The sequence below is a fragment of the Notolabrus celidotus genome, chromosome 11, assembly GCF_009762535.1.
Source record: "Notolabrus celidotus isolate fNotCel1 chromosome 11, fNotCel1.pri, whole genome shotgun sequence".
Classification (NCBI taxonomy): domain Eukaryota; kingdom Metazoa; phylum Chordata; class Actinopteri; order Labriformes; family Labridae; genus Notolabrus; species Notolabrus celidotus.
Genome location: NC_048282.1, coordinates 23,436,187 through 23,564,177, shown reverse-complemented (window position 1 = coordinate 23,564,177; position 127,991 = coordinate 23,436,187). Strand labels below are relative to the sequence as shown.

The following is a 127,991-nucleotide window of genomic DNA, read 5'->3' as shown; positions in this document are numbered from 1 at the left end:
TTAGAATATTAATTTAAATAAGATATCTGGTCAATGTAGAAACCTAACAGTATAAACAGTAGACTGTATAAAATATGGACGTAGTGACGTCACCCATCTATTCCTGAGAGCTGTTTTGAAGCAAATCGACGGCAGCAGCCATATTGGAAATGCGGAACTCAACCAGGCAGAGTGTGACGTAGTGTGAGCCTCTTAGCCAATAGCTATGTGTTCCCGACCGGGAGTCACGTCAGTCATGTCCTTATTTGGGCAAAACTTGTAATCTTAATATCTTCTGAACCGTCACGTTAGAAAAAAATTCACCCCCTGTACAGTGTGTGCCATTAGAGAGATTAGCTTCGTAGGGCCAAGCCGTTTTTTTAACCAGGCTGTAAATATGTTTATTAATGCTGCAAAGATCGTCTTTTTCCCATTCATGTCTATGTGGTTTCATTGTTTCATCGCTTCGTAGTTTGAGACCAGAGGTTGCCGCTTGAAATGGACAGATACGGGTCTTAGGAGTGGTACCACATCAACAAAATGTAATCCCTGCAAAATACAGGTGAAGTTTAACAGTACTGAAGACCTAGAGCACAGCTTGTCCAGGTTACATTTCCTGTTTAAAGTTCAACAAACACCTAAAGCATATTTGTGCACGAACATCTGTTTCAGTTTGAGTTTTTAGAGAGCATAATTGCTCAGGTCTTCCACAGTTATATACATTAAACAAATTAACATTTTACTATTTAAAGTGCTTCATACAGTTTCACTGTTTCCTACTCCAAACAACATATAAGCACACATTTACCTTCTCACAGGTACCAAAGAGCTGCTAGATTTTTCAGTACAACCTGCAGCAATAAAAAGCTGTACTTAAAACCAGCTACACATAGCTGTCTGAAATTATTTAAATTACAGTGGGCTAAAGCACTTGTTCTGGTTAATAGATTTCTTCACAGTGAACATAAACTCTAAAACTTACTTTCAATATAAAAAAACAAATCTCTAACTTACACAGTCAATCTTTGACACTGAACAGTAATAACACTTTTGTGAATAAACTTCATTATGTATTTATTTTCAAGGCACTGTAATATTGAATAGCTTTCTGAGGCCATGAACTGTAAAGAAGCCCCTGTAATCACCATAGATAAAGGCAGGTAGCCTAGCAATGCCTGCACTTGTCGCATCAAAAGAGTACTCAGGCTGTTTTCAAAACCGCCCACTGTACTAGCAGTACGTACTGATTTGGACAAAATTCCGTATGTAGTATGTGAACGAGAGCAAAATCTGCAATATGCCAAAACTCCCCAGATGTCTACTGATTCGGGAAAATTTCACAGTATGCATCGGACCAGTCTGCCTCGCTTACTGTTACCCACAATGCACAGCACTCGGCCCGCTTTTTCTTTTCTTTTCTTGTTTTGACGGGGGGAACTCAGTTTTTAGGTGCTGTGAAAATTATTAAATTACATATAAACCACTTCTTAACTTATTAAATCATAAGTGATGCTAAAGAAGCAGTTTCGCTATCAGCTCGGCCGTTGCTTACTTCCGCTTTCCGAAACCGGAAATTCAGTGACGTCTGGCCCAGAATACTGTAACACAGATTGAACAGAACAGTCATAATACATACTAATTCAAACACAGCATGTAGTAATCAGTACCTACTGCCTACTACATTAGTAGGTAGTATTTAGAAGGCCGTTTCGGAAACAGCCACAGTTTGCCATCCAGGTTGTTTCTGACATGTGGGTGGAAGTGTCCCCCTGAAACAACTCCTGGTGCAACCGTCCTATATCAGTAGTTCCATCTGTAGTAGGGTTGAAGGCCAATGATGGGTTAAAGTCCTATCTAACAAGGGGTTGACGATAGAGCCCAGTGTTGAGTTAATGTTAAAAAGTGTGATTATGTAAAAAATGGACGTAATCTTGGTGAAGCCACCCATTGGTTTTTGAATAGGTGATATAAAGCACAGAAAGGTGGTCACCATATTGAAAAGGCTGACTCAAACATTTTTTTGCTCAACCTTGTGTGTTTGGTTGATGTCCAAACCCAGCAATTGTGTTGACACTGGTTTGACAACCAAACTTAATGTTGGGTTGACATCAAGACTGGATATTGGCTTTATGTTCCAAGTACCCAACGTCAGATAGATATTAAAGCCTGATATTGGTTTGATGCGAAAACCAGACCCTGGTTTTAGGCACATTCATGCCTGACGTTGGTTTTACAGAAATACCTAGTGTAGGGCAGATGTCAAACTTAAATCTGGCTTTGTGTCAATATATTTTGTAGGTTGAGATTAAACACCTGACATTGGTTAGATGTGATAACTTATATGGGGTCAATGCCTTATGTTGCTCTGATACTCATGGGCAGAAATATTTTCATGACCTACTTTGAAATTTGGTAATTGAAGCAGTATAAATTGAGACAGCCAAGTCCAAGCCACAGACTAATTTCAGTCAGTCAATGACCCATCATTATGAGCAAACCGAATTTAATGTCAGATTGAGTTTACTACATGCGCCGTTATAGAACAAGACATTATATCGTTCACTGTGGTCCTTAATAACCTGAAACATTTTTATTTTGTGTTACAGTTTCTTGTTCCGTTTTAAGTGGTCATATAAGCTGATTTTGATAATTCTTTGATTTGGCAATATTGTGCATGCTGATTTATGAGTCAGCATTAGGATCAAGCATCAAAACAAAGCTGCTAATGAACTACAAGTGCTTCAACTCATAAAACTGTGTGGCTTGTGAGATATTTAACTACTAATGTATTTTCTGTGAAAACGTGATTCTGTCTGGTCCCTCTAGCTTTAAATCACTGCAAACATTTTCAACCAAAACAGGTTTAATATGTTATTTACAGAAAGCAAACAGCAAGTGATCATAGTTCAAGTACACCGATCAGCCATAACATTATGACCACTGATGGGAGAGGTCAGTAAGGCTAATGACGCCTTTACAACGACACTTGTCAGGGTGGAATACATTTGGCGGCAAGTGAACATGTTGTCCTCGAACTTGATGAGTTGGAAACATAAAAAGAGGGCAAGTATAAAAGTGTGAGCAACTTTGACATGGACCAAATAGTGATGGTGATTGTGGGCTTGGTCAGAGCATCTCCAGAGCTGTTATGGGGTGTACCAAGTCTGCAGTGGTCAGTTAACTAAAGGAAAACCAGTGAACTTGCAACAGGGTTATAGACAGTAAAGGCTCACTGATGCACATGGGGACTAAAGGCCGGCATGATCCAACATAGGAGCTACTTTAGTTGATATTGCTGAAAAAGTTCATGCCGGTTTTGTTGTGTATTGGGCTGTGTTGATGCAGACCAATCAAATTGCCAATGCTGGCCCCTGTCCACAAGCTGAAAGCGCCTACAGTGGGCATGTGAGCATCAGAACTGGATCACAAAGCAATGGAAGAAGGTGGCTTGGTAGAGATGACTTGGCATCCAAATTCTCCAGATCTCAATCCAGTCCAGCATCTTTTGGATAATCAAGTCAGATTCATGGGGGCCCTACTTCACAACTTGGGGGTATTTAAGGACCAGGGGTCTCATTTATAAAAGAGTGCGTAGAATCCCTATCAAAAGTATATGTACTCTGAAAACCCGGATATAGCGTGTGCCAAAAAAAATCGGATTTATAAAACCGTTCCCATAGAAACTTTGAGCAATGTTCCATTTAGAAATCACAAACTACCTTAAGATATGTGCACATAGTTCAGTCTCTTATTTGGCCCTTTTCACGCCCACATTCAACCATATACGGTCAATGCAAAGCGCTTCATGAATGCAAATATGTACAAATGAGCCGAAAGATCAAAGGTTCTCACGGTGAATCACGGCAATAACAGAGAGGAAGACGAAGAAAATAAAGTTCTGGATCCTCAAAGAACTGCAGTTTTTAGCACTTCCGCATTGGACTCATATTTTTAGACCAGAAGTTGCCGCTTGGGTCCATCTGTAGTCATGTGCCAGGACTTCCTGTCCAATGTCTCTTGTAGTCTTACCTGACAACTGACCGAGCACCTTGTTCTGCACTTCCCTTCGCAGATTTGATTTCTGGAGATTAATGAGGGACCTGAGAGTTCTGCCCAGGAACAGTATTGCAGGCACTTGGTTTGTAGTTGAAAGTACAGTTTCTGTAGACAAAACGGAAGTTGTCCAGCTTGTGTTGAAGAGTAATGTCTTCTTTTTCCATCCCTTTAATGGACTTCTTGAAGGTTTGCACAAATCTCTCAGCGAATCCATTTGTAGCTGGATGGTTAGGTGCTGACTTAAAATGCTTGATCCCATTTTGCTTCATGAAAAGAGTGAACTCCTCTGAAGTGAATTGTGGCCCATTGTCACTCACGGTTTATTCAGACAGACCATTTTTGGCAAAAAATTGACGTGAGAACACTTTTAGCCTTTTCTGAAGTGGTACACTTTATCTGTATCACCTCCGGCCACTTGGAATGAGAGTCTACGTCAATCAGGAACATGGAGTTCATAAATGGTCCTGCAAAATCGACATGCACTTGTTGCCATGGCGCTGACTACCAGTTCCAAGGGTGAAGGGGTGCCAGTGGTGGTGCATTTTGGAACTGTGACAGCCTGAGCAGCCTTTGGTGATATCTTCAAGTTGTTTGTCTATACCCGGCCACCAAACATAGCTCCAGGCTAGACTCTTCATCTTGACTGTACCAAGGTGTCCTTCATTGAGTGTCTCTAACACCATGGCTCGAAGTTGTAAGGGAACTACGACACGGGAGCTGCACATAAAGGTTCCCTGACAGATTGAGAGTTGATCTCGTCTAGATGAAAACTCTGGGAACATGGGGTCCCCATGGGCTGGCCATCCCTGCATTGTTATTTCATACACTTTTGACAATGTGGGGTCATTCCTGTTGTGTTTCTGTACTTCAGAATTTGTCACTGACAGCTGATCCACCACTGCTGTGTGGAACACATCTTCTAGATCTAGATGAGGAGCATTTTCTCCTTCTCTTGTTAACAGGGGCAGGCGTGACAAACCATCAGCGTTGCTGTGTTGTTTTGTCCCTTTGAATTCAATGTTATATGAGTGAGCTCCAAGGAAAAGTGCCCAACGTTGCAAGCGGGTGGCTGACATCACTGGAATCCCTTTTCAGGGATTAAAAATCTATACCTGAGGTTGGTGGTCTGTCACCAGAGTGAACCTTTGACCATGAAGGTAATGGTGGAACTTTTTAATACCCCACACTAGACTTAGGGCCTCACGACCGATCTGTGCATAATTGCGTTCTGTGATTGACAATGATCTAGAGGTGAACGCAATGGGGCGTTCAGATCCATCCTTCATGAGGTGTGACAGAACACAACCAATCCCATAAGGACAAGCGTTGCAGGCCAGTCTGATGAGTCGTGCTGGGTCGTAATGGGTTAACAGCTCATCTGAAGTTATCGGTCTATTTGTCTCATTGAATGCTCTATCACAGTCCTCAGACACAGTCCTCAGACCCATTTTGGGAGTTGAGTGGGTAGAGCGATGTAGTTAAGTTTGGGAGGAACTTGTGATAGTAGTTGACAAGGCCTAAATATGACCTCAGCTGAGACACATTTTCTGGTTTTGATACTCACTTAGCCTGGCAAGCACCTTGCTGAGATTTTTCTAGGTGGTCGTCAACATTCTTGCCTGTTACAATGATGTCATCAAGACAACACTGTGTACCAGGGATACCTTGAAGCACCTGATCCATGGCTCTTTGTCAGATTGCCGGAGCAGAAGCAACACCAAAGACGAGCCTGTTGTATTGAAACAGACCTTTATGTGTGTTGATCATGAGGAGTTTCTTGTTGAATTCCTCGACCTTCATGTGTAGGTAGGCTTGTGCTCGGTCGATTTTTGGAGAACTCCTGCCAGCGATGCAAAGATGTCGTCAATACGTGGCAGTGGGTACAGCACAGTACGCAGCACAGGATTGACGCTCACTTTGGATTCTCCATATATGTGAACAGCTTCAGCCTTCCCTTTCTTCATCACCGGGACAATGGGCGTTGCCCAATCACTCCATTCAACATTTGACAGGACGCCAGAGGCCACTAGGTTCTGTAGTTCAGCTTCCACCTTTGGACGCAGTGCATACGGCACCGGACGGGCTCTGTGGAATTTTGAAGTTGTGTTTTCTTCCAACTCAATTCTTGCCTTAATCCCTCTTAGTGTGCCTATGCCCTCTGCAAACACTTCCTGGTGGGTTTTGAGTAGCTGTGACAGTCTCTCTGTGGCACTGTGCGAACTATCATTGTCTGTCTGAGCCAAATGTAGAGCTTTATAGGTGTGCCAGTCCAGTCTGATCTTCCTCAACCATTCTTGGCGGCCTTCCTTTTTTCAACACACAGCATCAATTGCAGTGTTTTACCCTCATATGTCACTTTCCCTTTCAGTTCACCTGCGGGGTGCACTTTTTCACCTGCGTAGGTCTTGAGCTGCACGGGGGTCCTCAGCAACAGTAAGTTGGGGAACAGTGGCCTGTAGTCGGCTTTTAAAATGACAGACCAGGCTGACCCAGTGTCTAGCTCCATTTTCAGTTTTATGCCAGACACACCTGGAGAGATCATTTCTCTTTCATCTTCCTCAGTTATGTCATGTAACTTCAAGCAAGCCAGTCCAATACTGTCATGGACTCTGATGTTGATCCACTTTCACATGTTGTCACATTATGCACGTTTACCTTTATATCTTGGCTTTCGATCTTTGTTTGATTTTTTTCTCTTTGTGCTTGGTTGTTGCTGGATTTCTGTCTGCAGACTCTCTCTATGTGCGTGGTTCTGTTATACTTTCTGCAGTTATTCTCCTTAAGCCAGCGGCCATTTGCATCATGAGATGTTTTGCCAAATCTGTAACACTTGTGTTCTTGTTTTCTAATGTCATTCATTGACATTTTGTGTATGCCACTGTCTACAGCTTTCTTCTGTAGCTCCAAAGCGTCCTTAGCTGCTGTCTCCATCGATACTGCAATAGCCAGTGCTATTTCCAGTGTAAGATATTTTCTGACAATGCATGCCACAAACCAGTCTGGAATGCAGAGCATCAGAAAGTCCTGCTCAAAATTCACAGAAATGAGTTAGCCTGCGTAGTTCAGAAACACATTCTGAGACGCTTTCATCTTTAGACTTGTTCCTATTGGGAAAAAGGAATCTCTCTGCTATCATAAGGGACTTTGGGCTCAATAGGTCCACAATGCTTTGAAACGTCTGTGTGGCAGGCTTTCGAGGGGCTAGCAGGTTTCTTAGCAGGCTATATGTTTTAACACCTATTAGGCTGAGGAGTGTGGGAACTTTCATTTCATCCTCCACATCATTTGCAGTGAAGTTTAGGTCGACACTTTCAATATATTACTCTTCATGAGTCTTCATTTGCACTGTCAAACTCTTGTATTCTTCCAACAAAAGACATACTCACGTTTTGGATCATCCACTTGCATGTCGGTTCATGCTCGTCGCTGATTTGTTGTGTCTGTGACAACTTTATAAAGAAATAAAGACAGAGGCGGAGCTTCCACTTGAGTGTGTTACTTTACTGTAGAACGGCAGGTTTGCTCCGTACAGCAGTCTTTATTAAAAGTATAATTACACTCAGTGACTCCACACAGCATTAGAAACATTGAAAACATAACTGTCACTTCGCTCTGCGGTTGTTTTGTCTTCTGCCGTTACTTTCGCTTTAACCTCAAAGCTGATTAAATACTTAATGAACTTTCAGACTTTTATCTTGTAATGAAAGCTTATTGGAAACGGCTCAACACAGTCACATATTCAAATAAAATATGCAGGTTTTAGTGAGGATGGTGACGTTGGTCTGTTAATATGTTGTTGTTCAATTAAATAAAATGTGTGAAAGTCATTCAAATATAATCTGAATTCAGTTCTCCCTCTCGCCAACTCCTAGTTTTTACGCCAAGTTTTGTGCGCAAGCAACGTTTATAAATGAGACCCCAGCCCTGATCTGATGAGAGGTGGGCCTACACAATATAAGGCAAGTGGTCACAATGTTTGGCTGATCAAATATTATTTTTGACGTCTTCATAAGGATACTAACCAGTGTATTTATTTTTCATCACACTCTCAAAAATTAGAATCACAGTCGAACATGAAAATCACAAAGTTTCCTTTCCATCTCTGAAAAGTGTTTCTCACCGATCAACAAAAGGGGGACTTTGTCCAGGCAGCAACCAAGAAAGTAGGGGTTTATGTCCTCTACTAGAAAATACAAAAACAAACATGCGTCCATCCCTTGAAATAAAATTTGTTTACTGGTAGGAGTAATCAAAGGAAGATGGAGAATTCATATGTGAGTGTTTTCAGTGAGAAAGCTCCCTGGAGTCATAGTCCTCTATAAATTTCTCCATGGCCTCCACACAACGCTTGCCGATGTCCCTCAGGTTCTCCTGCAGCGACGATTGGATGGGACCCTCCAGGGACTGATCCTTTGCGATTAGCATCTTTGCGACAAGGCCAAACATTTCACATTCCTGATAGTAAACCTATAAAGACACATATCCAGGGTTTTAGAACAAATGCCACCAGAGTAAGAAATGAGATGGAGCGGGAAAATAGACAATCAGGAAGGAAAGTGGGAGTGTTGGTGACAGAGGCGTTACAATGAGCTGTGTGAGAGGTTTTGTCATGTGTTTCAAATTACCACTGACTGGATTAAAAGTCCACAGAGAATGATAGATGATGAGAGAACTGCTCCTCAGAATCTTGTGTGCCTGTATGCAGAGTTTTGTGGACATTTTTTTTACATCAGCTACCTGTTGCCAGACTGCCTCTCTCAGAATGCTTCTCTAATCCTGAAACCATGGAGATATGAAGGCAATCTTTTGTGTCTGGTGGGTGGAAACACACACACACTCACACTCACACACAAACATACAGTACACTCGCTCACAAACAGGCAGGCGATGAGCAGAGCATCATGTGATGTCTGTCACATTGAAGGCAGCATTAAAGCACGTGTTGGAGCCTCTTGTGATACAGGTAAGCCAGGATAAACAGCCTCACTTTGCATTTTTGCTCGGTTATATGACTGTAAATTGAACACCATAATTCGTGTCAAAGTATGAACAAGCCTTTCTTTTTCAGGGACTACAAAGTGAAGATAATAATGACAGTCAAATTGCCCCAGGCTCAGCATTTCAAAATTAATGTTTAGTCTACAGAAAACACTTTTTTTCCCCCTCTCTCATGTCTCCCAGCACTTTCCAAGATCTTTCCTCTGTCACTCTTTCTCTAATCCTACACTCCTTTATCTCTCTCCTTCCTCCATCTGTTTATTACTAACCCCCTTCTCCCAAGATATGAGTGCGTCTGTGTGGTGACACTCCCTTACCTCGTCTATTTCTCTCCTCTTCTGCTGGATGGCTCTGTCTCGTGCTACAGTCTGGCTGGCAGTCGAAGGGGGGTCCCTTTCTCGGCTCCGTTCTCTTTCTCTGCTCTTGCTCCCCCTGTGATCTCGCTCCCTGCTTTGGTTCCTGTCGCTGTGGTAAACCTGCAAAGGGAAACGAGGCAAGAGTTGGAAGGGATTAATCAGACAGTTGGCCAAAAAACATGGGTGCAAACACTGATGATGACTGAGCTGCTGATGACTAAAGTGAGGCTCCACATGTCGACTTGACACACTGAAGCAAGGGAATAATGAGTTCAGAATTTGTCCTGGCTGCATATGTATCAAGTGTAAAACGTGTAAAGTAAAGGGCTGTCGATGGGTGTTAAGTAGTGAAAGTTAAACTGTAACAAATGCTTTAGTTTTTAAAGGTAACATACAGTATATATTTTAGGGAAATACTTTCTTAGTAGTTTTAAATGTTATAAAATGAATCATAGCTCAGATTGAGAGAAAGACTTGTCGCAAGATCTCCCAGAATTTTCAACCCAAATTCCAAAAGAGCTGAAACATGTTCATAAACACACATTTTACCCTACATTTAAATGGAAATAGTATAAAGATAACAAATTGAAAGATAAAACTTTTTTTTTTTTTTTTATCTTGTGAAAAAATGCATTCTTATTTTACATTTGATGTCAGCAACAGGTTTTAAAACCGTTGGGACAGGGGACAGGATTACTGTTGTGTTCTTTGAGTAACACTGAAAACATTAAGGAACAGAGGAGAGCAGTTTCTGGAGTTCTGAAAGTTAAATGTTGTCCCATTCTTGCCTGATATAGGATTTCAGTTTGGGGTCCCCTTTCTCGGAATTTTCGTGTCATGACGCACCAAATGTTTTTAATAGGTGATTTGGGACTGCAGGCAGGACAGTTTAGCACCTGGACCCTTCTACTACTTAGCCATGCAGTTGTAATGCATGCAAAAAGTAGTTTGGCATCTTCATGCTGTATTATGTAAGGTCATCCCTGAAAAAGGCATCATCAGGATGTCAGAATAGCCTGTATAAATTGTTTAGCATTAATAATACCTTCCCAGATATGTAAGCTAGTCACTTATTATACTTACAGTGGTGGAAAAAAGTTTTCGGACACCCCAAATATTGCATTGAGAATCACTCTTAGGTCTTCAAGTGCAATTTCTTTTAGTCCAGTTAGAGCCAGGTTTATTTATTTGTTGTTCAGTTTTGAACACGTTCTCTGTTATTTGTTGACTTTGATACCAACAATGTTGAGAACTGACATATTGAAACTGTCAAGAATTTAGCTTTGTTAGTTTTTCTTGTAAACAATAAGATAAGATAAGATAAGATAAGATATTACTTTATTGATCCCCGGGGGGGGAAATTCAGTTATTGCAGCAACCCAGACATAAGTACAATCAAGAAGAAGTTTAAATAAAAAAAATAAAAATAGATAAATAAAGATAAAATACAATTTAGATATATACAATGTTTCAAATGGAATTTAGATAAAATAGCAGTAATTACAGGCAGTATTAAAAATGTTTCAGGAATGACAGATTGACATGGTGTGATTATGGTTGGTAATGACAGATTAATCAATAAAAAAATAAATATGGGTATGTAATATGACCGTAAGTTGTAGTAAACTATAATAATGTAATATAACATAATATAATATGGTAAAGATAATTATATAATTCAATGTAATAAAAAAAATGTATTTGTTTGTGTCTGTCTAATGCTTGAAACACAAAAAAAATTTTTCCTCAAATATTTCATGACAATTTTTGAGATTGCCTACAATTTTAAGGGTGTCCGAAAACTTATTTTCCACCACTGTATTTGTATTCCATTTTAATTTCTATATTTTTATTTTACCAAATTTCCCCCCAGCGATCAATAAAGTAATATCTTATGTTATCTTATCTTATCTTATCTTATCTTATCTTATCTTATCTTATCTTATACCATCAGGGATGCTGGCCTCATAACTGTGAACACATTTATTTTTATTTTCATGTAGGGTTTAAATTATTTGCAAACCATCAAACTTTGTTTTTATCAATATGTAACACAGCATCAAAACTCTTATGAAATTGGGGTTGTATTGGCCAGAACACACTGTACCAGAACTGGTTGCTCCCAAAGGGATTGATGAAGTTGTTTAATATAATTCACCAAAACCCCCTAATAGGGCTACCATAATCAGTAATTCTGTATAAATAATGGATCAAATGTATCCATGTAATGTGAGAGCAAGCACTTGTTGTGACCAACTCCCAAAGAATAAATAACCCAAAGTACTTTCCCACAGCCCTGACCACAGTTTAAGTGCCCTTCAACTCATTGTTTTAGTTTTACAACTCACAACTTCAGCGTTTTGGTCGACTCTCACCACTTTAATCAGTGTTCTCTCCAGATGTGAAAGATGCTTTTGATGAAAAAGCTAGAAGAACCAACAATAGATTACTTTGTGTTGCGCAAACAGCTGCAGTTAGTGGTGAACTGCTAATATAGTGGAGCTTTTAGCAGAAGAGAAGCCAGATATTTCCATCAGGAGTTGGTAGATAAAACAAACACTGAACACAACAAAACAGACAGCTACATTGTTCATAACCAAAACATGACTCCAAATGAATGTTAATATTCTCTTACAATTTACAATGGAAGTTGGTATTTTCAATTAATACAGCTAGCTTCTGAGGAGGCAGTTGTCTGAGTTGTTTGAGGTCATCAAGGGGAGCTGGAGCAAGCTGTAAACAAATATATTGCAGAGCCTACGTGAAGCATCTGGCCTGCTGTTAAACATGTTGGTAAAGGATTAATAAAAGGGGAACTGCATTTTTTTTTACTTTTTAATGTAATGAGCAATCAAAATGAAATTTAGTGCTATCTAAGAAAGGCACTACTTCACCCACAAAGCGCCCAAAGAAGCCTTTTAGAAAACAGCACCAAAAAATGTAATTGCTGCATGAGCGAATTACTTATCCTGATTATATTTTAGGAGATTTGCATAATCTTAATTGTGAAACTTTTTTAATCAAGCTAGTTGATTATAAAAGCATGACTCTTGAACAGTAATTTTTGAAGTGATAAATAATACTGAGAAGTTATTTTGGTCAATGTTTCTGTTGTGCTCACAGCCACACAGCTCACAGACTGAAGAACAGCACCAGGAAACATTTGTTACCAACATACAAAGATGATTGGGTCGATGTCTACTTTTAATTCTAGTCTTTAAAATTTTCAGGCATTATTTAATGCGTCTTCTTGCACAACACAACACTGATAAGAATATTGAAAATCTGACAGGAGGAAATCATTATTTTATTTTTCACTTTAGCTACACTGCAGCAGTGAGCAGCTGTGATTCATCATGTGCTGCTCTGCTCCTTGTTGTGTTCAGGTCAGCCAAGAAATGTGTGTGATCATCTGATTTCAGTTTTTCTCCAGCACCTGGGCTGTTTGCATTAAGCTCAGTCTGTTTCAGCTGTGAGCTAATGCACAAACAAGAACAGCATCTGCAGTGCAGATACGAATGACAAATTAATTGCACAATAATTGATAGTTGCAGCTGTCATTTGATGTTTGATATGGTTGTATTTTTGCAAATGATAGAAAATGGCATTCAAATGAAATCCCTGTCGTATTCAATCTTCCGAATAAAATTGCATAAACCTCTCCAGAAACAACATGCACTTTTTTGTAAGACGCATGTTTACATGAATCAGTTGTAGATGAATGATAAGACAGTACTTCATATGTTTCCAGATTTAATAACATAAAAGGAGAATCAGAAGAGGCAAAGCAGTGCTTGTGAACTTACAGTGAACTGTGTGTCCTTGTCTCTGCTGGAAGTGGTCCTCGGTAAGAAAGGTCTGCTAGCTGGAAAACAGACAAACCCCCACAGTCAACACAACACAACATAAAAACTGTGCGCAATCTGTGGCTATAAATACATGTTACAGGGCTCTCCTATTCCTCTACCATGCCTCTAGGTACTCTTTAAGATCTCTACGCATATCTTTAGGTCACCCTTGATGTTTGAAACCACCTAATCATGCTCTCTCTTCAGCCTCATGTTCAGAAAATGTTCTCAGAGCTTAAAATCAATCCATCCTTAAACTGAATCCACTAATATTTTTGATTTTGGCATCACTAAGCTGGTCGACAGGATCCTATGCGAAGCAACAGTTCTGTTATGGATCATTATATACTGCTGGCTAGTCTCTCCCTCTCCTTTTTTTTTCTCTCTCCCTCTCTTTTTCTCTCACTCTCTTATACACACAAATCAGCGATGAGTCACCATCATCGCACCATCACTCAGGCACACACAAAAAACCTGTTCCACACTCACACATACACAAACACACACCTCCACAGTGCTGCAGTGTGCGCACACATACAGTGCCTGAGTGCAAGAGAAGATGAAAACATACAGTACCAACAGCTCAGTCGTTAAAAACAGCACAACACACAACAACACTTTATAACCAGGAAAAGAACAACAAAAACAGGGACTTCACAGATAGTTGAAAACCAAGGCAACATAATTGTAACAGATATTAAATCCCACTTGTTTACTCCCATCCTCCTTTCACGAACAAATGATGAGGTCATTCTCAACTATATAATTTATCTTCACGTTGCTCAATTTCACTCTGTACATGAGACATACTGTGTGCAATGCCTGAGCTACTATCAGTTCTCTGTGAGAGCGTTGTCATAATCCATATATTGAGCCCAGGAAAAGCTTCTTTGTGACGAACATTACATAACACTGGTTTGGTTGCTACCAGAGAGTGACTACCTATCAACCAACAGATAGCACCATGAGCAAAAGCCCTCAAAATATACTTGTAGTGCAAAGTGTGCATGAAAATGTGCATGCGTCTGCCTCTGCTTGCCTATACTGCCACCCAATGGTCACTTGATGAAGTACAACAAAGTACTGTAAAGCTTATTAAGAACAAACAGTGCAATGATGGCCAGATGATCCCCAGACACCAACAATAAATTGAATCTTCAATTACATTTGAGTGTTCTATTTTGGTTGGGGAGGTATAAAAGGGTTATTTATTTATGTAAGCCTTGGATCATTGTACTGAAGCATATTGTGTTCACATGAGAAAAAAATTCTGCTCTGTTTTTCTGAATTAATGAGTTCATTATCTCGGATTCCTGAATTAACAAGTTTATTATCTCGGAATTAGTGTTCTGTTTTTTGTGATTTAAAAAAAAAATCTGGTCTGTTTGTCTGAACTAACAAGTTAATTATCTCGGAATTACGAGAATAGTGTTCTGTTTTTCTGAATTTAAAAGAAAAATCTGCTCTGTTTTTCTGAATTAACGAAATACCTCTATAGTAAAATCCCAGTAGCATGCCAAGGCCACACAAGGAAGTAAACATATCCCAGTTGTTCAGTTTAATCCAGTTTTATTTTGCTCTGGGTTTAGGACATTGGGAGATGATTGTGTCTAACTAACATGTCTTTGTTCATGCCAATAAAGCAAATTTGAATTGAATTGGTATTGTGATTAGCTTGTCAATTTTGCGCAGGCACCTGAGGACTCTGCAGCTGTTTAAATGTTAGGCTTGTTCTGAGAAAAACAGAGCAGATTTTTTTTTATTCAGAAAAGCAGAACACTTTTCTCATAATTCTGAGATAATTAACTCGCTAATTCAGAAATTCCTAAATAATTAACTCAGTAAAACAATTCTCATGTGAACGCAATACGCTTCAGTACAATTGTACGACAGCAGCAGTAATGGAACCCACATGTGCCTGTGTCTTTGTATCACTTTGCAGTACATTTGCAAGAGAGGTTGAATGTGTTTTTCTGTTTACACACTCAAAATGTACGCAGTGCTATGTATAGTAAAGCTAAAGATGATCACAATAACTATGTTGACACTACATGTAGTCTCTGCTGACCCAGGTGAAGAGGTGGAGTTGAGGCGGACTCATAGCCTCCTGGCAAACAACTGCAAAAAATGCCATACTTTCTTTCAACTCAGCATAAAATAAAAAATACATGGTCCATACAGCGTGTACAAATAAATAAATGAGCTACATGTCAGAAACTGTTCTTTTGAACCAGCCTGTAAACATGTTTAATGCTGCTGTAAAAATGGGCATTTTCTCAGGGGACTTAATGTGGTTTCTTTGCTGTTGTAGCCAGCCTCAGGTGGACATTCTGGGAACTGCAGTACACTACCAGTCAAAAGATTGGACAAACCTTCTCATGCAATGGTTTTTATTTATTTTAATTATTTCCAACATTGTAGATTAATACTGAATCCAATGCAACAGTATTCAAGTCAGGCTATCCATTGTGTACTAACCCTACCTCTGAACAACACAACTGATAGTCTCAAACACATTAAGAAGTTAAGTCATTCTACAAATGAACTCTTGACAAGGCTCATGTTAATTAGAAACCATTCCAGGAGACCACTTCATGAAGCAGACTGAGAGAATACCACAAGAGGGGAAAGCTGTCATGAAAGAAAAGGGGGCTACTTTACAGAATCTAAAATATAAATCATTTTCTGGTTTGTTCTGTATATGTTCTTTTATAGTTTTGATGTCTTTGGTATTAATCTACAGTGTTTCAAATAATTAAAATAAATACAAACCCTTGAATGAGAAGGTATTTCCAAACTTTTGACTGGTAGTGTATGCTAACACCACGATTAACAGGTAATAGCTCAGCATTAGGGGAAATACATTTCATTACGGAGAATCAGATAACAATGTTTATACTCAGTAATGTCATAACTGTATAAAAGAGGATATAAACAGCAGCCTTTTAGCGTAACAGATGTAAACTGAAAGAGGAAGTCTGGATGCATCAAAAACAAAGAATCCAGACTACTAGCGGAGCTATTTAACAATTTATATATATATTTGTTTTCTATTCCAAGCAAAAACCTGCCTAAAATAACTGACAAGTATACATATAGTAAGGTCCCAGACTATTAGCCTAGCTAATATTACAGTATTTTGTTGAGCAGGTTGTCTAGCAGCAGGTGCTTTTACCCCACAGACATTTTGACATTTCACTGAAGGAAAAGCAGGTGCATCTAATAATACTAACAATGTATTAAAGCATAATCAATTTGTGTATTTGCGGCTGTGTCTATATGGCCCAACAGAAAAATTATGTTTTTATTCTAACATCCAAATAGAGTAAGGGTACTTTCTGTGCCACCTCAAAAGTACTTACTTCAGTACTACTTTAAGTTAATCTTCCCCCTAAAAAGCCCCTGCTTGGGGGGTAGTACTTTTCAAAGGTCCCAGGGCTTTTGGAGGGCAGGGCCTTCAATGCTGAATGTGTCAGATTGGTTGATTAACTGTAGTGTTATTCCGTCCGCCGTCCACGATAACATCACACACACATCTGTGATTCACTTGATTTCTCTTCCTTTCATTTGTTCTATCTTTTTTGTATGTGTGTGTACTTTTCAAAAGAAGAAGAAACTGTGATTCACTTGATTTAGCAGCTTCTCTCAGCCCATAGCGAATGCGCCTCTCCCGGTGTTATGGTTTTAAAAGTGACCCTGTAAACTGGAGACCTTAATAATAATAATAATACATTTTATTTTGGGCGCCTTTCAAATCACCCAAGGTCACCTTACAGATAATAAAAACAGACATCATTAAAACATCATACAAACAAACAAACAAACAAACCTTCAGCTGAACGTGTCAGTGTTTGTGGAGTTTACACAGCTGTTGAAAAACAGAGGGAGTTCCTGGGAATGCAAACTATTTTATTTTTTTAATTAAGATTTCAAAATGTCCTCATCACATATTTAATGATCGTTTAAAGATGTTTATGAGGGATGCATCCGGCTGAAAATCGGCAGCTAACAGGGTCGCTATTTAAACCAAAACACCGGCCAATCTCTGCCACGGCTTTTTGAGTTAAAAAGGATTTTAAAGCCGTGTTGAAACGTCTTTGCTACTCGCGCTTATCTCCTCTCACGTGTTGATTCAGTGAATCCATCTGTGATGAAATATAGCACCATCTAAAACAACGCAAACAGGCTAACTGTTGTGTTGCTCATAATGATACCTGCCTGTCCGTCTGCTTCTATGGTGTCATCTGTGATGAATGGCATTTGTCTTTGTTGTACTGCACTCTAATGGTCTGGTGGTGTAGTGCATTTACTTTTTTTTCCTCCATATGTCACTGGCCTGATTTGCAAAAACTATCTTCAGCCTTCAGCCCGCGGTCGAAACGCAGACAACAATGGGGGCACAGGAACCTTTTAGTTCAGGTTAAAATAGTTCTGGGGGCTAAAAGACCTCGGAACTCTTGGTCAAAATGTACCTTTTGTTTAACAATCTTGGATTTGATACATTTATAGGGTTTGGTAAAGTCCTGTCACTTCACACATGACAACAACGCCACTGCAACAGATGACCTTTTGTGTTTTTGTAAAGCATTTCATCACATCTTACAAATGTATCAAATGTTGTGCCCTCTTCCATAAGATATTGGGCTGTCAAAAAGCTTGTCATAGTTCTTGTCTATACTTAATGCACTCACTGTACTCATGCATTTAAAAAAGCCTGCACCTGGGTCCTTCATTTCAACCAGCACCACCAAACAAAAGCATCAGTGTGGACACCTGGGCACAGTGAGTACAGAAGGTGGTTTGATACGATAAGAGGTCAAGACTGTGTCATATTTGCATGTACTTTGGGAACATTTCTTGGTGTGCCTCACTGTGTGCACTGTTGAAATGCATCCATATGAAAATCAGGCAGAAAACAGCCTCCTACACAGTTTTGTTTAAACCTTGTAATGTTACATCAAGGAGCTTAATCCATAAAATAGCAACCATTATGAACTTTTGTCAAAGTCTTGAAGCACCTGATTGTTTATAATACTTCAAGATGAGTAAAAATAATCTGTGTTTATTATAACTGGGATGAGGGATGTCTGGGTCAATTCGCTTGGACAGCTACCTCCGCGACCCGACCCTGGATAAACGGAATTAAATGGATGGATGGATGGATGGATGGATGGATGGATGGATGGATGGATGGATGGATGGATGGATGGATGGATGGATGGATAACTGTATTATAGCTGTTTTCACAGACTGTTACTGCCAACATTAACTTACTGCTTTGTTTTGGAGGTGAACTCCCTTCAGCGCTCTCTCTTGGTTCGTACCAGTCCTTCTCCTTCTCTCGCTCCCGTTCCCTCGGTGTAGAGGGGTGGAGTTTAGGCTTGAAATAATCTCTTCGGTGGAAGTAACCTCGGTGGCCGGAGTGGTGGTACTTCTGGTTGCTAAAGCCAGGTTTGTAGAAGGAGTGGTGTTCCCTGCATCATATGATTCAAGAAGGAAAAACTGTTCTATAAGAGCCAGAATCACTCTTAATCTAATAGTGAATACTTTGCAGGTGAGTTAGTTTGGGGAAGAGGAAGTTATTATTTTGTGAAGGGGAACACACAAAGTGCAATCTGTTTTTAATCTGTCAGTCTTACCGATGTTTGTAGAACTGCCCTGGAAACTTTGGTTTGTGAGAACCTGACATCCATGCCCTCGGTCTGGATGGACTTCTTACTCTTCTGATGACTCTCTTTTCATCCTGAATCAATGAGGGGGAAACCGCTTTGTTTAACTGTTCAACTTTACAAAGAGATGTGCCTCCATTACCAGATAAATTGACAAACAAACAAACAAATGTACCTGAGAGGGAATCCCAGAGCTGTCAATGGGCCTCATGTCAACAGCCTCCTCACCGAGCTCCCTGTGTCTCGCCATGGAGCCCTAGAGGGGAGACAGAATTATGTTAATCTCAGTTGTTTTGATGCTACAGAAGGGGTTCCCAAACTTTTCAGCCAGCAACCCCCAAAATATAGGTGCCAAAGACTCTTGATCCCCACTGTCCCTCAAAGTGATTTAATGTGGCTTCACTTAGCTGGTCTGCAGAAAATGACCCTACCTATATGAGCATGTGGCTGTGTTTCCTGTGCCGTTATGAATTAACCTACTGCTACTGATGGTTTTGATAGTTAACTGTTCACTAACCCTAAACTTATGAGTCATTTGGGACAAAGAAAGGCAGAAAACTCATTACATTTTGTATTTTCAAGGTTATGTTTCAAGTTTAGCTACTATTTTTGTCATTATTTATTACTATAATGGGTAAAATGTACTATTTTTAGATCACTTTTGTCATTCAATTTTTTTTATTGCATTTTTTTCAGTGTTCTTTTGTTCAGCACAAGTTGACAAATTATATCTAATTAATACAAAAAAACAAAAGAGAAAAACAAAGAGAAGAAAAATAAATAAAAATAAAAAAAAAATACAATAATAATAATAATAATAATAATAATAATAATATTTTTTAAAAACTTTTTAAAAAATCATTCTGGAAAACATTTCACAACCCCCCATTTGTGTCTCGCAACTTTTGGAACCCCTGCGCTACAGAATATGCAAGTATCAAGGCTGAAGAAATTGTTTCAGTAGAAAAAGAAAAAGAACAACCCATTTATGGAATTTCATTTTTTACATTAACACCAATAACTTTTCCAAATAATTGTATCTTTCATTTTGGTTTATAAGGCATACAAAATGAGCAAAAAGTTGTTTTTCCTGTTTCTCAACTTGTTAAAGATTCAACAAATGATGTGCTATATTTGCAAATAAACATCAGCCTGACATTTCCAGTTGTCATAAAATATAATACTTATCTGTTTGGACAGAGCTGTGTTGATTGCGCATTGTACTGAAGTGTATTGCGTTCACGTGAAAAATAAATAATAAAAAAATCTGCTCTGTTTTTCTGAATAAACGAGTTAATTATCTCGGAATAATGAGAAAAGTTTTTGTAAGTAAAAAAAAAAAAAAAGTTATCTGTTTTTCTGAATTAACGAGTTAATTCAGAAAAACAGAGCAGATTTGTTTTATTTTTAGAAAAATAGAACACTTTTCTCATAATTCCGAGATAATTAACTCGTTAATTAATTCAGAAAAATAGAGCAGATTTTTTTTTCTCATCTGAACGCAATACGCATTGTAATCTACTTGGATGTTACTTTTTATTCCCTTGCTCTGTAATCTTTATAACACATTTATTATGAGTCCTGTTGCTCTCCTGTCCTGGCCATAGGTCCTTGCTCTTGTTCAACCGGACTGTCTTTGGTCATACGAGAGGGCGGGTCATCGGACTGTCAATCAGAGCGCACTCCAAGCCTCTGAGAGAACTGTCAGTGCCGTGCCAGTCCTTTAAATCCGTGAAATGGTTTTACCTTGCTCTGAAGTGCGTCCTGAGGAGATGCATGATCCATGTTTGTATGCTCGCTGCGTCGTTCCCTCTGTTTGAATGGACTTGGTTTCTGTCTTCAGTCCAGCAGAACAGGAAGCGTGTGCAACCTCTCAAATTACTCTCGTTGGCACATCTGTAAAGAGGAATATTTGCATGTCTGTCTCCCTCGCAGTTTACTTCTCGACAGACAGTCGACGGAAGTTTGATAGGTTTACCGGGAAGTTGGATATGTCACGCGTTGACAAGTAAAACCTGCTTTCTCGCTGATTCATGCAGGACAATCTGAACGCAACATAGCTTTACTTCCTCTTTCTCCAGTCCCCCAATCAGATGAGGCTTCAGCCATAAAAACTTATCAAAACCGAAAACAGTCGAGATGTCCTCATGTGTACGCGCAGGCGCAGTTCACCATACATTCTGCCACCTGCTTACACCTTGGTTAACCTGTGTTACTAGTCCATATAATGTTAGTGTGTGTTTAAAGGCGGCGCAGTACATTGACAGTTTGAACTAATAATTGAAGGTACTTCTTCAAGATTTTTAATTACACATTATTGAAACTTCAAATATTAAACATAGTTCCACAATATTCCCAAAAATGTTCAAATATCTTAAAATCTTGACCACAATATACATGATAAATACTTTTGTTTAATGCCTTAAATGTAAAATCCATGATTTTTCAGGAAGTATGTTGTCAAACTTTCTTTGTAAATTGTATATTAATTTGAGTTTATTTGATTAGGACAATGCACATAAATCAACATTTCAACAGTGTGCCTCAATGTTAATATGCCGGCACACAGTGTAGGTTTGAAAATGTTCAATGTTTAAAATATTATACTTTCTGACTATATTGCAATAATGGAAGTTGAGAGGTTTCCTGTCTAAAATTTTGATGGTCTTCTTAAAGAGAGACTTGATGGGTTGTAAAGTGCTGGCTGTTTTGTGTGACCAAGTTGAAAACAATATGTGATATGAGAAAATATCATTGCGTGCATGTAGGCTTTTGCTGACTTTGAAGTGAGAAAAGGTTTATATCTTCAAGTTGAATTCAAAATCATTTTAAAAAGCGAGTGTTGCAATGCATATGAAACCCTATCTGTTAGCCCCTCACTGCTTCCCTGCTTTATATATAGTGCCCCCAATAACCCAGTGGATCCCCCCCCACACACACAAACACCCACACACACACACACACAAACACACACACACACACACACGCACACACACACACACACACACACACACACACACACACACACACTCACACATGTTGTTGAAATATTTTTAGGAAACCTAGAAATGCTGGTAATCTGGCTTTTTGCAGATACAGGGAGCGGCCAGCACCCCTAACTGCTAATCTGATGATTCAGGGTGAGTCTGCCCCAAAATCTTAAACCATGATTGGCTAACTGACCTTTTCAGAGCTGGGACTTATGTTGAAATCAACTGTTTAGTCTGTGTTGCAACAGGCTGTTATCAGATTTACATGCATTTAAATGTATCACCCTTATCATTTAGAACAGGACACAAACTAACACACAGCACGGCATGGAGGGAATTTGACTGGAAGATCCAAACGCGGTATTTTAATACTCCTTCTATCATTTCCAAATACAATAATACATCTGAGTTGTGCTGGAGGGGTTGTGGGTTAATCGGGGTCTCTACCCATATATTTTGGGATTGCCCAAAATGTATTGATTTTTGGAAAAATATTCAAAAAGAACTTAAACAAATCCTGGGTATCAAATTTGTTTTAAATCCTTCTTTCGTTATATTGGGCATAGCCCCTGATAACATTAATGACAGAGACTTAGTGTACTTACTAAGAATTTTGCTTTTAATAGCCAAAAAAACAATTCCAACATTCTGGTTAAATCCGCTACCTCCCAGCATTACACAATGGAGAGGCAGAGTTAAAGCTGTCTTTATCATGGAGAAAAACACTGCAAGGTTACAGCTGAAGACAAACAGGTTTTTCAATACATGGGCACCAGTGATACAGGCAATGCCTGAGCTCTAATCACCTCTTGAATTTTATTTATTGATTTGATTTGATTTGATTTGATTTGAGTTATTCATTTCAGTTCCATTTTACCTTGAATACACTTGTGTAATGTACACTATAACCAATGAATGTATAATGTGAAATACAATGATAAGAATGTAGTCACAAATATTTTAGATGTAGGAAATTGTCTCATTAATGATATAAAGATTAAGTGTAAAGGGAATTCAACAAGCACACTTACAGGCTGTATGTGTGCTTGTTGTGTGACGATTGAAAAAATAATAAATAAAAAGTTCAACAAAAAAAAAATGTTGCACCCTCTCTTTTGTTTGCACCTTAACTTGTAAGTTTGGACATAAAACTTAAATATATAATCCCAAATAATGCATATGTTGTTTATGTGTTGTGTAACTTTCAAAAGTTATAAATATGCAGATGAATAGACCATCTGTATGAATCTGAAATGTAAGTAGTTAAAGTAGATATGATCGGGGGTTCATGTGTGCTCATATACGTCATGCAATCATGGCGAGTCAGTGCCACGGTTTGGGCACCCCAGTCAAAAAGGTCTGGCTCCACCCCTGCCTTTAGTCAACATTTATTTCAGGTAAATAATATTAATATATTTGACTAGTAAAGAGACCATTGTGGGATGGGCCTCCTCCTCTGAGTGATAGTATGAATTAGGGGCAGACTGACAGAAACAGTGTGTAAAAGAAAGGGTGAGGCCGTCAACTCCTGACATCCCTTCCAGGGCTTTAGTGTTCTATCTCCACCCACTGTCTCCACCCATTACACATTCTCCTCTATGGAACGAGGGGGAGAAAGAGAAAAAAAGAGAGGAGTACAATCAGAACCAGACGACTTCAGTTGACTTGGAGCAGTCTAAGCCTGGACCTTTTCTCTTCAGCTTTTTGATGACCAGCAGACCACAGTTTAGAAAGGTAAAGGTAAGAATACTAAAGTTTGGACTCTGTGTTGACTTCCTAGTTTGTGTTTGTGGTTGGAAACCTGTTAGAACAGGTTTTTTTTCTCCTGTTGTGTCAGTGCCACTAATTATGCTGTGTGAGTGTTGGCCTGTTTTGGTTTGGTAGGCCTTTTTTGCACAATAAGAACAGCACAAGTGGAGAGATACATAAGTTGTATTGGAATGTATAATTTGCTTTGATCAAGTCAATGGCAATAAGGGTAACTTCACTGCTTTAGGGCATAAAGAAACTGAAGCAAATGTTCAAAACATGTGTTCCACAGCTGCTCTTTCCTCTAAACACTTATGTGTGTTACTCTTTTTCTCACATATCTGTGGTGTAGAGGAAACTTGTCAGCTGATTTAATGATATATGAATAACTGTTTATTTATTGGATTCTTTTTTTCACAGCATCAACACTGAAATCAACCGAGAATAATGTCACACCTCCAGTTCCAGCTTAATTAGTACGGAAAGAGCAAGGTTGACCGCAAAAGTAGACATGAGGTAAGTACAAAAGGGCCTGATGCATCCTAAGAATATGATACTCGTGGTGTGTTATATTGTTCCTTCAATGCAACATTTCTGAATGAAGATAAGTTTCAGCTGAAACTGTCTCAGAGAGGAGTAAATTCCATGTTTTAATGTGTGTGTACTTTGTGCTAGTGTTGAACTGTATTGCTAAGGTATTGTTGTACTAATTGATGTAAATGAGGTGGACACAGTACTAGAAATATTTCTCTGCATAATGTGATATAGTTAACAGCACCCAAACTTAATCCTGTATCAACATCACTCTAAAAGATTCATAGAGAAAATTAAGATTAAATCCTTCATATATGGATTTGTAGTCTCTACAGGGTTGTCAAACATTACCAAAGAGTGCATAAACGTTCACCTTCAACATTAAATCAACCACTGAGCTTTAATAGCAGCAAAGCGAAGAATGCAGGATCAACTCAAAATGTTGGAGCACCCGTATTCACTGTAAATGAGGGCTATGTAAGCCAGAGCTATCCTGGTTATCCATTGTTATGCTTTAGTAATGTTTGGAAACTGTTTCTGGAGGTCTGTGGCACAAGAAAGTAAGTATTCCAAGGTTCAAACTCTAATTAGAAGGCTATTAATTATTGATTTTTGTCTTTTCATTTGTTGACAACACAAAAAAACACCAACTTCCTCACTGTATGAATGTGTAAGCTCATAAGTGTTATACTGTCATCTTTCACAGGGTGCAAACTTTCTCAAGAGCACAAATTCAGCAGGACTTTCATGTTCGGTGCCAGACTCTTGCAGCCAATGACAACCGAGGCTATAAGCAGGATTTTGAGGTAACTATTAGGCTTATTAACAACCTTAGATTAAGATTTGTGATGCTAAAAGTGTTTATCATGTGTGCTTTGGTTCTGTGAAGGAGCTGGGTGATGTCGGTAAAGACCTCCCCAGCAGAGCGGGGGAACTGGAGGCCAACAGAGAGAAGAATAGATACCCCTACATATTACCATGTAAGACCAAAACACATCATAGAAAAGCAGATCACAGCAAGTGATTAGTTTATGATGCTTTAAATTTGTCTGATTTTCATTGGTTTAGATGACCACTGTCGGGTGCGGCTGTCTGTTCAAAACTCTGATCCTTTCACCGACTACATCAACGCTAGTTTTGTACCTGTAAGAGATCATTTACTTCTTCAAACAAATTTTTCAAATCTGTCTCCCTGCTTCCCCGCCTGTCTTTCTGAGCCTGTTAATGATGTGTGTCTGCACTCAGGGTGGAGGATCAGAGCGAGACTTCATCTGCACTCAGGGTCCTTTACACAGCACCATGGCTGACTTCTGGAGGATGGTGTGGGAACAAAACGTCAGGATCATCGTCATGGTGACTGCTCTGAAACACAAGGACACGGTGAGAGAAACACATTCACTATGTGTGTGTGTGTGTGTGTGTGTGTGTGTGTGTGTGTGTGTGTGTGTGTGTGTGTGTGTGTGTGTGTGTGTGTGTGTTTTATTGGTGTGTTACATGCTAATATCTCTTCATGTCTGACTCTTCTGGTGACTTGATTTTTCTTATCTTGGTGGAATTTATTTTGTCATTTGAGCATTTTTGTTCATCTGGATTGAAGTTAGACTGATGATGGAATTCAGGTTATCTTATTATTGAACCAAATAGTCCACTGAAGGAGGAGGTCTGGTTGATGGCCAAATATTTTGGACACAGGCAACTGCAAAACATTAGATATCATTAAGTGTTGATTTTGTCACGGTTGGGAGAAACGAAGGAGGAGGAGGACCAAACAGCAGACTTAAATTAAAAGGTTTTAATTAAAGCTAGGGTTGGTAGCATAGACTGTATAAAATATGGACGTAGTATCCTTGACATCACCCATCTGTTTCTGAAGCGCTGTTTTGAGGCCAATCGTCGAAGGGAGCCATATTGCTGCTGTGGAGTGATTGGGACGTTAACAGGCGGGCTTTGAGCCTCCTAGCCAACAGCTACAGTGTTCCCGCCTGTCAATCAAGTCAGCTGTGCCTCTCATTGGAAGACTCGTAATCTCAATATCTTTGAAATTGCTGTGTTAGAAAAAAATCCCCCCCCTACAGTGTGTGCTGATCGAGAAATGAGCTATCCAGACTACACTCGTCTTTTGTACCAGGCTGTAAACATGTTTATTTCTGCTGTAAAGGACGGCTTTTTTAAATTGGTGTGTATGTGGTTTCTGGTACTTCCGGAGCCAGCCTCAAGCGGATCCTCGATGAACTGCAGTTTTTAGCACTTCCGTATTGGACTCATATTTTTAGGCCGGAGGTTGCCGCTTGGTTGGTAGTCACGGAAAACTAGCATTAATTTGAATGTAGCATTTTCTCGGGACTCCACCATTTCCTTGAGACCTTGACTTAATTTCCTGCTGTCTCAGAAATTCCATTAAAGTCCTAAGAATCTGACCTTGTGCCGTATTTCTGTGTGCAGGTGCTGTGTGACAAGTATTGGCCTCTAAATCGAGGAGCAGTTTATCATGGCCAAATCCAGGTGACAACTGTGGCCCGTAAACAAGGTCCAGATTATTTTATCACCACCATCAACCTCAGACAGGTGAGCCAAAGACACAGCCATCTTTCTTTTGTATCTGTTCTTTTACTGCTAATGACTTCTAAGTGCACTGACTGTACCAGTAATAAATCAAAGAAGAAGAGGTGTTTGAGGTTGGATTAAAGAAAAGGCTTTGCATTTCAGAGAGACTGTCCAACAGAAAGGATAATCACACATTACTACTACCCTGCCTGGCCAGATCGAGACGTCCCCAAAGACTCCCTCTCCCTGTGTGGCTTCACTGAGAATGTGCGTCAGCATATGCAAGCAATCCCTCGCTTGGGCCCCGCTGTCGTGCACTGCAGGTGTGACCTCTGAACCTCACCTTCCCTTCAGAAACCCATTTTGTTCACGTTAAAATTTCCCCCTTTCAGTATTTACAACCCAGAGATCCATCAGTCAGATGGTGCCTCTTTGTGTTTCAGTGCAGGTGTTGGGCGCTCAGGGACATTTGTGACACTTTTGTGGCTGATGCAGCTCTGTGCCAGGGGCATCCAGCCTGACATCAGAGCTGCTGTGGAAGACTTGCGGCTACATCGAATGTGGATGGTCCAAAATCTGGTAACTATTGACATAATCATGCTGTTGTGGAGACAATATTAGAATCTTAGCTTAAATAAACAAAGGGTTAAGAGTGGTTATGAAACACTTAAAATAAAACTGATACTTCTGTATGACTCAGAAAAGCAAACCTACTCATCACCCATCAGTTTAGTTTGGATGGCTGTCAGCTCTATCACTGGGTCACGTTCCAATAAATCTGGTTACAGCATGCAAATTGAGAAAACATCATTGTTCATTATCCCTGAAAAAGTTTCACAGTGAGTAGCCTGTTAAAATGAATCAGGTGGATATTTATTTTTACAAAGAGAATAATCTTACACAAACACAGGAAAGGATCAGAAAAAAGAAATGCAAAACCTAGTTGTCAAACCAAACACCCAAGATGGACACGAATGGAAGCTTCTGCTATTCAGTCAGTCAGTCAATAATTATTAGCAACAAAATGTTCTCAAAGCCCTAAAAATAAAAGTATTCATTCTGCAAAACAGTTTGACATTTTTGAGACCTTCATGTGGACAGCTATTTAGCACAACTTATAATTAGCACCAAAATAGCGCGAAACCACACTTCCTGTTTCTGTGGATGCTAAACTGAGCTGCTGAAATAGCTTCTTTTTCAGGAAATGAGGCACTTCACAATAAACGTTAGAACTAGAGTTGCCACCCGTCCCGTTTTACCCAGAATTGTTCTCTTTTTTCACCAGCTGTCCTGGAAAAATAAAAATCTCTCCCGGGACACAATTTTTCCCATTTTTGGGGAAAATGCAAAAACCTCATTTGATTTCCTTCGTTCTGTAGTCTAGAAAGGTCCCTCGTGCTTCTGCGGCTATTTGAAATTGTCTCTGTTTTCTTCCCGTATATGCGTATGTCACATGTGCGCGCTCAAAGCGGCTCAAGCAGGGAGGGAAACTTGACCGAAGAGAGACAGCAAGCTGAATTGGCCGACACACTCCATGCTGAGGTCTTCTTTTCACCAACTTTTGGCATCTCCATTTGAAATGGGAGGAGAGACGACTGACAAGGAAGGAGATGGAGCAAATACATGCAAGCCACCAGCACGAAAAAACGATATACTAGTTACTATCCTGACTGGGCGACACTGTCAGAGTTTGAATGGGTACGGTCGACCCAGGGAGACAATTTTTCAGCCACATGCATTTTGTGTCCGGCGAAAATCTCCATAAAATATGAAGGGAAAAACAAACAAAATCAAAAAAACATCAAGCCATGGTATCAAACAAACAAAAACAGGCAGCCATTGCAACTTCTATGATCAAAAAAGGTTCCCCAGTAGAAGACAAGATTGCAGCGGCAGAGCTTACCAGTGTACTATGTCTAAATTTTATGTTCATTTGGTCAGTCTGAACTGGTAACAGTGGCCGAGCCCTCCCCCCCAAACAATTGGTCGAGTGTCCCTTTTTTTCACAAATCCAAGGTGGTAACCCAAGTTAGAACAGATGGTAAGGATTTTAAAATATCAAAGTACTTGTTTAATGTAGTATAAGATGAAGAAAATCATACCTTTCAATTCTTGTAGTTTTTATGCCCATCCTGCCTGGTGTTTATTATACTGAAAACATAAAATGTACAAAGTGTTCTGTTAAATCCACCACATTCTTAGCTTGTTACATCAAGAGTGAAGTATGCATACTCACCTGAAATTTAGTGACCTATATTTTATTGCCTACCTGCTGATAAATCTGTCATCTACTCATAAATCAACTCAGTGTGCCAACATTTCATATTCAAGGGTCCACATCCTCATTACCCCTTCATTTTTTTTGTGTGTGCATAGAAGCAGTACATACTTGTTCACCAGTGTCTGCTAAACTGGCTCAGTGGGGGTACCTCAATACAGTGAGTACAGCAGTTTGTGAGCTGTAGCACATTTATTTTCAGCATGTGAAGCATGTGCTGACTCCTGGTTTTAACTAGTCATCTCTCTCCTGCTAGCCCACAAATTCAGGGAGCCAGTCCATTTACCCACCAAAGTCAGGAGCGTCCCCACAGCTCCTCAGGAAGAGGAGACCGATCAGGAAGGAGGCGACATCACCATCATCGGCAGGTACTCCCATCAGACCAGCCCCAGAATACAATGCAGCAGATTTTACACCCTGGGAACCTACTGAGGAGGATACTGCCGTCATCATCAATGTTTTATCCTAGCTCACACAAGTCCTGAACTCACAAACTGGAGAAGTGAGAATACAAGCATGAAACTGGGTAAAAAAACAAACTGAAATATGTCCTCATATCTGCACCTGGGAAGAAAGAACTGAAGCTGCAGAAATAATGCTAAGTGCTGTGACGGCAGGCCCTGCAGGCATAAAACTGGCCTGACAACATGCAAAAACATGCAGGGAAAAAACACAGACGCAGCTCTTCCTTTTGTTACAAGAGGGAAAGATTAAGAAGAGAGAACCTTTCTGACAGGTCGGACCTGTTCCTCTACTGTGAATCGCTTACCATGAGATTAATGGGAACAATAACAAGGCTGCCACCTGAGCATAGCTGAATATTGAGGGAGCACGCAAGCATGTCAGCCCTTAAATCAGAAAGCTCTTCCTGTATAACCACGACTGTGTACAGATAAAGCAATGTTTGAATGAATCATTATTTTTGTGACTTTTTTTGGCCTCCACTGCTGGTAAAGTGATGTTTGTTGTGAGATGACTTTTATTCAGGTTTTCTGAAAAACTCATTGTGCATCATTTTATATCACACAATGCAGGCTATTGCTACGCAATGAGCATGTGCAGAGATGCTAGAAAGGCAGACACATGGTATAGTGGCTGTACAAAAAAGGTCATGTTTCAAAAACACACAGGCACTGCCATTCTCCTTAGATGACTGAAACCTATTACAGTACATGAAGGAGCTATGAGTATTATACATTATAGAACATTAAGGGCTAACCCACTTCTTAAGAGTCTTTCTTCTGTCGTGTAATAAACATGTATGATACAATAGATCCCTCTTCACGGGGGGGGGGTCAGATGAAAAGAGAGGTGGTTCCAGCAGTTCTGCGTCCTCCACGTCTCCACCGTGTGGCAGGTGATAGTGGCTGCGTGTCGGGTGACGACACTGTATTGCAATAAAGTCTGTGTCCTGATGTGGTTTAATGCTGCTGAGCTAGTCCAACAGGGGGCGCTACAGCAAGAGCAGCGTTCATAAACAAAGCAGGTTATCCCCCCAGTTCACTGTGATTCCTGCTCAAGACAGACGAGTGATGTACAAAGAAAAAAGGGAGAAACTCACACCAGTTGAAAATTAGCTTTTAGCCTATTTCTGGCTACATAATGCAGTCTTAATACCAGCGAGGTATTCACTCACACTCGGTGAGAAAGGCAGATGAGGGAAAGAAGAGCAGTGTCTGGGAAAAGCAGCACAGCGCAGGCCAACCCCCTTGAAAATACATAAGAAATATATTACAGATTAAAACAAAATAAGGAAATGAACACTATCTCCAGACTATTGGTGAGGGGGAACAACAGTTAAAACATTTAAATTAGAGTTCAGGTCCAATAAAAAACATTAGACACTACATCCTTTGGCCAAACGAAAAGAAAAACAGAAGTGTGGTAACGGTAGACAGATTGCCTCAATAAGACAAACTAGTATTGGTTGTGTGCGTATGTACAGTCCATGTGTAAGATATGCGAACACATAATGAATATAAACATATACATGCCACCCTTAAAGACCACAGGAGGGTGTGAGAATAGAAAACTACTGATAATGAGCAATCAAAGGCTGGGTGAAGAGAGAAAGAGGAAGAGGAAGAGTCTGTTTATTGTTCTCTTGTCGTCCCACTAGTGTACGCTCTCCGTACACATGTTCATGGCGTCCTGGATTTCGCGGACGACGAGGATGCGGGCGAGCATCTGTTCCAGCTGTTCTTTTGGGATGGGTTGAGTGGAGTACCAGATGGGGCTGTTTGGAGCAACCACAGGCTCGGGAGTCAGGTAGAAGGTGTCATTGCGACCTTTAGCGCTCTGCGGACTGACAGAAGAACAGAAGAGTGTGAGCGCATACAGGTCACATTATTCACCAGGTGTCAGTTAGAGCTAATGTGCCGTAACTCTCTGTGACTGGAGGATTGGAGGCAAGGTTAATAACAAAGTAATGGGGCTCTTAAACAGAAACTAGCGTTTTGTGATCTACCTTTATCCTTGAAGTGGATGCCATCAAACCAATGGACTTCCTGACATCAATTATCTATCATTTACATTTTATGTAAACATTTTAAAAATAATTGAGCTTAGGTATTTGAAATAAACAAGGTTCCACTCGTCCACCCAGGAATTTAATTTATGTGTCTTTTTGACCTTCTCTCATTTTGGATTTATCAGACTGTACGTTCAGAAAGATTCTCATTTGCAATCAGATATCTCACAAGAATCAAGCATAGACACAATAATTAAAGGAAGCCCAGTCCAGTGGCATCACTTGCGTACACTAAAAAGACACAAAAGAGCTTTGCTAGTGTTTTTTCTCCTAAAAATAGTCCTGAAATGCATCACAAGTCTAGCCGCAGAGCCTCTTTCCAGACAAGACAGGGAGGGGAAAATCTAAATTCAAATGATGAGGTTTCTCTCTTTAAAGGGCAGCTGACTCTGGAAATCATTACAACCTGAAATTAGGTGAAAATTTGGATGCATAATTGTCACTTAAATCCTGACGTCACTTCCTTCTGACGGTGGAGGGGATCTCAGAGTGGAGCCTGCAAGAGAGTCGGCTAAGAGTGGAGGTCTGCAGCTGGACTGTCTTGGAATTTTTAAAAGCCGTGGTGATGTGCTGTTGAAAAGCAAATCGGATTGGCCTATCTTAGCTAATGGTTTTATGATCGGTTTAAGTCAATCTGAGGTTATCTGTGTGTCTGACATGTTGTTGATTGTTCTAGGGACATTCTTCATGTTGAAGCCAAATTTAGTAAGAGTTCAAAATTAGAAATAGCAATTGCAGAAAAAAATTTAATACATTTATAGATTAATCTGCCGATTCTTTTTTCCCTTCATTATTTAATTAATGGAATATCACAGAACTCGGAAAAGTTGAGGATTACACCTTAAAAACCAAGGAGACGTCTTCAACAGAATTTTACAGTCAAACCTTAAAGCTAGGGTTGGTAGTCACGGAAAACTACCATGAATTTGAATGTAGCATTTCCTCAGGACTGCGTTCCGAGGTCGAGGAGTAAATAGAGGCAGGGGACAGGGAGTGCTCGTCAAGGAAATGTACGCGCTGGAGGCGGGCAGAACGGCAGGACGAGATTTGATTGGTTTCATCATTTGGCTCCTGGTGGCAGGGATTGGTTGGTGTTTTCCCAGGTTTACTCCGGCTGTAGATAGCAGCTTTTTTTCGCTCTTCTTTAAGACCACATTATGTATTGATTGCCATCGGGACATAAAGATCATTTTAACCAATATAACAAAAAGAGTATCTAAATCTGACAACCAACCCCAGCTTTAAGTCTAAAACTCTTGAAGATTTAGTTCACAAGTTGTAAAACTAAGAAGCACAATGACCTCACGTGGAAGAGTGAGTTATGGCTTGAATAAAACTGAGATTTGTAGAAAACACAGAACATACTCTGTGCTATTTTCAAAGAGCTGTTTTCTCTGTCTCCGCAGATTGTGAAAGATGCTGACATGATTATTGACAGATTGGCCAAATAAGTCACTTTCCTTTATTCTATGTTAAATTTCTACATTGTAAGAAACAAAAGCAATCACTCTTTCTGGTGAAGTGGGGAGAGTTATTATACAGAATCCGTGTTTCTGTCAGTTGCTTAGCAACGATGTTCTGACAAGTTTAACCACTTGAACACTGAGTGCAGCCTGTATTTCATAGCCAATGTCAATAACATGAACACAAGAGTTTAAACAAAGAAGGAGGAAGCAGAGGCAGCAGCAACACTGGAACTCTTTACCCTTGGCTCAAAGGATATTGCTGGCTATCGTAGGAAATCTAAGGTTGTAAGAGGACTTGCTCTGAAAAATACTATTCAGTCGTGTCCAAACATTGAATTACTGTTTCCTTATCTATGAAGGCATACAAGCTGAGGGCACTGAAAGCATATTTTACATTAGGTTCCTCGATAAAATCCTTCCTTGCAGTCCTTGCTATTCCTGTTACGACTTTATATTTACCATTTGAAGAGGTAGAAATCGTAGAGCTTTATTGGGCATCGCAGTGGGTTCTCTGGGTCCTCCAGCTGCTCTAAGTACATGTCATCAGTGACTGAACAAAGAGAAAGAACAACACAATAAAGAATTGTTACTCATGGTTCAAACAGGATGATTTCTCAGATCACCTGTCCAGAGCACAAATCAAAGTCATGTGATGTCTAACCTTTCTGTCCTATAAACCTCTCTGTTGACTTCAGGTATCGGATGCTGGTGCTCTTGTCTTTGGGGTTGTTGGGACTCTTCCTGGTGTGTCTCAGCACCTTAGAGAAGGCCACTTTTAGATGCTGGTCCACCGTTCTCAGCTGAAAGTACCTGTTGATGAGAAATAAATGACAAACATGAAGTGATGTTGTCCCTGTGTGTTGATAAGTAGCCTTATGTGGCAGAAGAGAGATAGAGAATATAATCTATGCTGATATGTGAGTTTGGATTGATCTGCCTCATCTGTCCAGGTTACATTGACATTGTAACATTGTGGGAATGCTGATTAAGCAGTAGAGGGAAATCATGGAGGAAACTTACTTGGTGTTAAAAAACATTAAAGTTGTAAGCAGTGTGGAGGGAGAGTGAGCTCCCAGCTGTTTACATTCCCACAGCATCTCCTCCGTCACATGGCTTGGGATGATGTAACCTGGTAAAAGAGGGAAAAATAAGATCATGAAAAACTGACCATTTATAAGTAGGGTTGCACAATTCTGGGAATTTTCAAAGTTGGAAACTTTCCATGGGAATTAACGGGGATTTATGGAAATAAACAGGAATAAACCAGGAATTTACTAAATTGAAGGTTGGCTCCATAGACTGTATAAAATATGGGCGTAGTATCCGTGAGGTCATCCATCTGAAGCGCTGTTTTGAAGACAATCGGCGGCGGCAGCCATATAGCTGCTGTGGAGCGATTGTGACGTACAGAGGCGGGCTTTGAGCCTCCTAGCCAACAGCTACAGTGTTCCCGCCTGACAATCAAGTCAGCTGTGCCTCTCATTGGAAGACTCGTAATCTCAATATCTTCAGAATTGCCGCGTTGGAAAAAAATTCCCCCCATGTACAGTGTGTGCCGATCGAGAAATGAGCTATCCAGACTACACTCGTCCTTTGTACCAGGCTGTAAAATTTTTATTTCTTCTGTAAAGATCGGCTTTTTTGAATTGCTGTGTATGTGGTTTCCGGTACCTCTGGAGCCAGCCTCAAGCGGATCCTCGATGAACTGCAGTTTTTAGCACTTCCGCATTGGATTCATATTTTTAGACCGGAGGTTGCCGCTTGGTTGGCTCTTAATAGGGAACTTAAATATAGTTGAGGAAAATATATTTTAGCATAATCCTGACTAAAACAACCAGATTTCATGCAAGTACAGCACACTGCTTACTGAGGGGCTGTTGAGACCAGGCCCCCTACATGCACTGTGCATTCCTCCATCACATGCACAGATGATTTCTAGAATCCTGGACCACACTTTTAAGCCTAAAGCACAAGACCATCTACACATTGAACTTCTGTGTGCCACACACCAAAAATATTAGTTTAAAAATGACAATGACAAAATGAACTAAATGAGGTCCATTAAATAAAACAATATATCCAGTCAAAACAAATACAAGTGTATTCAAAAGATCGCACACATTTCAGAGGAGCTGTAAAAATCCTCTGCAAAGTTTTTCTTTTCCTGTCTTCCTAAAGGCTTCAAGCTACATCAGACACTTATCAAAATGAGGGCAGGAAGGACTCATTTAAAATCATCCGCTGTAGGGCGACACTGGCACACTGTAGCTGAATCTGTTTGGATTTATTTAAGATGGGGAAGACAGTTTGACTCATCCTCACAAGTCTTATTTGATCACAAAGAAACCTTCAAAGCAGCCTCATTCTAAGCTTGGTAACACAACTTTTACCTAGTGGATGTACAGATGGTCTCCAAGGATCTAGGATCTGGTGCAGACTGTGAGCAAAGCGGGTGTAGTACTGATCCGAGAAAACGTCATCCACGCGGCCGTTATCAAACAAATACTGCAGAAAAAAAAAGAGATAAAACAATTTTAAAAAGTGTCTCTAGAGCAAAACAGGAAGCCAACAGAGCTGAAATAGTTGTTGGACACTGTGCATGTTGGAACTTACTTTTTGTATGCACAGAAATACGTAGTAAAGGACATCAGCCTCATATGACTCCCTTTCAAGCCCTCGAGCCTCTGTTGTCATCAAAGACAGACCCATACTGAGCTCAGCAACAGCAGAGGATACCAAGTCCTCCTGGAAACGCAATGCCTGGCGTCCTAAGACACAGACACACACAGACACACACAGACACACACAGACACACACAGACACACACAGACACACACAATCAATATAACTCAACAGTCAAAACTTTATCGTTGATGCACAAGTGCATCAACGATAAAATATGGTTCAACTCCATAAAAAAACATTTTTTCTTTGCACTTACGGCCAATCGGCGCCAACTTATTTGTGTCTGATTTATCCATCTCTGCATTTTTCCTCTGAGCCCAAAGCCTCCACACGTCCAGCCCCTCTTCTGGCTTCAGAGTAGCAGGCAGCAGCAGCTCCTGTACCTGCACTTGCTGCTGCTGCCCTTGATCATCTACCTCTGCTACAACCGTCTGCCCCTGCAGCACAAACACAAACACACGGTTATCTCATGCAAACAGACACTGATACTCTATGTGCAATAAATCGAATAATAAAAAGGTAACACCTGCATAGATACTACCTGCAGCTGCTGTCCATCCTGCCCCGTCAGCCCCTGTGTGTGCAGCACCTGCTGCTGTGGATCCCAGATAAGAGACTGTGTGGCATTAGAGTAGCCCTGTACTGCCACTGGGATGTGGATGTTTCCGTTCATCAGCTGGGCAGGAAAAAGAGTGTTTGCAGACAGTGTGTGCACCACTTCCTCCTGGCCTCCCATTCCTCCAGAGCTTGTTATGCTGGAAACGGCCTGCGCTGTTTGACTCTGACTGACAGGGTTTTTCAGCTTGTCGTTTTCAATTGTAACTTGTGTCGGCATTGTTGTCATTGTTGTAGTGTTTGCCCCCGCTACCTGCACTGTGCCGTAGGCCTCCTGGGGGATAGCGATATGCGTGACCTGCTCACGGCCTCCAGAGCCAGCAGGAGCAGAGTACACAGGGATTGTCCAGGTTTCCCCCGTGGGACTGGTGATGGTGCCTGTAGCACTGTAAAGGTGGGAGCTGTCCACAGTAAGGAGGTCTGGCCGCAGTGACACGTAACTTTGTTGCTGACCCTGTCCCTGAGGGATGGCCAGGACTGTAGCCACCTGCTGACCAGGCAGGGCGTAGGACACAGTGATGGGCATGTCAACCTTGCGCTTCTTGGCCGGCTGGAGGACACCTGCTCCCTGTGATGTGGCAACCGTTGTTCCTAGTATTCTCCTCTCAGTGTCCTGCTGCTGGGTGGGAGAGAGAGCCCCCACTGTCTGGATTTGGATCTGTTGTCCTCCTGTAACAGCTGCCACCAACTGGGCTTGCAGCTACAACACAGAAAAAGGAGATGACAGCTATTACATACGTTTAAACTCTGTCTGACATCACAGTAAGCTATGTGCAATGATTTTGTGAAGGTGTGCACCTGTTGCTGCTGTTCCTCTGTTAGTTCCCCGGGCTGTATCAGCTGTGCAGTAGTCACACCTTGAAGCTGTTGATGGGAGCCAGAGGGCATTTGGAGGACCTGACCCAGCATCTGACCCTGCTGCTGGCCCTGGATCTGCACCTAGAAGTATAGATGAGAGCAAGAATTGTATTTTAGCATCGGCACCTAAAAATCATAAAATTAAGCCCTGGATGTCACATTAACCTGAATGCTTACAAGGCGGCAAAAAGTCATTACTCTGTAACAGGGATGTTCACAATTAATCGACTATCAATTAATTGATTGTTAAGAACTTACTTGAACGCATTTTTTAGTTTTGATTTTCTATCACGTGGAACAAACATCATGTGGTCTCATACTACGTTCGGCTATCAGGGGGGTGTTTTAAGTTTAAAGCATGTTTCAGAATCAGCTGACTAAAGGTGTTGCGCACAGCGGAGATGCTCAGCTGGGGGCTGCAGCTGAGTGACAGGTCTCCACGAGCGCTTTTTTCTCAGTCACTGGACTGATAATGACCCGGTTGCGCTCCCGGCTGACACCTGACTGCGTTTAAATGCTTATTTTTCTCAATAAAGAACGAGTAGACAGAAAACTGGACACTGTGAGTCTAAAATATGTTTCTGTTCAGTTCCCTTGTTGAAGTCTGAGCCTTCACTTTTATGACTGTATGTCCGCGGAGATCATGAGCCTGCTCCACACGTTGATATTCAGGGTGTTTAACATTTTGAACAACTCAATATGATCCGTAGCTTTTCAATACTGTCAGTTATATACCTTGTGCCATGAAGAGGGTCAGGACTGAACATGGGAAAAAGCCCTTCAGGTTTGCTGCTCCCTCGACCTGGAATGCTTTACAAAAGGATCTAAAACTGTCTGATATGATATCTTTGAATGCTTTTAAGCAGTCCTTAAAAAACTTGGAGGCTGAAGCATCTGTCTGTAGATGTTTTGTTTAGATGTGACATGCTGTTTTTCAGGTACCTGTTATGTAGCTGTTGTATGCGTCTGCTATTTGTATTTATGTTTATTGTAAAATAAACAAAAAAGGCATTTGGATTGATTTTTGACATGGAAAACATTTATGTTTTTTTTAAATGATTAATCGATAATTGATAAACATTTCCAAAGATCAATCAAGGAAAATACTTAAAATGTGCATCCCTACTCTGTAAATATTGTTGACAATAAACAATACTATTTCTTAAGGGTTAAAATACTGGAAGAAACTAGTTCTAAATAAAGGGAACACATGTTTGATTATACACAATGCACATGCATGATAAAGTACAAACCTGCACTATCTGTTGCTCTGTAGCTTGGTGTACAGATTGTTGCTGAGATGTTGCCTCCTGTATCTGTATCTGTTGCTGTGGCTGGACCTGCACCTGAACCTGCATCAGAAAACAGTATCCATTAGAGAGCTGTTTATTGAGTTCAGATCTCTTTAACCGATTGCTATAGGACTATTTAGTGCATTGACTCACGGGACAAGCCAACTCCAACAACGACCCTGCCACCTCTGTGCTGTCAGTGTATATGCAGTTAGCCTCTTGCTGATAGACCATTGTAGTGGTGGTAGTTGTAGTATCTCCACTTTGCTGGCTGAACTCCTGCAGGGCATCTGCACCCTTGCTGGCCAAGGACTCGAGGAACTCCTTCATGCGATGCTGAGGGATGCTCCGGGCTTTCTGTCTGACAAGCTCCTCATAAGAGCCTGTACCATCCAAGGAGTTATTCATGGCTGCGGTCAGTGTCGTCTTCTATACAGGAGATCTGAGTCAGGGGAAAATGTTGTTCAGAGTTGTTTGACGGTTCATTCTGTAAATGACACAATGAGCAGTGGTGGACAAAGTATATAGCTTCATTACTTAAGTCAAAGTATAGATACTCCAGGTCAAATATTACTCTAATACAAGTGAAAGTTGCTCTGTCAGATTATTACTTGAGTTAAAGTACTGGAGTACTTGCTTTTAAAAATACTTAAGTATTCAATGTACTTCTTAAAAAATCTCAAAACTTTGTGTTTTCACAAAGCATTAGTGTAGGCAAGAATACATAGGACTACATACTGTTACATTATGTTTATTTAGAAACCATTACTTGACATCTCTAAAAACTATACCATGGAATGAAAACAGCAACTAAGTTGCTCCAAGCACAGACAACTTAGTTTAAAACGTTCATCTGGAATAAAGCAAATGTTACGTAGCTCAACACGCTTTCTCAGGTTGGACTCTGAATGTTTGTATGTTTGTGCAGAGTGGGAAACAGGAAGAACATTTCAAACCATACGTATCATTCTTCATTTCAAAAACCTTTAACACCGGCTGAATATATGGCCATGGGTGCTCAGGTGGAGAACTATAGACATCATTACCACCTCTGCATGCACTGCCTGATCTAAGTGAAATCTGCTCTGCGTTTGCTCCACGTTCAACCGTGGAGACGCACGATATACAGGTATGACTAAACCACTGAGACAAACAGAACTACACAAACACATTTTACTGTCTCAGGGATCAGATTTCAGAAAAGAGAAAGAAATTCATGAGCTGACATCAAAGCAAAAGTAGTGAGTAACTAGAGCACTGATAGAAATATAGTGGAGTCAAAAGGTACAATAATTGTCTTCTGAATGTAGTGGAGTAAAAGTAATAAGTCCCCCCAAAAAATAATACTCAAGTAAAGTACAGATACTCAAAAAATGTACTTAGGTAAATTTACTGTTACTCTGTGACTGTCCACCACTGACAATAACAAACGGGCGTGGATTACATGTCCATACTGCTGTCTTTATTACACTAGAAAAATGTGGCTTCTGATCTGTCAAAAAGAGACAAAGCAATGCGCGGATATCTATTATGTTGGTTTCTTTTTAAACTGATCCACAGATCACTGTCCAGTGGAAATACACAGATGGGGAATAGGAAAGGGTTAAATCTATCCGAGTGCGAGCAGGGACAAAAGCGCGGCTTCTTTCCAAATCCGATGCAGTATTCAAAGCTGTCATAAAAAGCTGCTGCAGACTGAAAACATCCAAGCTTTAACCTGAAGCCACGTTACGATTATGTTTGTGGTGCAATGGCACAATAAAAGCTAATCTTACAGTTGATTACACAACAAGCTAGGATAGCCAGGTGTATGGCTAACTAGCCGCATGTTGATGTTTGCAAATAAAAACCCAGATAGCTTTCTTGACAATGTAGCAGCGCGATCGTGTGAGGATAACACGTTGTCAAAGATGTGGTATGTGCATAAACAGAAAGCGATGCAGGCTGTCTGGCCTCCCTGCTGCCGATACACCTACTACATTTTGTTATCTTAAAGGCTAGCAGGCTAACACTAACAGGCGCGTTAGCTGCATCTCTTCCTCCACAGAGCAGAAGATCAACAACCTTTTTCGGCCTTCGTCTTTTAGAGCAGGAATACAAAGTGCTACTGACCGTATTAAGTGGCCTGTTTATGCTGTATTTCACGTTGTTTTCTCTTAATGCCAAGCTAGTAGTTCTTCTTTTTCTTAACCACTCATATTTCGCTCGGCGCCATCTTACAACAGTTCCTACAGACCAATAAGGGAGCAGTTTGTAACTCTTTCGTCCTCTCGCGATATTTCATCACCATGATCTCGCGATATCTGGTGCTCGCAGGGTAGTTCTTTAAAGGCGTCACACGCAGCCCGAATAAACAAGAAGTTAAGATAGATATCAGTCCACCTTAAAACCCAGTTTTGCCAGGCAGACGCTCCTAGTGGTTCACTGGCTCCTGAATCTTTTAAGGTAGTCCTTAAGAGATGCGCTGAGGGTTTAGTTGGTGCTCTGAGGGTTCTGGACAGTTGAGGGTTAATTCCCACGCGTACTTCTCCAGCATGGTCTGCATATCTCTCAATGCTTTCTGTTTAGATCATGGGTGTAAAACTCATTTCAGTCCAGGGGCCATATTCAACCCAATTTGATCTCAAGTGGGCCGGAACAGTAAAATCATGATAACCTATAAATAAGAACTCTAAATTTTACTCTTTGTTTTAGTGCAAAAAAGTACAAGTACATTTTGAAAATGTTCACATTACATGAACTATCTTTTTACAAAAACAGCTGTTGTATTTTTCGCCATGATGAGTCTCATAGTGGGCTGAATATTTTACTCTTTAAGCCCTGAAACTTGCTTCGAACACAAAACACACAGGTTACCCGTTCACCTGACACACAGAGTGTAATGTTTACTGCAAAAGAACAGATCAATTATAATAATGAAGAAGGTAAATTTGACTATTTTGGACCCCCTCAGCTCCAGCAGGAACAGTTTGCTTGCTGGACAGTGATGTATGCAGGGGTGTAGTGCTAGTGTTAGTAGTTAGTGGACCATCTTATTGTGCTCTAAAAAGTCTTTATGAATCCCAACTGGATTATGCAAAAAGCAAATAATCTATTTTCTCACTTTGAGAAAAAAAGCGCCATCCAGGTGCGCCCCGTCAGTAATATGGTTATATGCAACCCCAGAGGACAAATCTGAAATAGTTGTTACTTTTATTGAAAAATTGTAGCTAATGTCTTCTCTGTACGTGCCGGATTGGAACCTCTGGTGGGCCGGTTTTGGCCCACAGGCCGTATGTTTGACACCCCTGGTTTAGATGGTTTGGACGAATAATCTGCAGGATTATTTACTTAAACTTCTATTAGTTTACGTGTAAAGCGTGAAGAAGCCACTTCAATATCGTTCACTTTGCATTATACTCTCTTCTTGTACCTTACTTGCTGCATTAGTGATGCATTATGTTCTGTCTGGATATCTGCGTACATAAACTTTATTTGTGTGAGAACCAGTAGAGAAAGCCGGAACCCTGAATGCTTTTAGTGCAAGTCAATATTTTTATACATTACAGTAAAAGGATTAAGAAAAGCACTCAAACTTTAAAATCTAACCATCTTGAGTTATCTTGAGTTTTTTTTTTTATTGGTTACATTACGGAAAGGAAATATCCTTCTGTTCCGATCAAAACTGTATGGAGGCACCATAACTTAAAGCCAACAAGAAATCATGTCAATGTTTGACACATAGAACAGTCAAACACTGTGAGGAAAAATCTACCTTATGAAAACAGACACATTGATGTTTTTTATTTGATTTATTCTCATCTCCTGTCAAAGGGACAGATGATAACCCCTCTGGTGGTTTGGCAGTTACTCACCACCTGTGTAAGAAACTCATGTGTGGCATTTGAAAGCATCTCTTCTGTGTACCATCAGCTTGTTGAACAAATAAATCCAAAGTTGCATACATTCAACAAAGAAGAAAACTGTAGGTTAATGTAGAGCATTAAAATAATAAAGACTCTGACACTTGACCAACCCTGAGACTGAGAGTGATACTTAAAAAAAATTACACAATCTTTATTATTTATTTCAAAATGACCAATCCAAACAAAATGTAAGTATTACGATATCGGATCCAACTCAATCTCAATTTAGTTGTCTGTGTACTTGCTAGAATTACACATTAAGTGACAATTTGGACATGTATCTGTGGGCTCATGGGAAGTAGAAGTGTGGCTTGATCTCAGTTAATTAGATTTTCCCAGGGTCTTCTTTGAGGGTAACCGTTCTGTTGAAGACAAGCTGTGAAGACAGAGAGATAAAAGGTGTCACTTAGTGCTCATATCACAAAAATGCATACTTTTTTGAAAGAGCTACAAGAGCTGGAAGTAGAACAAAGAATAAACATTTAATTCATGGTAAAAGTAAAAGGGCTCTGTCATTGTATTGTACCTTCTCTGAAGTGCTGTCAGGATCCAGGGAGAAGTAGCCAACTCTCTCAAACTGGAATTTGTCGAATACCTTCGCTCCTTTGACTGAGGTATCCACTAAGGCACTGCTGATCGTCTGCAGGGAATGCTGAAGGACAAAAAAACAACAATCACTTAATCTTTTAAAACATGTCACTTGACCCAAACAGGCTTTTCTTAACTGCTGCAAAGTTACTCACAGGATTTATGTCGCTCAGGAAACCACTGGGCACTTCGGATGGATCCTCTGGGTTTTTGTGCAGGAACCTATCGAAACACCAAGCAGACTTTATGAAGACCTTTTTTTTTCCTTTACATGGATGATAGTTGTGAAGGAGTTGGGTGAATTCTGTGACTTACAGTCTTTCATAGAGACGCACTTCACACACCAGTGGCTTGCTGACCCAGTGGATGAAGGCCTTTGGTTTCTCTGCACTCTCAGAGCTGCTGCATGTCACCTCAAGTTCCACGACATTACCCTGAGCGTCCTAAGAGACATCAGCAGGACATGTAATAAGGATATGGACCAGGCTGGAATTTAAAACAATGCTTTTCAGAAGCTCTAAAGGCACTGGACAACAATACTCGGAAATAAAGCATATAGAACACTTCTTCGATGGTGGAGTGGTTTGGAATGCTGCTTTGGCCATAACAAAAATGCTAGCTTATAATTATCACCTGCTTGTCATGCCTAAGCCATTATCTGTTCTTCCCAATTATTTGCCACACCAAGCAAGTAAATGTCAAGGAAAGTCTGCTCTGAACACACCTTTAAACATCCAGAGTCTTACCTTGATGACCTTCTGGACAGAGATGACATATCCAGCATGTCTCAGACCTACAGGTTGATCTGGGGTCAGACGCTTGTAGCCCTTCTCCATCACCTGCAAAAGTTAGTCCATCATCATCATCTGTCCACAGTCCAAAAGTTTCCGTACCATGAGAGTGGTTTTTTATTTTATTTTCTTACCTCTCTGAAGTCACTCTGTTCAATGAATATCGTCTTTGAGAATGGAACGGTGTGACAGCCCTTTGCCTCATTGGCAGGAAAGTTTGGTACCCGTACATCTGCCTGTGACAAAGCAGGAAGATAAAAGATGGAATAAATATTGTACAACAGGAGAGGACATCAGGGATAGGATGAATTAGAGATGTGAGTGTATTAGCATGTTATAAACAAACCTTTGAGTTTTCAGAAAGGTTGGTTATGGTGACTTTTAGAGGTTCCAGCACAGCCATGGCTCTGGGTGCTGTTTCATTCAGCACGTCCCTCACACACGACTCAAGGAGATGGGGCTCCATCGTTGTCTGGGAAACAGTGACTCCAACCTAGCACCGAATCAACCATATTAGAATAAAGCAGCAGCACCTCTACACATTTAATTACTTAATTCCCTCCATCCAGCCTTTCATCCTCTCTGCATACCCGGGCACAAAAGTTGTTAATGGCCTCAGGGGGAAAACCTCTTCTCCTCAGTGCAGTCAAGGTGAAGAGGCGGGGGTCGTCCCAGTCTCTGTGAATACAACAGAATTCATTTTGGTGTTACCAGATAGGTCCCATGTGTTGTTATAGCAATCAGCAGTAAAAGCTTTAATGGGTTTGGAGAAACTTAACACCTATTCCAGACAGATAAACCAAATCACTGATGAGTTCCTCAAGCTCTTACAGTGATATTTTCTCATTTTAATTATTACATATTACCAGTGGTGGACAAAGTACACGTCTTCATTACTAAAGTCAATTTTTAGATCCTCCATGTCAAATATTACTCCAATACAAGTGAAAGTTGCTCAGTCAAGTTATTACTTGAGTTAAAGTACTGGAGTACTTGCTTTTAAAAATACTTAAGTATTCAAAGTGAGCCAGCCTAAAGCAGATCCTCCATGAACTGCAGTTTTTAGCACTTCCACATTGGACTCATATTTTTAGACCGGAGGTTGCCGCTTCGTCAAACCACTTAATACTTCATGGCCCTTTTCTTGCATTTATGAATTAACAGGCTGTTCATGCTCAAAATAACAAAAGCAGTACTTCTATACCTGACAACACCAGTCTCTACCAGTTTGATGATCTTCCTCTTGGACACAACGGTGTAGGTGAGGTTCAGGCGGCCGTATTCCCACTGAACAGGGCAGTACACATCCAAAGCGTTACACAGCCAGAAATAGGATGACCGCCTGTCACAGAGACAAAATAAACCTGGGTAAAGAGTCAACATTTACAAGAATTGTGGCCTAATAGTAACTTAAAAGGACTTATGTATACCTGGCCTGGAACTCTTTGGTACAGAGTGAGTGTGTGATATCTTCAATAGAGTCACACAGACAGTGGGTGTAGTCGTATGTTGGGTAGATGCACCTGGAAAGAAAAACAAGTCCAGACAAAATTAGTGGTGAACAACTTAATGATTTAAATGATGCTGGCAGGAGTTTAAAAAATATATCCGTACCATTCATCTCCTGTCCGATGATGAGATGTGTATTTGATTCTATACGCTACAGGGTCCATCTTCCCATCCTCCATCACCATCTTCATCCTGAGTGTTACCTCTCCCTCAGAAAACATGCCCTTCTTCATCCTATCAAACAACACAAGAGACTCCTCGACAGGTCTGTCCCTCCACGGGGATGGAGGCACGTTGTGGCCCTTCAGCTCCTCGCCCTTCTGGTGGCACACGTAGGCATGACCCCTGTGGGATGACAAAGAAAAGGATCAGATAGAAGAACTATTCTTGACACTGACCAACGCGTACAATCTCTTTCTTACCTGCGAATTAGATCCACAGCAAGATCATAGAGTTTCTGAAAGTTGTCTGATGCGTGCGTCACAGCATAAGGTTGGTAGCCTGGGAAAGATAGATTTATAGATGAGAGGTTATCTTCATGAATGTAATCTTTCACCTTTCCAAATGAATGATCATCATAAAAGCCACACTCACCAAGCCACTCCACCATGTTTTTGATAGCAGTAAAGTACTTTTCCTCCTCTTTCTCTGGATTCGTGTCATCATACCTCAAGAAACAAATTCCATTGTTTGCCTGTGGGAAGACACACAGTTAGAAAAATAGACAGCTGGTACCCCTCACAGCAGAGCAATGGAAAGCAATTCTGAGATGTTCAAACTATTTATAAAAATGTGTAAGATACAAGTTAATCCAAATGAAGATTCTGTGGAGGTCATATACCACCCCACATAAACTGAAGAAAATTAATTGTCATGCTTCAGATCTGTGCTGGCATGGCAGTGGAATGACGGGAACACTAATGCATCAACTTTGGTATTGCCCAGAGATCCAGAGGTTCTGGGTTGATGTAAAAGATTTTTTTGTGCAAAATTTGTATATCAATATACCATTATGTCCAACAGTGGCCCTACTTTTATGCTCAACGTCATTGTAAATGAGAGCTTTGCTCTCAATGATTTTCCAGTTTAAATAAAGATAATTACTGGGAAACAAGAGAGATGGAGTAACCTCCAGAAAATGACAGTACTTGTTCACGTTAGCATTTCTATCTGTGAAACGGACAATTTTAATAAATTGGAAGGTAAGGAAACCAAAATGTTTTGATATAGACCGCTGGCTTAAAGATTATTTGGAACTGATTTCTATGGAGCAAGCAGCATCACCACTTCTAGATCCGGGCAGTGGCCACAGAGGCTCTTTGAATTTTATTTTAGCAGTGATAGATAAAAGGCCTTGATGGATATTCTAAAGATTTAAGTTGTCAATCACCATGAATACAGTCCAGTACTGATAGACTCCTATTGATACTTGATTTTTAAACCCATCAATTTTTGAATGAACATGAATGTATACATTTTTTTCCAATTTTCTATCGCTTTATGTATACACTCAATTATATGTATGCTCCACCCCTTGTCCCCAAGCCTTATCCTGTTGTAGGCATAGACTGTATAAAATATGGTCGTAGTATCCGTGACGTCACCGATCTGTTCCCAAAGTGCTGTTTTGAGGTTAATAGTCAGCGGGAGACATATTACTGCTGTTGGGCAATTGTGACGTAAAGAGGTGGAGTTTGAGCCTCCTAGCCAACAGCTACAGTGTTCCCGCCTGTCAATCAAGTCAGCTGTGCCTCTCATTGGAAGACTCATAATCTCAATGTCTTCGAAATTGCTGCATTAGAAAAAAATTCACCCCCGTACAGTGTGTGCCGATCGAAAAATTAGCTATCCAGACTACACTCGTCTTTTATACCAGGATGTAAACATGTTTATTTCTGCTGTAAAAATCGGCTTTTATGAATTGGTGTGTATGTGGTTTCCGGTACTTCCAAAGCCAGGCTCAAGCAAATCCTCGATGTACTGCAGTTTTTAACACTTCCCCATTGGACTCATATTTTTAGACCGGAGGTTGCCGCTTGGTTTTAGGTTATCACATGTTTATTTGTTTGTTTTTCTCTTTTAGTTTTAGTATCAGTGTGTGTTAGCCCTTGTCCAGACAGAGTTGTGTTGCTGTATTATAATTTTGTGTAATAAAACAAATAAATAAACAAACAGCTGGGCAAATAATAATGAAGGACAAAAAGACTTACCTTCGCATAACCAAAGTTGAAGTTGATAGCTTTGGCATGTCCAATGTGAAGGATACCATTGGGCTCAGGAGGAAAACGAGTTCGGATCTAAAGGAAATATAAAGGAGAAAAATTATTATACACTATTATTTTCAACTTAACATGTTCCTTCTCAATAATCAAGGCAACATATATATTTTATACCTGTCCACCAGTGATCTCCAGATGCTTTTTGAGCAGGTTCATTGTGTTCGGTGTGACCACATAGCCCTCAGTTTTGTAGTTCTCTCCTTTAAGGCGAGGATAAAAGGGACTTAATTAGCTTTTTCAAATATAATAAAAAGAGAGCTACAAGCAGAGGTGACTCTGCATTGTCGTACGAGTGTTTCCTTCTCACCTGGTTTATGGAACTTCAATGCCTCTCCTCGGAGCTGCTCCATCAGTGACATTCCCTCCCCTGTCATCGCCTCACCTAAACAACCATCAAAGAGCAAGTAAAGTTAAATAACAAACACCACCAGGTACACATCTGAACACTAACAATTTAAAATAATCCTATGGTTTCTTCTGCTCACCATTCACTGCCACCTCATCTTTCTTCACCTTTGACTCATTCTCTGTGGCCTTAACTTTCAGGGGCTGTAAAGTAGTAACAGATTGATCACAGGTTTAATCTCAACACATGCAGAATAGTGATTAAAGAAAAGCAAGTAAAGTAAACTACTTAATTTTAAAGAATTCAACTCTCAGATCTGAAGGGTTTGTGTGAAGCTAAAAAAACAGCTTAGCATACAAATCTGGAAGGGTCGGGAAAAGTTGGCATGGTTCTAAAGCTCACTAAATAACTATTTCTTGGCTGTCCGCTCAAAGAGAGTGAACGTGTGTATCTCCTCGAAGTATTCTATTAAATTAGGGGAGGTCTTATACCTTAGGTTTCTTCTCCAGATCTGCCTCGGTCTTGGGTCCTAAGAGGTGAAGGACCTTTAAAAACAGACAGAATTTGTAACATTATGCCATGGGACAGACTTAAAAGATCAGGTGTGAACACAGAATCACATTGCAAGTTATTCTACCTCTAACAGTATAAAAATATTAAAAACACACCTGCATGTCCACCTCATTTTTAATGACTTTTCCATCTGCCCATTTCAGAGCAGCACGTCCCTCTCCTGTAACACATACAAAAGCTCACTGAATTCTGTCATTCTGTTGGGCGTGAATGGCAGCAACAATGTTTCACTAATTAAGTATGAGATCATACCCATTAGCAGTCCCATGTTGAAGCGGTACCTCTCATTTAACAGCTGTTCCTTGTGCTTCTTGATCACCTTCTCCACCTGTACAAAAATTCAACCCCACTGAACACACCACTCCCAGTAAAGCTTGTAAAAGTCATACTTCATGGAGATGTTTAATCATGCACTTACTGCATCCTCAATCTGCTCTGGTGTGATGACCACGCCCACTCCACATGCTTCGTCAAACTCCTTTTGGTTGATGGGGTCCTGGGGGTGGCTCTTCACAAACTCCAGTGCAGCTACAAAAAGTCAGTCAGGTGTTAGTTTTCAGAAAACTTTCTAGACTTCATTCTTAATCATTATGCTTTCTCATATGCTCCCTAGTAGCATTACTCATCAGATTCTGTGATTCCCATACTTTTTCTGGCATGCAAATAAATACAAATGTATGTAACTTTTAATACAAGTACTACAATAATTGTTTCAAAATGAAAAGAGCATGAGAAAATCTTGACAGATTGTTTGAAGTCATTTCTGTGGGGTGTATTAATTGCAGAGATTAGTTGAATTCAGGTTGCAACTTTTCAAATATTTTGAAATACCTGCGAGTTGCAACTCGGTGCAGATTTTGGACTGGGCGATGCTGTCTGACAGAAATGCCAGGCGTTTGGTGTCTTTCAGGCGAGATGCCATACTGTACAGCAAAGTCCCCATGGCTTTGTCCAACCCTGATGCGCCACGGACATTCTGGGCCTATTGAAACAGGTAGGATGAGAGCAGGATTAGTTGTTGTCCAACTCTAAAAAGTAGGACAAGAGGCACAGGACTATGTCACAGCAAGGACTAAAGGGGAAAACAATGTTATTATTTGTCTTAACTAGACCATTATGTGAATATACATTAATAAACAGTTTGTAATCTTAACCCTGGAGGGGAGGGGAGGGGGGGGGGGGGGGGGGTCAAAACAAGCTAAGGGAATGTCAAGAAATAAAGTGTAGTGACCCCTGTCACAACTACTTAAAAGTAAAACCTTTCCTAAGCCCCATTTATTCAGTTTCCTTTCGAAACGGATGAGAACTGAAGGTGGATACAACAAGTGAGCTAAAAACAAAAGTGGACGTCAATCATACTTCACAGCTGTCCCCCAGGGTACTGGGTTTCCCCCATACACCGGGTCTTACCTGTACAATTGCGTCCTTTAAGGCAGAACTCAGCGCTTCATTCTTCAGAGTTTCCTTCGCTTTCTGCTCACTCAGTCCAATGGAAGTAAAAAGTGCCAATGAATCTGCCATTTTTACACCTTATTTGCCGGCTAACTTGGAGCCACCCCGACACGCCACCAACCGCGCACGATTTCTGTACACGGAGAATGAGCGATCATGGCCCACTTCCTGTACACCTCAAAGGAATAAATGCTAACCAATAGGAAACCTCAGACGAGGATAGGCTTAACCAATCGGAGATGAGTGTGGTCAAAGGTACCGCCCACTACGAGCGAGAGAGCCAATCAGATGTTGTGTTGACATCACTGAGAGGATACCGGAATTTAGGTAATGTTGCGTCAGATTGACATTTAAGTCATCAAGGATTACTATGAAGTTACAACATCATTCACATCTTATTTATTATATTTATATTTATATTTACTAGTTACATTTTTAATTCTAAATGACACAGACTGAACCGTGTTTATAGGCTTTAATTATAACATAAGTGCAGAATAGTAACGTGGGGTTAGTTTTTTGTTGTCCAACTAAATACCTCTCTAACATTGTTTTTCAATGTCTGCTCTCACTATGAATTGAACACCGAAACTATTGCTCCTGCCATATGTTTTTACATAGATATGCAGTTTTTGTTGAGCTTGTTTAAAACCGGTAGGATTCTACGCTCGTTTTAACCCCTTGGTAGCTGTTAGCATTAAAACAGATATGGCAAAACATGCAGTGTTGTCATCTGGGGCCAAATTATGGAGATCTCTGTCCTGTGCGAAATCAGAGCTGCGCCTGGATTTAACTCTTGCCTGTGGACAAACTTTCCGGTAGGTTGGTCTGACTCAGGTGTTTCTAGTCTGTTCGCTTTGTGATTAACAGTGGTGGACTGTAGTAGCGTAAATTTACTTGAGTACTGTTCTTAAGTACCTTTTTGAGTTTCTGTACTTAACTTGAGGATTATTTGGGGGGGAACTTATTACTTTTACTTTGAAGTCAGCTCATGAATTTCCTTCTCTTTTCTGAAATCTGATCCCTAAGACAGTAAAATGTGTTTTGTGTAGTCCTGTTTGTCTCAGTGGTTTAGTCGTACCTGTATATTGTGCGTCTCCTTGGTTGAACGTGGAGCAAACACAGCAAGTTTCACTCAGATCAAGCAGTTCATTCAAAGGTGGTAATGATGGCTATAATTCTCCACCTGAGCACCCATGGCCATATCTTCAGCCCGTGTTAGAGGATTTTGAAATGAAGAATGATAGGTATGGTTTGAAATGTTCTCCCTTATTCCCACTCTGCCCAAACATACAAAAATTCACTGTCCAACCTGAGAAAGCGTGCTGAGCTACTTAACATTTGTTTTATTCCAGATGAACGTTTTAAACTAAGTTGCCTGTGCTTGGAGTAACTTAGTTTCTGTTTTTATTCCATGGTATAGTTTTTAGAGATTTCAAGTAATAGTTTCTAAATAAACAGAATGTAACAGAATGTACTCCTATGTATTCTTGACTGTCATCATGCTTTGTGAAAATAAGTTTTGAGATATTCTTAAAAGTACTTTGAATACTTAAGTATTTTTAAAAGAAAGTACTTCAGGACTTTAACTCAAGTAATAATCTGACAGAACAACTTTCACTTGTATTGGAGTAATATTTGACCTGGAGTATCTATACTTTGACTTAAGTAATGAAGCTATGTACTTTGTCCACCACTGGTGATTAACATGCTAAACAGATATGGGCATTGCGTGTGATTTTGTATAACACATGTAAACCCACAGATGGAAAGAAACTGCAGAAGGCCATTGGACCGGAGTGATGGGAGGGAGAGTTTGGACTCTGACTCAAACAGATGAAACTATTTGGTACTACGTGTACCATACCCAAGACGAACAGGTAGAGAGAAGTGATAAGGAAAGAAAACGTGGTGTTCATCTAGAGAAGGAAAACAAGTTGGAGGAGAGATTCAAAGGAGCTTTGAAGAAAGAGGAGGAAGAGCTAGTACCAGTGACTTTAGTGCAAAACACAGAGGAAGAAGAGCTGCTGAGAGATTACTTTCAGCTGAATGTTAAACTGGGGGACCTGTACAAGGAATGGGGGGCAGCAGACTCCCATTTCAAGCACATTGCAGACATCTTCACAGGTAATTATGTGTTTCTTCTTGCCTGGATATAACTTGAGGCCAAGATCTTCTGTATGAAATATGATGTCATAATATTGTTTGGTCTCTACTCAGGTGTGCGGATGCTGCGTCAGGACCCTACAGAGTGCCTGTTTTCCTTCATTTGCACCTCCAACAACCACATTTCTCGTATCCAGGGCATGGTGGAGAGACTGTGTCAGTCTTTGGGCACCCCGTTGGGCAAACTGGATCAAACCTCTTACTACAACTTTCCTACCCTGTCTACACTTGCAGGTGCAACATTCTTTCTCAACAGATTAACACCCCTTATTCTAATCTTTCAAAAACATGAGCACCACCTTTAAGTGTTCATCTATGTGTGAAGTCCCCAGGTCCCAGGTAATATCAGTAATCATCATGTTTGTGTTTGATTCAATGAGAGCAAACAATTCACAATCATTTTCTCCATATTTTACTTGAATATAAGTACTAACCAGCCTGTGTTATAAGATGTGTGTGCTCTCTCAAGCTTTTTTGACAAATGTGTTTTGATTTGATCTAATTGTGTGTATCTCCCACCAAGCTAACTATGTCTTGTAGCTTTATATAAAAAAAACTGTTATGAGGTAAATTATGACAGAAAGCAATTTAAAATGACAAAAAAAAGCACAGACTTAAGTATCGAAAATGAGAGTCATGTACTCTTTCCATTGTCGATACTTAAGTTGGTGATATTGTAGTGTATCGCACAACAAACCTTCACATTGTCATTATAACTGCAGTTTTTTTCCATTGTGTCTGTCAGACAGCAGCGTAGAGGCATGTCTCAGGGACCTTGGTTTCGGATACAGGGCTCGTTTCCTTCAGCAGAGTGCAAAACAGATTTTGGACACCCATGGACTCCACTGGCTTGATGGTTTACGTAATGTCCCTTATGCGCAGGCCCGAGATGCACTGCGAACTCTCCCTGGTGTGGGCACAAAGGTAGAGTAGAAGAAAGAACCTACAAGTATATATACTTGAATGAGGTACATTTGTAACAGTGGATTTAAAAGGGTTGTGTATCCTCCTGTAGGTTGCAGACTGTGTATGTCTGATGTCCCTTGATAAAGCGGAGGCAGTCCCCATAGACACACATGTGTGGCAGATTGCTAAACGGGACTACAGCTTTGCGACTGGAAATGGACAAAAGAGCATCACAGATAAACTTCACAGGGATATCGGTTGGTATTATTGTACTTCAGTTACAGTTTGTTGCAGTTTAATGTGATTTTAATATTCAAAATACTGGTTTTCTTTAATTATTCACATAAGTTCCCAATATCATATTTCCACACAGGAGATTTCTTTAGAAAACTTTGGGGTCCTTATGCCGGCTGGGCACACTCGGTAAGTATCTTTTAGAATAGATTTTAATATTATTTTATTGGTTTTTAAGTCTCTTAATGGTCTTGCCCCTTCTTATTTATCAGATTTGCTTTTATCATATGAGCCATTGAGAGCCCTCAGGTCTTCAGGTAGTGGACTTTTAATTGTACCAAAAATAAGAACAAAGACTCATGGTGAGGCAGCCTTTCATCATCAGGCCCACGCCTGTGGATCACCCCACCTGAAGATCTGAGGGCTCCACAGAGCATCAACATTTTTAAAACCAAACTCAAGACCGACCTTTTTAGTCTCGCTTTTAACTGAGTTTTATTTATAATAGTTTTATTTATTTATTGATTGATTTATGTATTCATTTATTTATTATCTAGTATCTAGTTATTCTATTTTATTTATTGATGTACTTATTTATTTTATTTTTTAAGTATAGCATCTTATTTTCTTTTAATGGTTTAATATTTTAGTGTTTTATTATCTTAGATTTTTTTTTATTTTGGTGATTTTAATTTCCTATGTTGAGTTTTAACATCTTATGTTTCCTTCAGTGTTTCCTCATTAAGATATCATGAGAGTGTTTCCTCAGTTCGTTCAGCAACTTCTTTTTTATTTTTTATTTTTTAATTTAATTTTTATTGTTTTTATTACTATTGTTGCATATTGTGCTCTTAACCTTAGGATTGTGGGTTGGCTTTGGGGACGGGGCTGGGATCTTTTTCTTAATTTATTCTATTTAAGTTGTTTTTATGTACAACACTGAGAAGCGCTTTATAAATTAAGTCTGATTGACTGATTGATTGATATATTTTATTCCCTGTTTGTAAGTTATTGTCATGTCTCCTACAGCTGGCCCGCTGTAACCACAAATTATCTTTACCTGTCTTAGGTTTTGTTTTGCGCTGACCTCAAGAAGTTCCAAAAACTCAAAGAAACGCCTGTGCTGAAGGAAGAGGAGAACTGTGAAGAAGAAAAGAGAGTTGGATGCAAGAAAACAAAAATCAAGGCAGAGATAAAAACCAAGTCAGCGGGCAAGAAAGCAAAGATGTCTGTCTAGAATGTGTGAGTGATCCGAGGTAAACACTTCATACTGATAACAATCACAAAAAAATGTTTCCTTTTCTGTGTTATATCTACTTTTCTATGAGTTCACAATCAAACATGCTGCACACTGGTGTCTTTAAAAAATGAAATAAAATAACCTTTTCATCTATCTTCTGTGCACTTGTTTGGATTTTTCTTTTCAAGCCCTCTTTAAATTCCACTGTCACTTTGGCTGTCCCTCCATAACTGAAGCAACAAAAGGCCTCTAGGTGGCAGCATGCGTTTTAAGTAAGTCCTTTGCAGAGTACTATGAATAGCATGGCCTTTCACGTTAGCCTGCTTTTTATAACATTTGATGAAAAAAAAAAAGTCACCATTCCTCTAGGTGAACACTTTCTGTCACGCCTCCTGGCTACCATTACACCATGTACCAACACATCATCTGCACACGTCTGAAAAGGTCATAGAGAGCAACTATGATGTGTTTTTTAGTGTCCAGCCTGGATTAAAATAGTATGTGTGTGTGTACTGGGTCATAAAATAACAGTTTGGCTGGATGGCTGTGATGTGCCATAGTGTCTGTCTGTTTATCTATAGGCATTAGTTGACTGTGTCAGCTGTTCTTTTTATAGCAGGGATTGCAGTTATCTGCTGTCACTTCTTGGGGCAAGCATGACTGTCTCTGGTGACAACTTGGACATGTCTCTTTGGGCTTTGAACTATGGCCGTCTCTTTATGGCAGTGACTGAGCAGTATTCGTCCTTTACTTTAAAGCATATAGATAACATTCTATTAAAATAAAGCAGAAGAATTCATGTTTTCAAACAGCAGATTTAAAGACATGATTTCACATGTTCGCATAAGAGAGCAGGTGCATGTGCATGCATGTATTTGTAGTTGTCTGTATGGGTGTATATGTGCATGTCTTACATCCATAGACCTTGTTTATTTGTGGAACTGTGTGCAGCCATGCGACTTAATGAATATGTGAGTCAGCTTTCATCCCCACTCCAGTAGAGCTGGACAGAAGCTGAGGCCCAGCTTCAGGGCAGAGTCACAGTGGAGAAGAAAGCAGAGAAAAAAAATAGATGGGAGAGAACAGGAATGAAATGCTCTAAAAGACAGCGAGAGGTGAAAGTGTGCTGGAGGTGGGGATGTGAATTTTGAAGTAAAAAGCATTGTATGCGCGCATGTTGACACACAAAAGCTACAGCAGCACAACAGTGGCTTGTGTATTATGTAAGAGATGGGTCTCAGCTTGTGTGATAGCCCGGGGAATTGCTCATTTGAAAGGACATTTCTCATCGTGTGTGCTTCCTCCTTAGAGAGCCGGATTGTTTCCGGCAGGCAGCAGGGGGCAGCACGTTTAAAGCTCCTGTAGAAAGAAAAGGCTGATTTCTATTTCCAGACGCGCAGGAAGATTGAATTAGTTTGTGTCTGAGTGACAGGGTGTGAGAGAAGGTTTTACAGAGTGAGAGAGATGTGGGGGGAACTATTTTTAATCTAGAGTGTGGGCACTTTCAAGTGGATAATATGTATGACATTGACATCCCTTGTCAGTGTATGAGGATCTTTACAAAGACGATACTTTTTGCAATCTATCATGATATACTGTTCATCTGCTGGAAATCATTAGAAAAAATGTTGATGGATACATTGAAGCTGCTTTTGGCCAATTCAGTAAATTGATTTAAATGTATTGACAGATATTGAATTGATAAATATGGAGTATAAGTTAACAGAGAATTTTTAGGTACAGCTGTAACACCTATTACAATACAACAGTTACATCAGCTATTTATGTCTTTTTTTCACATATCTAGAAATATGTCACTTTAAATAGAATATGTTCATTGTCAAGATCATGGAGAAAAAAAAGTTTTGTTTTTTTTACTGGCATACACCCAGTCTGGAACATCGGGAAGAAACTTTATACCACAACGGCTGTGTTGGATTTCATCAGCTTTCACAGGTGTGCCTTATTTTGTGGCAACTGTGTGTGAATCAAAAGACAGATATTTATAGTCTATAAAGAGAACCGTATGAGATAACAAAGTTAACCAAGATACTGGATAATAACTTTCATAAGTCCCAGCTGAAGTTAACCATATCAGTCAGAGAGATTAAGTTCATTAAATGTTCTGCATATTTTTCTCTCCAACATGAGCCCCCAAAAATGGTCTACATACACACTCTGCTACTTAAAATGATGGATGATATTATTCTTGAATCGTAACAGATGTATTATATAACAGTTTTTGATACGATTCCTAAGATGGGTTAAAGTCAAAAAAGTTGTGTTGATACACCTTAGATGTGGTGAAACCCAATGAAACTGCAAGCAATTGTGGGGGAGCCTGTGGAACGGAGGAAGGCAGGCGGTCCCCACATGGAAGTCTGTCTTTGGGGCCCAGAGTCGGGGAGATTATTCTGTGGTGTCTAGACAACTGTAGGGTGCAGGGGGGGAAGCCACAGAAAGAACGACTGAGAGCAACAGAGCTGGCAGGAGGATTTTAGATCTTAAGCTTTTCCGAGTCATATCTGTGAGGAGGATGGACGTTAGCATATGAAGGTCTTGGCTGCTCTTAATGAGAGAGGCTTATTTTGTAGAGGGAATGAATACTTTCTACCATCTGATAGGATCCTCACTTGGCTGGCTGGGATTAAGGTTCAATGCCTTATAGATTGGGAGAGAGAAACTCTTCCGTCTGTTCAGAGTTGGATTTCACAGCCCCTACCAGGATCAATTCAAATGACTAAGTGGAATGTATAAACCACATTCCTGGACAAAGATGGTATAGAAACACTATCCACAGGATATACGGGTGCAGAGCATGATGCGGGGGATGTTGGTGTCAGTGCGGCTAACTACCTCCTTTTTAAGAATTTGTTCATTTGGGAATCTATAAATACTGTTACCCCTTTAAATTATTTAAAGCTCGCTAAAAATTCCCCCATATGAAGCAAGAGCTGTCAGTCAGAGGCAATGTGTGAGTGCAAGTTACCGGACAAGCCTGCTTTAACATAAGAGAGACAGCACACATATTTGACTTGCCATCAGTGGTGGACAAAGTACACAGCTTCATTACTTAAGTCAGAATAGATCCTCCAGGTCAATTATTACTCCAATACAAGTGAAAGTTGCTCTGTCAAATTATTACTTGAGTTAAAGTACTGGAGTACTTGCTTTTAAAAATACTGGAGTATTCAAAGTACTTTTTAAAATATCTCAAAACATATTTTCACAAAGCACGAGTGCAGTCAAGAATGCATGGATGTACATTCTGTTTATCCAGAAAACTTGATTTCATATCTAAAAAGTATACCATGAAATATAAACTAGGTTACTACAAGCACAGACAAGTTTCAAATGTTCATCTGGAATAAAACCAGTGTGTTAGCTACAGACCTCCAACTGCTTTCTCAGGTTAGATGGTGATGTTTTGTAGGCTGTGGTGAAGTTTGTGTGGTAAACAGATCAGAGATTTCAACAATACCAATCATTCTTTATTCTAAAAACCTCAAACGTGGGTTTTAAATATGGCCGTGATGCTCAGGTAGAGAATCAACATCCTTCTCAGGCATAGCCATCATCACCACGACTAAATGAACGGACTGATCTGAATAACTTCTGATCTGATCTACGCTCAATCAAGGTACGGCTACACTAATTGGACAAACTACATGCAAGTACCTGAAAAGTTTACGGTCTTTGGGATCTGACTTCAGAAAATAAAGTTCATCAGCTGACTTCAAAGCAAAAGTAGTGACTAACTAGAGCATTGATAGAAACCTAGTGGAGTCAAAAGTATGATATTTGTCTTTCAAATGGAGTGGAGTAAAAGTAATACGTTTCCCCAAAAAATAATACTCAAGTAAAGTACAGATACTCAAAAAATATACTTAAGTACTGTACTCAAGTAAATTTACTCTGTTACTGTCCACCACTGCTTGCCATAGGAGAGTAATTAAAATCAAATATTTCAGAATGATAAATTGTGCACACTTTTTTTAATCAATAGGACAGAGACAACCAATAAGGTTGATGTCTTGAGATTGGTGTGAAAACTGTGAAACTCCTTAGATTAATTGAAATGTTAAAAGCTAATACAGGAGGACACAGTTGCCTCATGTCAGGGCATTAAACTTTAAAGAAAGCTCAGTTTATTTGTTGAAACTGAATGGGAACACCACCACTTTAAATACGTCAGTTTGCATTTCTTTTTCTACCCCCCGGAGCTTATCCTTGTCTTTTTAACCTCTCTATAAATGTAATAAGCACTCTACAACAGGAGCGACTCATCACAGCCTTATTTAAATATTTTCATGATTTTCATGAATCTAATTCATCTCACGTTCACAGCATTACAATAATCTTATTACAGCGATGACATCACTGGATAACAGTCCATTCATATGATCAACACTGGATGTAAACACAAAAGTAAATCAGTCTTCATGTGATATCTCCATCAAAATCTCAACCTAAAAACATATTCCTGTATGTAAGGTGGGTGTCTTAAAATATGCAGGCTTTGCGCACATATCCCCTACCTCTGACATATTAGTCATAATCCATGTGCAAAACTATGATCACATCTTTAAATGTTCCCACTCCACCCAACCCAACCCTTCAGCGTTTGTGCAGGCTCAGTAGTAATGTAATGGCATTAGGACAATCCTCTGAGCCACACAGGTTATTTTAAGACTCAGGTGCACAGTGCAAGTGATACTATGACTGTAAGTAGTACACTAAGAGTAAACATGACCGCTGCTTTGAACTAACCTTAGGGACCTCTGTATCTTCCTTGTCATCCTATGCAAGATTGCAGTCCCCACAGCATGCCCAAACTAGAGTTGTTGTTCTTGTGTAATCAGACAAAGGGGATGAAAGGGGAGGCACTGAGCCAAGGTGCAGCATGAGGAAACAGTATCATCTTGGCTCAGGCCGGTTCGCTCTCCTTTACAAACCCCTGGTTAGAGGGCAGGGAGCTAAAGTTTCATGCACAGCTCTGTTCCCAGCTCATTGTCCTGCTGCTGCTGCTGCTCCTGCTGCTGCAACACTATGCCAGAAATGTCAGGTGCCTCCTCACCTGTCTCCACATGACTCTGCTTTCACACCTCTCTAACCAGCCAATTCAGAGCATAGCAGATTAGTCCCAGTTTCTAATCTGAGAGAAAAAAAACCCCAGAACCTGGATAGTGTCTCTCTGCACGCTGTGTGATGATGTCAATGCCAGTGTCGTCATATTTCTACTGGTCTCTGTCTGAGCAAGCTGCTTTGTGAAAGGTATATAAGGTGAGGGGGGTGCTCTATCCGTGAGTGCGTGCAGGACTGCTGTGCCGTTGCGTAACAGACGTGCCAGGTTGTAGGTTTTGTAGTAGGTTGAGTAGGAAGGCAATCGTGTTTATCTGCCTGGAGAGAAAAAAATGAGAGGGAGGGAGCGATGTGGAGAGAGATGAAGCGGTCGGAGGGGGCGTACATCTCTGTAGTCGCTCATGGCTGGAAGGCTGGCAGAGGTACAATGCTGCTGAATGCAACCTCTATGTATTTCGAGAGCAAACGTTTTCCAACTCATGCGAGGATTTTAAACACTGTGTCCTGCAGAAAGGATGAACTGAACCTGGATTAAGGACACACTTTTTGGGGCTAATTTGGTATTTTCTAATCCTCATCCTCACTGCCGCAGAAGACGCCATCCGGGAGGAGCAGCACAGACCTGCAGGTATTCGGCTATGTTTAATGCAAACAGATGGACATAGGATATAACATAGTGGAGCGGCTGCTATGCGGCGATAGATTTGCGCAGTGACGTCGCCTCTACCTGTGTCAAGTTTTTCAGGATGTTAACTTTAAAGTTGGTTTAAGCAACCTTCGCATTTTCTACCTGATCAGAGCTTCCTGACCAGCACCAATGTTTTGTACGTAGTTGGCGTAAATTAAAGCCCACTACAGAAAGTAAACTTGGAGCGTAAAAGTGCAGATCCATTCAGAATCCACGACATCCTCCTGCCTTTGGGATAGTAACGTAGCCGCACAGCAACGCCTCGTTAACGACGGTAAATAATGTCTCGTGTTTGTAAGTAGGCTTTACAAAAAAATATGTTAAATAGCTGTCGAAATAATTGTATTAAATGCCAAGTAGACCATAGACTTAACAGAGGCAGATTTAAAATAGCCACGTTATAGCTGACATCAATTTTGCACCTGTATTTAATTATGTAGGCTTCTCGTTCATAAGCTATAGATTATGTTACAATTAGTCAGGTTTTTACTAATACTAAACTGTTAATTACAAGGTGTAATTTAATAAGAGGATGCATCTAACGTTAAATCAGCATACAAATGTGCTATACTGTTATTAATATTCATTATGAGTGGATTTCATGTATTGTGGACCATATTCACTTTCTAATCTACAAAATAAATCGTCAAAGCTTCCACATAATCCTTTAGCCTTCGCAACAACATGCTCACCATGCGTTTTAAATGGTGACCAGACAGAGGCAGCTCCTTAATGTATTTTGTTTACTACGTATTAACACTGTAATCCCGTATGCCTGGGTATCTAATGAGGAAAAACGTAATGACTGACTGTTGGGAATGTAGAAATAATCAACTGCATTGTGGTGAAAAGGCAAAAAAACTTGCTATGTATCCATTTGGCAACTGTTAACACGTGCGCAACGTGTTTCTTTGTTTCTGTAGGTGGATGGGCGTGTGTTTACAGTATACTAACTAGGGTAGTCTAGCCTTAACTGCACACAGGCTCATAGATGATCTGGACTCACCCCCTCCTCACCAGGATGTGAACGCATCCAGCTGTGGATGGAAGGGTGCAAAGTGGGGGGAAGACCCGCACGAATGCACCTCTAGCTGAAGAGCGCACAGGCAAAGCTGCTTTAAAGCGCTAGTACTGAATGGAAGGTAGTCATGTCAGCTGACTGACAATGGAATAATGCCATATCCATGTGTAAAGCAGCTCTATTCAGATTTATTGACTGGCTGTACATGGAGAAGTGGGTTTTGGAGGTATATCTGTGCAAGAGAACAGGGGCCTCATGTAAAAAAGGGTGCATACGCACAAAAACGTGGCGTACGCTCTTTTTCACGGCAAAGTTCAGATGTATCAAGAGTGAAATGACTCTGGAAATGTGCGGTGCCTCGAAGCGGCAAACTCCAGTCTAAAAATGAGCCAAATGCGAAAGTGCTAAAAACTGCAGTGCATCGAGGATCCGCTTGAGGCTGGCTCCGGAAGTACCGGAAACCACGTACACACCAATTAAAAAGCTGCTCTTTACAGCAGAAATAAATATGTTTACAGCCTGGTACAAAAGACAAGTGTAGTCAGGATAGCTCATTTCTCGATCGGCACACATTGTAGGGGATTGAATTTTTTCTGCAATTTCGAAGATATTGAGATTGTGAGTCTTCCAATGAGAGGCACAGCTGACTTGATTGACAGGCGGGAACACTGTAGCTGTTGGCTAGGAGGCTCAAAGCCCGCCTCTTTATGTCACAATCGCTTGACAGCAGCAGTATGGCCGCCGCAGACGATTGGCCTCAAACAGCTCTTCCGAAACAGATGGGTGATGTCACGGATACTACGTCCATATTTTATACAGTCTAGGGGTGCCTCACGCCAACTTCATGGTTGGCGTAAGCACGTTTCTACAGCTGTTGATCCTCGCGCACAGATTCATACATCTAGATATTTTTGTGCGTACAACGTTTTCTGGATTTGAGCGTACGCCAAATCCCAAGTCTTTGTACATGAGGCCCCAGGTGATGATCATCTGCACACTTCAGTATGGAGTCACTTTTAAACACATTTAAATACTATGAAGAAAAAAAGGATCACTAATCAAACATATAATAGGCCTGATAGCTTGAAGCTGACCTCACAGCTGAATAATAGGAATCCTTCCATTTAACACAGACATGAAAACACTGCCCAGAACAGACCGTCCTGAAGAGAATGGCTTTTGCAGAATGGAAAAATAAATCATAAATCACGTAAAGCAAAAACCTACTAAGCTCTAGACATGATTTGTCCTTAAGCTCTTTTTATGGCACTGGACCTGCTTGGCTGAGGTAATAAAACGTAATACCCACTGAGACCTACCAAATGATACTGTCGTTTTTTATATACATACAATCTGTTTGCAAGTTCAACGATTTCCACACGACACCCCACTTAACACAGCGGGCATTTTATTGCATCCAGCTGCAGCAGTGTGAGTTCTGGGTTGAAGTTGAGCTGTGGTTTACTCCTCGAACCATGCTGCAGTTATGTCTTGGGATGCCTGTAATCTGTTAAACTGAAAGTGTTTTTGTGGCTTGAGTGGTTTAACAGCTGTCTTAGTTAGTCCTGTGCGTAATACCTCTAAGGGTGTGTTTCTGGGAATATGTGATTGACCAATTAATGACTATTGCTTGAATCAATGTAAACAGTATAAGCTATCTGGTGAACTTTATTTCTGTGGTTACCTATGTCAATGTCCGTAGTCTGTTTTACCTCTACACACAGAAGAATGTGTGAGTGTGTGTGGTATAGCCACAGTGCTGTTGAAATGCCTCACCCTGACCTTCAGCCTTTGATCTGTGGCTTGAATAAAGGCGGAACATCAGTCAAAGATGTTTTGCCGCTCAGCACTTTTAAGCTGGCCGTCCTCTTCAAATGGGGATCAAAAGCATCCACAATTGGTTCTGGATCCTCCTCTTCATACATCATGACCTCACTGTGTGGTCGGTTGCTCTGCTGGAGTTTTGGCATCCCACCCCAGGCTGTGGAGTGCCACGAGAGAGGCATCTTTAACAAGCTCTGGTTTGTCTTAGACACTGAATGGACAGCTTTAGTCTGAGGCAGGGGTGTAGAATTTGGGAGAACTTGCTTTCAAACTTTCTGCAGAATCTGATTAAGCTGAACGCTCATTTATCTTCTGATGCATACATCAACTTCATAATTTAGTGCCTGTTTAATTTGATGTTTTTTAATATCTCAGCTTTTAATTAAATAACTAAGAGAATATTGTAAAAGCTGTTGGCAATCCATATGTTATTCAAAGGTGTGGAATTTGTAACGGTCAAACCCGCGACCTCCCCCCCTACCCACATACCAAGTTAACCACACATACTTCCATTTCCCCCTCTCTCTGTTTCCCTCTGTGTCTCACATACTCACAAATTCACATACATACATGGCTTCACAGTCCCACCTCTCCCCCTTCATGGCGCAGTACAAACAGGTTATACATCTGTATGCCGAGTAATACTTAACTGCTCTTTTGGACTGAGGAACCGTTGCAGTGCAGCAGACCACACTGATACAGCTGGTTTATTCCAGTCTCTGTCTGTCTTTCTCACTCCTTTGCTCTGTCAGTCTTCACTATTCCCCTGTCTTTGCTCTCTGCGTCTGTTCATTTGTGCTCTCAATGCAAAAATACTGCTTCCTCTCGCACCATCTAATCTGATTCTTACAGTTGATATTTTTTTTATCATTTTCTTCTCTCACTGTCTGTTCACTCATCCTTGTTCTTCTGTGGCCTTTAACAGACTTGTCTTCTCAGCCTAGAGGCCTGCACCTGGTCGTGGGTGACTTTGACTGTTAAATTATGCTGTTAGAGAGGCACCTTGACATTGGATACTTCAAGACAACTCAGGTCTTAGTTACTCTGTAATAGACATTTCCTCACAGTCTCATGCACTGACAGAGAGGACCGACATGTCCACACATATTCACACATATTCACACAAGGGTTGCATAATTTTTTGCCAATCTGGCCACCACTTTGGTTTGAATAAAAAATGTATGACAACAATTGGAAAGATTGACTTCAAAAGTTTGTGTGACATTTAAGTGACTCATACTAACTTTGGTGATTCCTTCAGTTTTCCTCAGCTCCACTTGTGTGGTTATGGCTTTTCTCTACTCTACAGCTGTTCAGGGACCCGCCACAAGATAGTTAAAAACAAATTGTATCCCTCTGAGGATGAATTTGGGTATCCCCTGTTTAAACCCGGGCCCTAAAGGCTGATTTATACTTCTGCATTGAATCAACGGCGTAGATAGCTCCCTGTTAGGGACCAAGCCGTAAAGCACAAGATATAGGTGTACGTTTTAAAGAAAAGTGGGGGTTTTTTTACCCCAAATTAGGCAAACCAAATTCACAAACCAAAATTATAAGAACTAGGCCTATAAAAGAGGTCAACTTAACATAACTCAATTTAACACAACAAAATGTAAGGTGTGAACTATACAAACAAACCCGAAACAATGAGACAAAAGGGAACTTATATAGAGGTTGAGCCAAACCAAGTTTAACTCAAGGGGTAAACACAATGGACGCTTAATTAAACTAAATTCATAATAATACTAACTAAGCCTAACCCCCCTCCCATGACACAGAGCCCATGGTCTGCTCCACTCAGCTGGCTTCAGCACAAAAGTTCTTTTCACCCTTGGCCACACCTTTCATTCAAGGAAGTGCCATGCCTCTAAGCCAGGTAACTCACTGTGTGGCTCCAGCCATCACACTCCCGTACCTAAGCAGAGGCCTAAGCACGTAGCTGACGTCCACCTCCTCCAAAATGTAACTACACGTAGAATCGACGCGGACCGCAAGCCCTGTGATTGGTCCGCTCGGCAGCATTGTATTTCCCGCATTTACAGCACTTCCGGACATCAGCTGTGTATTTCATCTCCTCCTCTCTATTCTTCATGTAATCTTGTCTGTATGATAAACAGCAACATGTATCAGCTGTAGAGTAACATAACACACTCTGAATCGTGCGGAAGGTGCAGGGCCGGAAGCAGGCGACCGGCTATCAGAGAGACCACATTGCTGTCAAGCGTTTCGGTGGAGAATTGCTGCGCGTCACAGACTCAACGACGCACTAGTATGTGGTGCTCATGTCCACGTCAGCCACTGCTACATAGGGGCGACGCAGAAGAATAAATCAGCCTTAACTTTGCCAACACTTAAGCCTTTTCCCCCAAACACTGGCAAAACTAGGCGCTACTGATGTAAAGTGCTAATAAACAAATGTTAGCATGCTAATACTTTGAAATAATGTTGTTGACTTAGTGAAGTTAAAACCTGCTAAACATCTCATGGTAAACATTTTGAATATGTTTGGATACTGTCATTAGTATTTAGCTCAAAGCATTGCTGCGCCTGTTACAGACTCAGAGAGCTGCTAGCATAACTTTAGTCTAACTGTGTATCAGCTTTTTGAGCTTAAGTTACATATGTTAGGGAAACCAGTGCTTTGATGCCTTGCTTCAAGGAAAAATAGCACCTTTCTTGTATTTATAAAACAGAGCCACACCTCGAACACCTTTAGTATTTGATCATTTGCCATACTCTGTGATCAGGATACACTTTGGCCCTTGAGGTTGGATAACCAGTGCTTATTGAGACAAATGTACTTCACGCCAATCTCTGCTTGAAAGACACAGGTCCTTCTGTACACAAACAGACTCATGTCTGCCCTTGGAAACATTCACACAAATTGATGGAAAATTTTCACTGCCAGACTTTTAGAATCTGGCCGAGAAGAGGGAGAACATTTGGAAAGAAAGATATTCTCCAAAAAACGTGACTGCCCAGTCAACTCCCTCAGTAAAGCTCCTTGTGTGAAGTAAAAGTACAGACATTATCTGATCACATTGATCCATACGTGTAGACATGACATCACTACTGCGATGATAAACAGATTACTAGCAGCTGTGTTGCACTGAGTCATTTTATGTATGACCAGCAGGTCTATACTGTGGGGCAAAGGGTTTATAGTATCTTCAGACTGTTGCTTGCAGCTGTAATATTGGTTATTATCCATTGGCATTTCCTGCTCTGAATAAGAACGTATTGTATGAGAGACAGTGACGACATCTACACAACATGCAAACCCCATTCAAATGTAACACAGAGTGATGTGCCTCCCTGCCCCCAGGAAGCTGAACATGACAAAAATACTCTCACTGACCCAGCACCCATCTGCCTTCTCCCTCTGGGACAATTATAAAGGGACGTGCTGTGTAACTCCATGAGCATATGGGTCTGGCTCTTACTCACTGTTAAAGGGATGTAGCATAAACGAAGCACTTTAGGGGAATACAGACATGATTGTTTCTCTTCAAGGCAAACACTAAAATAGCTTAATACACTGATCTAGGACATGATTGTGGTTTCTGGCATGTTATTCATACGGCACAAATCAGCTTAAAATTACTCTATTTTGTATTAGCATGATGAAAAATAAGGTCATATTCTGCAATTTCCAGTCCAATTTTTTGATGCACTGCTAGCGTGTTTGGCTGCGCGTGTATGTGCATGAGTAGAGATGAGATTAATGATGACAGCGCTTCTAAAGCAGCAGCAGCAGCAGCAACGTGTCTCTGTCCTCTGCCTTAATCTTACTGGGCTCATTAATCTCTTTCTTAATATAAATACATAGGCTGAGGCATGCCGGATTACACTGGATCAAGATAGCAATATGTTTACTATAAGCAGTTTCTCAATAGTCAGGTTGTTTACCCAGGACTGCCAAAGACTTCACACCTGCCTAACCTCAGAGGAAAGGTGAAGTGGGCTCAGTTTCTCTGCATGCCTTCTTGGACGGACCACCATGTGTTCGCTTTGACCATAACAAACATGCTTATCCTGAAATACTGCGTCCTCGTGACTCTTCTCCTTTTCTCCCAAATATTCTGCTCCTTGCTTTCTGTCACTTTGTATCCACGAGCTATCTCCACATCCTCTCAATTTATGGCCTCAAATGCTCCTCTCAGTCTTAATTCTGTCACAGATTGCCTCAGTTCCAGCTCCCTCCCTACGCTGTTCCCTCTGTTGTCATCTTCATTACCATCATCATCCCTCTTCCACCTTCTCTACCCTTTCATCTTTGTCTTTCTCCTCTTGCCTGCTCCTCTTTTTTTATCTGTACATAGGATGTACATTTCAAGTATTTTCCGTGATCGATCTTAACGATTAATTATCGATTAATCATTATTAATCATTAAAAAAAACTAAAAGTGTTCCATATCAAAAACAATGCCAAATGTGTTTTTTCCCCTGAATCAAATTTTCCTTCACGACACAATGTATATAACTGACAGTATTGAATAACTAAGGATTGTATTGAGGTGTTCAAAACATTAAACACGCTGAATATCAACGTGTGGAGCAGGCTCATGATCTCCACAGACATACAGTCATAAAAGTGAAGGCTCTGACTTCAACAAGAGAGCTGAACAGAAACATATATCAGACTCACAGTGTCCAGTTTTCTGTCTACTCATTCTTATTGAAAAAAATAAGCATGTGAATGTGGTCAGTTGTCAGCGGGGAGCGAAACTGGGTCATTATTAGTCCGTTCGCGGAGTAAAGAAGCGCTTGTGGAGACCTGTCACTCAGCCGTAGCCCCAGCTCTGCTGTACGGAACACCTTTAGTAATAAAATAATAAGAATTCATAGGTTTTATATAGTGCTTTTATTAACACTCAAAGTCGCTTTACATAAAATAAATACAGTAAAATAAAACAATACAAGGACAGAGGTGAGGCGGGGGTAGAGGTCATGTGTTGTATCCTTTTTTGAACAGGTAGATCTTGAGGTGATTTTTGAATGATTGAAGTGAGTCAGAGTTGCGGATGTGTGGAGGGAGAGAGTTCCAGAGAGCTGGGGCAGTGATGGCAAAGGCTCTGTCCCCCAAGGTGCAGCGCTTGGTCTTGGTGATAGGGGACAGGAGATTGGCATCTGATGATCTGAGGCAGCGAGATGGGTAGTGATGTTTGAGGAGGTTGGTCAGGTATGAGGGGGCGATGTTATTTAGGGCTTTGTAGGTGATGAGCAGGATCTTGAAGTGGATTAGTTAGCTGATTCACAACAAAACATGCTTTGAACTTAAAACACCTCCCCGATAGATTAACTAAATATGAGATCACATGACGTTTGTTCCACGTGATATAAAATCAAAACAAAAAAATGTGTTCGAGTAAGTTCTTAACAATCAATTAATTGATAATCGTTTAATTGTTGACATCCCTAGTAAATTCTCATATCCACCGTATCACTCTATCTCCAGGGCTCTCTGGTAGCCTACACCTCGGAGCATGCTGTTGGACTGTGTTGAAATAACTCCAGTTAGGAGGGAACAAGCGTAAGAGAAAGAAAGGGGAAAAACAGCGATTAATCATATGTTGGATTGGCCAACAGCCTACTACACTGGAAGAAGAAGAGGTGGATTAGACTGGAAAGAAAAATAAACACTGGAGCTTCTGTGAGTAGGTGGAGATTGAGATAGAGTAGCGCTTCCATTACTGCTCTCTTGGATGTTTTTTCTCTGCAGCTGCTCTTGTGTAACATCAACACAATAAAAATGGAAACAAAACATTACAGAAAGCAAGACCAAACCAAAAAGAGAGCCAAGATTCTATTTTGTGATCTTATTTCTTCAAATACTTTACAGTATAACCTGTGACTTCCTGCTCGATGACTGACCCCTTGTTTAACACCCACATACTCCCACATGTTTTTTCCATACCCTCACACACATTACTCACATCTTCAATGTGTTCATGAGCACGAAATGCACATGCCAACCATAGTGTGCAGCTGCAGTTATTTCTCAGAGAGCAGGACACTGCGGCTGTGAATGGACCTTCGGTGAGTCACAAGCAGCAGAATGAACTCTCCCAAAGGCACTGATTTCTTTTTCTGTGCATTCCCTCCTCCTGTTTGAGCCGGAGTTTCAGACTGACACTGACTGCTCCCGCTCAAGGTTATCTCCCTCTATGACTCATATGTAGCTACTGATGTGAAAGAATCTAGGATGATGTTAGTCAGAGGCTTGAATAGTAGAGGAAAAGGAGTGTTTTTTGATAGAAAGGTGCATGTTGAGGAGGGGATGGGACTTGCAGCTGTTATCTAGATGACTCGTAGGAGTCTGTGGGATTGTGTAATCCCCAGGAGCCCCAGAGATTTCTGCGTGTCACTGGGCTTTCGGGGGCTTCACCACACTCGATGTTACAGCTGTCAGCTCCTGGCATCCACGGCTCAAACAGAACAAGCAGAAAAAGGGAATAGTGGAACACGAAATGTAAGACTAGTAAGGAGAAAAACCTGAGATTCATCCAAAGAACATTTTATGGCAGGGATTGAGAGAGAAAAAAAGTTTGTGTCCATCTGTCACTGAGGAAAACCATCTGCAAGTCCTTTTTTAAGTCTTGATCATTTGGATGGTACTACTTGTTATATAAGTTAACATGCTGAACTCTTGTCTTTGTGTGCATCAGTGTGAGTCGTCATATGTGCCATGTCTACTGAAATCATACACCTTACCACACCCTGTGTCTGTCAGTGTCGTTCTGCTGAAGGGAGTTTCATTGGCCTGCCCTCTGAATCAGCAGAGGGATGCTGTAGGACATTCCTCTGATATTATACACACCAGAAATTCCCACAGATTTTTTCTGTTTCATGAATTAACTCGGCTCTAAATAAACATTCAGGCTGTTTTCGAAACAGCCTACTATACTAGCGGTACGTACTGATTTGGCCAAAATCAGTATGTAGTATGTAAACAAGAGCAAAATCTGCAGTATGCCAAAACTACCCGGATGTCGTACTGATTCGGGAAAATTTCACAGTATGCATGGGACCAGTCTCCCTCGCGTACTGTTTCCTACAATGTTGTTATATTATATTATATTATGTTATGTTATATTACATTATTATTGTTTACTACAACCTGCGGTCATATTATACACCTGTATTATTTATTATATTGCTTAATCTGTCATTACCAAACCATAATTACACCATGTCAACCTGTCACTACTGAATCCTTTTTAATACTGCCTGTAATTACTGCTATTCAATCCGTTGTAACATTTGCATTTATCTAATTCCATTGTAACATTGTATATATCTAAATTGTATTTTATCTTTATTCTATCTTTATTTATCTATTTTTATTTGTACTTATTTCATTTTACTAATTGAAACTTCTTCTTGATTTTATTTATGTCTGGGTTGCTGCAACAACTGAATTCCCTCCCCGGGGATCAATAAAGTAATATCTTATCTTATCTTACAATGCACAGCGCTCAATCCGCTTTTTCTTTTTTCTTCTTTTTTGAAAGGGGAATTCCATTTTTAGGTGCTGTGAAATTATAAAATTCCATATAAACTACCTCTTAACTTTTAAAATCATAACTGAATGCTAAAGAAGCAGTTTCTATATCAGCTTGGCTGTTGTTTACTTCCACTTTCCGTAACCGGAAATCCAGTGACATCTCGCTCAGCATAACATAACAGATGGAGAAGAGCAGCCATTCTACATACTAAATTCAAACGCAGTATGTAGTAGCCAGTACCTACTGCCTACTATATTTGTAGGTAGTATGTAGCAGGCCGTTTCGAAAATAGCCTCAGACTCCCTACTCTCTTAAGTCTGAGTTGAAATATGTTTTTGTGTTTTCATGCACTTTGTTTATCCGCCCTCAGTGCTTTTAAGTTTGTTTAGTCTGTTTGTGATTCACAAACTGTATGATTTTTATGTCTCAGCAGAAGCAAAGTGGAAGAATGGTGTGACACAGACGGACAGCCAGAGGGACCAGTCACTGCTGACCGCTCAGAGGAAGACCATGGCCACGTGTCTTCTTTCCTTGGCTTCCTTCTCTCCCTCCTTTATCCCTCTGATGCCCAGACCATCATTGGCTCTCTCCTTCCCTCTCCCTCTTAAACCTCCATGATAATTCTACACCTCAGCCAACCAGGCAGAGTCCTAGATTCTGGCCTTCTCTGCCTCCCAGAGGGCGCAGCGATGTGCCTATCAGAGCCACGGCCCGGGATAGAGTGACAATTACGACTGCAGTGACTCAGGGGCAGAGAACATCCCGTCCTTCTGCACAGTCCACTTCCTCTTTTATAGCTGCCCTTTCTACACAGAACCTCAGCAGCGGACCAGTTCTAACTCAAACAACTGCCTCCAGGCCTAGAACTGATACAGCTAGGTTAGCAATGAGCACTGCTGTAGCTAAAGGAGTTGCTACTACTAAAGGCTCAGTTCCACCTGTGCCCACTTTGCCCACCTCTGCTGTCATTGAGTCTGCAGGTGTAAAATCTGTCACTGCAGGAAAATCACAGAAAGAATCTGTCAAAGATACAGGGGATGATGAGTCGCAGGATTTGGGATCAGGTAGTAATGTCACAGTTACTGAGGAGTCACCGATTCCTCCGCCAACAGCTGATGATGGAATGGCACAGTATCGACCAGACGCACAGACTGCAGTATCTCAAGTTTCTGATGTAAAAATGCCGGCACCGGACAGCCAGACTGTGAAGCCTCGCCTGTTTAAGCTGACAACAGCCAATCAAACCTCTACCACACCACGAACTGAGACCAGAGCCACACTGTCCCCTTTGGTGACCAAGCCCACACCTCGGACAGGAGTGTTAACAGGTGAGACATCCGAATGAATGCTCCATAACAATAAGGTGCTTTTGTGCTAAACCCTGAGTTAATGTTCTAAACAAGTCTTTCTCACTTTTAGGTGAGCTGACGGCAAACACTCCTCCCACTACCCGGGTTCCTCCAAAGCAGGACTCACCTGCTGAGACATCACTCCAAACAACGACTACAACAACTCGCTCTGTCGATAAACCAAAACAGAAAGCAGGACAGCCAGTCACTGCCACAACACAGCAATCGACGACCACATCTACAGCCAGGCAGTTACCCACTACACAAGAGGCTGTGATAACAACCCTCAAAAGTACAAATCAACCTAACAAAACAGCACAACATGGGAGAAGTAGAACCAGCACAACTATACAGTCATCAAAGACAGGTAAGAAAAGAAGGCCCTGTGCTTTTATGTGACTAGCTGCAGAGTGTCCTTTACCCTTCGATTATAAATGGAAGTATTTGTGCAGCTGTGACTCTTTTACTGGAAGAATCTGGAAACGGCTTCAAAGGGGGGAAGAAACAGAGTAACTTTTCCATGGAAAGCGGGGTGGTAGCTGCTGTGTGGGGCAGACTGAGCAAGGGAAGAAAGTATGAGCATGAGGTGAAAGGGAGAGTTCAAGAGAGGGGGGCAGGGGAAGAGACAGACAAGAGGAGAGTGGGGTCTGCGAAAGAGACAGTGGGGAATACAGATGAGAGTAAATGGGGTGGGTGAAGTGTGGTAGAAGAAAGGTACAAGCATAGAAATGCAGGGAGTGGGGTGGGTAATGAAATCCAGATGCACAGAGAAAAATGATGAAGGGAGGAGACTTGAGGAGAGGAAAAGGAAAGAATGACACATGGAGTATATGAGGCAGTCACTAAGATACCATGTGAAAACATCTTAATGTCATACAGGCACTCCTGTTCCATGACCACATTTAAAGTCTGGAAGTAGGTGTCTTAGAGTATGAACAGCCTGAATCCATGTCAGTACCAGTTTGTACTGTTGGCATGTTTGTGTCCACATTTAGATCTGGGTCATTAATGAATGTATGTCCTTAGAGATGAAACAGGATGTTCATTTTTGTAGTTCTTTTCAACATGTGGACATATAAGGCAGTGCGAGCAGTGAAAGCAGTGCGTATGTATGTGTGTGTGTGTGTGTTAAAAAAATAAAAGGAACTCAAGGGTACGGGTAGGTTTAAGTGTATCCAGCTGTGAAATTTGATCAGAACATCTGGAATGTGTCTGGATCTTGCTCCTGTAAGGAAAAAAAGTTTGAGGGAAGGAAGTAAAACATACCTTTGTATAAATAAAGAAGTGTGTCTGTGATCTGCATGCAGAACTCGCTTAAGTGAGTCTGCAAGTGCAACAGTTTGTATGTGTGTGTGTATGTGTGTGTTTGTGTGTGTGTGCGATAGAAGGGTCTCGGAGCAGTGCAGCTGAGTGGAGCCAGAAGCTGAAACACATGTTGTAGTGAGTAATCAGTCAGTGTGTCAGCTTTATGGATGTCTTCTCTGGTTTGAAGATGGACTCTTAAAAGGCTGATAGTTTGAGTGTTTAACCGCTAATCATGTTGTTCCACCGTCCATCAAGTCAACACTAATTTGTGTGAAACCATTCTTACAATATAATCCTGGCTGCAGCAACCACTTGTTCTAAACACCCCATCAGTAACAGAGTCATTATATCTTTCAGTTCACAGACACTAAACAGAAAGTAGCGACACCATTTCATTGTGCTCAGATACAGTATGTTGAGTGTTTTTAAGCTGTATGTTACCCATACTATTAGTTCACAAAGCCTTTGGTGATGAATGAATGGTGGCCCTGAAGGCCAATAGTCATAGATATTTCAAAGGCGCAAAATATATTTCACAGAACAAAAATAAATTTCCCAAAACCAGAAAGGGTAGGACCATGGTACTTGTTTGTGATTGGCTAAACCCAAGTCTATCCAGCATCAGTCATTTATCATTTCCTGTTTACACTGGTTACTCCAATAGCAGAGCCAGCGTGAAATTTCAAGTGTTTACCAGGATGGAAGGGTAGCTTGAGTTGGTAGCGCTATACTTCAGAAAGGGACATACATAGTGTGAACAAAACAGTTGTCCAGGTCCCAGCAGCTCTGATGATATTGTAACAGCTTTACTGTTTGTTAAATGTGTTCAGTGCAGATGTTCATAATTCCTACAGTGTTGACAGTCAGTGAAGCCATCATGAAGGCTGTAAACAGCACGGAGTGCTGCAGGAGGGTGGGGCTGAGGTGTGACAGAGAGGTGTGCGAGTGAGAAAGAGGAGAGACAGCGCAGGAGAAGTTATTCATTCATTCAAACATTGATTGTTGCTTTGTTTGTTGGCGTGGTCACGACTGACAGTGACCGGTTAATAAAGCTCTTGTGTTCACAAATCTGCTCGCCATCCTTACAGCGTCCAGATGGACCTTACATTATTGCCCCCCTAACGACATTCAATGAAGAATATCCGCCCCTTCTCTAAAGTCCGAGGTCTCTTAAGCGTGATTTAAGGTTCCAATTGATATGTGTATTTCATGATACGAGCAGAGCATTTCCAGAATCACACTATATGTATGTCCCTTGTTGAAGTATTCTGCTATCAACTCAAGCTTCTCTTCCATCCTGGTAAACACTTGAAATTTCGTGCTGGCTCTGCTATGGGGTAACCAGTGTAAACAGGAAATGATAAATGACTGATGCCGGACAGACTTGGGTTTAGCCAATCACAAACAAGTACCATTTTGTGATCTGTGAAATGTATTTGTGTTCTGTGAAATATATTTTGCGCTTTTGTAATATTTATTACTATTGTCCATTCAGGGCCAGCATATGAATGGCCTCAGGATTATAATAGTGTTGGGTGTTTCTGGGGTATTTCAGGAGGATAAGGTGGAGTGCCTTAACAAACAGAAGTATGTGTTAGCATGAGAAAAGAAGAAAGAGAAAGAGAGAGAGAGACTAAGGTACCACATTGTTAAGGTGTTGTCTTATCTAATGAGTCATGCATTTTAAAGTGTATTTAACTACTAGTCTCATGCAATGTAAGGTGACCTTTGGTGCCATGAAAGCTTCAAATAAAAGAAATGTGTTTTATGAGCTAGTTATATAAAAGTATATAAAAGTCTGAACAGTTTGAGGGTTTCCTGGTTCATGGCAGGGTTTGGTGTTATGTAATTGTTGTAGATGCTCTTTAAATTACATGATGCAATGAAGCCACACAATTGCCACACACTTATTCGAATGAGTTTTGTCCAGCATAATGCCTGTTCTATTCTTTAAAACAATGTGGCTCATTTTGGTGGTAGGTATTCAAATCATACTGAGACTCTGTCACTTTATGTAATTCTGTTGTATTTAAAAAGGGTGTACCTATTTTGAGATTTTAATACTTAGTGCAAATAAAAGCAAAACCATATTAGACTTTTTCTTTAATATGCAAAACATTGTCCACACATTGTATGCTGTATTTAACTGAAGGTACTATATTTTGGATATGCCTACGTGTGTGCTTTAATGAGTAAAAGTTACCACGAAGGGATGCTCTGTGTTTCCATAATAAGCCATGTCTTAAGACATGATTTGAGCTCATGGTTGATGCACATACAGGTTTTTGACTAAACTAACCAAGCACAAGATGCTGAAAAATGAGAACTTATGTAAACATATTATGTATATAACCTCTCATTTTAATGAGAGTCTTCATCAGACCATGTCTTCATATTTATTATATATCAATAGACCTAGAATAATGTGGTTGTAGTAAGCCAGTTTAAGTACAGTAATGAGCTGAAAGGGTTTCATGGTTCCAGGTTTTGACTCTGATGGTGAGCTACACCCCTCTAGTGCTATAACGTAGTATTTCATGCACTGTTTTATTATTGACTTGCCATTCAAATTCATGTCATACCAAAGAAGTTGAAGTAATTAACATTAGAGTTTCATATTCTAAATGTTAAAGCTTTGTTTCTCTTTTCTAGGGAACTCTTCCATCCTTGCCACTGGTGCTGCACCCGTTGCTCAAACAAGGTTAAGCCCCACATATCAGACTGGTGTCATTCAGAAGAACCGCTCCATTCTCCTAGGACATCCTCACCAAGCTCCACACTCCACTTTGAATCCAACCCCCACTCCTGGTGCCAGCCCCTCACCCAGTGCCACACTTCTATACTGGGGGGACCTGAGTAGAACTCTGGCTTTTGCTTGGGAGCTGCATGTCTATGGCTCTGCAAGCCTTTTCCTTCTCATGTTTGCCGGAGCTGCTCTTGGCCTCACTCTGTCCCCTGGTGCAAACTGTCCCCATCGGGGGGCTCTTGCACTTGCCAATGCTCTGTTGTTTCTGGCTGGAGGCCTGAGGGCTGCTTTGTTTCTAATCGATCCCTATGGCACCAGAAAATTCCTCCCTCGTCCTGCAGTTACAGCCCTCTACAACTTGCCTCTACACCTGCTTGTGTGGACACAGGCTGCCCTGGCGCTGCTTGCAATGAGGGTGAAAGGAGTAAGTGTGTTACCTTCAACCTTGGAGCGTCCTCCTCTTGTGGCTGTGTTAGCTGTGTTACAGTGTACCCTGCTTCTGGCAGCCGATCTGCTTTCCCCAGCCCTGTCCCCCTTGGTACCTGTCACCCTTCAGGTCCTCTCACTGTGCTGGGGTCTGATTATCTGTCTGGGCTTCCTCTGCTACATCTTTCCACGTTTACGCTGTCCTCTAAATCCTTACCCTGGAGCCCCTGAAGACACTCGGAGGAAGGCTTGGACAGGGAGAAGGTGGATGGGAGTGAGCCTCGGGAGAGTGCTTGCAGTATGTGCAGTTCTTGGGGCACTGTGCTGTGGGCTGCATGTACACGCTACCCTGTGGCTCTATGGACTACTAGGGAACTGGACAAGCTTCAACTGGGGATGGTGGCTGGTGCACTTCTGGGCTCGTCTCCTTGAGCTTGCCTGGGGGTTATCCCTCCTTGTCTTGGGTTCATGGGTGTTCTGGAGACCTCAAGGATGCAGAGGAGGAGAGGAGAGTGGACCAGATGGAAGGACAGCAGGAGACCTGCCATCCCCTGGCCAATCTGTTGGCTCCAATCAAAGACATACTTGCTGGTCCAAGATTGTCCAGAGCCTGAGGGGGAAGCCCTGCAGAAAGTCTGACAGTAATGGGGTGGGAGGGGGTGTAGGAGGAGGAGGAGGAGGACCTGGTGAGGTTCCGAACAACTGGGCTGGCCAGGAGCGTCCTGGAGCTGATATCAGCAAGAGTCTGATCAGGAATCAAAACCACGAGCAGGCTACTGCTCAGCCACGCTGCGTCAAAGATAGCAACAGAGGACGCAACCACAGGGGCCACTCTGCAGAAAGAGGCATATCTGATGGCTCCACGGGTTCCCTGCTGAGACTGCAGGCATTTGGACGGCCTCCTCAGCGCTCAGTGAGCGGCAGCCTGGATCAGGACAGAGACACTTCATTGTCATTCTATGAGTTTGATCTAAGGCCGCCATCTCCCATTGACCTGACCCGCAGCATAGACGAAGCACTGCACCGGGAGCACCTGCTTGAAGGAGGGAGCTTGTTTCATCCTTTAAACCATACCTCACAGTCCCCCTCCCCGGGTTCAGGGATCAGCCAGGGGCCCTGGCTCCGTAGGAACAGTGATCCTCAGCTGCTATCTGAGAGCAGTGATGCCCAAACAGAGTCTTCCATGCCATTGGGGGGCAGCGTTCTTAGCAGTGTTCCCAGCAGACAAGTGACTGCTCCCCCAACACCCTCCCACCAGGGTCACAGGTGGGCTGGGAATGCTTTAGGAAGTGTCCCATCATCAGTGTCCTGCCTGTGTCCCTTCACCCCTCCAGAACATCAACAGGTCATCTGGAGGATGGAGTGGATGACACTCGGCCGTTCATCACCCCAGACTCAGAGAGGGCACGAGGGAGAGCCGGGAAGCCTGTGGGGTCACGTAGTTACCTGGAGGTCAGCAGACATGACGACTCTGCTAGTGTCAGCAGTGAAATAATTGACCTTTAAACCAAACCTGGGACCAATGACTACACATCAAACACCCCCATTCAGAAATACTGTTCCTAACAAAGATTTTCTTCAACAAATACTGGGATTTTTTCCATTAAACTGTCTGAAAATTAATTATTTTTAGAAGAAGGAAATACTTTGAAGTGTCTCTGAGTGATAACCTTCTTGGATATCACTTAGCTGCCTTTTACCTTGTTGAAGGGTCGTGTTTATGGAACAGGTATGGTATACTTTTACTCCAGGAGTAAAAATAGGCGCTATAGCACAGGTAAACAAAACACAAATCTCATAACTCTTTCCGTCTCACTCGCACACACACATTATTTCCCTGCATTTCTATGTCTTGTTGTTCTTTCACATTCAAATGCATTACATAAGTAACACTCTTACATGTCATTTTTAGATCTACAACTCCCCTGTCTGTGAACAGCACCAGAGTCTCATTAAGTTTGATGGCTAAAAGCCAAGAGTGGCTCGAAGCCTCCCCTTTCTATCGTTTCTGTGAAAAAAATATATTTGCATTGCAACAGTTGTGTGAATTTCATAGCTTTCTTAGTGTTCCTTTGCTGTCTTCCACATTTCAATTATGTTTGTGATGTAAACATGTGCCATACAGTACATAAACATGGTTGTTTCTGTGCTATTTTTATGGATCTGTAAACCCATTTGTTCGGATCAACCCTTTATAGCATCTTCCCAGTATCATAGTGACTCAGCAAAAGATTATTCCCTCTAAGCTCCTCACATGCTGTTCTGTTGTCTGTCCAGTCTGCATTGTATGATAATGTTAATCTGGCTACATGAACACACAGGTAGTGATCGACAGGCAGACATGCAGAAACATGGTTACACTATGAAAGTGTTAGAGGCATCTAGCTGTAGCTGAAATCGACTTCAAAATGAGCTTTAAGCATTTACCACTGAGATTAAAGCATCACATTTGTTATTTGATGGAAAAAGCTTTTGCAAACAATAATTATACACCATAAGAGCCTCTGACTGCATTTCTGTAGAATTTGACTAAGAATGTTAAACATAATCATGATCCTATCCATTGCATTGAGTCAATTTGGACGTTTGAATATGTTAACTATTGAAATGCTACACAGCTTTGCAGGGCTGCACTTCACAGGACTGGCTTGGCATGAACCTCAGATATTCTCTAGACCTTACTCAATAACAGAGCACTTAACAGTAAAGCCTGAGCACTAGACTGAAGTATTTTACTACTTAAGAGGAAATATATTTCAATTATATGATGTATAAGCAACAATGTAAATACTGTTATTTTTGATGTTCATGAATAAAGGTGTATTTGAAACCTGTGAAAGACAATCTAAAAAGGTGTTGCTTATGTTTCTGAGCTGTGCAGTAAGTTACACTATTTTGACGTCAGATTGTGGCCTGTTTCAAGGACAAGCAGAGGTGTGGCAGTTCTACTTGACTCCAGGCTGTTTAAAGTATTTTTATGATGCAGGTTGTACAAAATGAAAAGATGATAATGAAGTTCTGCTGGATTTTGATCTCTTTGTGTTTCACTAAATATACAAAGGTATGGAAAAATACAGACAAACCACCAAACAAGGAACCATGTGTAGTCTATTGATTAATTTGAAACAGTTTGAAATCCTTACCTTACTTTTTTAAAAGTTATGTTCCAATATCTTTAAATTCATTTTTTAATTGACTGTTTTGATTGAATTTGATTACACAAATGTTTTCCTGAGCATCTGTTGTAAATGCTCAATAATACATTTAAAGAAGTGACGTTTTTCTAAAATGGATAAACATCATTTTGGAGTAAACCCTCTTTTAAGCCTCTGTTTCTGATTAGAGCAGGTCAATGATTGGTTTTCCAGTTACTTCAGGGCGACTTGAAGTACGTCCCAGTGGTGTGAGTTGCTTGACTTGTTCAGTATTTGAGGTACAGTGGCCTTATGTTGTCTACATTCCAATGAACCCATAAGATTTCACTGTAATGATACACATCATTACCTCTTTTCCTTTTTAAACAGGGTGGTTTCACACCCATGTTGTTCTCTCCTAAACACAACATACCTATATGTGCCATAGAAAAATACAATATTGTGCCCCCTAGTCGCAGTGCATCAGTACAGTGTATATTGATATGTTTATTATGCTCATTGAACTTTTGTTCTTGTATTTCTTGCTGAGTTTCATGTCTGGATTTTAATAAAAACAGCAAAACCTAATACTCTTCATTATTATTACTTTTAACATTTGTTTGAGGGGAAAGGTATGTGATGATAACTGAATGGATGTTGTTGAACCACTCTTAAATTAAGATTCAATGTCCAAGGTTATATTGTCAATATACAACTTCATACAATTCACTGTAGTCAAAGCACCCTCTGTGCTGCACAAGGAACATTTATAAAGAAATATTCAAATATTCACAAGTTTTGTGCAACATAGCTGCAAGTGGTTGTGGTGGGGGAACATGGTGCTATATTGTAATAATAACTTTATTTATATAGCACTTTTCAAAATAAATTACAAAGCACTTTACAAACAATTTTTAAAAAGCAGTAATTAAGAACATATCATTATCCAGCAATATTAATAAAACAAGGATCAAAGCAATAAACCATGAAAACAATAAAAAGCAAGTCTAAAATAGTGAGTTTTTAACAGAGACTTAAAAGACGACAGTGTGTTCCCTGATATCCTCCCACAGGTCATTCTACAGCAACAGAAAATACTTGATCACCTTTTGTTTTTCTGTTTGAGCGTGGAATAGTTAGGAAAGACCTACCGGAGGATCTGAGGTTACATGATGGCTCGTAGGGAGTCAAGAGGTCAGCAATGTAGTCTGGAGCTGACCCCCTACGAGCTTTAAAAGTCAACACCATCATTTTAAAATCAATTCTAAAATGGACATGGAGCCAGTGAAGTGACTTTAAAATGATGTGTTCTCTCCTGCTGGACCTGGTTATGAGTCTGGCTGCTGCGTTCTGGATTAGTTGAAGTTTATTGAGGTTATTTTGTGAGAGACAGGAGTAAAGCGAATTGCAGAAATCTAACCTGGATGAAATAAAAGCATGAATTACTGTATCTAGGTTTTGATTGATAACAATTTTTGACAGTTTTCTTAATTGAAAAAAGCTGATTGGACAACAGAATTAATGTGTTCATCAAAACTGAGGTGAGAGTCAAAACTGAGGTGCCGAGGTTTCTACAAGAGTCCGTTATACTAAATGGGTGTGGACTAAGATGGGCTGAAATGTTTTGTTGGTTTAAGTCTGGACCTACAATAATTATCTCAGATTTTTCTGAGGTAATGGTATGGTCCTGAGTATGAGACACTCCCATAAAAGAATGGAACAGAGATTAGTAAAGCTCATGCTCTCTACTGTGCTAATACTAATGTTGTCAGTGACGTTAACTAGAACCAGTCAGTCAGAGCACCCCAGTTAAATGTGGAGGAATGAAACAAGCTAGTTATCCAGATAGGACCATGAGGTCTGTCTTAACAACAGTTGCTGCCTGTGAAGGTGAAGAATATTGTAGGAGCAGATTTTAAGTTTGTTTAAATGGTACATGTGTTGGTATTACAGTATTTCTCAATTGCTAAAACACATTTCTTGTATCCACCACGCTTTTCTCAACACTAAGCACAAATCCCAATTTTCAAACTACATTCACCAAACCTCTGACTCTTCCTGCAAACAATGTTATCAGATCATACTCCAAGTCAGTCAAAATTAAAACAATACTGAGCAGTCATTACACACTACATCAAAAAAATGAAAACAAATGAAAATCAGGACATGAAGCTGTAGAACTGATGTTTTTGTTCACAGTAGGATAAATGAATTTAGCACCTGTATCCAGTAAAAATAAAGTATAAAGGAATATAAATGTGAAGCACATTACAGTGTAACCCACAAAATCAAAATGAAGTGCTTAAAGTATCAACAATCACTCAGCCACAGCATCAGGTCTTCGTGCTGGGTCAGGCCACAGGACTTCATCCATATCACAAGCAACATTCTCCCTGGTCAGGCAACAGGGGAAAAAACCCAGGCGTGCCGGATCCGGGCTTGTATTAGTTTCCTCACATCATTAGCCAGGAGTGTGATCAGTTTTGAGTGGTTGTGTTGAAGCTGTGACACCTGTGCTTCAAATGTGTTGAACTTTTGCTACCTGTGCTTACCATTATGCAACAAAAGTGCATCACAGTGCAACATGTGTTTTAGTGAGTGAGAATGTGTTTGTTGTGTCTAATAAGGTGAAAAGAGCTAATGGTTTTGCTAAAAGAGTGACTGATTCAATACATGGGTTCAGGCCTGTAAATGAATTTGGTTCAAACAATAGGGTTTAGTGTTTTAGAAATACAGAAATACTGAACCGTATTTATAGTCTATGGTAGGAACCTTGTTTGACTGGTCAGGTGTTCCACCCGGAAGATTAAAACAGTTTATGGGCGCGACGCTGAAGCAGCTGGAGTTACGTGTGGGTGTTAGTTCACGGAGAAATGTTGTGTATTAGACACTTTAAAGTATTTCGTGAAAAATAAACGGACACAGAGTTCAACTGGTAAATATGACTCCTACTTTCATTCATGAGACACGGTAACTGAGCGCTTTGGTTAGTTTACCCAGGTGCAGCACCAATAAGAGAGCCTCATGACAGAGCATGCAATACAATGAACGGCTGATTGAGTGACTCTGAAGTATATCATGTCTGCTAGAAGAAGAGTGCACGTCATGTATTTTCCCTGTAAAATCTGCTAAATACTTCTGAGTTTGCAGCTACAAAACAAAATATGATACAAGTTACTTCTTTAGGAATGTACTAAAATGTATCAATTAGTTAATTTAAAACATCTTTAAAGATATAATAAAATATTGCTGAACATGAAATAAGCCATAGCGACCCTGAGAAAAAAAAAGATAAAGAAAAATTCTAAAAGGGAAAAAAAAATAATACAATTCATTGTTGATGACATCTATAGTGATCTATGAGCTCGTTGTTTCCTTCATTTCAGGAAGTTGCGTAGGATTTCACAGTGAACATTTCACAACAAACTGCCTTTTGACTTGTGGATGATCCACACACAACCACTTCATAGGGAAGGAACAGCGCGGAAAGGTGAGTGTGGAGAAGGCTTCAAACTTAAATGATGACCAAAAGTATTTGATTTCAAAATATGTTTATTACTTCCAATATATGATAGCCAGACGGTTTTTATTATCTCTTCTATTGTTGTCTTTTTCTATGAGTAAAGTTGAAAGTCATTATGCGGCAAACATCTTACACTGCAAAAACTAATAATCTTACGAAGTGAAATTGTCTCATTTTTAGTCAAAATGTGTTATCCCACTTGATTTAAGATACATTTACGTAACAAGTAACATTTGAGCAAGATAGAGGGACTTGTTTTAAGACATCTTAAATATCTTGTTAAGTCAAACAATCTTGAAATGATCTTGTTTTGAGTTGTAATTTAGAAGAAACATTTTATTTATTTTTTATTTCATAGATTTTTCAAGCTGAGATCTTATTTGTAGAAGATGGATAATCTTGATTTAAGACAAACACTTTACTTGATTTAAGTAAATATATTTTATTGGATAATCTATAAGAAAACAGCTCCATTGATAAAAGAAAGAAAGAAAAGTTGTTGTTTTTAAGGTCGGGTTACAGTTTTCAGGCACTGTTTCTTCTAAATCAGATAAAAATATACATCCTCAAACTACATGCACACAATGTTAATTTGAATACATTTCTAATAAATTCTAAAATTGTGCTGTGTCATTACAAAACAGCACATACACCATTGTTATGATACCATTTGGTGGCTTGAAGGGATATGTGAGTCTTGCTACTGTTAATTTTCTGAAAGCGTTTAAGATCAATTACTTGAAAAGTATAAATGCTGTCATGTTGAGTCCACAAGGAATGAAATGACCCTCTGTTTTAAAGAATACAAGTGGTATTTACTTGATTCAAATTGAAGTGTTATCTGTTTATCACTATGGTACAGGTCTGAAGTATTTACATTGATACGTTTTACAATACAAATAGTTCCAAGGGAAACTAAGAGTGCAAATGGTAGTAAGCATGTGCTTTAGTGAGGGGAAGTTGACTCCCGAACAGCTCTTAATTTAGGATCTTTTGTAGCCGTATATTTTACCTTAACTTTGCAAAAAATAATGGTTTGTGTTGAAAACCCTTTTACGTACAGAGTTTTAATGAGAAGCCTTATAATTGCCAAATTTTGTGCATTTATTCCGATACAAAACCATTCTCACCCTGATCCTAGGGTTAGGGTTAGGGTTAGGGTTAGGGTTAGGATTAGGGTTAGGGTTAGGATTTGGGTAAGGGTTATGATTAGGGTTAGAGTTAGGGTTAGGATTAGGTTTAGGATTAGAATTAGGGTTAGGATTAGGGCTAGGGTTAGGATTAGGGTTAGGGTTAGGGTTAGGGTTAGGATTAGGGTTAGTGTTAGGGTTAGGATTAGGGTTAGGGTTATGATTAGGGTTAGGGTTAGGGTTAGGATTAGGGTTTGGAATGGGATTAGGATTAGGGTAATGATTAGGGTTAGGGTTAGGATTAGGTTTAGGGTTAGGATTAGGGTAAGGGTTAGGATTAGGGTTAGAGTTAGGGTTAGGATTAGGTTTAGGATAAGAATTAGGGTTAGGATTAGGGCTAGGGTTAGGGTTAGGGTTAGGATTAGGGTTAGTGTTAGGGTTAGTGTTAGGGTTATGATTAGGGTTAGGGTTAGGGTTAGGATTAGGGTTAGTGTTAGGGTTAGGATTAGGGTTAGTGTTAGGGTTATGATTAGGGTTAGGGTTATGATTAGGGTTAGGATTAGGGTTAGGGTTGTGATTAGGGTTAGGGTTGTGATTAGGGTTAGGATTAGGGTTAGGGTTAGGATTAGGGTTAGGGTTAGATCCAAAACTCAAGCAAACAGAACCAGAACCACACCCAAGCAAACCCAAGCAAACCCAACCAGAACCGAACCAGAGCCGAACCAGAACCGAACCAGAACCATACCAGAACCATACCAGAACCGAACCAGAACCGAACCAGAACCGAACTCAAGCAAACAGAACCGGAACTAGAACCAAACCCAAGCAAACCGAACCAGAACCGAACCAGAACCGAACCAGAACCGAACCAGAACCGAACCGAACCAGAACCGAACTCAAGCAAACAGAACCGGAACCAGAACCAAACTCAAGCAAACAGAACCAGAACCAACTCAAGTAAACAGAAACAGAACTAACTCAAGCAAACAGAACCAGAACCAGAACCAAACTCAAGCAAACAGAACCAGAACCAAACTCAAGCAAACAGAACCAGAACAAACTCAAGTAAACAGAAACAGAACCAACTCAAGCAAACAGAACCAGAACCAAACTCGAGCAAACAGGACCAGAACCAGAACCAAACGCAAGCAAAAAGAACCAGAACCAAACTCAAGCAAACTTTATTAATGTCCTCAGGTTGGCATTGAGAAAAATCAGATGCCTCAGTTTGGATGGGCTGTTCCGATTTCTCCTCTCAGTGAGTATTTGCCTGGTCTTCAAGAAGACTCTCTCTGAAGGAACAGATGTAGCCACGATACACAGCCTCCCCTCCATCACCCATATCCTATATCCTCACATGTGATTGGCTGCATGGCCGCCATGCTGACCAAGGAATAAACTGGGAGCCGGCTCTCTCTTGATGCGAGCCGGCTCTTCTGATCCACTATAAAGCATCGGCTCTCAGAGCCGCAGCTTTTGATCATGACACATCACTAATGTGCTTAATCTGTGTTATTATGAGGGGGCCTTGGACAATTTTCTCACCTGTAAGGGGTCCCTGGCTCCAAAAAGTTTGAGAACCCCTGCACTAGCTAGTAGGCGTGAAAACTCCTGATAGTGAAAACAAACTGAACAAAAAGAGTGACACAGCTGCACAGAAACTCCACGTTGTAGACATCGCTGATCATAATAGACATCACCATGCAGGAAGAAAGTTTACATTTTTTGAAACCTCTGAGAGATCTTCAAATACAGAGTGCGTCTTTACACCGGTGCAATTTTTTCAGAGTTTACGGTAACTCAAATAAAAAAACGTGACATTTGCTTTGTTTTATATCGACCACTTAGCAGGATGAATATCATGATTAAGCAGGTATATTTTGAGTTTGAGTTGAGTTGAGAAACATTTGTGGCCATTTTTGTCTCAGTTCTATTTAGGTCATTAATGCACTGATCCTCTGATCATTATTCTTATTAATTATTTCAGTAAGGCAGCTTCCTGATTCCTTTGCAGGCTCTTTTGTTTTTCTTAGCTCATTTTATATTTTCTGAGAAAAAAGAGGGTTAGGTTTGTTGCCCATCATTGTTACTTGGTTGCACTAATAAAGTGAAGTGCTGTACATCTGTGGTTGCATTATTCTATTATCAATTTGCCATAATTTTTAAGTATGTAAGAGATGATTTCATTGATAGCCATAGACTACTTCTTTCAATGTAGACTTCCACTGAGAGGAACATATTAGACTATTTAGGAACTAAATTAGGAACTCAATTTAGACTGTCATACCAGCTTGATCATCAATGAAAATGTCCTGGAAATGTCCTGGAAAATGATCTCTGGAAGAGAGTGGGAACCCTGAATAAGTTTTTCCTGCTAATTTTAATATCACAGTTTTCTAAATACTACGTCTTATTTTAAGAAATTTTTACCAAGCAAATTGTTTGTTCTATTGGCAGATTTTTTTTGCTTATTTCAAGGTAAAAGTACCTTGAAATAAGTTCTTTTTCTTGTTTTTGGAGGGGCATTTCTTCCAGTGTACCAATCACTTCCAACAGTTGTATTATTTAACTTTATGTCATTTCAGAAGATATTAAAAAGTGCTTGGTTTGGGAATATTTAGAGATATGTTGAAATGTTGGGTTTCCCTGCATTTACACACTTTAAAGTTACAATGAACCATGAAATTGAAGGAAACCCACAGCAGACCTGATCCATGTCTGCTGTGGGCTTCTGTAGACAGTGATAAATGACTTATCATCTCTGTAATGGCTATTAATCATAATCACAAAAACCCCGCTCTGTCAGATTATTTCTTTTTCTTGTCTCAGTTAGATGATTGGTGAACTATTTGCTGTACAATCGTCTCTTTGCAGAATGGTTTATGTTAAAAATATCACCATGGGTCTCTAATATCTGCATAATTTATTCCAACAGATGGAGCAGGAACCTCGGCCAACACGGTTTGACTTCCATGGAGTCTCAATGACTAAATATTTCACTGACAACTGGGAAAACGTACAGAACTTCCAAGCCAGACCAGAGGACATAGTCATAGCTACTTACCCTAAAGCAGGTTAGGCTCTTTTTGACTCTTATTGCATCTTGGTTTACTCTCAGTTATTTCATGTTGATTACGCAGCATTTTTAGCCAACATTTAGAGTACTGAGTGGAATGCATTTATTTATTCTCAGGTACCACCTGGATGTCTTACATTCTGGATCTCCTTCATTTTGGGCAGATATGTCCGGAGCGTCAGGAGTCCATTCCTATTCACCAGAGAGTGCCATTTCTTGAGATCAGCATGCCTGAGCAACAAACCACAGGTGGAATCATGAGTGATAGACATGCTGTTTAACCAGCCTTTTGATATGCCAGCCTGTCAGATGATTGGATCATTGCTGCACAGCAGAATCACATTTGACTCACTTGGCATCATCCTGTTCATTATGATTCCTGTGTGTATGTTACTAATTTACATTTGCTTTACACACAATGTACAAAGTACTGAAACAGGACTCTGTACCTTTTCTCTCTTTTTTTTTTCTTTTTTTTTTGCCTCTGATCAGTTTTCTATGCATTCATGCACTCAGTCATGCTTGTCATATGATCCAAAGGCTGCTGGGTTTTGAAATAGGCAGGGTTTGAGTGCGAGATATCAGCTTTAAAGGTCAATCATGTGGTTTTGGCCCTCTGGACCCTCAGATCAGAGGAAATACAGGAAGTTTGAATTGACATTTCATCATCTCTTTAGAACTGGCACAGGCTACTTAGGAGAAACAAGCAACACTACTCTACATTGTCAGTGTGTCCAACTAAAAAATAAACACAACTCCCTTGGATCATATGAGCACACACTGCCTTACTTATAATGCAGGGCCAGTCCAAAAGAGAGCATTTCATAAGTGGAAGGGGTGCATAGTTGTTATTCCTTACTGTATTCCAATGTATGAAAATAAGTCCAGTATTAAAGCTAGGGTTGTTAGTCACGGAAAACTAGCATGAATTTGAATGTAGCATTTCCTCAGGACTCCGTCTAAGCCCTCCCCCCTCCCCTTGGAGCTCCTCCAAAACAACGCCCCCGCTTACATGCACGAGCGCCGCTGATTCGCGACCATATGATGGTGACTGATTCAAAACCGGTCCTCAGCACATCGTTTGTGTTTTGCACTACGTCAACTCATGTCTCACTCAGCGGTAAGAAAACACCAAAACATTATCATAGTGAAAGTTAAAAACACAAACAAACATGAAATGTACGCGCAGGAGGCGGGCAGAACGGCAGGATGGGATTTGATTGGTTTCATAATTTGGCTCCTGATGGCAGGGATTGGTTGGTGTTTTCCCAGGTGTACTCCGGCTGTAGATAGCAGCTTTTTTTTCCTGCTCTTTTTTAAGAACAACCAACTCCAGCTTTAAACCTCTTTTAGCTTTGTTCTCTGTCTCGTAACTCCTGAGGACATCCACCTTTTCAGCTGCTAAATGAACCACTTTGTTCACCAGTTTGTTGCTACCCTCACAAATTTGGTTGCATACAGGAGAGTAAGGACCTAGAACGCAGGCAGACTGAGTGAGACATTACAGTTATTTATTGTCCAAATGCTAACTTGAATGCAGATTTTCAAGATAGGCATGGGGCAGAAATTAGGTCAAAAGTTACAAAAGCACTTCTAGTTTAAAGAAATGAACACAATTAACTATGACTGAAAGATAATTGCAACAAGTACTGACGACTACACAAACAAGGAGGACATGGTGTGTTATATAAGGCATGAGACCAACAGGTTAGGTGTTGACAGGTAACTTGGAGACACTGTTTCAACTCTTGATGCCAATGTCTGTAAATAAATGTTAAACTGGTTGAGCTTTCTCTGTTGTTGTTTAATAAACAATGCTTCTATTTATAAAGGTAAAGACTTGGCAGACAAGCTTCCCACCACTCCTCGTCTCATTAAATCTCACCTCCCTGTCCAGTTTATGCCCAAGTCCTTCTGGGAACAGAACAGCAGGGTAAAACCTCCTTACATACAGTTTGTCATGTGAAATTTGTGAATTTTGAACCCCACCAAACTATGATGCAGAGATGTTATTTGGTATTTTCTCTGTCTGTAGATTGTCTATATGGCTCGCAATGCGAAGGACTCTGCTGTGTCATATTTCCACTTTGGCCGGATGAACAGGATCGTGCCAGAGCCTGGGGACTGGAACACTTATCTGCAGGATTTCATGGATGGAAAGGGTGAGTTCAGTTAAGATGGTATAGTGTATGGAGGGCACCAGTTGGCCCAGAAGTTAAAGTGCACAGGGCTCTGGTGGCCTAGCGGTCTAAGCACCCCACATACATAGGCTATAGTCCTCGTCGCAGGGGTCGCCGGGTCGACACTCAACCGGTCGACCATTTCCTGCATGTCTCCCCACATTTCCTGTCTCTCTTCAGCTGTCCTATCAAATAAAGGCAAAAAGCCCAAAAAATATAATTTTAAAGAAGTTAAAGTGCACCCCCCCCCCACATACTGTGGCGCTCTTGTGGCAGCAGTCATTACTTCGACTCCTGGCCATAATCCTTTGCTACATTTCATCCCTCACTCTCTAACCCCAACCTTTCAGCTGTCCTATCAAACAAAGGCATACATAACAAAAAATACTTAAAATACTTAGAAATACTCAAGAAGTCCTCTAATACATATATGATCTCAGTGACGTTTGGGTCTTGGTTTGACCATGTGAACGGCTGGTGGGAGAAGAAACAGACTCATCCAAAGATTCTCTACCTGTTCTATGAAGATCTCATTGAGGTGAGCTCAGTTACATTTTTTAAAACATTTTCATTCTCTATTTCTGTTGGATGCTTCAATGTATGTGCAGTATGTTGGATGATGATGGGGGTCACTCCTCGGGTTTATAGCACTTTGCCTGGCTTAGCAAAAGATGGTGAGCTTAGCTTAGCATACACTCATAGCCTGAATCCTCAAAGAAGTCACAGCAGCTGAGACTTCAAAGAGTCAGTGCACCTGGTCAAACTGTGGTTCATAATCACTAGAAAACCACAGCAGCCGGTATTTGAGTACTGATGGATGAGGATGAGGATGAGGATGATGATGGAGGACCCAAATGCAGACAAAGGCCAAAGGAACAGGTATGAGGCTGGAATGAGGTACAGGCAGGTTCATTTTTAAGAGAAGGTAGTAGAGAACTCAATAGCACACAGCAGCAGTGTTACAAATAACCAGAAGAAAATGCTGTTTATTTGGAGGTAGTTACAGTATTTCTCAATTGCTAAAACACATTTCTTGACATCCACCACGCTTTTCTCAACACTATAAGCACAAAACTTAGTTGTCAGATCAATGTTGTCACCCAATTCAATCAAAATTAAAACAATTCTGAGCAGTCATTACACACTACATCAAAAAACTGAAAACACAATGCTCAGGACATGAAGCTGTATAAATAATGTTTATTGTTCACAGTAGGCTAAATGCATTTTGAAAGAAAAATCCTCTTTGAATGTAGCACTTGTACACAGTCAAAATAAAGTCAAAACAAATATAAATGAGAAGCACATTTGAGTGTGATCCACAGAATCAAACTGAAGTGCTTACAGTATCTACAATCATTCAGCCACAGCATCAGGTCTACGTGCTGGGTCAGGCCACAGGACTTCATCCACATCACAGGCCAGGCAACGGGAAAAAAACTCTGGCGTGCCGGATCCAGGCTAATATTGGTTTCCTCACATAATTAGCCACAAGTGTGATCAATTTTGAGTGGTTGTGTTTAAGCTGTGACACCTGTGCTTCAAATGTGTTGAACTTTTGCTACCTGTGCTTACCATTATGCAACACAAGTGCAAAATGTGTTTTAGTGAGTGAGAATGTGTTTGTAGTGTCTAACAGGTGAAAAGAGCTTATGGTTTTGCTAAAAGAGTGACTGATTCAACACATGGGTTCAGGCCGCTAAGGAATTTGGTTCAGACTATAGGGTTTAGTGTTTTAGCGATTGAGAAATACTGTTTAAAAAAAACAGGTGCAGGAACAAGGAAAGTGAGGACTTCTGGTGGAGGGCTTGTGAACTGTAGGAAGGAAAGTCAGCAGTAGCTGAAGAAAACACTGAAGGGGAACAAGGTGACCATAACAGATCAGGCATCAGCTTTGCAACACAACTTGATTGAGTCCATTCAACTTTAAACTCTCCTATCAATGCCCAAACATTAGGTAATAACTAAAAGCAGTGAGCAGACACATTTGAGCATATTTCTTACATTATTTGAATTTCAGCCACTACAGTTGTAACATTACCTTTATTTCATCCAGCCTGCAGGTGCTGCTGTGTGATGTGACTTTGGAGTGTTCAGGAATAGGGAGTGTAGCCTTTCCTTAATACTATGGTCCAAAAACTACTGTCACTATTTGATCTAATGCTTAACACACTTGGGTTTTTGAGATGACAATGTCATCTGTTTTGGGAAATTCTGATATGAAACAAGGAGAAATCTTAGTCTACATATGTTTCCAGGATAGCACAAGATTTTCTAGGACACTTCACATTTCACTGGAAAATTGGTCAACTGTTTCAAGGTTTTCTGGGACACATTGGAACCCTGCCTTTTCTAAGTTGTATGAAAATGTGACCAAAATCAGTGTAGTACAGAAATGTGTTTATATACATGTTAGAAGGCTGGCGCTGACTTTTCTACATTTTCCTCAGGACTCCAGCCGAGAGATAGACCGACTCTGTTCCTTCCTTGGTTTGTCTTGCTCAGTGGAGGAGAAACAAAGTGTCCTAACTCAAATAAAGTTTGACAATATGAAACAAAACAAAATGACCAACTATTCCACTGTCACAGTCATGGACCACAAGGTGTCTCCTTTCATGCGAAAAGGTACAGTTACAGATGATAACGAGGAAGGATGTCTCAGGTGTTTCAATTTATCATTGTTTTTTTTTTTTATAACCTGAATGATGGTTCTGCCTCACTAGGAAAAGTTGGTGACTGGAGAAACCATTTCACTGTGGCCCAGGATGAACAATTCAATGAGGTATACAAGCAGAGAATGAAGAATTCCACGCTGCAGTTTCGAACTGAAGTTTAAAGACCTGGTCTTGCCTGGGTGTGCAAGAGGAAAAGTCCTTGACTGTGATTGATTAATCATGATGTTGATATTTCAAAGTCAGATACTGATATTTTCTGACAGAGATGGGCTGAAAGTGACTGAAGACATTTGGTATGTTAGTTGTTTTTTTTAATTTGATCATAAATGATGACACAAAGTGACCAAAAAGGAGCAAAAAACACAATAAAGAAATCAGCTATGACAATAGGTAAAAAAAATAGTGAATAAAAAAAAGTTACTATTAACTTTAACGAAAATTAACTTAACGAAAATGCATCCAAGTTAAGGAGCGACATATTCAGGTGCATCTAATAAAAAAAGAACAGGTCACAGTGCGTGCAGGCTGAAGGCATCACCTCTAGTTCTCTAGGCATAGTAAATGGTGTGCTCCAGGGCTCTGTCTTGGGACCATTGTTGTTCACACTTTATATTAACAATAATTGTTGAACCTGCTGCAGGAGAGCCTGGGTCTGAGGGAGCTTGTCTCTTTAAATGTTTTTAAATGCAGACTGAAGGCTTTTGAGGAGGATGCATCAGTTTGTAGATGCTTTGACTGATGATTTCTGTTCTGAAATTCATGATATGTTGTCATTTTTTAGAATCTGTGTTGTTTGTCTGTAACTTTGTTGGAACTTGCTGCTGCCAATCTTGGCCAGGACACACTTGTAAAAGAGATTCTTAATCTCAATGTGGTTCTCCTGGTTAAATTAAATTAAATAAATAAATAAATAAAATAAAATGTCAAAAAAGCTTATGCTCTTGTTTATGTATGAATAAACTTGAAAAACTGCTCATATGTAAACATACCCACTCAGGACCACTGATACCTTAGATGTCCTTTGACTATTATTTTCTACTTTCATTTCTCCTTTTGATCTTTTCCTACCGTGTTCAAATACAAGTTGGTTTTACTCACCTCATTTTAAACCAACTATTGAAAATGACTGTCATTTAACTATGTACACTGGGTACTAACCATGGTACTAACACTGTATGCAGGAGTGCAAGGAGGCGGAGTAAAAAGAGGAATGAGGAGCAGATGGGCTGGTTTTCACGACTTCTTGATCCTAACAGTTGTTTTAAATGTTGAGTTCTCTAGAACATCTTGACACCAACTGGACAACAAATTGATTATTATTATGATATATTCAATCTAAGTGTGGTCCCTCTGTTTGAAATTGGTCCCAATGTCTCTGCTACCCAGCACCAAGGACCTCAAGTCTTGCTTGGTACCCAATCCCCAGCCGACAGCCCAGCTGTTTCCTGTCCCCAAGTCACAGATGGCAGTGGGACTGACTACTGTTCCCATGTCCTGGTTGGCTGTTCCTGCCAGCTCTCTCTGGCTCAACTCCAATCTGGTCACCACTGTGACTCTCAGCCAAATAACAATGTATAGGTGTAATATGTGAATCTCCCAGCCTCACATCCTGTTTACCCAAAAGAAACCTCAAGCCTTTAAGAACCCCATTTCCTGTCCCTGCTGGTGTCCAGTCAGGCTCCCTGCAAGCAGTCCAGCTGACTCCTGACCCCTGTTGAGCTGCTGCACTCTTCCCATGTTCCCGCAGAGCTTTGGCTCAAGTCCCCTGTTCCTGACTCCTCCTTTGATCTTTGATCTTTGATCGAACACCAGGTCCAAAGCTGCTATGTTAATCCCCAGAGTTTGCCAGCCTTCTGATAGGATGTTCCATTGATAGAGTAGCCTCCCAACATGTCTGCTTACATAGCACTTCTCTAGTCTAGAAACCACTCAAAGCACATTTATATAACAAGTCCAATGTACCGATTCTCACACATGTGTATACACCAATGGCAGAGGATGCTATGTGAAGTGCCCATCAGTATTAACTAATGCGAAACATATGCATTCACACACCATTGACCCGGTCCTTAGGGAGTCATTTGGGGTTCAGTGCCTTGCCCAAGGACAAACCATGTGATGAAAAGGTGGCCAACTCTACCACTGAACCACAGCCACACAAATTATTGGTGAAATCAGGCAAATGATACTAATCAATGTAAAACCTGTATCTCACAGAAGTCTATGTGGTAAGCAGAGTGAGCAACACAAAACACACAAGCACCAGGGTGTGACATGGTTAAATATTTGCCCAGCAAATGTGTATGCAAACTAAAATTGATTGTTCCCCTTCCGCATAATGTTAGGTGTGGTCATGCACAGGCAAAGCTGCCTATTTGAAGATGAGACATATTAGTAATTTCTGACTCTTTGCTCTCATATTTCTATCTGTCTTGTCGTAAAGGAGGTGTAGCTTGTTGTGTGTTAAGTCCTGGTACTGACGGCCTACATCAGTGTTACATTTAAGTTTACAAGATCCGACTGGCTTTATGCAGCGTGTCTTATTTTTATCACAAGCAAAAATTTAAACTTAGAACTACTTGTTGTCACTACATGCCCTGTCCCTGTAAGTTAACACCACATTGTTTGAGTATCTGTACTTTACTTGAGTATTATTTTTTTCGGGGAACTTATTACTTTTACTCCACTACATTCAGAAGACAATTAGTGTACTTTTGACTCCCCTACATTTCTATCAATATTCTAGTTACTCACTACTTTTGCTTTTGAAGTCAGCTGATGAATGTCCTTCTCTTTTCTGAAATCTGATCCCTAAGACAGTAAAATGTGTTTCTGTAGTTCTGTTTGTCTCAGTGGTTTCGCCATACCTGTATATCGTGTGTCTCCACGGTTGAACGTGGAGCAAACACAGAGCAAATTTCACTCAGATCAGGCAGTTCATGTAGAGGTGGTAATGATGGCTATAATTCTCCACCTGAGCACCCATGTCCATATCTTCAGCCCGTGTTAGAGGTTTTTGAAATGAAGATTGATTCGTATCGTTTGAAATGTTCTCCCTGTTTCCCACTCTGCCCAACACACAAAAATTCACTGTCCAACCTGAGAAAGCGTTTTGAGCTACGTAACATTTGTTTCATTCTAGATGAACAAGTTGTGTACTACAAACTAAGTTGTCTGTGCTTGGAGTAACTTAGTTTCTGTTTTTATTACATGGTATAGTTTATAGAGATTTCAAGTAATGGTTTCTAAATAAACATAATGTAACAGAATGTACTCCTATGTATTCTTGACTGCACTCGTGCTTTGTGAAAATATAACGTTTTGAGATTTTTTAAGAAGTACTTTGAATACTTAAGTATTTTTAAAGTACTTCAATGCTTTAACTCAAGTAATAATCTGACAGAACAACTTTCACTTGTATTGGAGTAATATTTGACATGGAGTATCTATACTTTGACTTAAGTAATGAAGCTGTGTACTTTGTCCACCACCGTATGTGATATAAATCAGTCAGTGCACAGGCAGGTATCCTCAAAGTTGTTTACCTAACTGGCCTTAGAATAAAACTCTGAGTTCTCTTTGTTGTCAAGTCTGAGACAAGCATTAAAAAACTGAAGTATACACACTAACACTAAAACCAAACTTACTTCAAAGCACCTTTGTATTTTAGTTAGGGTTGGTCTGTGGGGGGGAGAACGGTGTCAATTCATATACACATAATAATAAAAAAAAGCTGATAAATATAACTTACATGTTAAACATTAATTCAGATGGATGTAGAATCGTCTTAGCAGTGTCTACAACATCAAATGGATTGAAAGATATACAAATTTAACTACATCCTTAAACAGGTTGGGTTCTCTGCCTTCCTGTTTTATCAATGATTGTTTTTCTCTACGGATAATAAAAGTAGAATAGGTTATAGTTTAACAAATGTTGTAAGCTCTTTATTGGGTATAAGACATGTCTATCAGCAGACAAGGAGCCCTGATGGGATAAAGCCATTCCAAAGCCAGTTATAACAATATCAAGGGTGTTCAAATGACTCTCATTTACAACTCATTTACAACAGCCAGGTAATTTGTATTACCTGGCTGTGTTAAACACTTGACTCTGTTTAGTCAGAACCCCTGTAAAACAGTAACTAAGTGAAAGTGACACTGGAGGAACCTTATCAGACATATCATATCAGGTCAATCCATGTAAAGGAGTCTGGCACATGTCATAACTCCTTGAAAATGATTATTAATCTTATTATTATCTGAATAGCAAGAGCTCATTTGTATCCCATTCCTTACTGTAGCGACTACGAAGAGCCGAAAGCTGCTGAGAGGCTGATGCTGGGCCTAGTTAGTGTCGGATGCGCTAAAAGCAAAAATCACTATTGCACAAAAAAGTAAGTTTAACCTTTTATTAACGAAAAAGGAAAATCAACTCATGACAAAGTGCAGTAAAAGTACTTAAGTAGGTTTACTTGAGTTTCTATATTTTTTGCAACTTTCACTTCGCTACATTAAAAAGAAAAAAATAGTGAGACATTAAAATGTGTAGAAATGCAATATACTGAATATGAAATGACATTTAAGATTTTTTTTAGATTACTTTATTGATAAAATGCAAAAAACAGACAAAAAAACTACACAGCCAAATCATCCAATCACTGTACAGATACTTTATGGTCCAGAATAATACAACCCTTGTTTCCTACAGTAATTAAATGTCACTCTGTGACATTTTCCATTTCTTCAACGTGGCATTGATTCTATACAATCAATATTTTTAAGCTGCTTTCACATTATTTTTAGAGGTATGAGTGAGTTATTGGATTCATTGTAAGGATTATTTGACAGTATCAGTGTCAATGTTGTAAACATGGTGCTCACATCAGAGAAAACTTTTTAAAACATTTAAATGTGACATCTGTCACGTTTGGTCCTGTTCAAATTTCATTGCGGAATTTGAGTGTAGTGTCCTTCATCTTCTTCTTGTAGTCTTCATCAAACTCTTCATTCTGAGCCACAGTGAAATGGCTCTTCCAGTCACCAACCTTTCCTGCAGAAACAGAAGAAAGGGTCAGGTGTTTCAATTTAGGATGAAGATTTTGTGACCAATCACCTGCATCCAGATTTCTTAGGTTACCTTTTCTCATGAAAGGAGAGATTTTGAAATCCATAACAGGGAGGGTAGAGTAGTTGGCCATGCTGTTCTTCTTCATGTTATCAAACTGAGCTCCACCTGCAACTTTTTCTTTCTCCTCAACAGAAGGGGACAATCCCAGAAAGCTGCACAGCTTGTCTATTTCCCTTCCGGTGTCCTGGAAGTAAAACAATCATATATCATCATTGCATTGTTAAAAGAGAAGAACAATGGGGAGAAATCTACTGAGGTACCTCAATCATGTCTTCATAGAACATGTAGTGAAGTTTTGAATGCGCCTGCTTCTTCTTCCACCAGCCGTTCACATGGTCATACCAGGATCCAAACACCACTGAGACCACAGAACAACACATTTAGACACAATTGTTTGAAGTTCTGTTATGTCACAACATTTCTTTTAGTATTGTTCTCACTCTTTCCCTCCATGAAACTTTGGAAAAAGGTGCTCCAGTCTCCCGGCACTGGCTGAACATTGTTCATGCGGTTGAAGTGATAATAGGAGACCAAGTTGTCTTTGGCATTGCGGGCCACGTAGACTACCTGCAGGAGGAGAGAACATGTAAGCGTTACTTTTGAATTCTAAGTATTTTTTTGTAACAATTGGAACCTGCCTGTCTACTGACTTTCATGCCTACCTGCCTGTTCACCAACTTAATGTGAGTGAGGCCTTCCAAGCAAGCTGGGTTTTTACAAGAGAAGGTTCTTTGATATGGTATGGCAATAACTTCCTTTCCTCCTCTATAGAGCTAGAGTATGTTCAAGAGTGTCAGGGCAGTGTTTTTTATAACGCTGAATCAGGAAACTGATCCAAATGCAAGACTCAATTAAAGTTTAAAGTTCAGTGTCCTTTATATCAGACATAAGGTTGGTAAACAGGATAAACTACAACACTGGCAGAGGTATCTAAAAACATGAGGCCGAAAGGCAGTGTCCAAAAACACTAAACTGGTCATACACTAGAGACTAAAACACAAGGAATGTATGAGAAGAGCTGACAAAGCAGTGAGGAAATGCTAAGACTTTCTAAATTTGTAAAGTGGAGTGAGACACAGTGAGACATATTAGTGAAACAGAAGGAAAACAGAGGAGGGCAGGAAGCGAAGGAAACTAAAACAAGAGCAAGAGTGAGTACAAAATAAAGCAGGAAACACAACATGAAACATGAGCAACAAAAATAAAGCCACCAAACCAGCTTGAGACTTGCTTTCAAATTTCCCTGGATTGACACACCCAACACCTAGCTAACCTTTCTCTTTTTCCCCCATCAGAGTGGTGTGATGTGGCTGAAGATGCTTTTACTCACCCTACAGTTCTGCTCCCAAAAGGACTTTGGCACAAACTGGACTGGAAAATGAGTTTTGATGAGCCGAGGAGAGGTTGTGAGCTTGTCTGCTTGGTCCTTTCCTGTATCAAGAATAAGAAAAATTAAGAATTAAACCCACCTAATCCTTTAAGGTGCTTAAGAAGTCTCTTGACTTCTACAATGTGATAAATACTATGCCCAATTAGTACCATGACACAAAGAAAAGGACTATGAAACTATAATATGTTGTGATGAAGTTTACTGGACTTTGAGCAAAAAGACAGAAAAGCATACTGTAGCTTTACAATCCAAGTACAATATGTGTGGTTGTGTATCTTACCTGTATCCATTGACGGGAGGCATATCTCCAAGAAAGGCACTCTGTCATAAATGGGGATGGATGTCAGGCGCTCATTGGCAGTCTGACCAAAATACAGCATGTCAAGGATGTAGGAGACCCAGGTGGTTCCTGAAAGAAAAAGGAGTAAAGGCGCTACATCTTTTGATTTAATAAACACTTACTCTACGTTTTATTGTTTGTGCACTGACCGGCTTTGGGGTAAGTTGCAATAAGTATGTCATCTGGTCGGGCTTGAAAGTTTTGAACATTCTCCCAGTTGTCTGTGAAATAGTGGCTCATTGAGACTCCATGGAAATCAATCAGTTCTGGACGAAGTGAATCCATCTGAAATCATTAACATAGGCAACTGTTTGAAGTTAACAAAACATGGGAGCGGTGGGTAAGAGTAATCAAACTGCAGAGATTTATGTAGCAGGAATGTTTAGCTTCAGATTAAGACAGCAGTAGCTCTTTAAAAACAAGATGAATTTAGAAAAATACCTTATCTAGGTAAACAGACTCCTCACTCTGTGTACCTTCACTGTCTTTTCAAAGACACTCCTCTCTTCTTTCCTTGAACCTTTCCTTGCAGAGTTGTAGTCCTTTCTCCTTCTTGTTCTCATTGCATAACCCTGTGAACGTTGTTGCTGTTGGCTCAATTACACATGTGATATGAAAGTCCAGCTCCTCCCATCCCTGAAGAGATTCACTTGAACTCCACTCCACTTCCCCTTGCTGGTGGGTGAGTTTACTCTGACAGGCTGGGGCTCGTTCCAAGAACAGGAAAAATCCTTTAAACACTCAGTGTCAGCATCCCCATGTAATCCTCAATACAATGTTCTGCTACTTTCATGACCTAGTTTGTTTGTTTGAACTACTTCAGAGTGAAATTAGTTTGTAAATTGTTTGGAAATCTGGTTTGTACACAGTCTGTGTGCATGTTTTAACATTGCTCAACCCTCGAAAATTGTCTGTCAGTACCCCTGTTTTCAACTAAAACCAAATGTGCCACAGAGAAATGCTACATGGATGTCTCTTTTCAGAGTTTGAGCTACTTCCAGCAAACTAAGAAACATTGGGTCTGAACTATCAGAGTGAACTTCTGTTTCCAATAACCTGCAGATTAAAATTCTTGGCCCATTTTCAAAAAGAACTTTTGCACAGAGTCGGGGGAGGAAGTGTGTGCATGTGTGTGTGTGTGTGTGTGTGTCTGTGTGTGTGTGTGTGTGTGTGCGTGTGTGTGTTAGTGAGCAAGCAGAGGGAGGGGACCATGCAAGCTTTAAACCAAAAAAAAGTGCTCCCAAGGAAACAACTGTGAATATGTTGCAAGCTTATCGAGTTGGCCTTAGACAACCCAAATCCCCAAAATGTTGGGAGGCTGCATAAAATGTTAAAAACAGAATTTGAAGGTTTGAAAATTTAATTAATTTATCTAATTGAAAATAGTGCAAATACAGCATATCATTTACTGAAATATTGTATTATTTTATGGAAAATATTACATTTACATTACATATACATATGCATTTTAAATTTGATGCAAAAAAACATATTTAAAAAAGGTGGGACAGGATTAAATTTAATCTTGCACTAAGACATATAAAGAGCTTTATACAGTGAGACACTGGTACTATAGCCACAGGTAGCATGACAGCAGCCTCTTGCTTTGTTTTGGCATATTTGTGTAATACTTTGTCATCAGCATATTGTTGCACTTAAGCATTTGGAGAAAAAATTGCTAAACCATTAACATAAATGAGATAGAGAGGATTGGTTACAGTATGGAGCATTTGGTAACATCACCTGACAGCTGAGCTTGTGCATCTCTGATCTGTACAGCTTGTTTTCTATTTGTCAAATACGGTGCCATCCTGCAGAAAGCACAGCCGGAAAATTAAAATAGGAGAGCACTAATAAAAAGGACATCATGATTTATTGTGTCAAAAGCTGATATAAGGTTAAAAAATGCTCCTGTGAAATCCCTTTGGTCAAATAAATGTTATTAAAATAGATACTTATCAGTTCATACAGTTTAGTGACCAGATCTTTACCATTTGTGTCTAGTATTTATAGTATCTTCCTGTAAGCTGCAAAGACTTACTGACAAGACTTTTACACCCCATTATCTGAGACTCCATGGAAGTCTTGATGAGCCCTGTTCAAATTTCTGTGCAGAATTTGAGTGTGGCGTCCTTCATCTTCTTCTTGTAGTCTTCATCAAACTCTTCATTCTGGGCCACGGTGAAATGGTTCTTCCAGTCCCCAACCGTTCCTGCAGAAACAGAAGAAAGGGTTGAATCCACATTCAAGCCACATTAATTTAGGTATTAATTTATCAGGTTACCTTTTCTCATGAAAGGAGATATTTTGTAATCCATAACAGGGAGTGTAGAGTAGTTGGCCATGCTGTCCTTCTTCATGTTATCAAACTGAGATCCACCTGCAACTCTTTCCTTCTCCTCAACTGAAGGAGTCAATCCCAGAAAGCTGCACAGCTTGTCTATTTCCCTTCCAGTGTCCTGGAAGTAAAACAATCATATATCATCATTGCATTGTTAAAAGAAAAGAACAATGGGTAAAAATCTGCTGAGTTACCTCAATCATGTCTTCATAGAACATGTAGTGAAGTTTTGAATGCGCCTGCTTCTTCTTCCACCAGCCGTTCACATGGTCATACCAGGATCCAAACACCACTGAGACCACAGAACAACACATTTAGACAAAAAAGCAGTGATCTGTTCAATCCTAGGAATATCTTTCACATAAAAACAATTAATCAGTGTTTCTCACTCTTTCCTTCCATGAATCTGTGGAAGAAGCTGCTCCAGTCTCCTGGCTCTGGCTCAGCCTGGTTCATGCGGTCAAAGTGAAAATAGGAGACCAAGTTGTCTTTGGCATTGCGGGCCATGTAGACTATCTGCAGGAGGAGAGAACACTTAGATTATCTGAGAACTCAACAGTGAAAAAGATAGTGTGTAGTGTCTGGTGGTGCTGGAGGAACCTGCCTGTCTACAGACAAACATGCCTATGTGCATGCATTCTGCCTATGCACTCACAAGCTGTGTCTCAATCAAGCGGCAACCTCCAGTCTCAAAAATATGAGTCCAATGCGGAAGTGGAAGGCGCATCCTTCGAAGGGCGCATTTGAAGACTGATTGTATCACAGTTGCACATCTAAAGCTGTCTGGCCATGATGGATACAGTGGATGCATCGGCTGGGTCCTTCAAAAGATCTTGCCACTGAACTAGGACACAAGCCTTACACAAGCTAATGCTAGCAAGCTAGAATGTAAGAAGGCAGTGGCGTTTTCTTTTAATCAAAGTTGCATCAATGTGATTGAAGATGCTTTTACTCACCCTGCAGTTCTGCTCCCAAAAAGACTTTGGCACAAATTGGACAGGAAAATGAGTTTTGATGAGCCGAGGACATGTTGTGAGCTTGTCTGCGTGGTCTTTTCCTGTATCAGAAGAAATAATTGAGAAAGAAACCCCTCCCTTAATCCTTTAGGGTGGTTAAGAAGTCTCTTGACTCCTACAATTTGTTAAATACTGCACCTGTTTGTACCATGACACAAAGAAAAGGGTTATAGATTTTCACAGAATAGTGATCTACCTGATTCCAGTAACGGGAACTCTATCTCCAGGAAAGGCACTCTTTCATAGATGGGGATGGATGTCTGGCGCTCTGGGGCTGCCTGACCAAAATACAGCCGGTCAAGGATGTAGGAGACCCAAGTGGTTCCTAAAAAAAAAAAAAATTTAAAACATCCCATCACACAGCCTCTGTGCATGTCTTTATTAAACACTGAATCTGAGTTTTATTGTTTGTGCACTGACCAGATTTGGGGTAAGTTGCGATAAGTATGTCATCTGGTCGAGCTTGAAAGTTTTGAACATTCTCCCAGTTGTCTGTGAAATAGTGACTCATTGAGACTCCATGGAAGTCAATCAGTTCTGGACGAGGTAAATCCATCTTTTCTAAGAAAAGACAAGAAAATATTTAGAGAAACAAAACGTGGGAGTGGGGGTCAAGAGTAATCAAACTGCAGAGATTTATGTTTCAATTTAAGACAGTGGTTCCAAATTTTTTAATAAAGCAACTTCTAAGATAAGATAAGGTAATTCTTTTGTTACAGCAGCTTACAACATGGGACAGGAGAATACAAAAATGCACTAACATAGTTAAAAAATATAATAACAATAATAATAGCAATGATAAAGGTAAAATGGAATAAGATAAAAATAAAATAAAATAGAATAGAATAGGATAGAATAGAGTAGAATAAAATAAAATAAAATATGGCAACTATTACAGATGTATACACACAATGTACACTTCTATCTGATAAATAGATAGGTAAGTTATTGCACGGATAAAATTGCACTATGTTATTTAAAAAAACATACACAGTATGAAGAACAGTGCGATTCAGAAGTCATAAGTCATCTTTATGCGCTCACATTCTAACTCAGCATGTGGATTAATGAACTCCTCTTCACAGTCGCTCTTTAAAAACAATAAATTGAGAAACATACCTTATCTAGATCAACAGACTCCTCACTCTGTGCTCCTCCGCTGTATTGTTACAATACTCTTCTTTCCTAGTCCTCTCTCTCTCTCTCTCTCTCTCTCTCTCTCTCTCTCTCTCTCTCTCTCTCTCTCTCTCTCTCTCTCTCTCTCTCTCTCTCTCTCTCTCTCTCTCTCTCTCTCTTCCACATTAAGCATTCTAAGTCAGCATTTTGAGCATTGACACTCAACTTCAAAGTACAACATGCAGTGGCTCTTAATAAAAGAGATAACTTTAGTGACCGTCTCAACAAACTTTTACTCCTTGTTCCTTTAAAATATCCCATAAGAGAGGATTCTCTTCCTGTGAATTCTCCTGGAGAAGCTTAGTCCTTTCTCTCTCCCTCCTGACTTTGCATAACTCTGTGCACTGCTGATATTGGCACTGACAGTGAGGGGCTTTTGAAGGGTTTTTAACTGTAATCTTCAAGTAATGTTATGTAATATCTCTTTTCAAAGCATAACCTTTATAATTACCTTGGTATACCATCACTGTTTTTTTTCTCCTTTTTCAAATCAGTCAATTGTTTTATTTCCGTTTTTATTTGACTTTTTTTTATTTGTTTATATGTTGCTTATTAATTCCATTAATCAAACATCTTTGACATCATACACCTGCCTTGATACCCTGCTAGCATAGCCTACCATCCCTCCACAAGTGTTTTGTTTTTGTAATTTGTCTGTGAATCAGGGGAATGCGAACATTCCCACACACTGTTGCTTAGGCCTGAGACTTTTCCCAAAGAATGCCTTTTAATGTGCTAAATATGAGAATTCCTCATATACAGCAGTCTTTTTTAGATTAGCTTGGCATCCTCAAGATTTCATAGTCTGTTTTTGGAGCCTTTCACAGCACAGATTATGCACTTTTTTTTTTAAATGATCTTTTATCAAATACTGACTTTGATTCTTTCAGATGTAACAGCTGCTTTTGATGCATACCGATTCATTGCTGAATTTGTTTGTTCAAACTACTTCAGAGTAGTTTTTGCCTATTTTTGTTTAGAAATATTTGGGCCTAAACACATTCAGTACATACAAGCCAAAGTGCGGACATACCCCTTGGGAATTTTCAGTTTCCGTGTTTTCAAATCAGATAATTTGGATTTTTTTTTTCTACATGGGCGTCTCTTTTGCAGTTCTCTGTTTAGATTAAAAGCAGGTCTGAAGAATCAAAGTGAACCTTTGTGTTAAACTATTTTTTGCACAGAGTCAGGGGAAAGGGTGTGTGTGTGTGTATGTTTTGTTACTTTGTGATTAGGATTTCAGATACAAAAAAAACAACCTTGATAAGCTTATGAGCTTAAATACAAAACCCCTTACAAAAAAGGCAGTTTCTATTGTGAGTCATTGTCACAAGGTATAAAAGTCTATGAGTTTTAAGAAATTTTACAGAAGGGTGATTTTCATATCAAAACTCACATGGTTTCATAAGAATAATAAAGTTTCTTTCTTTCTTTCTTTCTTTCTGTCCTCCTCAGTGGGCTACATGTTACAGGTCCCGGGCACGGTGACAACAATAACAAAAAGAAAGGATCCTGTAGAATAAAAGCAAAGTCTCAGAGAAAGAAGAACCGAAGCACTCGTATCTTTCTCCAGATTCCGTCTTTTAATTTCTTAAACCTATTTACATTTCACATTCAGTGCATTTCCTTGTCCTGTTAATATAAACTCTAAAAAGACCTAAATAAGTTCCCTTTGTCACAATAAGCATGTTTAAATACTCAAAACTGTTGCCTAAAACACTTTTAAGGGGACTTACAAACTCGACTTACAAATCACATATGGCACCTTTAATCTTTCATTGACTTCAATGAACATAGTGCAAAAACTCAGGATTACTCATCCATACTCTTATATAAGTGCTGTAACTTAATCATATATGGACATTGCAACTAGACTGTGAATTAATTAGCTTAACATGACTGTCTTAACCAAATACATCAAACAAATATACATTCTGTAATCATCAAACACATTAAGTCACATCAGGAGCCTTGCAAAATAAACAGGAGCACATTACTAAGTGTAAACAAACTAACACACATAGTACTGTGAGATTTTACAGTATTTAGCGTGAGCTGGCGAACTCTCGCGATAACGTCGCAAAATTAGCTTACCGCGGTTCACTTAAACTTAACTCTAGAGTTATCACATTCATACAAACGTTACAACCTGTCACTCACAGAAGTAACACAAAGCTTAAAGCTTTCATTTTATAGCGATTTTGAGTCACTACTAACCTGTAGAATAAAAGCAAAGTCTCAGAGCAAGAAGAACCGAAGCACTCGTATCTTTCTCCAGATTCCGTCTGAGGGGAACGTGACGTCCGTCCACAGTAGGCAACTGGGGTGCGCGACTACAGTGACAAAGGTTCCGTTTACTGTTTCTCTCTTTGACTTATCAATATTCACCATTCACACAGGACTACATCTCATAAATGTAAAATAATACTTGTCTTGATTATCAGAGCATGTTTGTAAACACTAAGTGCTTATTAAACAAAGTTCAGTTACTCAATACACAACAAATGTGGTTGCACATATTTGGGTGCACCACATACACTTACTTTTTTTTCCTGTGAGATGTAACTACATTAAGTAAATTAAACAGTTGGCAGTGGTGGAAAGTAAATGTACTTGAGTACTGTACTTAAGTACATTTTTTGAGTATCTGTACTTAAGTACAGTATTATTTTTTGATGAACTTATTACTTTTACTCCACTACATTCAGAAGACAATTATTGTACTTTTGACTTCACTACATTTCTACATTTCTAGTTACTCACTACTTTTGTTTTGAAGTCAGCTCATTAATTTACCTCTCTTTTCTGAAATCTGATCCCTAAGACAGTAAAATGTGTTTGTGTAGTTCTGTTTGTCTCAGTTGTTTAGCCGTACCTGTATATCATGCGTCTCCATGGTTGAACGTGGAGCAAACACAGAGCAGATTTCACTCAGATCAGGCAGTTCATTTAGAGGTAGCAATGATGGCTATAATTCTCCACCTGAGCACCCATGGCCATATCTTCAGCCTATGTTAGAGGTTTCTGAAATGAAGAATGATAAGTATTGTTTGAAATGTTCTCCTGGTTTCTGCCCAAACATACAAAAATTCACAGACCAACCTGAGAAAGCGTTTTGAGCTACGTAACATTTGTTTCATTCCGGATGAACATTTCAAACTAAGTTGTCAGTGCTTGGAGTAACTTAGTTTCTGTTTTTATTCAATGGTATAGTTTTTAGAGATTTCAAGTAATGGTTTTTAGATACATATAATGTAACAAAATGTACTCCTATGTATTCTTGACTGCATTTATGTATTGTGAAAACACAACGTTTTGAGATATTTTAAGTCGTACTTTAAAATTAAGTATTTTTAAAAGCAAGTACTCTGGAACTTTAACTCAAGTAATAATTTGACAGAGCAACGTTCACTTGTATTGGAGTAATATTTGACCTGGAGTATCTATACTTTGATTTAAGTAATGAAGACGAGTACTTTGTCCATCACTGACAGTTGGGGAAACGACAAAAGTGGAACCCTGCAGTTGTTCATGACAAAGTTATGACCAAAATCCTCCACTGTTGTGTTCTGTTCTGTTCTAAGACACACAGAGTATATATTTTGCTGGAGAGTTTGGATACTCAGATTTGAAATCCATAATCAGACTGCCAAGCAAAAATAGACGTGTTTTATTTTAACATGTTGGTCCATATATGAACATACATGTATAATGCATCTTTAAAAATTAAATGTTTTTTTCTTACTTATATATTAATTTATTTTATGTAATTGCTTTGGAACACAAAATATACAATTCTCAAGTTGAAATAAAAAAAAAAACGAGACTCCAGAATTACGTCACAGGAAGTCGAAAACGTACACAACAAAGATGGCGTCCTCCGGCGATGCTCCGGAGAGTACTCCACACGTGGGTAAAAACAAGAAGGTAAATACGATTAAATCGTCTGTAAGAGGCTGTCTTTGCTACTGTGTCAAAATTCGGGTTTATTTACTGACATACACTCACACTTTGTGTTGGATGGTTAATATACAACTCAGCGTCAGCCAATAGTTTACTAGCATCATGCGGCTAACGATAGCAGCGCCTGTATGAAAACAGATGACCAGTTCTCTAGGCAAAAATATACCCATTAAACTGTCTGTCCTCTCCAATAAGTCTCTTTCTTCGTGCCTCTCTTTCAGCCTCCAGCTCGATACTGGGACGAGTCACAGAAGGAGGGAAAAGATGGAGAACGCACTGAGAAAGCAGTACAACAGAAGGAGAAAACTTCACAGAAAGCAAAGAAAAGGAAACAAGAAGAAGATCAAATGGATGGAAAGAAATTTATATCAGGGGTAAGATTTTTATCAGCTTCGTGTTTTACTTATATTAGACAAGGTGTGACAATCATGCCAGAGATTATTGTTGCTTTATCACATTCAGCATCAATAACAGGTCATGGTTGTACAACAGTTAGTTCCCTCCAGGTACTAGGTATTTTGAAAACATCAAATAAACTTAACAGCATTTGGTCTTTGCTTAAAATTCATCATCTACATTAAAGTTATTTGTTAAAACTGTTTTTAAGTCAATGTTTTAAGGCAGAATGTCACAATTATTTTGATTGCAATTAAAGTGTTGTGAAGATAAGATAAGATATACTTAGAAAATATGGCAACTATTACAGATGTATACACACTATGTACACTTCTATCTGATAAATACATAGTAACGTAAGTTATTACATGATACAATTGCACCAGGTTATTTAAAAAAAACATACACAGTATGAAGAACAGTGCGATTCAGATGGATACAATAGGTATTTGTGAATATGCCAAGTTACATAGAAACTGCCATGAAGTGGAATGAAAGATGAGAAAGTATAAAATTATGTATTTGTTATAACACCACTCTACTATAGCCCGCTAGATACTGCTTTTTCATATGCCAGCATTGGTTTGTAGGCAGACTAATTCACAGCAATGCTATTTCATGAAGTGCTCAACAAAGTCAGTAATGTGCGTATTTGTGATTAATATTCACACTCCATTAGAAATCTGACCCTTTTCCTGGGGCTGCTCCTGTTCCAGAAGACAGAGTGCAGAAGTTCAAGAGGAAAGATCAAATTAAAAAGGTAAACAACCAGCTGTCTCCTCTGTATAATACTTACTGACTATGTGGAATAACATTTTCCAATAGCTAACATATCATTCCTTTAATCATCTTGTTCTAGCCAAAGCGCCAGCATCACAAACTGAGGGACATGATGACACGCTCAGAAGAAGCTTCAGAAATGTCCCAGAAACAAGCTGCCCGGTTTGACCTCCTACTACCAGAGGATGCTGGGTAATTACATTTAAAAAATGACTGGCTGATTTGTGAATCATCAAGTGCATGATGATGATGATAAAATATGTTCAAACGAGGGATGCAAACAATTAATCGACTATCGATTAAAGCTGCTGTTGTCAGTCGTGATATAAACATCAGTTCGGAGAGAGATTTTGAATGTCAACACTACCCCTCCCCACCAGATTTCCCCTACTTCTCGTGCGTGTTCTATGAGGAAGTAGTGCCGGCTTCCCAGCCAATCAGGACGTTGTATTAGGGGCCGCCACTCGACCAAGCAGGACAGAGGGTCGGAGAGTAGCTCTGATCGGTCCGCGATAACGGGAACAAGGGGAATAATAACATTGCTTGATACAAAGGCATTGGAAAACACAGATATTTCGCCATAATCCCAAATTACTTCAATTACTGATGAGCACCAATGGGCGTAATGACTTTTTCCCAAACGCAGCACAAAAAAAGTATAGTTTTTTACACCATTCCTACCAACTGCACCTTTAATGGATTAAGAAATTACCTGAAACACACGTTTTTGTTTTCAATTTTCCATCACATGGAACAAACATCATGTGGTCTCATATTACACTCAGCTATCAGGGAGGTGTTTTAAGTTTAAAGCATGTTTTGATGTGAATCAGCTGTTAAAGGTGTTGCACACAGCGGAGACGCTCAGCTGGCGGCTGTGCGTCAGGTCTCCATGAGCACTTTTTACGCAACTGCTGCCCACAAGGACATGGACACGAAGGTTGATAACGTTAAACAGGACATGTCCCCACCTTTAGATACAAATCCAACAGACTGGTGGGAATTGCTAGTACGCTATGTTTGCAGACCAAAAACATCAGAGCCGTCTGGGCTTTTCTGCAGCTGGACTGATTATGACCCGGTTGCGCTCCCGGCTGACACCTGACCGCGTACACATGTTTATTTTTCTCAATGAGAACGAGTAGACAGAAAACTGGACATTGTGAGTCTGAAGTACTTTTCCTAGTATGAGCCTTCACTTTATAAGACTGTCCACAGAGAATATTTTTATGAGCCTGATTGTTGATAGTGTTAAACATGTACCCGTATTTTGTTGCTGTGACAAATATAATTTAGGGGGGAAACAATGTATTTGGCTTTGTTTTTGACATAAGAATAACGATGGTTTATTTTTTATTGATTAATTGATAATTGATCGTTAACATTTCCAGAAATTGATCACGGAAAATGCTTGAAATTTACATCCCTTGTTCAAACCGTACTTTAATCATTGTTCTTAAGCTGGGTCGCTCAACTTTTCTCTCCTTTGTCAGATTTCTTGAAGGTGATGAAGGGGAGGACACGTGTACGGTCTCACAGGAAGATATTGCGGAGGCTGTGGATATAACATCTGGGGCAAAGGTGAGACCAAGCGGCAAACTCCGGTCTCAAACGATGAAGCCAATGCGGAAGTGATATAAACTGCAATACATCGAAAATCCGCTTGAGGCTGACTGCAGAAACACCGGAAACCACATAGATATGAATGGGAAAAAGACGATCTTTGCAGCATTAATAAACATGTTTACAGCCTGGTTCAAAAAACGGCTTGGCCCTACAACGCTAATCTCTCCAATGGCACACACTGTACAGGGGGTGAATTTTTTTCTAACGTGACGGTTAAGAAGATATTAAGATTATGAGTTTTGCCCAAATAAGGACATGGCTGACGTGACTCCCGGTCGGGAACACACAGCCATTGGCTAAGAGACTCACACTACGTCACACTCTGCCTAGTTGAGTTCCGCATTACCAATATGGCTGCTGCCGTCGATTTGCTTCAAAACAGCTCTCAGCAACAGATGGGTGACGTCACGGATACTACGTCCATATTTTATACAGTCTATGGGTGAGACCCTGACAGGACTGTGGTGTATCAATTTAAAATCATTTCACTCCTGACCTCCAAGCTGTGGTCTTACACAGTCTCTGTCACATTCGTGTCCTGATATGATGCATGTGTCATGTTTATGCTGGGTACTTGAGACTCAGCAGGTTTACAGTCTTCCATTAAAACAATAAAAACAGATTTGTTAGCTGAGTGTAGCAGAGTAACAGACCAGGGAACTTAAAGACCATTTTGGAGCACAAGGTGTGCCCGACTTGTTTACTTCTAAACAAATAATGTAGCGTACAAAGTTAACATATGTTCACCTTATGTTCTTTTTCTGTCACTGTTTCTGAGTAGAACAATTAGCTTCCTCTTCAGTGTCGAAGATAGTTAATATGTTGGATTAAAAATGTGTGAAACTTTTTTATTATAATTTCATAAATCAGTCACAAGCATGTTGTGTCAAAGGATTGTTGTGATACATTTCAGCCGAACTTCAAGAGTGCAGTTTCACAGATTTGATTTTTTTTTCTCTCTTCAGTATTTCAACCTGAAACTGTCTCAGTTTGGACCATATCGTGTGGATTACAGCAAGACTGGACGGTCAGTATTATGCTCTCCATACTGGCACAACGTGGGCAGAGTTCTCTTCAGTTTCTGTCATGTGATTCATTCATCTTTATATATTGAACCATTTGGTTGAATGATACTAAAAACTGCAGATATCGTTCATTCATTAACAGGGAGACTACCTCACCCAGTGATATGAGCCTATTAGCATATCATTGAAAGAAAACTTGGTCCAGATATTTCCATTCAACGCTGGTATTTTGTTAAATGTTTTGCCACTAGTGGGCAGTGACAACATTTAAGCCAGATGCACATATATTACCATATGATACTTCAGATAATATTTATCTTATTTTTTTTTATATATTTATTTAACAATGAGAAACTCAATAAGTTAAAAATAATTTTTTCATGCATGTCCTGTCCAAAGCAGACTGCAGCACGGTTAACAAAGTTTCCAACAAACAATGAGCAGCCATACATGGAAACATAAAACACGATACATTACTAAAGTACATTTAAAACTAATAGCAACTATTCAACACTTGCTGTTTGTTAGTGATATATACTCACCTTTTTGCTGCAGAATTTCACACGTTATTAAATGGAAAACCTCTGTTGTTAATTCATTCATATACCAAGACAGATGTTTTTGTTCATGCTACAATCAATCAATCAATCTTAACAATGTTTTCTCCTTTCCTTCAGCCACCTGCTGATCGGTGGGAGGAGAGGCCATGTTGCTTGTGTCGACTGGCAGTCCAAAGAACTGATGTGTGAGATAAATGTGATGGAGTCAGTCAACGATGTAAAGTAAGTCATCCAGCCTGGGTTTGTGTATCACAGGATGTTGTCTGTTGCGGTCACGCTTCACCACTTAGAAGTGTGAACAATGCTTCTAAACAATAATTTTTCCTTCATTCAGATGGCTTCATAGTGAGAGCATGTATGCAGTGGCTCAGAAGAAGTGGATGTATATCTATGACTCCAATGGAATAGAGCTTCACTGTATCCGAAAATTCAATGACGTCCTCCGAATGCAGTTCCTCCCTTACCACTTCTTGCTAGCCACAGCGGTAAGTTCATACTCACCCTTCTTTTGAGTTTTACACTTTATACATTTAATGTGATTTGAACAGAACTAGAACAATAACATAACGTTGAATTTACCCCAAAAAAAACACACGCTATATTGTGTACATGTTTTAGAAACAATTTTTGCAAGATTTGCTTTGGTTAAAGCCTATTTTTTTTTTTTTTTTACCAGGTAAAAGTCCTCAAACTAAAATAAATAATTGATAAACAGGATTATCACATTTTAAAATAATAATCATCTTTAATTTCTCTGAAGAATTCTGCACCCACCTATTCTTTTTACCTCATGCAGTATCTTTACTTTTAATCTCTCCCTTATTGCCTCACAGTGTAATTCCCAGGGCCCGTATGCACGTCCAGCCATTAGCGATGAAAAAGGGCCTTTTGTGCTAATGGTGGAAAAAAATCGATAAGCGGTATGCATGAGCCAGGTTAACGCCCCAACAAAGCATTACATTTAATGGCGGCAGACCCATAGACTGTATAGATAATGGACGTAGTACCCGTGATGTCACCCATCTGTTCCTGAGCACTGTTTTGAAGCCAGGCGGCGGCGGCCATATTGGTAGTGCTGAACTCAACCAGTCAAAATGTGATATAAAGACGCAGAGTTTGATCCTCCTAGCCAACAGCTATGTGTTCCCGCCTGTAAGTTATGTCCTTATTTGTGAAAAAAACTTGTAAGCTTAATATCTTCTACAGAGCCAAGCAGTTTTATGAACCAGGCTGTAAACATGTTTATTAATGCTGCAAAGATTGTCTCTTTGAATGGGTGTGTATGTGGTTTCTGGTGTTTCTGCAGCCAGCCTCAAGCGGATGCTCAATGAATTGCAGTTTATAACACTTCCGCATTGGCCTCATATTGTGAGACCGAAGGTTGCTGCTTGGTGAAGACTAATGGTCCCATTAGTGTAATGGCTGGACTTGCATACGGGCCCAGATCTCTAAGCATCCTCTTTAATGAACCCTCAGTAAGGAGCTCTGACAAACTTCACTCTTGTGTCTCTTTTGTCTTCAGAGTGCTACCGGTTTCCTGCAGTACCTTGACGTTTCAGTGGGGAAGGAGGTAGCAGCCATCTGCACCAAGACCGGCCGGCTTGACGTAATGTGCCAGAATCCCCACAATGCCATCATCCACCTCGGCCACCATAACGGCACCGTCACCCTGTGGTCGCCCAATCAGAAAGAAGCTCTCGTTAAGATGCTCTGTCATCAGGGTGGCGTGCGCTCAGTCACTGTCGACAAATCGGGCACGTGAGTGACCTTTAAAACTTTATGGTTATTACGTTGTGAAACAGGTTGTGGATGTTATCAAGCTACAGGAAGCTGTGGATGATGGATGTGTTGCCAGCTGTTTTTATTGCACATATTTTGTACTTCATTCATTTGGAGGATTATTAATATATTAAATTCCACATAAATCTAACTGTACATGCTGCATAGTGGGTCAAGTGCTGTGTAAAAATGCCCTTTCTACTGTAACTGCAAGTTTGTTTGTAATACAGTCTCTAGTTGGTGATAACAAAACTTTGTATAAAAATCCTTAAATGAAAAAACTTCAGATTTAGTGACTGAATTTTTTAATGAGTATTGAACTGCAGTTCCCTCATCCTCCACCAGAGAGCAACCTTTCATTCCGCCCTCCTCTTTTGGCAGATACATGGTGACATCTGGAATGGATAAAAAGCTGAAAGTGTATGACATCAGAACCTTCAAACCAGTCAACTCTTACTTCCTTCCTGCTGGATCCTCCTGTTTGTCTCTGAGTCATAAGGGGCTGCTGTCTGCTGCCACAGGAGACATAGTTCAGGTAATCATCACCTCTACACTGCATGAATAATGAGTACACTGGCAGTTGATCTAGTGCACAGGAAGTGGGGTGTTACCAACATAGCAAAATCAGGATCTAAAAAGGCCACATGTGGTCACACCCACACACACGATGTTGAATAGCAAAACTCATTTTACTACTGAAACCATGATTCAATGTAGGTTTTTTTTAAAATCAGTATCTCGTGTTTAAAATTATGCAATGCCATGATATTATCAAAAGTCCTCAAGCTATGAGTAAAAACATTATCCTCAGTAGTTTTTTGAACCAGTGCTGTGAAGCAAGAAAGCAACAGTGAAAAAGCGACCTAGAGAGAAAAAGAGGTAAATGAGTCAGCGGGAAACATTGGAGGCATAATTTAAATACAAATGAAACACTTTGGTTCTGTACTGACAAAAACTATTAGTAGGAAGTAGGTTGAAACAAAGATGACATTTAATTTAACTGAACTGTGATTTAAACTAAAATTTAATCCAAGTTACTGCAACTAAAGCAAAACAATGTTATAATGATTCATTTGAAGTAAATCCCTTCTTTAAACATACTTTTATCACAGAGCCTTCCCAGATTTTATCTGAATTGTATTTATTTTATTTTAACCATTTTAAGAAATATGTTTTAAAATAATTGTATTCCTTTAGAGTTCTTTTGGAGGAATTTTGTATCTTTTAAAATGTGTTTTATTTCTTTATCTTTACTTCTTTTTTATTAACTGTCTGTTTTTATTTTGCTGCCCATGTAAAGCACTTAGTAACTCGGTTTTTGAAAAGTGCTGGACAAAAAAAAATATTATTAATATTATTACAGCAGTCTACACAGTTGTATTCAGTGAATACAACTGTGCCGGACTTCAGACCTTTTAAAATACAGGTTCATTTTGTCAAGTCTATGTATCATTTATGGCAGCTTTTTATGACAGCATAAGTCAGACTGTTAGCTTAGTAGAACACCGTTTAGTAGAATGCACTCCTGTTAACCACCACCACACACAATAACTTCAATAATACATATGGAGAACATATATCACCTTTCTGATCGTGTAAACAAAAACTGAAAATGTAGAGGCTTCCCTAAAATAACATTAATGGTGGTGCTGTTGTTTAGGATTGCATAAGTGACAATAATGTTGTAGCTGATTGATGTATGTTACTTTGATACAGCTTATTACATCTAATTCCTTTATTGAATTTCAATATCTTACCATATATATTCTGCTAAAGATGCATCTCTGATTCCCATTCCTATTTATTAATATGTCCAGGATTTTTTTTCTCATTGCTTTAGCACTGCACTGCAGTTTTCTAATTTTCATCAAGTAAGAAGAGGTCAGGGACAGGTACTAGTTAAGTTGTGTCAGGTTGAAAAGAAATGACATGTACATACTGAACCAATTTTATTTTTCTATGGAAATTTCAGACTATAGACTGTTTTTTTTTTAGTACAATATCAAGAGTAGTGCCACAGAAAATATCAGCAGTAACATTTTGGGAGAATAGAACTTGTAAAGATCATACTACAGAAAATCCCTCTTGATCAGCTGTAGTGTCATTTCTTTTAATCACCATCAGAAATGTGACCTCTACATATTTGCTGCAGTTTATCTTCACCAGTGTAACCAGTGTTTTTTGAAAACGGTCTCTCTGCAGGTATACAGGGACGTGTGGAGCTCTCCTGTGACTAAACCCTATATGGCTCACAGAGTACGAGGAACAGTTTGGGGGCTGCAGTTCTGCCCCTTTGAGGACGTCCTCGGGGTGGGGCATGGAGATGGCTTCACCAGCATGCTCGTACCAGGTAAAGTTTCACTTTGTATAATACCCCCATATTTAAAACAGTCTATGGTAGTTCCAAGTTCAAGTGGTCATGTTGGTTTCCTGCTGGGTAGAACAAAATTCTAAGCATATTTCAGTTATTAACTTAACATCATTCAGTGCTTCACTCAATCAGCTATTCTAAAGTCCCACAACACATACCTAAAATGTTGATCTAATGCAGACAACTTACTGGAACAGCAAATAGTTACCAGCTATGTAGTGGATTCCACAAAATCGACAGACCCAGAGGGTGAGACCCATAGATATGGTGCTATAGAGTAGAAAGCTCTCACTGCAGCAGCTGCATGGCACAGTCAGCAGTTCTGGCACATTTTACCAGGCATGTTGAAAAGTACAGGTGAAATAGTTCAGTCACATTAGCCAATGCCAGGTGACATAAAAACAATCATCCCAGATCCAGATGCTAAAATACAGATCTCTGTGTGCAAATATTTGACAGTGAAAAAACAACATGGTTAGCTGCACACATCAGTGGTGGATGACTGTTCAAATGTTACTCCTAAATTCTGCAGGTTGTAGTTGGAAGCGGCAGATATCAGCTTAATATTGTGCATGATCATTGTAACAACTTATTCAGGAGAAATAAACTTAATTTTCTATAAATCTGCAACCAAATATTGAATGTGTCAAAACAAAAAGCAAGGACAGGATGGTCTGAGGGATTAGATTTCATTAAGAGCTGCCACTACTGAACTCTCTCTCTTTATGTATATTCTTCTGTCCTCTTTAACTCTAACTCACAGGTGCAGGAGAGCCTAACTTTGATGGCCTGGATGCAAATCCTTATCGTAGTGCAAAGCAGAGGCAGGAGTGGGAGGTCAAAGCCCTGCTTGAGAAGATCCAGCCAGAGCTCATCAGCCTTGACCCTCTCGAGTTGGGACAAGTCGATCAAGCCACCTTTGAGCAACGACACCAAGACAGGGTCCAAGCTTTGGTCAGTGTCTGCAAGCATCCCTTCAGCACACACACACTTGTATTTAAAGATGTATCTCAGCCTGGCTCTAGCAGAGGGCATGCTTGAGTTGTAACCAAAATATGTTAAACTAAAAGGAAAATACACATGCCAGTACAAAAAGTCAAACAAGGTAGAAACCAGCAGAACAGGATTCTGGCTATGAACACTCACAAGGTGGACAACAAAAACAAACGGGACTATTTCCGAGTGAAGGTTTAAGAGCACACAGCCTGTGGGAGAAACTCAAACTGTTTTTTTATCTAGCTACTGGGGGGGGGGACTATTTAAAAATGTTTTAAGTTATAGTTTTGGGCATTTTTGCCTTTTGTGTATAGGACAGCTGAGACAGGAAATCAATCAACCAATCTTGATTTGTATAGTGCAAAATCACAACAAACGTTATCTCAGGACACTTTTACAAACAGAGCAGGTCTAGACCACTCTGTCAAATTATGAACAGAGACCCAACACCAAGACAGGATAAGACTCAGTCTTACCCCACCTTAATCCGCCATGAGCATTGCACATCGCAGTATATAACTAGTTACAGCGGTGAGGAAAAACTTCCTTTAACAGGCAGAAACCTCGAGCAGAAACAGACTCATGTTGGACAGCCATCTGCCTTGACCGAGTATGGTCTGGAAAGAGGGATAGAGGAGAATAAGAGATAGAGGGGGCAGTGATAGTGATGAGACAAGTAGTAGAACCTGTTGCCGCTGGAGTCCAGCACGTCCGTATCAGCTGGAGTCTGGAACGTCCACAGCAGGAGGATGTCTAAAAGCAGCTCAGAGGAACCTACGAGACAAGGGAGCTTAGGGACTCCAGAAAGGTCTATGGATAGTGACTTTAATGGGACAGGCAGAGTTAAAGTAAGTGACAAGGGAGTTGGAGGGAAGGGGGTGAGATAGGATCTCAGTGTGTCAGTGCGCCAGTTCCCCCGGCAGTCTAAGCCTATAGCAGCATAACTAAGAGCTGGTCCAAGCCTGATCCAGCTCTAACTATAAGCTTTATCAAAAAGGAAAGTTTTAAGCCTAATCTTAAAAGTGGAGAGGGTGTCTGCCTCCCGGACCCTGACTGTTAGATGATTCCAAAGGAGAAGGGCCTGATAACTGAATGTTCTACCTCCCATACTACTTTTAGAGATTTTAGGTATGATGGGCAGGACTGCATGTTGGGAGCGTAGTGTTCTAGAGGGGTACTAGGGCACTATGAGCTCTTTAAGATACGAAGGTGTCTGATTTTTAAGGGCTTTGTAGGTCAGAAGAACGATTTTAAATTCTAGTCTAGATTTTATTGGGAGCCAGTGTAGAGAAGCCAACACTCGAGAGATGTGCTCTCTCTTCGTAGTTCTAGTCAGTACTCGAGCTGCGGCGTTTTGAGCTAGCTGAAGAGTCTTTAGAGACTTAATAGGGAAACCTGATAAAAGGGAATAAAGTAATCTAATCTCGAGGGAACAAATACATGGACTATTTTTTCTGCATCTCTCTGAGACAGGATGTGTCTAATTTTAGAAATATTGCGCTAGTGAAAAAAGGCTGACCTTGAAATTTGCTGAATGTGGGAGTTGAAGGATAAATCTTGATCAAAAAGGGCTCCTAGATTTTTAGCAGAGTTGCTGGATGCCAGACTGATACCGTCTACGGTACTTATATTATTAGAAAAGGTCTCAATTTGGGAAATGAAATGTGGGAAGTAGAGAGCGGGGGAGGACACAAAGCAAATGGTTGTGGCTGGAATCGAATCTGCAACCTCTGCCTCTGTATTTGGGGCGCACGCTTAGACTGTTAGGCCAGCGGTGCCCCAGGGTGGGGGAACTTTCATGAGAAACATTGTAACCAACATAATTGTATTTATGATATGTCATATATCCCCCTTTTTTTTACCAAACACAAAACAGAATCCCAAATACACAACATGCCAACTCTTACTAAGTCTTCAACAAAAACACAAACAACAAAATACTTTATCATTACCCGCTCCATATATTATACTCCCCAAATTTGCATTGCATTTCAACAAAAAGCATGAACATGCAAGTGTAAGACTTGTTTACCAACACTACTTCTCACAGTTGGTAGCAACGTCACAACCAAGCCAAACCATGTGATTTCCTCGACATGTCAAAGTAGTTGGACATCATACAAAGAAGACCAGCCAAGAAATACTTTGAATACAATAGAGTTTATAAATACAAGAGCCTGTGGTAAGGGAGTGGTAAATTAAACGCATGAGTTTAAAAAGCAAAACATTTTTTTGTTTTGCTCGCTACAGAAGTGAGACTTTGAGATTTTAATTATAGTTATGAAGCAGGCCTCAACAGGTATGAGCAAGGAATTGTATTTAGATTTTAAACGTTGTCTTTGATCACAGTAACATTTTAATTTTGTAGACTTCCTAAAGCATTTTATTCTGTCGTTTTAGGGCTTTGATCCACTTGTCAAAGAGAAATTTATTCCCAAGTACAAGAAAAAGGGTCGTAGTTCTGCTGGCAGCATTGAAAAACGCAAGAAACAAGTGGCTCATGAAGACCAGAGGGTAAGTAACCTAGAATATAAAACAAAGATTGATGCAGTCCTAATGTGATCTTTCAGCTATGCTATCAATGTCTGGCTAATTTTTCTTGCCTACTTTACTTCTTAGGATGTGATCAGGGAAACTGTGGAGGACAAAATGAAGATGGAACAAGAGAGAAAGCAGAGGGAGAAGAAGGCGGCTGTGTTATCTAGCCAGAGATCTGCTTTGGACAGATTCAAAAAGTAGAAAAGGAGGACCCTTTGTGCGGCAAAACCCCAGTGACATTCTGTGGGAGTGACCTTTGAACTTTATATAGAGGGGACATTTTTGGACACATTTTTCCACTGCTGGAAGGAAAAAAATGCTGAAAAATCCAGGATTTAGTTTACTAAAAGAGATTCACTCTGAAGGGGGAGCATTCATCTTTGGTCGAGGTTGAGTGCAGTGCTAGGACAGTTCTATTCAATGCCTGTAGCCTGAGGCGCTGGCTGTATGCATGAGTGGATTATGTGAGGAGCAATGGCTGCTGTGGGTGCAAGTTTTTCACTCATTTTCCACCTTGTCAGATGTAGTGTTCAAATAGCAAAACTAATTGTACGTGATCAATATGTAAAGAAAATAAAAATGTGTTGCCAAGCCTTTGCGATTGGAGTGTCATTCAAGCTCACAAATGAATGTTCATCATGGTGAAAATATCCTGACACAGTGTCAACACTTCATTCACAGTTCATTCATTTGGTAGAAGTTACACATTGACCACATACAATGATCTGATTGCACAGGTAGGTGGCATTTCCTGCTGGGCATTTCTTCCTGACACGCCTCCAACGGCGCCGTGGGGACAGCTGCGGCATCATCAGCTAGAAACCACCGCTCATTGGTGTTTCGCTCCTTTAATTCAAGAACCCTCCTGGTGGCGGAGCAGTGGCAGGGACATCAACACATTCACAGTTCATTCATTTGGTAGAAGTTACACATTTACCACATAAAATGGAAATACGATTGTGGCGGGTCAAAAGGACAGGTAATAAAATAAAGCGTGATGCTCTTGTGACATCTGTGAAGTATTAGCCATTACTCAAGGTTTTCAGGAAGTAGTGTGACAACCATTTCCTCAAAGTATTGCGACAACCATTTCCTCAAAGTATTGCAAGTTAAACTCAAGTAACAATTATCGGTACACCAGATCAGCTAGATTTAAACGTTTGTCAACTCTGAACTGTAAGCTTGTTCCTGGGACACAAGAACTTAATTACTGTAATTATATGTTTTAACAATGAAGCCAGAAACACTCACTGAAGTTATCTTTTAAAGTTGTTGTTATAATCATGGTTTAATTTGTTAGTGAGGCACACACCCTGCACATGAATCTTGTTTGTGAGGTTTTAGTTCAATGCATATTTCTAAACTGATTGGTGCCTTGTCAGAGGCAAAACTTGAGTTAAATGCACTATTTGAGCTGTGTTGTGACCATAGTCTTTGGTTGTGACAGGCCGGTAGCAGCTTTCTTTACATGTCAATATTATATACAGTATTTTATTTTTGTTTGTTCTTTAAATTGTGACTTTGAATGAGCATCTTTTGTTGTGTCACTTTTTGAAGTTAAAACATTATAAAAAGGGACATAACATTTTTTTGGATACTTTCGTGTTAGTAGTTCAAGCATGAAAATTAGGCTAAAAAAGGTATATATCATGTGTGCAAACCAAGCGGCAACCTCCGGTCTAAAAGTATGAGTCCAATGCGTAAGTGCTAAAAACTGCAGTTCATCAAGGATCAGCTTGAGGCTGGCTCCGGAACTACCGGAAACCACATATGCACCAATTCAAAAAAGCCGATCTTTACAGCAGAAATAAACATGTTTACAGCCTGGTACAAAAGATGAGTGTAGTCTGGATAGCTTATTTCTCCATCGGCACACACTGTACGGGGGGGTGAATTATTTTCTAACGCACAATGGCTTGACAGCAGCAATATGGGGAAGGATTGACCTCAAAACCTATGATCCTACGTCCATATTTTATACAGTCTATGGTGCAAACATACTTAATACCATCCCTGCAAAAGTTATTGCATCAGTTTGGCCACCACAGTCTAAAGACTCTGGCTTCACCCTTTATGTTGTGTTCACACCCTACGCAAATAAAATAATGTTCTTGCTTAATTCATCCGTATTTGCCTGCCTGAATACTCTGTGTTGCTCACTTAACTCCCACGAATAACAATCAATTCCTGTGTACACATGTACCCAGAGACCCAAGGCAGATTATGCTAATTAGGGCAGTGATAACTTGCATGTACAACTGATAGCTTGAATCGAGTGACAGACAAAGGTTTTCACCACTTACCAATTTACCAATTTACCAGATAATCCGACCTCCTCACTCACTTTCCCAAGCGAACTCTTACCCATTTCTATTTGGATACAAATGTTTTAACCCCAGAACACTAACGTATCAGTTAGTAACACCATCACTAACATCGGGTATATTTTACCCGATATAATATACCCGCTAAAAAATACTTCACATCAAAATATATCATAGTACAACAATACATTTCAAACTGAAGTACTCCTCTTGTATTTCCCAGTATAAAACATCTCATAAAACACCCTAGAAAAATGCTCCAAAATTAGTAAAAAAAATTAGGGAATCATTAATGATAATTAATGATTAATGGTTTTTGTTTTAAATAATGGAGCTGGGAACTTGTTCTTTGGGCCACCCATTCCTGGGACACATGAGCCTTATCCAGTGAAGGCACAGTCACCCTGGATCAGAGATAACTGTGGGAGAGATAAACAAAGAATTTACTCTCAATCACTAACGGCGGGTGAAAATCACCGAAACATGTGCCTGCTAAAAAAAACAGGGATGGTAGAAAGGAAACAGGTCTACCTTACGGGACATCAGAGAGCAGCATGAAGCTACCCAGGGACCCATGCAACTCAGACAGCTGCACCATACTGAAAATCACATAACCACCATCGCATGGGTGAACTTCAGGGTTACGAGTCTATTTACTTCACAAATCAGTCTGGGTGTTAAAAATAGCGGTTCAAACTCTAGTGGGACAAAGCTCCATCACTCCAGCTCCATTTGGGAGAGCCCTGATTTTGATTGAAACTTTAAACCCTTTGAGTATTGAGTGTTCCAAGAACTACCTAACACACTATCATGCCACCTTCTAGGGCTTACTTGTTTTGGTGTATTTAGTTTTCAAATCAAACATACACAATCTAGGTTAACACTTAAATTGGGAAAAGACAGAATACTTTCATTCCAAACAGGAAGGCCCTCTGGCTTGGATTGGATCCCTTATCCCTTCCACTGTCAGGCAGCAATGCTAATCATTATTCTAACATGCCACCTAGCAGAGTTTACTTGCACCTTAGTAGTCAAAGTTGATGTGAGTTGACAAGGCAGACAGGGTAAATATATTCTACTCAACTATGTGTGTGCAGACAGTGTTTTCATGCCACCCCCACAAGTTTGTGCCCCAGTTTGGCCCCCCATTCACAAAAGTCTGGCTCTGCCCCTGGTAACAAGGCCTAGGATTTTGGGCTCTGGAAACACCAAACTAAGGAGGTATGAAACAGTAGACATATGATTTCCCCTCATATTTCCTGTTACACTGTTATGGTTAAACATTTCCAGTCACAGTGTGCAGTTGCATACCCTGACAAAGGAAAAAGGAAGTAATAGTGACAGATGTTGAGTCCTGAAACAGACCCGACTAAATAAATAAAAGCACTCAGTAACCTTAATTTAAGATCCGGAGTGGTTTATTGGTGATCATAACACGTTTCCTGAGGGCAAACACTTTCTCTGTATTTACATTGTGGGTGTACAACACAATCTCAAGCTTTATCTGAACACTTAAGATTCCTTTTAAAAAAAGCATTCAGACCAAACCCAGTCAACAGAACTAAACAGAGGCTCCATTCATACTCAACTGAATGTTTAACCTCACTACTACAGGTAACAAATACTTCAGTGGGATCAGTGCTTGCATTTTTTTTGTTTCATGGTTACATTTGGTGTCTTTTGATATCATCCTGCTGAGTAACTGAACCTCCCAAGAGAAGAAGCAAAACTTCTTCTGCAGTCTATTTTTTTTTTCTGTTTTGAACATGAAGGTTTAAGCTGATACACATTACCTCCTTTTCACAAGGTATCAGAAGCAAGTGGTTTGATATCTATTGTGTCTGGACTATCATGCATTTAGGCATTTTATTAGACTAACATCTACCAAGTACCTGTGAAAGATTACATATATGTTATAAATATGAAGGTAGCAGCACTTATGTGTAAGATTTATTGTGTTTATAGAAATACTCAGTCTTGTGTGCATTCATTGTAAAATAAGGTTCCTATACCAGTATCAGAAATGTCCATGATTCTGCTGTAAAACATGGACAGGTATGGCGCATACACAATCTGTGTAACAATCTGATACGCCTTGAAAAACCACAGCTTATTCTACAAGAAGTCAGTTTTCCTTTACAGCACCCAAGTACTTGGGTTCCTTGCTGGCTGTTTCTGTTTCAGAGCAGACGAGTTAAGCTAATTTTAGGTCATTTACAATGTGACGCCATGTAACAACAACACTGTGGTGCTTGCAAACAATGTGAGATTAGTAAGAGTCAGCAAAATATCAGCAATTTGGCAATATCTTAGCGTGGAAAGACCCACTAGTCAAGCAAAGGGTAGAGTATGCATGGTTTTAAGTTTCAAAGGGGAGCACTATTATTGCCATACAGGGTTAGCAGCACAGATCTACAGCTGTAACAACTGCTCGGTGTCATTCAATACTCAGATGTCATAATACCTATTGGTATGGAGCTGATGGTGCTTGAATATCTTTGCTATTGGCGTTATGTGTAAGGGTAATAATGAAGGATGCTTTAACAGTCTAAGAATAAGTTCAAGACTACTGTGATGCGTTCTCAGAATACCAGCTGATCACTTCCTTTTCTGCAAAAATGCCACTGAACACTTAACAGTTTAAAAAAATAAAGCTATAAAAATAAGGTGACATTTTTCCTCGTACACATAGTGTAGCTTCACAGCCTGAAGAGCACTTGTGCTGTTCACAGTATTAAAGCGAGGCACAGCCCCAACTAGTCCTGTTATCCTTCTTACATAAGTCCTCACAGCCCCTGCTCCAGCCCCAGAGCTGACCCAAGCATAGCCCTGACTTTGCACATCCCCAGAGAAGCTCGCAGAGTCAGCCAGGAGCATGGCTGGGAAGGATGGACGTCAGCCCAGTAATGCAGCATCTCCTTTGGTGAGATGTGGTGGATAGAGACCATGGCCTGATAGCAGCAGCGCCCATATGGCACACCAGGGCCTCCAGAGAAGAGAGGGCAGTGTGAGGGCAGGACCCCAGCTGCCCGGGCACACAAACCCAAAAACACATCCTCGGGGGGCAGAGGGGTGGATAAAGGTGATGCAGAGGCTGCCAGAGAGATTTTGAGCAATGCAGAGCGGGACAGGACATAAGCTGTACCACTGCAATAGTCAGGAAAGACAGAGGGGGGGTACGCCCCTGAAGGGAGGTAGTGCTTGCTATCTGGGTCACGGTCCGGTGCCACACGGAGATGAACCCTGCCGAGGTACAAGTCTCCTTGTTCATAAGGGTTACGGCTCTTATTCAGGAAGTGCAGCAGGGCACTGGGATTAAACAGGACATCATCGTCCACTTTGGCCATGAAGTGGGACTGAGGGCAGAACCGACGGGCCCAGCTCAGCATGGACAAGGTTTTCAGGGTGAGGTTGGAGTAGGTGTCCACAAAACGCCCTTGAATCAGATCCCCCCTCTCTCTAGCTTCCTCTATCAGCAGCTTGGCGAGTCCAGGGTCAGACGCCACTCCCACCATGAACAGGGTCATGACTCGCAGGCCCCTCACCTCTACCTCCCCTCCCCAGGTGTCCCGAATGGCTTGGCGGGCCCTCTGATTGGCAGGGGCCGATGTAACCATGGTGATGAGGTAAGGCTTGGCCCGCTGGCACACGAGCGGGCTGGGCATGAGGAGGAATTCCTCGGGTCTGGTGGGGGCGACGCTCTGCGGGGGGATGATGCCTGCGTGCGGCTCCACCACCTTGTTCATCCTCATGGAGGTGACCCATAACTCGACAAAGTCCAAGAAAAACAGAGCCAACAGGGATAGGCTCGCTGCAGCGGCGCACAGGACAGGCAAAGCCCCGTGTCTGTTCCCTCGCTTTCCAAACCGGGGCTTACATACCCAAAGTCCCCGTCCAACCATGACCAAGCCCCGCTACCACTGCGCAGCTCTGTGCACTACTATAGCTGCTTTAGCTCGCCCGTTCCTAACAGGTCCACCTACCTACCCTTATCTCCACGATAAGAATCACTGTAAAGTCATTGCGCTTCCTCCGTTATCGGCCCCTTTGTTGCGCCTCTGCTCCAAGGTCCAGGTATCCTCTGCTGCAGCCGAGGGAGAGTGCCAGTGTCGGGGAGGTTGCGGTAAACGCACTGTTATCCTGCGCAACCCTGTCCTGTTTTTACAAAAGTAGGATATGCAGCTGCGCAAATGAGACGGTCGATTCAGCAGCAGCAGCCTGGAGCTGATTTTTGTCCCGGCTTGTCAGAGGTGGATCCGCGGGGTCGATTGCGACACATAGGCTATAGGAAACGTGCCAAATGACTTTCAGATTCATACAGCAGAATGCACTCTGATGCTCTGATGATGATGTGATACACCCTGCTTCAGTGGAACAGCTTTGTGTTCCGGTTACCACGCTGCGTAAGACTGTCCTGTGGACTCACCAGCTGCTATATGCAAAAAAAAAAATCGGATTTTAAAAATAAATTGAAAGAAGGAACATTTACATCCACATTCTTGCAAAGCTATGTAAACTGACAAATGTCCTCGTGCAAAAGGCGTTGCTTTTGTTTGCATCACACGGTTGATTTTCATGACTTTCACTTCCACATTGCTTTGGGTTGTCACTGATAGCAGCTACAACAGATTATGCTATTTTACTGCGTTAAAAAAATGCGTAAAAAAATACTACTAAGTTACTCGATTATGTTACTAAGTTACTCGATTATGTTCGTTATCATTTATCAACAAATAATTGACTCAATGTCGACACAGCTGGAATAGGGCCCAAGAATGGCGAAGCATAGCCACGTGTGTGGGGTTCTAAAAGAGATGAGTGATACACGGTTTGTAGTCTACTCTGCAATCAGATAATCTGACATTAATGGGAAGAGAGAAGACTGTGCGAGTAAAGACCTGATGGGTTTTAATCTAGAATTTGAATACATCTGGAGCTCTGCCAGGTGTTGTTCTCCTTCAAGCCCAGTCTCACCTACTGGTTCAGGGTGACCCCTGGTGTTCATATAGAGGTACTGGGTTTTTGCAAATGCAGGCTAATGGCTTATGCAAATATGAACTTAGTCTTCACTATTCTACTGCAGAGTATTGTGGAGAGTGCAGCAACAGAAAGAAACACAGAGAAAAACGTCAGAGATATTAACCATCCAAAATAGGCAACATTAGCTAAGGTCCTATAATCTTATGTCCTTCTTCCCTCCCTCCCTTTCTTAACACCATATGCTCAGGTTTTACTGATGCTGCAGGCAGGCTGTGGTCCAGATGACCATTATTATTTCCTTTTCTGTATTTATTCTCATCTATCAATATCTACTATTTCTCTTTAAATGTCACTGGTTATGGTGCCTTTAAAGCTTTAATTAAATCAATGTTTACCATACTTTCATGACTGAAGAAATGATGACCAAACATTTTTTTTTTCTAAATTTAGAAGGTAACTATTCAGTAACAGGTACAAAAAAATTGGAAAAAGGAATGAGTTTGTGGTTGTGTACGCCCATTATATGTGTATGCATGTGAGAGTGTTATACAAAAAGGATGTGCTGTGTTTAGCAGCCTATTTCCTCACAGTGAGGAAATGATGTCAGTCTTATCTATACTTAAAATCTGCTCAACAAAAACGAGTACTTGTCTTCAAAACACAAAACAATTTGCATGGATTGAATCAAATAGTGTTTTAGCTAGAATTAAAATAAATCCATGGCAACAAGCCTGACCTTTTCTAAGAAACTTTAGAAATTTATCAGAAACTTACAAAAAGACACTAATTTTATCTGAACTGGGAGTCACTCTAATATGACTGTTACTTAGTCCTGTTGAAAAGGCTTAAGTAACAGGACTGAAAGAAGCTAGGTTTTAATACTATGCAATTAAATACAATTATATTTTATGGCAAACTTTATTGTGGTAACAAATCCTATTTTATGGTTTTCTATGCAGTTTTTACTTATGTTTTAAGTATCACTTGATCTCAGTGCTGCATTTGACAAGGTTGACCACAAGATACTACTTGGTGGGACTCTCTGGTGCAGTACTAAATTGGTGAAACCTGATTGAAAGTCCTCACAGGAGCTTTATTTCACCTACAAAATAGGGATGAAAAGGTTCCGTTTAATAATGGAGTTTATGTTCTCATCA

General features: G+C 40.3%; 11 protein-coding genes across 19 annotated transcripts; 5 read left to right on the top strand and 6 right to left on the bottom strand.

Annotated features, from left to right (window-relative positions):
• Positions 1–7,515: 7,515 nt before the first annotated feature.
• LOC117820907 (periphilin-1) lies at positions 7,516–21,070 on the bottom strand. 2 transcript variants are annotated; one of them, XM_034694852.1, is made up of 8 exons: positions 20,885–21,070; positions 20,653–20,802; positions 19,082–19,162; positions 18,877–18,980; positions 18,512–18,711; positions 13,196–13,254; positions 9,351–9,509; positions 7,516–8,502 (listed from the first exon to the last, which is right to left on the bottom strand). In XM_034694852.1, exons 2-8 carry the CDS (start codon positions 20,689–20,691, stop codon positions 8,320–8,322), a joined length of 825 nt encoding a protein of 274 aa, XP_034550743.1. In that variant the 5' UTR covers positions 20,692–20,802; positions 20,885–21,070; the 3' UTR covers positions 7,516–8,319. The 2 variants fall into 2 exon arrangements, with proteins under 2 accessions (XP_034550743.1, XP_034550742.1); XM_034694851.1 differs by having other exon boundaries at positions 20,653–21,070.
• Positions 21,071–23,512: 2,442 nt separating this feature from the next.
• Positions 23,513–29,914, top strand: LOC117821671 (receptor-type tyrosine-protein phosphatase V-like). Its single transcript, XM_034696108.1, has 11 exons — positions 23,513–23,636; positions 24,066–24,161; positions 24,886–24,985; positions 25,069–25,159; positions 25,248–25,324; positions 25,425–25,559; positions 26,622–26,744; positions 26,886–27,046; positions 27,167–27,302; positions 29,100–29,161; positions 29,258–29,914. The coding sequence occupies exons 2-11, from the start codon at positions 24,157–24,159 to the stop codon at positions 29,484–29,486; spliced, it is 1,119 nt and encodes a 372-aa protein (XP_034551999.1). The 5' UTR covers positions 23,513–23,636; positions 24,066–24,156; the 3' UTR covers positions 29,487–29,914.
• A 48-nt stretch (positions 29,915–29,962) lies between these two features.
• Positions 29,963–40,696, bottom strand: LOC117821669 (glutamine-rich protein 1-like). Of its 4 annotated transcripts, none has more exons than XM_034696105.1 (12): positions 40,560–40,696; positions 38,601–38,934; positions 38,409–38,507; positions 37,096–37,236; positions 36,209–36,997; positions 35,939–36,119; positions 35,611–35,765; positions 35,388–35,502; positions 34,018–34,126; positions 33,659–33,807; positions 33,457–33,547; positions 29,963–31,306 (listed from the first exon to the last, which is right to left on the bottom strand). In XM_034696105.1, exons 2-12 carry the CDS (start codon positions 38,853–38,855, stop codon positions 31,117–31,119), a joined length of 2,274 nt encoding a protein of 757 aa, XP_034551996.1. In that variant the 5' UTR covers positions 38,856–38,934; positions 40,560–40,696; the 3' UTR covers positions 29,963–31,116. The 4 variants fall into 4 exon arrangements, with proteins under 4 accessions (XP_034551996.1, XP_034551998.1, XP_034551995.1 ...); XM_034696107.1 differs by having other exon boundaries at positions 36,224–36,997; XM_034696104.1 differs by having other exon boundaries at positions 38,601–38,889.
• A 1,527-nt stretch (positions 40,697–42,223) lies between these two features.
• qars1 (glutaminyl-tRNA synthetase 1) lies at positions 42,224–50,056 on the bottom strand. Its single transcript, XM_034695792.1, has 23 exons — positions 49,849–50,056; positions 49,270–49,420; positions 48,857–48,966; positions 48,691–48,766; positions 48,534–48,598; positions 48,357–48,410; positions 48,005–48,068; positions 47,827–47,901; positions 47,634–47,719; positions 47,451–47,537; positions 45,835–45,934; positions 45,663–45,741; positions 45,346–45,585; positions 45,162–45,254; positions 44,936–45,073; positions 44,322–44,409; positions 44,078–44,224; positions 43,866–43,967; positions 43,687–43,779; positions 43,256–43,383; positions 43,096–43,162; positions 42,879–43,004; positions 42,224–42,728 (listed from the first exon to the last, which is right to left on the bottom strand). The coding sequence occupies exons 1-23, from the start codon at positions 49,957–49,959 to the stop codon at positions 42,678–42,680; spliced, it is 2,331 nt and encodes a 776-aa protein (XP_034551683.1). The 5' UTR covers positions 49,960–50,056; the 3' UTR covers positions 42,224–42,677.
• A 289-nt stretch (positions 50,057–50,345) lies between these two features.
• On the top strand, positions 50,346–54,589 carry ogg1 (8-oxoguanine DNA glycosylase). The gene is made up of 7 exons (XM_034695793.1): positions 50,346–50,708; positions 51,656–52,017; positions 52,111–52,290; positions 52,802–52,980; positions 53,072–53,219; positions 53,336–53,385; positions 54,266–54,589. Exons 1-7 carry the CDS (start codon positions 50,599–50,601, stop codon positions 54,431–54,433), a joined length of 1,197 nt encoding a protein of 398 aa, XP_034551684.1. The 5' UTR covers positions 50,346–50,598; the 3' UTR covers positions 54,434–54,589.
• A 5,278-nt stretch (positions 54,590–59,867) lies between these two features.
• Positions 59,868–80,107, top strand: LOC117820894 (proline-rich transmembrane protein 3). The gene is given in 7 exon segments (XM_034694825.1): positions 59,868–59,940; positions 69,394–69,523; positions 70,993–71,141; positions 71,144–71,887; positions 71,979–72,275; positions 75,866–77,695; positions 77,698–80,107. Coding segments are annotated over 7 exon segments (3,417 nt in total). The 3' UTR covers positions 77,892–80,107.
• Positions 80,108–82,303: 2,196 nt separating this feature from the next.
• LOC117821426 (cytosolic sulfotransferase 2-like) lies at positions 82,304–92,962 on the top strand. Its single transcript, XM_034695678.1, has 9 exons — positions 82,304–82,454; positions 82,906–83,009; positions 87,108–87,246; positions 87,366–87,497; positions 89,081–89,181; positions 89,284–89,410; positions 89,869–89,966; positions 91,879–92,053; positions 92,152–92,962. The coding sequence occupies exons 3-9, from the start codon at positions 87,108–87,110 to the stop codon at positions 92,262–92,264; spliced, it is 885 nt and encodes a 294-aa protein (XP_034551569.1). The 5' UTR covers positions 82,304–82,454; positions 82,906–83,009; the 3' UTR covers positions 92,265–92,962.
• A 3,538-nt stretch (positions 92,963–96,500) lies between these two features.
• LOC117821428 (cytosolic sulfotransferase 3-like) lies at positions 96,501–100,171 on the bottom strand. Of its 2 annotated transcripts, none has more exons than XM_034695684.1 (8): positions 99,405–100,171; positions 99,113–99,270; positions 98,904–99,032; positions 98,564–98,664; positions 97,674–97,800; positions 97,494–97,591; positions 97,243–97,417; positions 96,501–97,155 (listed from the first exon to the last, which is right to left on the bottom strand). In XM_034695684.1, exons 2-8 carry the CDS (start codon positions 99,246–99,248, stop codon positions 97,043–97,045), a joined length of 879 nt encoding a protein of 292 aa, XP_034551575.1. In that variant the 5' UTR covers positions 99,249–99,270; positions 99,405–100,171; the 3' UTR covers positions 96,501–97,042. The 2 variants fall into 2 exon arrangements, with proteins under 2 accessions (XP_034551575.1, XP_034551574.1); XM_034695683.1 differs by having other exon boundaries at positions 99,113–99,248; positions 99,405–100,170.
• Positions 100,172–100,466: 295 nt separating this feature from the next.
• On the bottom strand, positions 100,467–105,824 carry LOC117821427 (cytosolic sulfotransferase 3-like). Of its 4 annotated transcripts, XM_034695680.1 has the most exons (9): positions 105,714–105,808; positions 104,893–105,008; positions 102,741–102,881; positions 102,517–102,645; positions 102,261–102,361; positions 101,694–101,820; positions 101,499–101,596; positions 101,248–101,422; positions 100,467–101,175 (listed from the first exon to the last, which is right to left on the bottom strand). In XM_034695680.1, the coding sequence occupies exons 3-9, from the start codon at positions 102,874–102,876 to the stop codon at positions 101,063–101,065; spliced, it is 879 nt and encodes a 292-aa protein (XP_034551571.1). In that variant the 5' UTR covers positions 102,877–102,881; positions 104,893–105,008; positions 105,714–105,808; the 3' UTR covers positions 100,467–101,062. The 4 variants fall into 4 exon arrangements, with proteins under 4 accessions (XP_034551571.1, XP_034551573.1, XP_034551570.1 ...); XM_034695682.1 differs by lacking the exon at positions 104,893–105,008 and having other exon boundaries at positions 105,714–105,824; XM_034695679.1 differs by lacking the exon at positions 105,714–105,808 and having other exon boundaries at positions 104,893–105,102.
• A 1,471-nt stretch (positions 105,825–107,295) lies between these two features.
• On the top strand, positions 107,296–120,126 carry wdr46 (WD repeat domain 46). The gene is made up of 14 exons (XM_034695546.1): positions 107,296–107,423; positions 107,681–107,833; positions 108,535–108,615; positions 108,715–108,827; positions 110,129–110,216; positions 111,227–111,288; positions 111,964–112,068; positions 112,181–112,331; positions 113,369–113,604; positions 114,007–114,160; positions 115,828–115,975; positions 116,760–116,950; positions 119,393–119,506; positions 119,612–120,126. Exons 1-14 carry the CDS (start codon positions 107,367–107,369, stop codon positions 119,729–119,731), a joined length of 1,773 nt encoding a protein of 590 aa, XP_034551437.1. The 5' UTR covers positions 107,296–107,366; the 3' UTR covers positions 119,732–120,126.
• A 3,124-nt stretch (positions 120,127–123,250) lies between these two features.
• On the bottom strand, positions 123,251–126,680 carry b3galt4 (UDP-Gal:betaGlcNAc beta 1,3-galactosyltransferase, polypeptide 4). The gene has a single exon (XM_034695545.1). It carries the CDS (start codon positions 125,754–125,756, stop codon positions 124,641–124,643), a length of 1,116 nt encoding a protein of 371 aa, XP_034551436.1. The 5' UTR covers positions 125,757–126,680; the 3' UTR covers positions 123,251–124,640.
• Between the last annotated feature and the right edge of the window lie 1,311 nt (positions 126,681–127,991).

Bases quoted from the DNA above. Each gene is read 5' to 3' on its own strand.
- LOC117820907 (XM_034694851.1), bottom strand. From the start codon at position 20,691: ATGGATCATGCATCTCCTCAGGACGCACTTCAGAGCAAG. The intron at 19,163-20,652 runs GTAAAACCATTT...TCTCCCCTCTAG, and splicing joins AGGACGCACTTCAGAGCAAG to GGCTCCATGGCGAGACACAG. The intron at 18,981-19,081 runs GTACATTTGTTT...TCATTGATTCAG, and splicing joins GCTCTGGGATTCCCTCTCAG to GATGAAAAGAGAGTCATCAG.
- wdr46 (XM_034695546.1), top strand. From the start codon at position 107,367: ATGGCGTCCTCCGGCGATGCTCCGGAGAGTACTCCACACGTGGGTAAA. The intron at 112,069-112,180 runs GTAAGTCATCCA...TCCTTCATTCAG, and splicing joins GAGTCAGTCAACGATGTAAA to ATGGCTTCATAGTGAGAGCA. The intron at 119,507-119,611 runs GTAAGTAACCTA...TTTACTTCTTAG, and splicing joins TGGCTCATGAAGACCAGAGG to GATGTGATCAGGGAAACTGT.
- LOC117821426 (XM_034695678.1), top strand. From the start codon at position 87,108: ATGGAGCAGGAACCTCGGCCAACACGGTTTGACTTCCATGGAGTCTCA. The intron at 89,182-89,283 runs GTAAAACCTCCT...CTCTGTCTGTAG, and splicing joins TCTGGGAACAGAACAGCAGG to ATTGTCTATATGGCTCGCAA. The intron at 89,967-91,878 runs GTGAGCTCAGTT...CATTTTCCTCAG, and splicing joins TCTATGAAGATCTCATTGAG to GACTCCAGCCGAGAGATAGA.
- qars1 (XM_034695792.1), bottom strand. From the start codon at position 49,959: ATGGCAGATTCATTGGCACTTTTTACTTCCATTGGACTGAGTGAGCAG. The intron at 48,767-48,856 runs GTAAGTGCATGA...ATTTTTGTACAG, and splicing joins CAGAGCAGATTGAGGATGCA to GTGGAGAAGGTGATCAAGAA. The intron at 43,780-43,865 runs GTAAGAAAATAA...TAACTTTTGCAG, and splicing joins AACAGAGTGACTTCAGAGAG to GTGATGGAGAAGGGCTACAA.
- LOC117821671 (XM_034696108.1), top strand. The intron at 25,160-25,247 runs GTAAGACCAAAA...TCATTGGTTTAG, and splicing joins ATACCCCTACATATTACCAT to ATGACCACTGTCGGGTGCGG. The intron at 25,325-25,424 runs GTAAGAGATCAT...GTCTGCACTCAG, and splicing joins TCAACGCTAGTTTTGTACCT to GGTGGAGGATCAGAGCGAGA.
- LOC117821428 (XM_034695684.1), bottom strand. From the start codon at position 99,248: ATGGATTCACTTCGTCCAGAACTGATTGATTTCCATGGAGTCTCAATG. The intron at 99,033-99,112 runs GTCAGTGCACAA...TTTTTCTTTCAG, and splicing joins TGCAACTTACCCCAAAGCCG to GAACCACCTGGGTCTCCTAC. The intron at 98,665-98,903 runs GTAAGATACACA...TTCTTGATACAG, and splicing joins CCTCCCGTCAATGGATACAG to GAAAGGACCAAGCAGACAAG.
- ogg1 (XM_034695793.1), top strand. From the start codon at position 50,599: ATGGCAAAACATGCAGTGTTGTCATCTGGGGCCAAATTATGGAGATCT. The intron at 50,709-51,655 runs GTAGGTTGGTCT...GTAAACCCACAG, and splicing joins GCCTGTGGACAAACTTTCCG to ATGGAAAGAAACTGCAGAAG. The intron at 52,981-53,071 runs GTAGAGTAGAAG...ATCCTCCTGTAG, and splicing joins TCCCTGGTGTGGGCACAAAG to GTTGCAGACTGTGTATGTCT.
- b3galt4 (XM_034695545.1), bottom strand. From the start codon at position 125,756: ATGGTTGGACGGGGACTTTGGGTATGTAAGCCCCGGTTTGGAAAGCGA.
- LOC117821427 (XM_034695682.1), bottom strand. From the start codon at position 102,876: ATGGATTTACCTCGTCCAGAACTGATTGACTTCCATGGAGTCTCAATG. The intron at 102,646-102,740 runs GTCAGTGCACAA...TTTTTTTTTTAG, and splicing joins CGCAACTTACCCCAAATCTG to GAACCACTTGGGTCTCCTAC. The intron at 101,176-101,247 runs GTAACCTGATAA...CTGTTTCTGCAG, and splicing joins ATCTCCTTTCATGAGAAAAG to GAACGGTTGGGGACTGGAAG.
- LOC117821669 (XM_034696105.1), bottom strand. From the start codon at position 38,855: ATGAATAACTCCTTGGATGGTACAGGCTCTTATGAGGAGCTTGTCAGA. The intron at 37,237-38,408 runs GTTTGTACTTTA...CTATACTTCTAG, and splicing joins CAGAGCAACAGATAGTGCAG to GTGCAGATCCAGGGCCAGCA. The intron at 35,503-35,610 runs GTAAGTTCCAAC...TTTTTTCTGCAG, and splicing joins TATTTCTGTGCATACAAAAA to TATTTGTTTGATAACGGCCG.